Here is a 144179-nt window from a genome sequence, read left to right on the forward strand (position 1 = left end):
TTGATTGAGGTATTGCTTACTTGATTGTTGATCTGAAGTTGACCTTGGAGATCTATGCTGATCCAAGTGCTGATTACTGGTGGAAAGATGCTGGAATCTTTTTCTCTTTTGGGCTGGTTGATTCCCTCTTTTGCATGGTCTACATTATAGATCAGGGGTCTACAACCTTCAACACTCAAAGAGCCATTTGGATGCATTTCCCACAGAAAAAACACTGGGAGCCAATAATAACCGTTGTGACTGGGTGGGCATGGCCAACTCAATGTCACTCACTCCCACCCAGTCACATGACACCACCATCCGCAGCTACGCCTACCCAGCCAGTCATTAGGACAGAGAATCGGTTGTTAAATTATTTGCCCTGCCTGCCCTACCTCATCCTTCTCCTCCCAGCCACCTCTTGCCACACCCGGTTTTGAGTGTTTTGTTCACATCTCTCTCTCTCTGTCAATATTGCCCTCTGTCTCTGTCTCTGTCTCTCTCTCTTCTTTCTTTCTCTCTCTTTCTCTCTCTCTCTGTCTTTCTTTCTCTCTCCCCCCTCCCTACCTCTCCCCCACTCTCATCCCCACTTCCCAAACCACACACCCAGGGAACAACTGTAAGGAAATTTGGCAACCTTTTCTCTTTCTCTGGAAAGATACAAAAATAAAACTTGCAATGCAAAAGGGGTGACTGTCAGGCTGTTACATCACAGCACTATGAGATTGCCGCCTTAGATCACCACACACACTTCAGAGAAGCATCATCCCAAGCAGCAGCACAATCACACAGGCATGCATATGCATCCTGCAACTCAGTTCAAAGGAGCCAGAAAATATAGTCCCTGGATGCTCCCGAAAATGCTTGGCAGGCAACGTTTGAGACCACCCCACATCACAAAGGCAGCCTCCACTGAATCCTTGAAAAACTGGGGAAAGGCAGAGAGAGGGGAGCAGACGGAGCCGAATCAAGTCGAATCTCTCTCTCTCTCACTCTCTCTCTCTCACTCACTCACTCACTCACTCACTCACTGCCTGACACGGCAAGAAACGGCAGGAAGCTACTTCCGGCCTTTGTTGGTCCTTGACGTACAACCTGCTCTCTACCTTGAGACACTGGCCCACCTTGCACTGCAGCCAACATTGCTGCTGTTGCCAGGGGTGAATGGGGCAGGGTCACATTGTGGCTCTGCATCGTAATGGGCTCCAAGAGGAGGAGGGGGCACCATCTCCCCCATTGTGAAACATGCTAACTTTCACTGTGCTGCGCAAGGCACTGTGAGAGCAGCAGGTATGACATGGAGGCAGCAACAGCAGTAGCATCAGGAGTCGCAGCAGAGGACTGAAAGAGCCACCAGTGCTGCGGGTTGCTGACACCCAACATAGATGTTGTTAATGCCTATGAGTCTGTTGATGGCTGATTTGTCAGAGTATCAGGCTTCTAGAAATTCCCTGGCATTTTTGGATTTGGCCTGGTCTAGGATTGTCACATTTTCCTAATCAAAACTATGATTAAATCTGTCTATATGTTGGGAAATTAAAGATTTTTTTGTCATGCCTCTGACTGCCAGTTGGTGATCATGGATATGTTCTGCCAGTCTTCTTCCTATTTGTCCTACATGGTGGTTGTTTTTTGGTTTGCTTAGGATGTTTGGCTTGTGTATTAATCTGATTCCATGTGGTTGTAGTAGTCTATTTGTAGTTTCTGAGATATTCTTGATGTATGGCAGTGTAATTCTTTTTAGCATTTGTGTTGGTTGTGCTGTATTGGATTGAGTGGTCAAGGACTTTTTAATAAAGTTGAGTTGGTATCATTTTGTTGGAATGTGTTGTATAGATACTCCATTTCCTTTTTCTGCTGTTCTGGGTTGCTACAATGTGTTTGGGACAATTTAAATGAAGTCCTTATGCAGTTTCTCTTGTGGGAGTTTTGGTTGTTGCTTTAGTAGTTAAGCATCTGGTTAGTATGGGTGGTTTTTCTGTAGACTTGCATCTACAGAAATATGTTTTATTTAAATATAAACATTTATGTATTTATTCAGAGAGTTCCATTTAGTAAGTTTATTAAAACTTTCTACGTTAAAAGTGATGAAGATTAGTTGTAAGTCTGTACATATTCTTTTGATGTTCTTACATCTCATAATAAAACTATCAACCTGAAAAATATGTGGAGTGTTCCTGTTTAAAAATGTGGCCACCTTCTCTAGCACCTTCTTCCAAAAGTGAAAACTGGATAAAAATTGTCCAGAATGGTTTGGTTTATTTGGGGGAAGGCGGCGAAGCTAAAATAGATGTGGCTAATAGCTGCCAGAACCCTGACAACTTTATCAGGCCCAACAAAAACAAATTCCTTACAGAGGCTCAATCATCTTTACAGGATTTGCTTCAAAGCCAGAGTCTAATTTAGTGTGAATCTGATCAACTTCCTCCTTTAGATTTCTTGTATATTCGTTACAATGACCTTGTAGATCAGACATGTCAAACACAAGGTCCGCAGGCTCATGGGGCTTTCCCGGAGATGGTGAGGGACCAGCCCCTGCCGCTCCAACCACAGCCCACCCCAGCTGGATGCCCTCCCGGCATGTGCACAGGAGGCACTGAGTGTGTGGGGGCTGATGGTATCTGGCAGCAGCCCGTCCACCTACCCCCAATGGCCCTGGCAAATGGGAAGGGTGGGGAGCAGGCTTGCTGGGGGATGAGGTTGGACAGTGGGTGCTGAGGGTCCAGGGGCCTTGGTGTGGTGGTGACGGTGGCCAGTTGGGCTGCCTCGCTGCAACTCCATCATCTGTCTTTGTTTGCCCAGGCCGCAAATATTGAAGTCGGGTCTCTAATCAGTTTCAGAGTTTTGTTACTTAATGCATGTGCCAATTGTTGGATTTGGCTTTGTGGCAGCTTACTTTCTTCTCAGCTATTCATCAAGAAAGCTACTCCATGTTCACCACATGAGTCATACTACGAGTAAGATGCAAGGGGAATGTGGGCAATGCTAGGGTCCAATAGTGTGATTGGGGGATGACTGCAACCAGATCTTAAATATTTGAATGCTAGTACAGACTGTAACAGTCTCTTATTTGTACTATTGGATATAGTTGGTGCCTCCAGTTTGCTTATAACTTTCTGTGTTCACCATGAGCAGGACTTAAATCAATAGAATAGAAATATACTATTGTAAAAATTGAAAGTACAAATAATTAGTAAAATTATTTTTATATTTTCTGATAGATATGCATAATACATCAGAGGCATCTCGAGTATATCGTGTGACTATAGAAGCCAATACTATTATGGACTGTTCTCTGAATTTCACACCAAAAGAAGTATGTTTTAGTGAATATTAATCTATTTATATTGTTTTAGAATGTTATTTCCCATTTTCCCTGCCCAGGTCCTGTTGGGCTACTGCATTAAGGCAACATGTGCCTGTATGTACGAATGTGTGTGTATTCCTGGGAGGGGTGAGTAAAAAACATTGAGAGGATGTGCCAAGATTATATTTTCCTAGTAGAGTCACCCACCATATAAAGATCCCAACTCAGCTAAAATAAACAGGCATCTATATTGGCCAGCAGCAGCAATTCTCACTCATACTGTAATGAGAGTTGCAAATCAATTACTGCACGGGAGAAAGAAAAAGTAAACCATGCCTATATTTTTTATCAATAAAGCCACTTGGATAGAAAATATAAAATAATTGATGATACCACACAACATCTGTAAAGATATTGAAGATGGAATCAAACAAGGAAATAAAAGGAAAGCCTTTTCAAAGATTTCTAAGCTCAGGTTCCAATCTTGAATTGGACACGCTAAAAAAATCCAGTGGATAGATCATAATCAATTTAAAGGTTATTAAACAAAGATAGAAATTGTATATTGAAATGCTATATAGTAGAAATGTCTACATTCAAGATTCCCTAGAAGATACATATTTCTTATTTACAAGAAACTCTGGTACTAGATGGTGACTTTAGATCACCATCCTGATCATTACCCAACTCAAAAGGCTACAGGAATTGATGGAATTACCCATTGATATACAGCAAGCAACAGAAGGTTGGTCAATGCTTGGTCAAAGTTCAAACAAAGCTATGCCAGCAAATCTGGAGAATGACAATGGGCACAGATTGGAAGAGATGAGTCTACATTCCAATAACTAATAAGTGTGCAAACTATTGTACATATCCTTAATGCCATATGACAGTAAAATAATGGTTAGGATTATCCAATGCAGATTAGAACCCTATGTGGAAAAAGAGATGTCAGATGTTAAAACAAGTTTTAGAAAAGGCCATATATGAGACCTAATTGCTATATAATTGAGAAAGAGAAAAAATATAAAAAGTGACTATGTCTATCATTGATGATCAAAAAGTTTTTGACTGACAAATTACGGGATGTGCTCAAAAAAGAGGAATCTCAGAACATCTCATTGTACCCATGAGAAATTATATGCACATCAGAAAGCAAATTATGGACAGCCTGACTCCAGATTGGCAGACGAGTGAGACAAGGCTGTATATCTTCTCTTATATACTCAATTTATATGCTTATATATATTAAGGGAAGTTGGATTAGAAGAAGATAAATGTGGTTTTGAAATTGGAAGAAGTAATTTCCATTACTAATTTTGGAGATGTTTTCTTTAAATCACCCAGTACTAATTCACGGTGATTCCCAATTCTGTTTCCTGTTATCAACAAACTCTCTTCAAATATATTGTATCAGTTTCCTTATGGTTTGCACTGCCAATGGGAGATAATAGTTGATACTTCTGAAAACTATTGGACTGGGAAAAATTGATCTACATAACATTGGAAAAGGTTTACTGTTCTGCCCCCCTCGTCCTACACCAAAGCACGCCGAGACAAAGATACTGCATTTATTAACACACAGACAGGACCTTGGCAGCAAGCCAGCACAGACTAACCTTGGCAGCAATCCAGCCTGCCAAGCTAGCCACGAAAGTTCTCCAACTTTAGTGAATACGTTGACTCCTGCAAAGGGGCGTGTGCACAATCATTCCTTTTATAGTCTTGAGAGGAGCCTAATTACCACCAGCTGAGTGCAATTATCTCCTGTAACTGCATAACTGTTCCTTACGCCTATTAGCTCTTCGGTGCCGGGCATCCAGGAACAACTCCCTTGGCTCCTCCCCACTGCTCCAATTCATGACGTCCGGATCACACTCCCTTGTCTCCTCCCCACTGGTCCAAAGCTCAGGCGCCTCCTGGTGGCCAACCAACCTCTCTGCACCCTGCTCGGAGTCGGAACCCTGTCACATCCTCCAGAGCCGACTCATAGGGCCCCTCGCTGTCGGAGTCTGGTGGCAGCTCCAATGGCTCCTGCTGGGCCACAACAGTTTACATTCCAATTCCAAAGAAGGGCAATGCCAAAGAATGTTCATTGCACTCATTTCACATGCTAGTAAAGTTATGCTCAAAATCCTATAAGCTAGGCTCCAGCACAATGTGGATCAAGAACTACCAGAAGTACAGGCAGGATTTCAAAGAGGCAGAGGAACTAGAGATCAAATTGCCAACATGCGCTGGATCATGGAGAAAGCTAGGGAGTTCCAGAAAAAGATCTATTTCTGCTTCATTGACTATGCTAAAGCCTTTGATTGTGTGGATCACAACAAATTGTGGCAAGTTCTTAAAGAGATGGGAGTACCAGACCATCATATTTGTCTCTTGAGAAACCTATATGCAGGTGAAGAAGCAACAGTAAGAACTGGACACGGAACCACTGATTGGTTCAAAACTGGGAAAGGAGTCTGGGAAGGCTGTATACTGTCGCCCTGTCTATTTAATTTATATGCAGAGCACATCATGAGAAAGGTGGGATTAGATTAATCAAAAGTTGGAATTAAGATTGCTGGGAAAATATCAACAACCTCAGATATGCAGTTGATACCGCTAATGGCAGAAAGTGAAGACGAACTAAAGAGACTTTTTATGCGGGTGAAGGATGAGAGTGCAAAAGTTGGCTTGAAACTCAACATTAAGAAAACTAAGATCATGGCATCCGGCCCTCTCAATTCCTCGCAAATAGATGGGGAAGAAATGGAGGTAGTGACAGATTTTATTTTCTTGGACTCCAAGATCACCACAGATGGGGACTGCAGCCAAGAAATTAAAAGACGCTTGCTCCTGGGGAGGAATGCTATGGAAAATCTAGACAGCATACTAAAAAGCAGAGACATCATCCTGTCAACAAAAGTGTGTATAGACACCAAGTGAATTAGAGGAAGAGTGGGAAGTAGAGGAGAGAAGAAAGATAGGAAGAGAGGGATAGGAGAGAGGATATATATTATATATTATATATTATAATATATATATATATATATATATATATATATATATATATATATATATATATATATATATATATATATATATATATAATATGTATATATCATTATTCATATGATCTATATATAATAATAATAATAATAATAATAATAATAATGATATATAATATGTATATATCATTATTCATATGATCCCATGTTTTTTCCATAGGTGCAGGTTCCACTTTTTGTGTCAACAAGTGCCATTTTGTATAATCAAATGTACCATCTGTGTCCAACTGGGCATTTTTCATGTCCTCAATTATTGTATCTTGCTATCTTTGCTTTGGCCTTTCATGTGGTTGCTTGCCATCTATATTAAAGTGGAAGGCAATGCAGACAACAATATGGAGTGCATCTCGCAGAACATGGTCTTACCACTATTTTTAAAATGTATATATGTATAAGAACTTTTGAACACTTCAGTGAAGGGTAGTAAGTCTGACCAGTTGTCTTGCTGATAGTCTACATAACACCGGAGGTAGTGTTCCACCATCGCATTGGCCCTCTCTGCTGCACCATTTGTGCTGGGATGAAATGCGGAGCTGAGTCCCTGTGTGGACCCAATTGATCTGAGGAACTCTCTCTAGAACTTGGCGGTGAACTGAACTCCGCAATCTGAAATGACCCTTTTTGGCACCCCGTGCAGGCGATAAATGTGTTTCACAAACATTTTTGATAATTTCTTTGCGGATGGCAACCCTGAGCAAGCGATGAAATGTGCTTGCATGGAAAACAAATAAATAACTGTCCAGATTACTCTATTACCACCGCTGTCTGGAAGTTCGATGATGAAATCCATAGCGATCTCTTCCCACAGTCTGCTGGGGCTCGCCACTCCTTGTAGTAGTCCAGGGGGCTTTCCTGGCCAGGTTTTCATTATGGCACAAGTAGCACAGCTTTTGACATAATCTTCCACCTCCGATTTCATCTTTGGCCACCAAAATTGACGTCTGGTGAAGTGGAGTGTTTTTAGGAATCCGAAGTGGCCTCCTGGTTTTGCATCATGGTTCCGTTGTAGCACTTGCAGCCTCATCTCTGCAGGAATGTATAGCTTGGACCCTTTCCAGGCTAAGCCCTCGCTCACTGTTAGGATGTCCTTGTTGTTGTTGAACCACGGGTCTGTCTGGAGAGCTGCCTTCAGCTCGGTCGTCAACTTATCTTGGATCCGAGTGGTGACTAGAGCTGCTTTTTGGTGAGAGGGAGATATGATGGGATGGACGACTTCTTCCTTCTTACTGTCATATTGCGGTTTTCTCGACAGAGCATCTGCTAACAAGTTCTTTCCTGCTGGGATGTGTTTAATTTCGAATTTGAACCTTTGGAAGTATTGTGCCCAGCGAACTTGCTTAGGGGATAACCTCCGATGAGCTAAAAGTGCTTCGAGGTTTTTATGATCAGTCCAGACCTCGAATGGTATGTCCCTCCCTTCTAGGAGATGTCTCCAGGTGAGCATGGTCCACCTGATTGCGAATGCCTCTTTCTCCCAAATGGGCCACCTTCTTTCAGTAGGGTTGAGTTTCTTGGAGATATAAGCACAAGGCAAGAGGTGGCCTTCTTTGCTTTTTTGTAGTAGTACTGCGGCTATTGCTACATCACTGGCATCCGTCTGGATTATAAAAGGTCGTTCTGGGTCGGGATGTTGCAAGATGGGCTCTTGGGCAAAGAGCCGTTTTAATTTCTCAAAGGCTTTTTGACAGTCCATCATCCACCTTAGTGGTTGCTTAGCTTTTGGCTTTGTTGGGGAAGGACCCGTCTTTAGTAACTCAGTTAATGGTAGAGCAATTTCAGCGAAAGTTGGGATGAACTGCCTACAAAAATTCACAAATCCAAGAAAGCTTTGCAGTTGTTTGCGAGTACTGGGAGGTTTCAAATCCAACACCACTTTTACTTTTCCTGGATCCATTTCTACTCCTTCGTTGGAGATCCGATACCCCAGGTAAATCTAGCGAGGTCTTGTGGAATTCACACTTTGACAACTTGGCGTACAGTTTGGCATCTAGAAGTTTTTTTTCAGAACTTGACGCACAAGTTTTACATGTTCTTCTAAGGTCTCAGAGAAAATCAAGATGTCATCCAAATAAATGAGTACTCCGCGGTACAGGTGGTCGTGTAACACCTCATTTATGTACTGCATGAAGACTGCGGGTGCTCCTTGTAGTCCAAAAGGCATGACTTTGTACTGGAAGCTTCCCAGGGGAGTGTTAAGTGCAGTTTTCCACTCATCCCCTTTCTGGATTCGTATGCGGTAATATGCCTCTCTCAAGTCCAGCTTGCTGAAGATTTTGCCTTTAGCCAAGTGGTTCAACATATCTTTCATGAAGGGGAGGGGATAGGTGTTCTTTTCGCACACTGCATTCAAAGCTCGCAGAACTACACAGAGGCGAACTCCGCCATCTTTCTTTTCTCTGCAGAGCACTGGGGCCACTACCTTCAACTTGGCTGGTTCAATAAAGCGCCCTTTTAAATTGGTGTCGATCTACTTCCTCAATTCAGTCATCTCCTTGGGAGTCATAGAGTACATTTTTGGTTTTGGTAAGGTTACTCCTGGTTTGAAGTCTGCATAGTCTGTGGGGCGGTGAGGTGGAAGGTAGTTTCTGTCTTCCTCACTGAACACACCCGCCAAGTCCCAGTAGACCTTTGGCACTCGTTGTATCCCTGGAGGTTTGGTGTCTGCTGCGGGGGCTGCAGGTTCCGGATAGTTTGGGCTGTTGGTTCTAATTGTTCTTGGGTGGCCTTTAGGCTCCACGGACGGTAACGGCCCAAAGTCAATGATCAACTTTCTAACACCGTCCTCCCACTTGATAGTCGGTGCTCACTTGTCCAACCATGCAAGTCCCAAGATAATTGACTCCTGCATTTTTGGGGCTACAATGAATCTGATGAACTCATAGTGTTGGCCTATCTTCAACTTCACTAATTCAGTGATCTTTTGTGGCTGGTGCACCCCCAATTAGGGTTCTATCTACTTGCTCGAACCGAATAGGGTGGGTTAGGGGTCTTGTGCGTATACCTAGCTGCTCCACTATTGACATGCTGATTAAGCATCTGGTGCAGCCAGTGTCTATGATCGCCCCAACTTCCCCTTCTACCCCTGTTCTGGGCACTTGGAGTTGGGATTTTATGGTAAAGGAGGGAATAGGTGCACTCACCATTGGGTCGTCTTCGGCATTTGCATCCTCCTCCTCTGAGGCCACAGGGGTTTCTTCAATAGCAGGGTTCTCCGCCTCTATTGGCTGCTGTAGTAAGCTCCTCTTTTCGTGTGACTTTTTGGTTTTTTTCTTCATTGCGCTGGCAGGTGGTTGGCGCTGTTGTGGAACAGGAGCTGGAGCCAGGCATTCTGTTGCTCTGTGGCCCATCTGACCACATCTGTAGCACTTTATGTAGGCCCCACGGGGGGGTTGGTAGAGACCTCTCAGCTCGCTGCCTGTGCATACGTTGGCCCAAAGGCTTTTTGGCAGGGATTCCGGTACCAGGATTTCGATAGGTGTTAATCTCGTGGTCTAGTATGATTGCAGTGGTATACCAATCTTGGAAACGTTCCAGGATCCCCCTTACGGCACAAGCTTCTTTAAGTTTGAGATCTAAGGCTTTTTTGAATGTGTAGACCAAGAGTCTTTCTGGTCAATAGCGTAATCTCCCAGCTATTCTCCGGAACTCCCAAACTAATTCCTTCACGGGACAACCAGCCTGTCGCAATTCGTGGATCTGGTCTTCAGCATCCACATTTTGGGCCACATCGCTAAACCTGGTGTGCATCAGTTGGATGAACCCATTTAGCTCCGCTATCCACTGCGCAGCCTCCTTTTCATTCATCCCCTCTGCTATCTCTTGGATCAACTCTCGATCAGATGGGTATTGAGGCCTCACTTGATCAACGTACGCCCATACTCGATTTAGGAAATAAGCCAGCTTATCTGGGGACCCATCAAATGTTGCACGGAACCGTGGGGGTGTGGGAGGAGGGGCCGCTGGTGGTTGAACAGGGGCAGTTTGTTGGTTTGCTGCTGGGGGTGGTAAGCCCCTCCGTTGACCCACACCCATCGGTTGAGCAAAAGCCTGGGGAGGCATTGCTGGGGGGCTGGACCTGGTGGCGGTCCCATTCTCTGGATTTGCCCAGGAGCAGTTATCTCGGAAGGCACCATCTGCTGGAAGAGGATAGGTGTCCATTGACATTGAGCCCATCCATGACCCGGGATGAATGCTCACCCTTGGTTTGCTTGAATCATGGGTTCGGAGTCACCCCTTTGCCGTTGTGGGGAGGTGTATGTGTTCCAGGCCTCTTACTGCCGGCTGGATTGACCTCTCCTAATTGGAGGGGGGTCTGGTTGCACTCCAGTAGGAGGCAGGGATGCTGATGTGACTGCTCTAGGCATCAATCCAGCCGCAAAGGTGTGGGTTGATTCATTAGCTACTCTATGGAAGGAGCCCACGTCTCCGCTCCACTTGGCAGAGATTTCCCTACGGGGAAAGGAGAATGTGGGGGGTGCCAGGTTCCACTGAGGGGTCTCTTCAGAGGAGAGGGGTTTTATTTCACTCACGTCTAGCCGTAGGAAATGGTCTGGGAGGCCCATTAGAGAAGGACTGCGTGAGGGCGGCTGAGTTCTCCATTCACCAGTTCTTCTGGTAATCATCCAGTCGTCTGTTGAAGGTTCCCTGGCAACCCCTTCTTCTTCTGGCAGGCATTCCTTAGAAGCCATAAATCTTGATGTCTCCTCCTGGAATTCCTTTCGTCGGGCCCCCAACTCCCTAATCTCTGCAGCTTCTATCAATTCCTTAAGAGACACCTCTTGAGTCTCGGCCAAATTAATTGAGCCGTCATTATTAGCTTTCTCCATCTTCACTGAATTTTCGTACTGCCCAGGGTTGGGTCAGAACTGGGATTCAGTACCCCTGATAGCTTCCCAGCTTGGGATGCTGATAGTTTATCTTAGTGCAGAGTCGGAATGATGTAAGCTTTCCAAATACCATGTAAAATTAAATCAGAGTCGAAGCCAAAACTATGCTTAAAGTTCCAATTTAATAAAGGAGGCATGTTGCATAGAGCTATGCGATTCCGACTCTGGAAGTTACATCAGAATCCCACCCAGTTAAAAGTTCATGATCTTGCCCCCACACCCACAGTCCATCACATGGTCCAATCTTCTTCTTTCACGCTGGCGTCCATGCCTAACTGCTTCCGTCCAGGTGTTCAGGTTTGGAAGACAAAAGATGACCTTGAGCTTCTAGGAAAGAATTTCTTATTTTGAAAACAACACGTTCTACCCTTTGCTAAATCCCCCCCTTAATAAGAGTGTGGCAGGCCAAAGATTCTTAAAGGAACCGCTGCAGGCCTGACACTATGTTCACTCCAGGGATGGGTTTCAATTTTTTTTACTACCGGTTCTGTGGGTGTGGCTTATTTTGTGGGCATGGCTTAGTGGTCATGTGACTGGGTTGGAGTGGCTTGGCAGTCATGTGACTGGATGGGCATGGCCAACTCAATGTCACTCACATCGCCTGGCCCCTCCCCGCCCAGCCATTCCTTGTCACACCCAGCCTCAACATATCTATAGTTCTGTAAAAATGTTGTTCATCTTTTTTCAACTTTATTATCTACATACTGTAAGGTTTGAGAATACGATCCATAGAAGTTTGAGAATACATGAAAGTGACAATGAGCCAAAATGAGACTTTGATGGAAGCTTGAATAACAATCAGCATTTAAACTTTGATCAAAGTTAAAAGACATGATGGTCAGTTGTTCCAAACATACCTAAGTAGGAAAGAACTACACTTCAGAGGAGGTGTAACTCCTTTTTATAAAGTCAGAAATGCCATAAAATGGCTTCCTAATTAGATTTGTGTATTCTTGCAAAAAGGATAGAATACTCCTTATCAGCCTTATCTCTTTCTTTTGTTCTCACGATTGGCCATTTGGCCCCCTGTTGTGAAGGGAACAGATCAAAGGTGAGAAACATTCTTAGGCAGAAGGGGGGGGGGAGGCTCTGATCAAAGATGAGACATATGTTTTGACAAATGCTCACATCTTCACCTGAAGGCATCGCTGGCAGCCACTTCCTGCTGAAGTCTGTGCTCTTCCCACTGCTGCTTGGCCTCCTCGATGTACGGAGGCAGGAGCTGGCAGTTTCGTCCATTGCCTGCAAGCTCCGGGGGGTGAGCAGCCGAGCGAGCAAGTCATGATCTGCCAGCTGGCTCTAATCTGTAGCTTATTCGTGAACACATTTACTCATGAGCATGGTGCTCACAAGTAAACTGCAGATTATAGGCAGCTGGTGCAGGCACTACACCTGAAGGGCAGGAAGCCTTTGGCAAAGGTGGTGCCAACTCTGCTCTGCAGTGCTGGGGACCCTGCTGGCTTTTGGGGCTGCTGCTCGCCATATCCTGGCCAAAGCCATGTGGGAAAACCCGGGAATTCTGAGACGCCTCACCACTGCTGCCACCACCTTGGCTGGAATGGGGCACTGCCCACCGCTGCTGCTGCTGCCACCACTGCCCTCTCCTGCCACTGCCACTGCCCTCTCCTGCCACCATCCTTTTCCTCTACCATCGTCCTCTCTAGCATGCAAAGCTTGCAAGGCTGCCCCCATCCCCGCCACAGTGCTAACTTGTGTGTAGACAGGAGTAGGCAGAAGGAGGCAGTAGTTGCATGTGGCAAAGGCAAGGCAGTGCAAGCGTCAGAGCGGGCATACCACTTGGGGGCATGGCCAACCAGCGGTCACTACCAGTTCTGCAACCCAGGCTGCCATACCACTACCGGTTCCACGAACCAGTCCAAATCAGTAGGAACCCACCTCTGGTTCACTCCTGAATTACAGAAGTTTAACAATTTTACTTTAAGGAAGGGTTTACAACTGAAGTATAATATCCAACTTTAACTAGACATGCAATTATAATTATTATATATTTTATGTAAACTGCCTGCTGAAGACAGATGTAAGACAGATTAAAGGAAAAAAGGGTTTCATGCAGCTCTTATTTTCTTAATAATTGATATTTATTTCTTCACAGTTAGCAAAAGCACATTTAATTTTCTCACTGACTAAAAATGAAAGAGAGAGAGAGAGAGAGAGAGAGAGAGGGAGAGAGAGCTTTTTTTTTTTAAAAAAAGATACTACATTTCTTTTACCAGTGAGTGAAGTTATAGGGCACTGTTTAGGTTTTTTCTGTTTTTTGCTGATAAAATATTTTTATGTGTGACACATCTATTTCTTCTTTTTAATTTAATTATATATGTCAATTAAGTTTGTTTTAATTTTATGGCAAATTATCACTGAGGATAAATAGAATGTTTTTCCCATATAGTAGCTTTTGACATTTTGCTAAGCCAGATTTCCTTTTTCATTATATCAGTTCTACAATTGCTCTGAATTGGTTTTACTCCATTTTGTTTTTTGGAGGAAACAGTTCTATGAAAATTGACATTGGAACTGCTTGTTCAACCTCTAGTAAGAAAACGTTATATCTACTATATTAGGATATATATCCATGTATATAAAGATAAATTGTCTGAAGCTATAGGTTTCATATCATCAGTGCACAAATAAATACAATACAGAACAAATAATTAGTACAACATAACACCACAATACCACTGATATTAAGCTGCACTTAATTGTCTTCTTTCCTCTACTGAGATTCAACATTGAACTGTTATATCAGATTCAAAAGAATAAAACTTTATAAAATCAAGTTCTTAAAAAGAATAAAGCCCAAACTTCTAGAAATGCAACATTGGTAAAGTTCAACATACTGTACTTTCTGAGGACTGTCCTCAAATATTGTTTAAAAGCTAACACTTTGGGCAGAACATAGCAGTTCCAGTGGATCTAGTTTGGTTGCAGTATCTGCTGATAAACTTCCAAGTCCTATTTAAAGTGCTATTAATTTTAACTTCCTTTATTGCGTGGAATGACAATTCATGGTGTCCATAATCTTTTATACTATTCACTTGCTTTTGAGATAATTTTCATAATACTTCCTCTTAAAATCTTCTATACAAGTCAGGTGGCAAGAGGTTCTTTGAATATTTGGAAGAATAAAGGTCACACATTTAGTTTTCCCAAAGCAATAGGTTTTTTTCCCCTAATTTTTAGAACTATATTTACATTTTCAGTCTTTTTAATCGTTAATTTCATTTCTTTATGGAGATACTTTTATTTCTTAGTATTTTGGGAATATGAATTGACTACTGCCAGAATACAAGGTGCACTGGTTTCTGGTATTCAAACATTTATATTGCTAGCATTGAGAAAATTATAAATTTATATTCATCCCTTAGGTGTGTGAGATATTAAAACCCAATTTTTATGCTCACAATTCAAAAGACAAGTCTGGTTCACAATTCAAAAGTTTTTATTGCAAAGAAATTGAAGAAGTGGTTGCAAGCACGGCCTCCCAGAATTCTTCCCAATAGCTTGAATACTAGGAGCACAAAGACAGATTTCAAGTAATACAATTTATACGTTTCTACTCATCATACATGACGCTTAAGCCCTCCCCATTTTCTTTGAAGTTATTTCACATTTCAGCATGACTTTTCCTGCAGACCCCTTTTGCTTCTTTTGTTGTTTAGGCTGCGGATGTTTACCATCTCACCATTTGGTGTGCTTGTCTGTATTTCAAAGTCAAAGGAATTTTACAGCGCCAAGAGTCTCACACCTTTGTGTTACATTTTACACTTTATATGAAAGAGTAACTTGTTATTTATTTCCTTCAGGTGGCAGCCTATGACTTTACTCTTCCAATAAAAATTAATGCTGATGAAGCTTGGTGTTCCACAAATGCTTCAAAAAAGTTAAATCCTGCTAGTTCAACAAAGCATATGGTTGTTCCTCGACCTCAGTCATTGACTATACCTACTCAAGAATGCAAAGTTCAAGCAACTGGTATGTAAGCCTCAGAGGTAAATATAGATGTGCGTATATAGAACATCCTTTAATAATTTTTCAGTGTAATAAAATGGACAAATCAGGTGACAAGAACAGTTGTCTAATAAGGAATTTATTTATTCACATCCTTCAGAAAGGGGCTGTGGGTGGTGTACAATAAAATATAAAAATAGTATATAAGGATTTTAAAAGATTTAAATGAAAAATAGAATTTAAAAGAAGGTAAGGATGATTGAACCCTGTTAAAAATTAGTTAAAAAGGTGAAGAGAGGGCTGTCAGGGCACCATCCATCTCCATAGCTGTGTATTCCTTTTGGTTTCCCACATGAGGCCATAGAGCCTTGTTTTAACTCCTTTTCAGAAGGCCAGGAGAGTCGGGTGTACCTTACCTCCAGGGGAAGAATATTCTACAGGATAGGGGGCGATGGCAGAGAAGGCTCTTTTCCTAGACCTCACCAGTCAAAATTCTTTAATTGATGGGATCTGCAACATATTTCCCCTGCCGGAGTGGGTGGATGGGCAAATGTAATGGGACGAAGATGGTTCCATAGGTAGTCTGAGCCCATACCATATAGGGCTTTATAGATCACAACCAATACCTTAAATTGGACCAGGAATCAGTGTAGTTCTCAGAACAAATGTGTCATATGTACCCTTTTGGGGGCATCTAGAATTGCTCCCGTGGCTGCATTCTCCCACACCCCACCCTGCCCCACCTGCCACCCCTAAGTTGCATCCATAAAGGGGGCGAGGGGCAGGAAGCCCTGCCATGCCTGGCAAGGGGGAGAAGAGACGGCAAGAATCGCGGCTGCTTTTGCAGCCGATTGAGGCTGCAAAAGCAGGAGGCCCCATGCGCCTCGTGCCCCCTTCAAGAACAGTCTTATCTCAATCAGTTGCCAAGAGCTTGGCCCCAATTGAGGATCCCTGGGGTGGAGCCTGCAGCCTGGCACTTGAGAGGATCTTGCGGGGGTGGGGGAGCGCCTTTATGCAACCCACCTCTCTTTCAAGTGGACAGGAAGCTCCCTCCTACCATTCAGCCGACTGGTTGAGAATCAGACAGTCATGGGAATTGCCTGTAATTCTTGTTAGTGTAAGGCTGCATGTTGCAAAGAACAGAGGAAGGCGGTGGGGGTGGAGGACGAAGCAAGGCAGGGGCTGCAGAGCTGCCCCAAGGCCCCACACTGGCTTACCTGAAGGCCGTTCAGCTAGGCCACCCATGCCAAGCCTTCCCCCCTCCCCAGGGGAGCCACATCCTTCCACTAACCTGTTTTCCAGCTCTGTTCTCGCTGTGCATTCAGGACAAGAAAATTAGTCTGTGCGACCATGGTAAAAAAAATACCAGAAATTCACACCTTCCAACTTCTCACAAAAAAAAGTCTCACAAAGTTGGAAGTAGTCCCACAGACTATTTTTTCTTGCCCTGCACATGTCAGTTGAGAGTGGATCAGGTAAGCAGGTTAGTGAAGGGATGTGGCTGCCTTGGGAGGGAGGGTGAGGGACCTGTGTGTATTTGTGTGTGTGAGAGAGAGGGGGGGGAGATGGAGAGAACGTTGCTGCCCGCCATGGATAACTCTTCTCTCCCTCCCTCCCTCTCCCTCCCTCTCTTCTACACACACACCATTCTTTCTTTGGGATCCCAGCACAGATGCCCCTCCCAGGATTGCAAGGCTGAAGGCTTTGGATTGAGCCTTTTGGTGGGGTGGGGGGTGTCTGTGTTCCAATCCCAATAAAGAACGATTGGCAGGAGAGGGGGTGGATTTTCCTTCAGCTGTCCTTTCTCCCTTCTCTTTGACAGCCACCTGGTTTCCAATGGGGTGGAAACCTTCCAACCAAGGTCCTTCGCTTCCCCATGGAAAATGCTCTGAAGCGAGTGGGGAGGCAAAGAGCCAGTCGATACCATGGAGGGAGTTCTCTATCTGGTCCCCTGTTGTAGCCTTTTAGCTACTACTGTCCCACCTTGCTTCCCTCTCCCCTTAAAACGAGACTAGGGAAGAAAGCTGGGAGGGAGGAATCTAAGAGGGAGGGAAGAAGAGACCCAGGCAGATCCCTCTCTGAATATCCTCCCACCCAGATTTCAACTGATTTCCTCTCTGATCCTCCAACGAACAGACCACACCTCTCTTTTTGGACTATGGGACATTTATTGGGAGGAAATTGGATTTTTATTGGGTCTTCTCCCTGCCCTACTCCAAAAGGAAAGCCAGATGGGATTCTCCTTCTAGAATTCCCCTACCATTCCCCCTGCTCCCTGTTCCTTTCCCTCTACCCCCTACTCAATTCCACTTTGGGACAGAGGAGCGCACCCTGGAAACACACGTTGGGGCGCTTGGCCTGCAACCCTCTGCACTCCTCTTGTGCTGGGTTGCTGAGGAGGGGGGAGCAATCCTGATGCCTCTACTTCCCCCTCCCCCATGGCCCCAGCCATTGCTGTCCGGTTTCCTCAAAGGCGCAGTATGTTTCAAAGGCAGAAGCTCACATCTGGAGGTGATTAACAGTGTCCCACTGCGAGAGCTGGGCCAGGTCTCTCCACCTTCTGACTCGCCAATGTGGGTGCTTCTGTTGGGCCAGCCACCGCAGCCCTCCCACTGGGCTTTTGTGCTCAGTGCTTGGCTGGGAGAGGGGAGCACTTCTCCATGCTGCCTCCTGCTTTCTCTTGGCCCCACCAATGAGGGAGGAAGAAGATCTGTGCTTCAAGGATCACCCTGCAAGATCTGCCCCTGCCATTTTCTCCCAGCCCTCTTTGCTGGTGGCAACAGCAAATGTACCGTGATGAAGGCGGAATGCTGTTGCCCTGCAAAGACAAGTGCAGGGGCGCTTTGCTCCTGCACTAAGACTCGGTCCATTGCCACTGCCAACAGGGCAACAACTCTTTCATTCCCCTGCCATGACAGGGCCACAGGGAGCTACAGCAGAGGGATGAAACCGTCGTATGGCTTCAGGAGGAATATGGGATCCCACCTCCCCCATTGTGAAGAGTGTGAGTGAAAAAATTAATCAATTCCAACTTTGTGAGTTTCTTTTGTGAGAAGTTGGAATTAATTGGGTGAAATGCAGTGGAGAAATGCAATTGGAGCTGGGCTAGGGAGACATCATGCATGCCCACAAAGAAGGCTCTACATGCTACATCTGGAACGCACGTCATAAGTTCGCCATCATGGGTCTAGAGGATGGGCATTGTTATCCAAAAGCAGTCATTCCTTTCCGTCTCCTGAATTTATGATGGGGGAGGAACTATCAGTATGTTTATTCAGGATGAATGCATTATATAGATAAGACCCCTTTGAAATCAACTGGTCTGAAGCTATTGGAGTACCAAATTTTGTTGAGCTATGTAAGTCAGAATAAGCATTCATTTTTTAATGTATTTATTTATTTTGCATACTTCTAGGCTGTTTCAGTCATGAGACTCTATGCAACTTACTGCAAAGAATACAATATATAGATAAAACATTAGCAAAATGATCAAATGATCAAATAATAAATACAATTAACATAAATTCAACATAATGCTATCATTGTTCTAAAAGCAAACAACTTTTAATTCCAAAGCAGAAAGTTTTATCCCAATGCACATATAACTTCCATTCTCACCTCAGTCCCCAAAGATGCACTTAAAACCATCCTGAATATTAGAAGAAAAAGGAATACTTAGGAAGGAGCAGAATCAGTGGTGGTATTGTTGCATAACAAAACAGCAGGAATGCAGTCAGCACAGAAACAATAGAAATTTACAGATCATACAGATTAACAGAGTTGGAAGGGACCTTGTAGGTCATCTAGTCCAACCCACCCACCCAACCAAGCAGGAGACCCTACACCATTTCTGATAAATGGCAGTCCAATCTCTTAGTGAAAGCCTCACACAATTTCCAAAGGCAAACTGTTCTGTTGGTTGATCGTTCTCTGTCAGAAAATTTCTCCTTATTTCCAGGTTGAATCTCTCCTTGTTCTTGACAGGATTAGGCCAGGGAAGGAATTTTAAAAATGTTAATACAGAGCAGGAGTTTCTTGTCAGAGTTCTTAATGTCTTTTTAAATATGTGTTCTAATTAGCAGAATTGATTTTATTAATTTGAAATTAGGTTGCAATGCTGTTTCTATGTTTATGTATTTTGATCCTGCATTTTCAGCATTTAAGAGTTAACTTACAGTATTAGACTGTAAAAATTTCAAATTATCTTGTAACTGTGTTGCTTGTGAGTGATGGAGCACTCACACCTTCTGAAGCCAAATATTCCATTGGTTGATTGGTCTAACCCTTAGGAAATTTCTTCTTAGTCCTAGGTTGCTTCTCTCTTTGGTTAGGTTCCACCCATTGTTTCTTGTTGTGCCTTTTGGTGCTTTGGAAAATAGATTGACCCCCCTCATTTTTGTAGGAGTCCCTCAAATTTTCTGACAGAACAATTAATCATGGGAACACCTTGTCTCCAGAAATTGTAAATGCTCCAACACTGGAGGTTTTAAAGAAGAGATTGGATAAACATTTGTCTGAAGTGGTGTAGGATTTCCAGCTGTGGGAAGGAATGAACCCCCCCCTCATTTCCCCAAATAAAATAGTAGTCACAAGGAAAGGCTCCCAGAAAAGCAAGAAAAATCAAGCTGCTAATAAAGAAACCTGTCTGAGGCTCATTCCGGCCAGCTGCCTAAGGAACTTTATAACAAGAAAACAGCTACTAGTGTTTAGAGATAATGAGCCTATTGAAAGTGGAAGCCAGACTTTCTGCTCTATTCACAAGCAGGCAAACAGATTGGTAGAAAACCCATTCAAGACATGATATTTTGAAATCTCCCTGTGGCAAGATTTGTCAGCTAACAAAATAGAGTAATAGAATCAGAATAAGTGGCCCCCACACTCAAGACCTGACACAGGAGGAAAGTCATTTAGCCACAATAGGAATTGCCCAAACCCTTTTAGAAACACAAAGCTAATATTACACAAACCCCAAAATTTCAAAAACATAGAACCGTATAAGAATCCTTCCTCTTATCCAGTTCGTTGTTCAGCTGACCCAGAACCGAACTGCTGAATGTCACTTCACTTCTGCAATTAAAAGCTGCCTTCCGAGCAGCTGCTTCTTGGCTTTTCAATTTAAAGAGACAGCATCTCATCTCCCCCCCTTCTTTGCCAAGCGATCTCCCTTTTGGAAAGCAAGCCCCAATTTTTTCCTTCTAATACTGCTTAAGCAGGGGATTGGATTAGAATACCTCCAAGGTCCCTTCCAACTCTGTTATTCTACTAAATATTGGAAAAGTACTATTTTATTGTGAGTTGGACTAAGGAGAAATTTCCTAAGGGTAACACCAATCAAGTTGGCCATGCCCATCCAGTTATATGCCCATCCAGCTTGTCATTAGGGCAGAGAATCAGTTGTTAAATTATTTGAATCCCACCACTGAGCAGAATCACTCTCAAACTCTGTAGTGCCCTATAGAGATATGATGAAATCAAGCATTGCTGAGAGACCTAAAAAGATAAAGAGATACACATCCATATTGTTATCCAGGATCTCACCCAACGCTATAACCAGTATGGTTTCTGTTTCATGCCCAGGTCTAAATTCTGGATGAAAAGAATCCAGATAAACTGCATTCTATAGGGTGGTTTGTAAGTGATTGGACAGAAGATGATAATTGTCTAGCATGCCTGAATCCAGAGAGTGTCTTCTTCATGATGTATACTGTAGGAAGTTATCACCCAGCCCTCTCTCAGAAAAATGAAATATCCTAGGAAATATTGAAAAAGAAGAATATTTCTCAGGATGTGAAAAGGAAGAAACATGTTTTATAAAGAGAGAATAGCTCCCTGTAGCTTCTTGCCCATCCCCACTTTGTCAATGGGTCATTAAGAAGGCCAAGCCAGTCCCTTTACATAATAAAGAGTTCTCCCCTTCAGCTCCAGGGGGATGGGATTAAGGCATGATAATATTGGCCCTTTACCCAACTCCCCACATGGCATCTGAGAACTCAACCAAACCTGGATTCAAAATGCAGCCTAGAAAGTTGCCCCTGCATGGCCCCATGGGAGTCTGACAACCAATTAGATACAAATTTAAGATCAAAGGCCAGAGAGGGCATAAAACCAGGGACTCAGCTTCTCTTCCTTCCTTCTCTTTTCTCCACCAACATTGAAGCATGTGATCACTTTTTCTGTTCAGGACTCAAGCCATGTGGTCCTGGCCGCCAATAAACCATCTTTCCAAGCAGCCTCCATGTCTCCAGTGTCTTTTTCCCCTCTTGGAGCCGAACCAGAAGGACATTTATTTCAACAATACCATTGCCTGTTTCAGGTTCGAGAGCACCATCCTTTCCCACAATGAGGCATTGGCCATTTTCCTGATCCAGCCATTGCCACCCCTACCTGCTCCCAAGATACATAGGATTTTATAGCTTCATTTTTAAAGCATATCAATGTACTACATATAATGAAATAGACAAACATCGTAGCCTGTACCAAAAATATTTTGACCTCAAAGGCGGAATGAACACAGTAACATTATAAGGAGTATGAATTACAAATTTAACAGCCTTCTTTTTGGAGAATTTGTAAGGTGTTTTTTTTACAACAAAAATAAACATGGATGCTTTCAATTGTGGTTTATTTAATCTTTTTATGGTTTTGAGAATGTAAGAAGCTTCTTAGAAATATGTATTTAAATGCATAAAATAAAATGCACAAGTATAGATTGTATTACAAAGGAAACCAACTTGTGCTCAAACACAGTTTTATTAAAAATACATAATGGTAGAATATATGTATATATATTGTTCTGTCCTCACTACACATTAGTCTGTGTGCCGCTCGACATGCAGCTAAATTCACCTGTCCTTCAATAAATCAGACCATGTACATACATCTTGATGCTTTATTGAAAAGAACAGGATATGGTGAAACTGGGGGATATAAGAATATATATTATAAGAACAAAATACAAGATTGGCAGTATTGAGTTACTGCTCAACATAACAATTAATAAATACAAGTAATCTAAATCTCACCAGTGATGCTCTGTGAGTGGGATGTGGGTTTGTCTTTGGTTGAATATGTGCCACAGATCAAGATGGATGATTCTTTGTGCTTCTGCTTCCTCCAAATGCTAAAGGAAATTAAGTCTGGCTTCCCAGCATGCACTTGTTTTAAGAGTGCTGGCTGATGGGTAAAAGGGTTGAGTCAGCTTCAAAACAATATAATTGGTATTTGTTCCTCTAGACACTAGATGGGGCGAGAGCAACAACAATATAAGGATTGTATATTGGGGCATGACAAATATATATGCTTATTAATCCATAAATCAATAACGAGAATACCCTTTGCTGGGACATAATAATTTTAGATATTGAGATTTAAAATAATTTTGGAGTCTAGATGTCATAAATTATTTTTTTGCCTACATACATTATTGAATGAAAAACTAAATTTTAGTTATAAATTGATGAAAATAAAGTTTTTATTTTTTCCATCCATCCACCTAAAATCTCATCATCGACCTCACATAAGAACACCCATTTTAAAGTATTGCATAAGTAGTTTTCATGTTAATTTTGCTGTGCTCAGCTTCAGCTCCAGGCGCAAAATCATGGAGACAACTTAATCTTATGAGATTTTTCTATTTTACATCCTAACTTACATACTTTTTGGAGTGTAAGATGCACTCCCACCCCCACCCCCCAATAGTTGGTGGAAATGTCTGTGCGTCTTATACAGTGAATGTTTACAAAGCCCCACCCACCTGCTGGGCCCCACCCTTCAGCCTCTGCCTCCCAGCAATTTTCTTCCTTGCAGCAAACAGCAAACAGCCTGGTCAATTTCAGCATAACCTGATTTAGCATGAGCAGCTGATTTGCGATTGGATCGGCCTCCTGCAATACCACCTATCAGATGTTCCAGGCTGTGAGGATTGCCGCTGCCCATTGATGCCATCACTGCTGTTACCTATCACCTCATCTGAGTGCCCCATTTTTGGACTCCGCACATCCTGTTTTCAGCCTCCGTACCAGGGGTGAAATTCTGCAGGTTCTGGAGAACTGGTAGAGGAAATTTTGAGTAGTTCTGAGAATTGGAAAATACCACCTCTGGCTGGGCCCAGAGTGGGGAGGGAATAGGGATTTTGCAGTATCTTTTCCCTGCCACACCCACCAAGCCAGGCTCACAGAACTGGTAGTAAAAAAAATTGAATTTCACCACTGCTCTGCACACCTCATTTTTGGCCTCCGCATGCCCCATTTTTGATCCCACCGCCTGGAACAGGCCAAAAATGGGACGTGCGGAGGCCGAAAATAGGGCCCATGGAGGGTGAAATGGGATTCATGGAGGCTGAAAATGGGGCATGCAGAGGTGGCGATTGGTAGACAGCCTTGATGGCCAGCCAAGGGGCTGATGGATGGTGGTGATCCCTGCAGCCTGGAACAGCTGATGAGAGGTATTGCCGGAGGCAGATCCAGCCGCCAATCAGCTACTAAATCAGGCTATGCTGAAGCTGACCACGTTGTTTGCTGCAAGGAGGCAAACTGCTGGGAGGTAGAGGCAGATTTTTTGGGGGGTTTCCTCCCCAAAAGCTGGGTGTGTCTTATACTTTGGAGAGTCTTATGGTCTGAAAAATATGGTAATTGTGCGCATATTTATTTATTTAGTTTGCTAAGTAAATTATCTTGAGACCAGGTTTTGATAGATCTTTAATTTATCTCCCCATAATGCTACCCCAAAGTTTTTTCTATATAGTAAGCTGAGGATATATATATCCAGTTTTGTTCATACACTTGGGTGTATTTCTTACCATTTCAAATAAACCAAACCTTTGAAATCTGGATTCTTCATGTGAGTCTTGTTTGATTTGACAATTATCCAATTCTAGTCAAAATTACTGGTTTAATCCAGGTTTAATCCATCTGTAATTTAATAAGTCTGTCTCCTTGAAGCTAAAATAATTGTGTATGTTTCTTTCTTTCTACAGTGTTGCAACCACCACTGCATATTTATCCTTCAGAGCTCATCTTTCAACATAGTGTAAAATGTATCAACATGGGTGTTATAAGTGACAGCAGTAATATAAAGGTTGGTAAATATTATAGGGAAATGTGGCTGCTTCTAATTGTGCCACACTGTTGTTCTATAGTTCTGTTTATGTAGTGTTTTTCAAGCAAGAAATAGTAATTCTAATGCTGGTAATATATTTTTGCTCACATTATTTCTGCATACTTAAATTCTGTTTCTGCTTTGGTTTTCTGTATGAGGGCAGAGTAAAAACATACCACACATAAACATATACAGATGCATATATATCCTGAAAACTATAGTGCTTCTTTATACCTGCAATAAATCAAATATATGTTACAGACTATAGAATACAGGTGTCAGCGTTCCAAATATTATGCAGAATTAAATCAGAGTCAAAGGCAAAACTATCTTTAAAGTTCCAATTTAATAAGACAGGCATGTTTGGCATCCTGCTATGGAATCCCAATTCTGGAAGTTACATCAGAATCCCACCCAGTTAAAAGTTCATGATCTTGTCCCCACACCCACAGTCCATCACATGGTCCAATCTTCTTCTTCCACAACTGCTTCCGATCAGGTGCAAAGGTGTGAAGACAAAAGATGACCTTGAGCTTCTAGAAAGGAATTTTTTATTTTGAAAACAACACATTCTACCCCTTGCTATTTCCCCCCCCCCCCCCGCCTTAATGAGAGTGTGGCAGACCAAAGATTCTTAAAGGAACCACTGCAGGCCTGACAGGCAGCCTCTCTTCAAAAGAGAAAGAGTTTCTGGAAAAAAAAATTAAAGAAAGGTTATTATATATACCTAACCACCCCTCCCTCCCCCAAGGGGACTCTTTGGCTTATCAGGGAACTTCTCATGGAATTGTTACTAATTTATCTGCTTTTAAATCCCAACTTTTCACCCATGTAGCTTCAGACAAAGGGTACACCTTCCAATGCACCAAATATTGTAAGCGACCTCTATACATCCTGGAATCTAAGATTTTTTTCACTTATAATGTGTTTCCCCTTCTACCACTACAGGAGAAGGGGGAGCTTGGGCAGATGGCCTTATGCTAGACCCCATTACAGGTTTTAACAAGCTTTGTGGCCGGAGCGCCCCCAATTAAGGTTCCATTTACTTGCTCAAACCGAATAGGGTGGGTTAGGGGTCTTGTGCGTATACCTAGCTGCTCCACTATTGACATGCTGATTAAGCATCTGGTGCAGCCAGTGTCTATGACCGCCCCAACTTCCCCTTCTACCCCTGTTCTGGGTACTTGGAGTTGGGATTTTATGGTAAAGGAGGGAATAGGTGCACTCACCATTGGGTCGTCTTCGGCATTTTCAGCCTCCTCCTCCTCCTCCTCCTCGGCGGTGCCAGGGGCTAGTAGTAGGGCTCTCCGCCTCCATTGGCTGCTGTAGTAAACGGCTCTTTTTGGGTGACTTTTGGGGTTTTTTCTTCATTGCGCTGGCAGATGGTTGGCGCTGTTGTGGAACAGGAGCTGGAGCCAGGCATTCTGTTGCTCTGTGCCCCATCTGATCGCATCGGTAACACTTTATAAAGGCCCCACGAGGGGTTGGTGGAGGCTTTTCAGCTTGCTGCCTCTGCGTACGTTGGCCCAATGGTTTTTTGGCAGGGGTTCCAGTACCAGGCTTTTGATAAGTGTTAATCTCGGGGTCTAATATGATTGCAGTGGTGTACCAATCTTGGAGACGTTCTGGGATCCCCTTACGGCACAAGCTTCTTTCAGTTTGGAATCTAAGGCCTTTTTGAATGTGTAGACCAAGAGTCTTTCTGGCCAATAGCGTAGTCTTCCAGCTATTCTCCGGAACTCCCAAACTAATTCCTTCACGGGACGACCAGCCTGTCGCAATTCATGGATCTGGTCTTCAGCATCCACATTTTGGGCCACATCGCTAAACCTGGCGTGCATCAGTTGGATGAACCCATTTATATCATCTAGCTCAGGAGCCGCTTCCTCGTGGAGCTCTTCTATCCACTGCGCAGCCTCCTTTTCATTCATCCCCTCTGCTATTTCTTGGATCAACTCTCGATCACATGGGTATTGTGGCCCCACTTGATCAACGTACACCCATACTTGATTCAGGAAATAAGCCAGCTTATCTGGGGTCCCATTGAATGTTGCACGAAACCGTGGGGGTGTGGGAAGAGGGGGCGCTGGTGGTTGAACAGGGGCAGCTTGTTGGTCTGCTGCTGGGGGTGGTAAGCCCCTCTGCTGACCCACACCCATTGGTTGGGCAAAAGCCTGTGGAGGCATTGCTGGGGGGGCTGGACCCGGTGGCGGTCCCATTCCCTGGGTTTGTCCAGGAGCAGTTATATGGGAAGGCGCCATCTGCTGGAAGAGGGCAGGCGTCCATGGACATTGAGCCCATCCATGACCCGGGAAGAAAGCCCACCCTTGGTTTGTTTGATTCATGGGTTCGGAGTCACCCCTTTGCAGCTGTGGGGAGGTGCATGTGTTCCAGGCCCCTTTCTGCCGGCTGGATTGACCTCCCCTATTTGGAGGGGGGTCTGGTTGCACTCCAGTAGGAGGGAGGGTGTGCTGATGTGACTGCTCTTGGCATTACCCCAGCAGCAAGGGTGTGGGTTGACTCATTAGTTACTGTATGGAAGGAGCCAACATCTCCACTCCACTGTGTAGAAATTTCTCTGCTAGGAAAGGAGAATGTGGGCGGTGCCAGGTTCCACTGAGGGGTCCCTGAAGAGGGGAGGGTTTTTATTTCACTCACGTTTAGCCGTAGGAAATGGTCTGGAAGGCACATTAGAGAAGGATTGTGGTAGGGGGGGCTGAGTTCTCCATTCATCAGATCTTCTGGTCATCGACCAGTCATCTGTTGGAGTTTCCCTGGCAACCCCCTCTTTTCTAGCAGGCATTCCTTAGAAGTCATAAATCTTGAGGCATCATCGCGAAACTCCTTTCGCCGGGCTCCCAATTGGTATTCCCTTTCCTTAATCTCTGCAGCCTCAACTATTTCTTTAGAAGGAACATATTGAGTTTCGGCCAATATAAGTGATCCGTTATTTTTGGCTTTCTCAGCTGCATTTTTTTCTTCCTCCATCTTCACTGAATTTTCGTACTGCCCAGGGTTGGGTCAGAACTGGGATTCAGTACCCCCTAACAGCTTTCCAGCTTGGGATGCTGATAACTTATCTTAAGGGAGAATTGGGATAATGTCAGCATTCCAAATATCATGCAGAATTAAATCAGAGTCAAAGGCAAAACTATCCTTAAAGTTCCAATTTAATAAGACAAGCATGTTGGCATCATGCTATGGAATCCCAATTCTGGAAGTTACATCAGAATCCCATCCAGTTAAAAGTTCATGATCTTGTCCCCACATCCACAGTTCATCACATGGTCCAATCTTCTTCTTCCACACTAGCACCTACGCCCAACTGCTTCTGATCAGGTGCCAAGGTGCGGAGACAAAAGATGACCTTGAGCTTCTAGAAAGGAATTTTTTATTTTGAAAACAACACATTCTACACCTTGCTATTCCCCCCTTAATGAGAGTGTGGCAGGCCAAAGTTCCTTAAAGGAACCGCTGCAGACCTGACAACAGGATTAACAAAAAAAATCTACTTGCAGATTTAAAATTTAAATTGAAAGATCTCACTGAAACATAAAGCTAAGTTACTGATCAAATTTATAAGGCCCATGATGGCGAACTTATGGCACACGTGCCAGAAGTGATACACAGAGCCATCTCTCCAGGCACGCAAACCGTTGCCTGTTGCTCTTCTTGGTTCCGGCGTGCTGGCCAGCTGGTCTTCACATGGCACTGATGCACATCCAATGCACATCCGTGGTCCCGAGTGCCTGGCTGGTTCGGGCACGCAGGGCAGCGTTTACTGGCTGGGCAGCCAGCCACCCCAGCTGCTCCTGCCGCCACAAGCTACCCCAGGAGGGCCAGAGGAGAGTGCAGCATGGAGATGCCATCAAGTGGTAAGAGGCGTGGCAGGCCAGCCAGGAAGTTGAAAGCTGCTGCCAAGGAATAAGAGTGGAGGGGCTGCACTGACTCTCCCACCTGCTGGCCCCCCAAGCCGAGCCACAGGAATGCCGATGCCCCTTACCTCCAAGGCCTGGAAGGGGCTCCAGCTTTCCCCACCCACCTTTCTCTCTCTGTCCAGGGCTGCGGAACCGGGTCATCGGTGGGGATCTCCCACCATCCTGATGAGGACCAGGGGACAAAAGGACCCCCGAAAGGCAAGGTGGAGCTGGCACATGTGCACTGGACAGCTGGTCTTTGCACCACATATGTGCCAGAAACTAGAAAACCAGGTGGCCATCATGTATGCGAGTGCTGGAATGTGTACTTATTGCATTTGCATCTTGTTTTTTTCTTTGAATAAGTTTTTATTTTATTCAGAAAATTAAGGTAAAATACAAATTCAAGAGGGAGAGTGTCAGCCTCCGCGTTGCTACTGCTTCGGCTGCCATTGAAACGGGGAGGGGGGGCATGGTATTTGGGAGGGGACTCATTGTTGTCCCCATGGAGGTTGAGGACGAACAATCTATAAGGCGCTGGTGTCGACAGCGAATTGGAGAGACATTGCCCTCCAGAGCTGCCGGGCACGAAAGATGCCGACGCCGACACCGCTTGAAGATGCCGTGGCCCAGCTGGCCGGGAGACCTCTCCGGAGTTAGCATCTGACTGCTGCGATCACTGAGGCCGCCTGAGAACGCCTAGGCCGCTTGAGAACGCTTGAGAATGCCGAGGCTTGCGAATGCCCAGCTGTCCTGGAGGAGCCATTTGGTTGCCCCGACCACTGAGGCCGTGTGAGAACGCCGTGGCCGCTGAGAGCCCCATAGCCCAGCCGCTTGGGAACACCGAGGCCCCTTGAGAGCGCCGTGGCTCATGAATGCCGCGGCCCAGCTGTCCTGGAGGAGCCCCGACCTCACCGGAGCTACCATCGGACTGCTTCAATCACTGAGGCCGCTCGAGAACGCCGCGGCCTGAGAACGCCTCGGCCCAGCTGCTGGAGGATATTGTGGCCCAGCTGTCCTGGAGGAGCCCTGGCCTGGGGGAGCTCCGATCCTACTGTGACTGCCGCTAATCGCTACGGTCTCAGCTGTTGGAGGTCCGTCTTGGGGGGCCGTTGCCTGACTACTTAAACCGTTGCTGTGCTGTTGCGGGGTTAGGACTACGGCTAGGGTTAGGGCTATCTTAGGGTTAGGTTAGGACTAGGGTTAGGATTTGGATTAGGGTTAGGGTCAGTACCAGGATCAGGGTTAGGGTCAGGGTCAGGGTTAGGGTAGGTTAGGGTTAGGGTTGGGGTTGGGGTTGCTAGACCGATGGTTCGCTGGCTCGCTGACACCGCCTGAGAACGCTGCGGCTCAGCTGTTGAGAGGGGTTTCCCCCCTCTCCTCCCCCCTCCCCCTTTGCATCGTGGATGCAGTCCTTTGGTTTTATTCTGACTGCCAGGGGGGATGTGCTCTGACCATTATAATCTCAGCCGTCTGACGACCATGACTGGCTCCTCGGCTTTCGTTGCTATAACTGTTGCCATCTACAGCTTTTTTGCCTCCTGGCCATCCCTGCCCTGCCTTCGTCCTCCGGACCACCATTGTGGAGTGAGCCGGGACTTTTGACTCTATTTCCAGCCTCCCTGAGATTCCAGCTTGTGCTCCTGCTTACTATTCTGTGTTTCTATCCTGGCAGAAAGAGAGGGCAGGGGATGAAGAGGACGTGGGCAGGGAGCTTGCTTTTTACCTCCCTCCAAGTGACATTAATCCTCCAACTGTTCCAGACTCTTGGACCTTGCTCTCCCTGTTGGAGAAAACTGGAACATTAGCCTCCTCTGCTACACTAGGATGATTTTGCACGAACTTAATTTTGCACTATTGCGCAACTTTTAAATGGTATGGGGAGTGCATGTGGTATGGGTGTGACTGAATGAATGAGCCCACTTTTATTAACCTATTATTGTTGTATTTTGTGTTTTTAACTGTTACGTGGGGATTGCTTGGGTGTATGGATGTGTATGTTTGAGAGGGCTGGGTCTACAACCTGGTGCCTCCTACACTGAGTGCTACTGCAGAAGTGTTAGGGGGCCCAGGCCCAATCCCAGCCTTAGAATGCTTGTGTTAAATGGCCTGCCGAAGAATGCAGCAGCTGGGGGGGAATGGGGACTACAGACATGGGAGTGGGCCGGAGCATTACGGTCATGACAGGGAGGGGCAGGTATGGCGGGAACTTCAGGGCTAGCCATTACCGGGGAAGGAGGATCCGCTACGTCACAGCGATCCCTCCTTCCGGCCCTATTAGTTCCACTCCAAGGCCAGATGGTGAGAGTTGTCAGGGCTCTGGTCTCAGGCTGCTGTTGCTAAATGCCAGGTCTGTGGTTCACAAGGCTCCCCTCATCCGGGACCTAATATTAGACGAGGGGGCAGACCTGGCATGTATTACTGAAACCTGGCTGGGCCCGGAGGGAGGAGTCCCCCTCACGGAAATGTGCCCAGAGGGTTTTCAGGTGCTTCATCAGCCGTGAACCCAGGAAAGGGGTGGGGGAGTGGCTATCATCATCCGAGGGTCTTTAGTTCCTCGTAGGATCCCTGCTCCGGAGCTTGTCGGGTGTGAGTCCTTGCTGGTGAAGTTGGACCTTGGGGGTCAAGTGGGCTTGTTGTTAACGTACCTTCCTCCCAACAGCGTTGCAACAGCCCTCCCCTCGCTCCTCGAGTCTGTAGCCGAGCTGGCAGTTGAGTTCCCCAGGCTTATGATACTGGGGGATTTCAACCTGCCTTCGCTCGGTGATCACTCTGATGGGGCACAGGAGTTCATGGCTTCCATGACAACCATGGACTTGACCCAAGTAATTTGGGGGCCGACTCACTCAGCGGGTCACACACTTGACCTCGTATTCCTCTCGGAGCAGTGGAGATGTGATCTAGATTTGAGGGGTATTGAGATCTTGCCCTTGTCATGGTCTGATCACTTCCTACTGAGGCTTGTCTTTCGGAAACCAATCCCCCACTGTAGGGAGGAGGAACCGATTAGGTGGTTCCACCCCAGGCGCCTGATGGACCCTATGGGATTTCAGACGGCGCTTGGTGTAATACCTGACGCTCTCGTCCACAGTCCGGTGGAGGCCTTGGTTGCTGCTTGGAATATAGCGGCGGCGGGGGCTCTAAACCGGATTGCGCCTTTACGGCCTCTCCGAGGTAGCGGATCCAGGAGGGCCCCTTGGTTTACTGAGGAACTCCGGGAGATGAAGTGCCAAAAGAGACGTCTAGAGCGCCACTGGAGGGCCAGTAACTCTGAGTCAGACCGAGCACTGATGAGAGGCTATGTCAGAGCCTATCTTGTGGCAATATGAGCAGTGAAATGTGCGCATTTTGCCTGTCTTATTGCGTCCGCTGAATCGGGCCCAGCCGCCTTGTTTAGAATAACCCGCTCCCTCTTGAAAGGGAGGGATGCGGATGACCCTTTACAAGGTAGAGCTGAGGAGTTCGTTCAGTTTCTAGTGGATAAAGTCGCTCGGATTCGGACAGACCTGGACTCCAATTGCACGGTACCAGCCGAGGTACCGGGGGAAGGTCTTGAGCGGAATTTATGGATTGAGTTTCAACTTGTCACGCCTGAGGAAGTGGACAAGGCCATGGGAGCAGTGAGTGCCTCCACTTCTGAATCCGTGCCCCTCCTGGCTGGTTGTGAACAGCAGGGAGGTGACACATGGCTGGATCCAGACGATTGTTAACACCTCTCTCCGGGAGGGATCCTTCCCACTCCTTCTAAAGGCTGCGGTGGTGAGACCCCTCCTGAAGAAGCCGTCCTTGAATCCAGCCATCTTGAGTAACTACCATCCAGTGTCCAACCTCCCCTTTGTAGGGAAGGTTGTTGAGAAAGTGGTGGCCTTTCAACTCCAGCGGTCCTTGGATGAAACCGATTATCTGGATTCCTTTCAGTCTGGATTCAGGCCTGGCTACAGCACAGAAACTGCTTTGGTCGTGCTGATCGATGATCTCTGGAGAGCTAGGGATAGGGGCCATGCCTCTATCCTAGTGCTCCTTGACCTTTCAGCGGCCTTTGATACCATCGACCATGGTATCCTTCTGCGGCGGTTGCGGGAGGTGGGAGTGGGAGGCACCGTTCTTCGGTGGTTCTCCTCCTACCTCTCGGACAGGTCGCAGTCGGTGTTGGTCGGAGGGCAGAGATCGACCCCTAGGCCCCTCAACTATGGGGTGCCACAGGGTTCGGTCCTGTCCCCACTCCTATTTAATATCTACATGAAGCCGCTGGGTGAGATCATACGTCGGCACTGGATAAAATACCACCAATATGTGGACGATACAAAGCTGTATCTGTCCACCCCGTGCCAACTCAGTGAAGTGGTTGAAGTGATGTGTCAGTGCCTGGAGGCTGTCAGGGTCTGGATGGGAATGAACAAGCAATCCCAACAAGACCGAGTGGCTATTGATGCTCCCTCCCAAAGATTGGCCATTTACACCATCTCTCAGCCTGGGGGGTGAAATTATACGCCCCTCAGAAAGGATTCGCAATTTGGGAGTCCTCCTGGACTCACAGCTGACTTTAGAACATCATCAGTCGGCTGTGACCAGTGGGGGCATTTGCCCAGGTTCGCCTGGTGCACCAATTGCGACCCTACTTGGACCGGGAGGCCCTTCGAATAGTCACTCACGCCCTTGTGACCTCAAGACTGGACTACTGTAACGCGCTCTACATGGGGCTGCCCTTGAAGAGTATCCGGAGACATCAGCTTGTCCAGAATGCAGCTGCGTGAGCGATTGTGGGTGCACCTCGGTACACCCACGTTACACCTGTCCTCCGCGAGCTGCACTGGCTGTCCATTGGGCTCTGGACACGCTTCAAGGTGCTAGTCGTTACTTTTAAAGCCCTTCATGGTATCGGACCTGGGTACTTGAGAAACCGCCTCCTGCCGATTACCTCCCTAAGACCTATCAGATCCCACAGATTAGGCCTCCTCCGAATTCCATCTGCCAGCCAGTGTCAACTGGCAACTCCCCGGGGGAGGGCCTTCTCTGTGGCTGCTCCGGCCCTCTGGAACGATCTCCCCGTTGAGATCCGGACCCTCACCTCACTTCCGGCTTTCCGCAAAGCCACGAAGACTTGGTTGTTCCAGCAGGCCTGGGGCTGATGAAAGCCTGGCCCCAGTGGAAGTTGTGACTGTTGTTATATTTTAATTTGTTTGTCTTTTTTTTTCTTATTTGTATCCCCTTCCCTCCTTGGTTGTTAGCCGCCCTGAGTCTCTCGGGAATAGGGCGGCATACAAATTGAATAAACTACAACTACTACAACTTGTGGTGGAGGAAGATTCTAGATTTTGAACTGTCCACCTTACTGCGCATGTGGAGGAGGAGTGTTTCCCGCCAAGGCCAATGGACCAGCATTCCATCCTGGTCATGCCTTTCGAAGTTATCTCACACCTGACATTTGGGAGAATTATGATTGGACTGTGCACAGGATGCCAAGGGGAGGGGAATGAATTATACAATATATTATTCGCTTTCGTGCCTAAATAACTAGACTTAGCTTAGCTTCGCTTCTATTCATTTATAATTAGTAAAAGTACACTTGATTTCTACCAATGGAGTCCTGTGGTTTTCTTTCCTGATTTTTGAATGAAGAAGGGCTGACAATTAAGCTAAGTCTCACCTCCACCCCACCCGCTACAACCTACCGCTACAACCTACCGAGGGGGGTGTCCTCACAAGAAGGAAAAGAATGTCTTTGCATGTGAATGATCAAGAGGAAGGGGCGGCGGCAGAACCATCTTTAACTGAAAGGCTGGCTGGTCTTAGGGTGGAAGAGCCTACTGTTCGTCCCTGATGGACTTTGGGTGTGGGACAAAAAGAGTTGGCGGAGTTGGATGCGGGAGTCATGAGAATGAGACCGGAAAAAAAATCAGCGGAATGGGGCGACGCTGGGGAAGAGGATTACAAATTGTCCCACGCCATGAGGCTCCTCGAGGAAGCTTGGTCCGAACGCAAAAGCCGTGGAAGAGCAGTGGAAAGGGAGCAAGCTGAAGAGTTTGAGCAAAGGTACTCCATGCACAGGTTAAGGGAGGGTGAAGAAGCCGAGGGCGGTTGGGAGCAAGGAAACCCAGAACCAGCCTCCCCCTCCAGCTAGGGCCGCTCAAAGAGTGGGGGTGGGGGCAGGCGACGCCAAATGGCAAAAGTCCCTCCCTTAACAGTTGTTTATCATACAGGTCTGGAACTATATGGAGATTTATGGTCCGGATTTGGAAACTGATGATATGAAAGTGAGGATGGTTTTACTGTCATTGGAGAAAAAAGCGGCTGAATGGATGGTGGGCCTACACCAATGCAATTCCCCTCTCCTGAGGAATTTTAATGACTTTATGGCTGCAATGAAGAGGAGGTTTGATGACCTGCTGATTGAGAAACGCGGGAGGGTGAAATTTATGGCCCTGAAGCAGGGAAATAGACCGGTGGCAGATTATATTCAGGAGTTTCAACAGTTGTCAGCCTATATGAGGGGATGGTCAGAAGACGCTTTGTTGGATCAGTTCGCTGGGGGATTGAATGAAAAAATTTACCAGCAGTGCGTTAACAGACACCTTCCCCACCGGGTGACTGCTTGGTATGAACACGCAGCAAATGTTGAGTTAGATTTGGCCAGACTTCAAGGCATGAAAGAGGGAGAAGTGGAGAAGTCGCCCCCCCCCCACCAGATCAAAAAGCCCCCCTCTGCACCAGAAGTGAAGGGGAAGAGAAAATTCCGAAAGAATATTGGGATCTGAGAGGAGTATTTAGTGAGAAATCATCTGATAAGCTTCCCCCCCACAGACCCACTGATTGCACCATTGATATTTTGCCTGGAGTGACACTTCCCAAGCCCCAGATATATTCTATGTCTCCAACGGAGATGGAGGAAATGAGAAGATTCATTGACAAGAACTTGGAAAGGGCTTTCATTGAACTAACTAGACCCAAGGTAGCAGATCCTGTGCTATTCAGAGAAAAGAAAGATGGCTCTCTCAGATTATGTCTTAATTTTAAAAATTTGAACGCTATCTCTGCCCAGAACTTGTACCCATTACCACTGATGAAGGACATGCTGGCCCAACTTGGCAAGGGCCGTATTTTTACTAAACTGGACTTGAGGGAGGCATACTAGAGAGTCCGTATTAAAGAGGGGGACGAGTGGAAAACAGCTTTCAACTGCCCCCTTGCCTGTTTCCAGTTCCGTGTGATGCCATTTGGCCTGCAAGGGGCGCCTGCGGTCTCCATGCAATTGATTAATGAGGTGTTACATGACCATCTTTACAAAGGAGTTATCGTATATTTAGACAATATCCTTATTTACACGCAAACACGTGAGGAACACGTAAAGCTGGTTTGTACTGTGCTGAAGAAGCTTCGAGCCGCGGAGCTTTACGCCAAGGTGTCCAAATGTGAATTCCATCAAGAGAAGGTTGACTACCTGGGCTATCGTATCTCCCACGCGGGTGTGGAGATGGACCCCGCTAAGGTCAAAGCAGTCACTGAGTGGGAGGCCCCTCGTACACGCAGGCAGTTGCAGAAATGTTTGGGATTTGCCAATTTCTATTGCCAGTTCATCCCTTCTTTTGCTAAGATAGCTCTTCCCATTACTAACCTGTTGAAGTCTAAAGGTGGGCCGAAACCCAGGCCCAGCAAGTCATTGGATTGGACCATGGAATGTCAAGCTGCCTTTGAGAAGTTAAAATGACTTTTTGCCGAGGAACCGGTCCTCAAGCACCTGGACATGGAAGCGCCATTTGTGGTTCAAGCTGATGCCAGCGACGTGGCGGTGGGGGCTGTGTTGCTTCAGGCCAATGATCAAGGTAACTTGCAACCCTGCGCATACACCTCTCGCAAACTAACTGACACAGAGAGACGTTGGGCTATCTGGGAGAAAGAGGCATTTGCTGTTCATTGGGCTTTGGTCACATGGCGCCATTTTCTGGAAGGCGCTAAGCACCCGTTCGAGGTGTGGACTGACCATAAGAATTTGGAAGCTTTGAGGACTCCCAGGAAACTTTCTCTTAAGCAGATGCACTGGGCTCAGCATTTCAATCGTTTTAATTTCACCCTGAAATACATTCCGGGTGGGAAGAACTTCATGGCTGATGCTTTATCCAGGCTTCCTCAGTACAACTGTTCTAAGCTCAGCGTGGCCCAGCAGGTCACTCCCACGTCAAGCCTCGCTGCTCCAGTGGTTACTAGACATCAGGCACATTCTAGGTTTAGGTTTTAGGTTTATTGGGATTTATATGCCGCCCTTTTCCCTGAGGGGACTCAGGGCGGCTTACAACCACAGGGGAGGGGGGTGCAAGGTCAAAAACAAAACAATATGTGCACAAAGAAAAAATAATAAAACACAACTTTCATTCAGCAATCAAACACTCGGGCGGGTAATTAGAAACCTATCCCCAGGCCTGCTGGGAGAGCCAGATCTTGAGGGCTGCGCGGAAGGTCTGGATAGTGGTGAGGGTACGGATCTCCATGGGGAGCTCGTTCCACAGGGTCGGGGCAGCAACAGAAAAGGCTCTCCTCCGTGTGGTCGCCAGTCGACATTGACTGGCAGATGGGATTCGGAGGAGGCCCAGTCTGTGCGATCTAATTGGTCGATTTAGGGAGGTAATCGGCAGAAGGCGGTCTCTCAAGTACCCAGATCCACTACCATGGAGTGCTTTAAAGATGGTCATCAGTATCCTGAAGCGCACCCGGAGACCAACAGGTAGCCAGTGCAGCTCGCGGAGGACAGGTGTAACGTGGGCGAACCGCGGTGCGCCCACTATCACTCGCGCGGCTGCATTTTGGACTAGCTGTAGTCGCCGGATGCACCTCAAGGGCAACCCCATGTAGAGCCCATTGCAGTATTCCAGTCTAGAGATCACAAGGGCTCGAGTGACTGTTGTGAGAGCCCCCCGGTCTAGGTAGGGCCGCAACTGGCGGACCAGGCGAACCTGGGCAAATGCCCCCCTGGTCACAGCCGACAGCTGGTGATCAAAAGTCAGCTGTGGATCCAGGAGGACTCCTAAGTTGCGGACCCTATCTGAGGGGTATAAAATTTGACCCCCCAGCCTAAGAGTTGGTGTATTAGCCAAATTATTTGGGGGGAAGCACAACAGCCACTCGGTCTTATCCGGGTTGAGTACCAGTTTGTTAGCACTCATCCAGTTCTTAACGGCCTCCAAACCCTGGTTCATCACGTCCACCGCTTCATTGAGTTGGCACGGGGCGGACAGATACAATTGCGTATCGTCCGCATATTGATGGTATTTTATCCCGTGCCTCCGAATGATCTCGCCCAGCGGTTTCATGTATATGTTAAATAGTAGGGGGGATAGGACCGAACCCTGAGGTACCCCACATGTTAGGGGCCTCAGGGACGATCTCTGCCCCCCGAACAACACCGACTGCGACCTGTCCGAGAGGTAGGAGGAGAACCACCGCAGAACAGTGCCTCCCACTCCCACCTCCCGCAGTCGTCGCAGAAGGATACCATGGTCGATGGTATCGAAAGCCGCTGAGAGGTCAAGGAGAACCAGGATGGACGCATAGCCTCCATCTCTGGCCCTCCAGAGATCATCGGTCAATGCGACCAAAGCGGTTTCTGTGCTGTAACCAGGTCTGAAGCCGGACTGGAAGGGGTCAAGATAGCTAGCTTCCTCCAAGGCCCGTTGAAGCTGAAAGGCCACCACCTTCTCGACAACCTTCCCGATAAAGGGAAGGTTGGAGACAGGACGAAAGTTGTTTAAGATGGCTGGATCTAACGATGGTTTCTTCAGGAGGGGTCTCACCACCGCCGTTTTAAGTACGGCGGGGAAGTGCCCCTCCCGAAGGGAGGCGGTGACAACCGCCTGGATCCAGCCATGTGTCACCTCCCTGCTGTTAGCCACCAGCCAGGAGGGACACGGGTCCAAAATACAAGTGGAGGCACTTACAGCTCGAATGGCCTTGTCCACATCCCCAGAGGCAACTTCCTGGAACTCAACCCAGAGCTGATGTGACAAATGATCCTCCTGTGACTCAGCTGGACCTACTGCGGTGGAGTCCAAGTCCGATCGAAACCGAGCTACTTTGTCCGCCAAGAATTGAGCATAATCCTCAGCCCTACCCTGCAAGGGGTCTCCCGCATCCCTCCTATTGAGGAGGGAGCGGGTTATCCTAAACAGGGCGGCTGGGCGCGACTCGGCGGACGCAACCAAGGCAGAAATATATGATCTTTTTGCGGTTCTTAATGCTCGGACATAGTCCTTGGTGCAGGTAGTCAAGAGTGCTCGGTTCGCCTCGGACCTATCGGACCTCCACTGGTGCTCTAGGCATCTCCTCCGGCGTTTCTTCTCCCGGAGTTCCTCGGTGAACCAGGGAGCTCTCCGGGATCCACTGACCCGGAGGGGCCGTAGTGGCGCAATCCGGTCGAGAGACTCCGACGCCGCCGAGTACCAGGCGGCAGCCAGAGTCTCCGCCGAACTGTGGGCGAGAGTATCAGGAATAACCCCAAGCTCCGTCTGGAACCTCAAAGGGTCCATAAGTCGCCTGGGGCGGAACCACCTGGTCGGTTCCTCCTCCCTACGGTGGGGGTTTGGCCTCCGGAAGTCAAGCCTCAGTAGGCAATGGTCTGACCACGACAGGGGTATGATCTCATTACCCTTCAGACCAAGATCACACATCCACTGCTCCGAGAGAAATACGAGGTCGAGCATGTGACCCGCTGCATGGGTTGGGCCCCGAATTACTTGGGTCAAGCCCATGGCTGTCATGGAAGCCATGAACTCCTGCGCCCCATCAGAGCGTTCACCGAGCGATGGCAAGTTGAAATCCCCCAGAACTATAAGCCTGGGGAACTCAACCGCCAGCTCGGCTACTGACTCGAGGAGCGAGGGGAGGGATGCTGCAACGCAGTTGGGAGGCAGGTACGTTAGCAGCAAACCCACTTGACCCTTGAGGTCCAACTTTATCAGCAGAGACTCACACCCGACAAGCTCCGGAGCAGGGACCCTACGAGGTAACAGAGACTCCCGGATTACAATAGCCACACCGCCACCCCTTCCCTGGGCTCTCGGCTGATGAAGCACCTGAAATCCCTCTGGGCACATCTCTACAAGGGGGACTCCTCCTTCTGTGCCCAGCCAGGTTTCAGTAATACATGCCAGGTCTGCCCTCTCGTCAACAATTAAGTCCCGGACGAGGGGAGCTTTGTGAACAACAGACCTGGCATTTAGCGACAACAGCCTGAGACCAGGGTCCTGACTACTCGCGCCATCTGGTCTTGGAGTGGGACTCCTAGGGCCGGAAGGAGGGATCTCTGTAATGTAGCGAACCCTCCTTCCCCGGTAATGGCCAGCCCTAAGGTCCCCGCCGTATCTGCCTCTCCCTGTCACGACCGCTATGCTCCGACCCACTCCCATGTCCATGGTCCCCCCAACCACCCCGGTACCCCCCGCCTTCCCCAGCAGGTCCTCCGAGTCAAACATTCTCATTTATCCACACTAACAATTCCCACGTAAAAATTTAAAACATATAAAATACAAGGGTAACAATTACTAAAAGTGGGCCATTCATTCAAGTCCAGCCAACTCCCATACACTCAACATACTATTTAAAATTGCGCAGCTATAATATATAATAATATGGAAACAGTGGAGGAAGCGATGGTCTGCTCCTCTCCCTTCTTATGTCCTGGGGAAATGTCCTTAGCCACCAAATCAAAAGTACGTAGTATATAAGGTGGCTGTATACGAATAAGATTGAATGTAAAGCTCCAAAGTTCGTAAACGGTAGCCATGTAGTCCTACCCCACTGGTGGAGGTTAGCGGGCTGTATGTTCAAAAGTCTCTTTCCCAAAGATGTATAAAGGCCCCAATGTAGGAGACCAGAGTTCGAGGCTGACTTGCACCGCTCTTGCAAATGGAAGGAAAAATGCTGATATTTTCGAGGCTCAGATCTTGTCCCTGCAGCCGCCATCCTCTATCGCTCCCTGCCAGTTGGCCACAGTCCTACTCCTCCTAATGGTTAAGTAAGCAGGGAGCAAGGTCCGGAGGGGGCTACAATGATGATAAATAGTAAGCAGCAGATGGTAAATAATAAAGTAGGTAACAGATAGTAAGTGAGCAGAGATAGGTCCGAGGGGGGGGGGGCATCTAGGACAGCAGCAAGCACAGCTATTCAATCTGTAAATTCAATGCAGCCTCCGACAGCCCCCTTCTTTAAAGTAAACTAAGTTAGAAAATTAGCCCCTCTCAGCTCACTGGTCACCAAGACTCACAGTCACAGTCACAATCACTCAGCTCCAGCGAAGTCCGGAAAGGAGGATGTAATAATGTAATGCTGTGAGTCAGCTGTTTGGCGCCGCCATTTCCTCCATGCTTTCCTCCACGCTTTCCTTCCAACTTCAGCAGCTGCTGTTCCGCTGCTCTGGGACGACTAATAGGACCAGGGGCCAGCAAATAATTGGCCAGGGGCTCACCAGCAGCACCAGGGGCTTCCAGAAAACCACAGATGGTAAAGTGGTAGGGGAGGCTCCGAACGCCCGCGCGCCGCTCTCACCGCCGCGCGCCGCCGTCGCCGCCGTCCTCGCACAGTTGGATAACCCGGGCTGCCGCTATAACGAAAGTGCGAGCCTCCGGATTTCAGCAGGTCCTATAGGTTCCGCAGCTCTTGGGCTCTCCCAGGAGCTGTTTCCAACAGTTTTTGCGGTCCGTTTGGAGGCTCCCCGGTGCTTTTTCGCCAGGTTAATGTGGAGCGAAAAAGCCCGGTCGCCATTCCAAACCCGCACATTCTAAAGTGGAGATGTCCCAGGATTTCCTTTCCAATCTCAAGAACGCCCTCGCTCATGATGAATGGTTCCAGCAGCATATAAGTGAATGTACCATGAGGGATGACTTGCCATGGATTGGAGCGAAACTTTACGTTCCTGCATCTCTTTGTCTACTAGTTCTTCAATGGGCTCATGATTCCCGGATGCCGGGGCATTTTGGTTTCGTGAAGACGCTGCATCTCGTGAAAAGGCAGTTTTGGTGGCCTTCTTTGAAAAAGGACATTGAACTTTATGTGGCCAGTTGTCCTGTTTGTGCTGCTGCTAAACGCCCGCAGGGGAAGCCGCAGTGTTTACTCCAGACTGTAGCTCGCCCTGTCGCCCCGTGGAAGGAGATCTCTATGGACTTCATTGTCGATCTCCCTGAGAGCCAGGGGCATACCGTTATCTGGGTGGTTACCAACTTGTTCTCCAAGCAAGTCTACTTCATCCCTTGTTCCAGGATTCCATCTGCTAAGACTGTCGCTAAGATGTTCATCTCCCACATTTACCGCTTACATGGGGTGCCTGACCGCATCATTTCGGATAGGGGTGTGCAATTCACCTCCGTGTTCTGGAGGGAGTTTCTTAAGCGGATTGGCTCCGCCCAGGGCTTAAGCTCCACCCACCACCGTCAGATTAATGGGGCTTGTGAGAGGACTAATTCTGTTCTGGAGCAGTATTTACGTTGTTTCATCAACTACCAGCAAGATGATTGGGTGGACTTGTTGCCACATGCGGAGGTGGCTTACAATAATTCTGTGCATAGCAGCACTGGTTTCACCCCTTTCCAGGTGGTGTCTGGCCAGGATTTTGTACCTATTTCTGAGGTTCCTCGTGAGCAGCCGCAAGTCTCGTCTCTCTCTGAGTGGAGTGATCGCCTTTGGCATGTTTCGCCTTTGGCACTCCAAACTTTGGACGCTGCACATCGCGCACATAAGAAACAGGCTGATAAGAAATGGACTAAGCCGTCTGATTACAAAGTGGGTGATCAGGTTTATCTGTCCACCAAGTTTTTTCAGACTCCCCAGAAGTCCAAGAAGTTGGGGCCTAAGTATGTTGGCCCATTTCCTATTGTCAAGGTCATCAATCCTGTTTCCATTCGGCTGCAACTGCCTAAACACCTCAACCGAGTCTATCCTGTTTTTCATGTTAACCTCATAAAATCTGTTCGCTTTTCGTCTTTACGTCCGCCTGTTCCTCCATCACCCGCCCCGCTGTTGATTGATGGTGAACAACATTTCGAGGTTTGCGAAATTTTGGACTCCCATAGACAGCGGAATCGTATTCAGTACCTGGTGGCTTGGAAGCATTTCCCCCCTTCTCATACTGAATGGGTGGACAAGTCCCATGTCCGGGCCCCTAAATTTCTCCGCCAGTTCTATTCTGCTTATCCTGACAAGCCCTAGTTTGGCCAATTTCCTGACATTTTCACTCTCCCTCCCCTTTTTTTCCTTTTACGTTTCTTGTTGTTCATCTGTTTGTTTGTGCTTTGTCGTTTTCCAGGTCTAACTGCCTTTTTCTGGAGGAGGGCCGGATGTCAGCCTCCGCTTTGCTACTGCTTCGGCTGCCATTTAAATGGGGAGGGGGAGCATGGTATTTGGGAGGGGACTCATTGTTGTGTTGGAGGAAGATTCTAGATTTTGAACTGTCCACCTTACTGCACATGTGGAGGAGGAGTGTTTCCCACCAAGGCCAATGGACCAGCATTCCATCCTGGTGATGCCTTTCGAAGTTATCTCACACCTGACATTTGGGAGAATTATGATTGGACTATGCACGGGATGCCAAGGGGAGGGGAATGAATTATACAATATATTATTCGCTTTCGCGCCTAAATAACTAGACTTAGCTTCGCTTCGCTTCTATTCATTTATAATTAGTAAAAGTACACTTGATTTCTACCAATGGAGTCCTGTGGTTTTCTTTCCTGATTTTTGAATGAAGAAGGGCTGACAGAGAGAGAGAAGGGGAGAGGGGGAAAGAAATATTATAAAAACAAACAAGGATAGATAAAATATTAGATAAGAAAGAAAAATGTGCACTAAAAAGGTAAAAGGAAAATTAGTTAACAGCAAAATTAAAACTTCAGTCATCTGTTAACGGCCTATTATTATATTTAACGTAGAAATTCTACAGCTTATCTACCATAAATCACTGCAGTCATATCTCTGATCCATTTGAGATAAAATATCTTTGTTTGATTCTTAATAATAAAACTTTTCCTTAAGATTTTGGTTGAGAACTTTCCCAACAATTGTGTCTTTCCCCCCTAAATCACAAACCTCTGTTGTCAATCCATTTTCTCTAAAAAGTCCAGTTGAAATTGTTTTCCAGTTAGATATAGTAAGTCCATTCCCCAATCACTATCAATCTTCTTAAGAAAATTCAGTTCATCATTCATCGATTTTCTTAACTCCAAATCTGTAGAAGCAAATATCTCCTTCAGCCTTCTGCCACAAACCTGCAAGTTTCTTTTCCTTCCTATCTATCAAGTTGAGAGCTTGACTTTGCTGCAGTTGCTTGTGTCTAGATATCCTCTTTAGGTAGATTTAAAACTATTGTTATTTTATTAAAGTTTTTATCAAAGTTTTCAATTTGAATTTATAGGTTAAAGAACAAATTTTCCCCAGAGGGTTTTATCTTTAAGTTGTACATTGTTTGCATTTTTACTACAGTTCTGTAAAGAATTCACAACTAGACATAAACAGTTCCTTTCAAAGACAGAGGAGTTAGATATACTATAACGAAGTAATCACAGAGAACTTGGTATAATATTGCTCACAATAAAGAAGGATGGAAAAAAAGAGATTTTTTTCTTTCTTTCATACGTATATATGAACCGCAGTAGTGCAGTGGTTAAAAGTGCAGTAGTGCAGGCTACGTCTGCTGCCTGCCAGCTGCCTGCAATTTGGCAGTTCAAATCTCACCAGGCTCAAGGTTGACTCAGTCTTCCATCATTCTGAGGTGGGTAAAATGAGGACCCAAATTGTTGGGGGCAATATGCTGACTCTGTAAACCACTTAGGGCTGTAAAGCACTGTAAAGTGGTATATAAGTCTAAATGCTATTGTTGCTACGTTTGATCAATAGGAATAAAATACAAAACAGAAAAACAAAACAAAAAACATGCATCCAACAGTCACAACAATAGCAAAAGAAAAAAAATGTGTACATAAAAAAAATGACCCAAACATCAAACATACCAAAAAAAAAAAAAAAAAAATCCACCCTGGCTTGATGCTGAAAAGAAAAATTAAAAAAAACCTGATAAATTCTCCTCCCCTTATATAATGGGTCTGTAAATAGTTATACATTTTCTCATCCTTATTTAACAAGAAAAATATATAAACAAATATTTTAGATGATAAGGTTATTATGTGTGTGTGTGTGTGTGTGTGTGTGTATGTATGTATGTATGTATGTGTATGTATGTATGTATGTATGTGTATATATATATATAAAAAAAACATGTTGGGTCGATTAAAAAAAGAAAATTTTCAAAGCATTAAAAAATTAAGACCAGAGCTTAAGTTAAGAATATACAAAATCTGTATAGTGAAAATCTGATGTAAATGAAAATCTAAACAGGTCACTTTCACTATCCACAAAATCTTCATCAACTTCCATACAGAGAAGCCAAAAGTAATTCAGAACAGCAGAGTGAAACAATGAAAAAACATTAAAGAATTCATGTTAAAATCCAACAAGGGATTAGAATAAATCGGCCTTCAACCAGTCAGTTAACTCATAAAAAAAATCAGGATAAAAAATAAATAAATTCAAACCATACAGTTAAAACTCACGTGTGCTAAAAAATCAAACAGCTGGGAGGAATAATGGAGACCTGATTTCCAGCGGTTCTACTGGGAATTGCAATCCTCAAGATTCCTCTTCTCAGGAAGATTCACAGTCATTCGAGGATCCTCTTGGGGCGTTCTTAGCTGCCCATTTAGATCTAGGAGCCAGTTGTCAAAGAACCCATTGTGGTGGCAAAATCAGCTGTTCATCAGCAGGAGAAACAGATTGCCCCTCTGCTCAACATGCCATCTTAAGAGAAATCCAACAGTGGTCATTTTTAATAGAATTGAAACCATTCAATTCTTACAGCTGCCATAGAGATAGGGAAGGCCTTCTCTTTGGGAATTACTGATTCAAAAGTGATCTAATCGGTCCTCTTTCAGTAAAGTTGAAGTATCTTTTGCATCTGAAATATGAAATGTCTTTTGTTTGGATTTCTAAAACCTTGATTCTGAGCATAATTTTTTCTATTTATTACATGCACATCAAATAACTAATTGTTTGCACAGCTGGATTGATTGATCCAGTACATTTAATTAGGTTTCATTCAAAATTCATGCAGAAAAGATATTTTGCATTTGTCACTTTTATGTCACTCATTTTAATTAGCAATCTGAACACCCAACTACAATTTTGTACAATATTATAACTGGTATTTTTCAATAACACACATAAAATTTGGAAAAAAATATGCCTGAAATTTGGAGGATGCACTCAAATCTTTTAATGATAGGCCTTTGTGATGTCATCAATTATTCATAAACTAGCACATCTTACATCATGTGGCTTACCTCATTTCTTCCTGCAGAAACTGTATTTGAAAAACATCTCCACGAAACAGCTTACTTGGCGATTTGATCTTGATGCTGCAGGCAAAGCCGTAGATGATGGTATCTTCAAATTTAGTTTACATACTGGAATTCTCTATCCGGGGCAAAATACAGCTGTTACCATATGCTTCTGCCCATGTAAGAATTTGTTTTCGTGTCAACTCTGTATATGTTTAAATCAATTTTGTATATTGAAGATTCTACATTTGAAATGCTTTATAGATATTTTCTTGCTTATTTTTATACATTTAACAAATTCATTATTTCATTTAAAATAAACACGCACATATACGTATGTACATACATACATACATACCACATACATACGGGCACACAATAATATACTATATAGAAACACATAAAGTATATACAGTATTCCTTGTACATTTACTTCATTCACTAGGCTTGAATAAGCAATAGAATATTTTCTTCTTAAAGATATATTTCCCATAAGTTCTATTGTTAATTTAATGGTTTGAAAGAAGAGATGTTTTTGTTTGAAAAGTTTCAAAGAAAGTAATCAGTTTTCCTCCTCTTCATTTAGTTGGAATGTGACTGAAAATTACCATTGCAGGGATGATATGCCTTGTCTCAAATCATCTCAAGCAACATGGAAAGCTCAATTACATAATATACATTATAGCTTAGCCTTTTAACTTTTCAATTAGTAAATGATTAAAGTTCTTTCTAAAGATGAAGACTGTCAGAGTGACAGTGCAGTACCCTTTGTACCTTAGTTGTCTGTTGTTGTTTTTAATGAAAATCTTTACACCATTCAAAAATATCATTATTGGTCTAATCATTTTAGCACTAGAAATGTATAATGTATTTTATTTTCTCTGAAGATGCGTTATGAATCATCAGCCACTAAGTTTAATATAATGACCTATTACGATACATATTGTAATACAGATACTTACAAAAGTCTATTCTTTAGAACTGACACTTTATCTGCAAAATAAGTAATGAAACTTAACTATAGTCAATATACATAGAGATGCTACAGCTGCAAACTGTTTTCTAATTAGTAATGGAACTTTTTATAGATTTCAGATGGGAATGAAGATTTTAATGCATATTTGTATAATGATTCCTGGAAGTATCACATATTAACTACTATGTATTCATATAGTAATTAGTATAATTAAGCAATGAAATTTTACAGAACTTATATTAAGATATCGAAATATTCCATTTTTTGTCAAATATTTATTTTATTTCTTAAAAAAAAAACCACACAAATATTTCATCATTTGTCAATCATTAAGACATTGAAGTACAATTTTTTTTGTGTGCCCCTCCCTCCCTCCACCCCCCAACCCCCCTCCTCCTTCCCCCCCCCGACTTCCCAGAACCCGTACACGGTATGGATTTTTAACTAACACAATCTAAAATCTATTGAGAAAAAAGAAATAAAGAAATTAATGACATTCTACATTGACCTTAGCTTCTTCTTACTGAACTAACTTTTAACAGTTTAAATCATTTCTGATCTTAAGCATAGGCTAACTGGAATTTCTTGGTCCCGTATTTATTTTGTATATAGTCAATCCATTTTTTCCAGTCTCGTTTATATCTCTCATTTGAATGATCTTTAAGATATGCCGATATTTTAGCCATCTCGGCTAAGTTTGTCACTTTCAATGTCCATTCTTGGATTGTAGGCAAGTCTTCCTTCTTCCAATATTGCGCCACCAACAGTCTTGCTGCAGTTATCAGGTGCAGAATCAAATTAGTCTCTACCACTGTAAAGTCAGTACATATACCTAGTAAAAATAACTGAGGAATAAACTTTATCCTTCTTTTAAAAATATTTTGCATGACCCACCATATTTTTATCCAGAATGCCTTAACCTTTTGGCAGGTCCACCATATATGATAATATGTAGCATCGAGAGAACCACACCTCCAACATTTAGGCTGTACATTCGGATACATAGAAGCCAACTTTTTAGGATCTAAATGCCATCTATAGAACATCTTGTAAAAATTTTCTCTCAGATTTTGAGCTTGTGTAAATTTCACATTTCTTACCCAGATTCTTTCCCATGTATCCAACATTATTGGTTCCTCAATATTTTGAGCCCATTTTATCATACAATCTTTAACTAATTCTGTTTCCGAATCAATCTGTATTAATACATTATATATCCTCTTTATATGCATTAAGCTTTGATCTCTTATTTGTTTAAACAGATTATCCTCAACTTGGATAAAACCAATTTTTTGATCTATTTTCCACCTAGCCTGTAATTGCCCATACTGGAACCATGTTTGAACTACCTTCTCCTCTTTTAATACCTCTAAAGATTTTAATTGTAATACCCCCCTTTCCAAGGTAAGAAGCTGTCTGTAAGTAATTCTGTCCTGTTTTTGTGCTGTATTCATATTTTCAATTGCGTGTCTAGGAATTGCCCACATGGGTATCTTGTCATTTAATTTATATTGGTATTTCTTCCAAACCCGCAATAAAGCATTTCTTAAAATATGACTTTTAAAATTCTTATCCAATTTTTTGTTGAATAACAGGTAAGCATGCCAGCCAAATACCAGATCGTGTCCCTCAATATTCAATATTCTATCATTGGTTAAATGAGTCCAATCACTAATTACAGATAATGCCACTGCATCATAATATAGTTTTAAATTAGGTGGTTTCAATCCTCCTCTCTCACGTACATCTTGCATTATTTTCATCTTTACCCTCGGCTTCTTTCCTGCCCACACAAATTTGTTGATACCCTTCTGCCATTCTAAAAGGTTCGCATCTTTTTTAAGTATAGGTAACATTTGGAAAAGAAATAAAAATTTTGGTAAAATGTTCATTTTCACTGCCGCTATCCTACCCAGCAAAGATAAGTGCAATTTCTCCCATTTTTTCATCTCTCTCTGTATGCTATGCCAAAGTGGTTCATAATTATGCTTATATAATTTCCCATTTGAAGTTAAAATGTTAACTCCAAGATATTTGACTTTTTAAACTACCTCACATCCTAGCATCACTCCTAATTCTTCCTTTTGTTTAATATTTATATTTATAGCTAATATTTTGGTTTTTCCTAAATTTATTTTAAAGCCAGACACTTGACCATATTGATTAATTGTATTCATTAAACCCATACTGGATTCCTGCGGTTGTTCCAATATTATGACCAAATCATCCGCAAAAGCGCGGACTCTATATTCTTGCTGCCTAATCTTGATCCCTTTTAAACCATCCAAGCCCCGTATTTTATTCAACAATACTTCCAAAGTTATAATAAACAATAATGGAGACAAAGGACAGCCCTGTCTTGTACCTTTTCCAATTTAAAAAGAGTCTGTTAAAACTTCCATTGACTATGATTTGTGCTGTTTGCTGTTGGTATATTGCTTTAATTGACTGTAAAAAATTATCTCCTATCTGTATTTTTTGCAATATCTTCAGCAGAAATTGCCAGTTAACTCGATCAAAGGCCTTCTCAGCATCCAAAAATATAAACGCAGCAGGGATCTGGTTGTTCTTTCCCAAATATTCTAATGCATTAATAATTAATCTAACATTACTTTTCATCTGTCTCCCTTGTATAAAACCTGTTTGGTCCGTATGTATCAATTGTTAAATAACCAACATTAACCTATTTGCTAATATTTTAGTAAAAATTTTATAATCTACATTCAGTAATGAAATAGGTCTATAATTTTTGGGTTGAGTAGTATCTTGATGTTCTTTGGGTATCAAAGATATAAACGCTGTCTTCCAAGATGGAGGCACTTTACCTTCCATTTGAATCATATTAAATAATTCTCTAAGAGGTTCTACCATTTCTAACTGTAAGTTTTTATAGTAAACCGCTGTCAAGCCATCTGTACCTGGTGCTTTCCCTGACTTTAATTGCTTAATTACCTGCAGGATTTCCCCCGAGGTTATTGGTTGATTCAATTTTTGCCTGTGCTCTTCTCTAACTGAAGGTATTTTCTCTTTGTCTAAATATTTGTCTATGTCTAAACCATTAATTTTATCCCCCTTATACAGTTCTGTAAAAAATTCCCAGAAAGCCTTTTGAATCTCTTCCTGTTGAAACACCTCCTTCCCTCTGTAAATCAGTTTAGATATATTTCGAGTTTTCCTTTTTTTCCTAATCTGATAAGCTAACCATCTGCCAGGTTTGTTTGCATTACAAAAAGTATTGTGTTTTGCATATAATAAATTAGTAGCTACCTGGTCAGAGATCAACATGTCAAATTGAGATTTTAATATGTTAATAGCTTCCTTAACCTTTGTATCGTCTGGGTTCATTGTTAACTCCAGCTCTTTTCTCTTAATTTCCTCTTCCAGTTCTGTTCGTTTTAACCCTTGCTTATTTCTATGTGTTTTATTTATATTCATCAAAACTCCTCTCATATACGCTTTGCTTGCATCCCATACAAATTCCATAGATGTACCCTTATTCATATTCAAAACAAAATATTCAGATAGTAATTTTTTACAATCATTAATATACTTTTCATATCTAAATAAGTTTTCATTCAATCTCCAAGACCTTCTTGCCTGCACTACCCTTCCCAACTCCATCCAAACTGGGTTATGGTCCGAAAGGACCCTAGCCGCAATCTTTGTTTTCTTGACCCTAGAAAGCAAATCATTAGTGGTTAGAATAAAATCAATCCTTGAAAGGGATTGATGCCTGTCCGAGAAGAAAGTGAAGTCATATTCCTCTGCATTTCTTTCTCGCCAAATATCTCTCAATTCAAAATCATCCATAATGTCAAAGAAAGGTTTGGGTAACTTTGCTCGCATCTTGGTATTTAGGCGGGAAATCTTCTTATCTCTCTTAGTGTCTATCACTCCATTCCAGTCACCCAATAGTATACAGGAACTATAGTCCCACTGTACTAATTTAGCATGAAGATTTCTATAGAATCTATCTTGCTGTTGATTGGGAGCATAAATTCCCAAAAGTAATGTCTTTTTCCCTTCTAAGATTAAGTCTAAAGCAATATATCTTCCGAAGGGAACTGCTTCTATTAATTCAGCTTTCATATCTTTTCTTAAGTATACAACTATACCATTCTTCTTTTCCATAGCAGAAGCTGCAAAATGTTGACCAAGTTTTGAGTTGATCAAATATTTTTGATCAGTTGACTTGATATGAGTTTCTTGCAAACAAATTACATCGTTCTTAAACTGTTTGAGATAATGAAATATTTTCTTCCTCTTCTGTGGAGAATTCAGTCCGTTGACATTCCATGTTAAAATCTTAGTTGTCATCTTTGGTTGGTTGAAGCATTTTTAGAGCTTCCTGCATGGCCTGTTTAACCTTAGGTCTAGCTCCTCCCACTGCTTCCAGATTTGTTATTGTAGTTCCTTGATCGATGGCCGATGATTGTTGATGCTGTTGCTTTTTAGCTTGTTTCTCCATACGTCTAGTAGTCATGCGGCTAGGTCTTGGTTCCATAGCACCTTGCACTTCTAGAGAAGAGAGATGCTCCATCTTGTCTGGTGGTTGTGTAGTTTGCTGTCTATCCTGTCCTTCTTGTGGTCTTTCTCCAGGTCCAGATGGTGCAGGGTATCCGGCCTTCAATATATTATAATAAAAATCTCGGGCTTTCCATACAGAGTTGAGGCGGTACCTTTGCTTATCAAATGTAAATATGATGCCAAATGGTGCATCCCATCTATACTGTATCTGACGATTTCTGAGTTCTTCGACCAAAAAAGCGTAGTCTCTCCTGGCTCTTAACATTTGAGGTGGTATCTCTTTCAAAACAGCCAGGTCTTGACCGCCAATTTGAAGCTTAGTGTTATAAGACGCTTGCAGTACCATATTTCTAAGCTCTCTTGTAGTAAAATATATAACGATGTCTCGAGGAAGCTGCTTCTGCTTTGCCAGCCAGGAGTTAACGCGGTAAGCTTTGTCAATTTGCCAGTCTAGGTTGGTCCCTGGTCTTCCCATCAGGCGGTCAAAAGCTTCCGATAGGATCTGTTTCAGGTTCTCCTGTTTCTCCTCACGCAGCCCCCTTACTCTTAATGCGAACTCCATTTGTCGGTACTGTATCATAATAATTTCTTTTTCAGCATTTTCCACTTTTTGTTCCACCACCTCTGTTTTCAATGTCAAGTTAGCATTGGCATCATTAAGAACCTCTAGAGTATCTTCCATTCCAGAAATATGTTCTGTTAATACAGTTACAAGTCTCAGCATTTCGTCTCTAATTTTACCAACCTTAGCGTCAAATTTCTCATACAGCTCCTGTTTAAGTCCTTTTATTTCACTTTTAATTTCTTCTTTCATTTCTTTTATTTTCTCTTTTCTCTCCTGCTTTACCACCTCTCTATTATCTCTAAACTTATCTTCCATTTTAATTGTCTGTGCATTAAGAGCCTCGCTTAGATTACTCAGGAAAAATTCTTTCGTTAACACATCCCCAGCAGGGGGCGTAGGAAGCGGAGGCTGCAGCTTTGTGCCAGGCACTGAGGATGTGCCCCTGGAAGTAGAGGGTGACGACTTCAAGTTAATATTTGGTTTTGAAGCCATTTCAAAATTTATCTGCCTGCAGTTAATAAAACTCTATTGCCTGAATATGCAGCTTTAAGTAAAGAGGCTGAGTTCCCCTTTTATTTTGAAGTTTAAGGCTTGGCTAAACTTTCAGTGAGTAAACATTGTAACCGTTCAGCAGATTCATCACCATTTAACTTCCAGATAAGCAAGATTAATGAAGGGGTAAAATTCTTGTAGAAATGAAACTAATTAAAGAGCTTCTGCTGGCCTATTGTGAAACCAAAACAAATGATAAGCAATCTCTTTTGTTTTGAATTCTTGTGAGAATTAACAAAAAGTGTTCGTTATTACCGGAGAAACCAGCCTGCTCGGCGCCATTTTAAAACCTCTAAGTAAATAGTTTTTCGGAGGAGAAAAAGAAAAGAAGCTAAAATGTTGATAAACAATTATTGTCCACGCAAACGGATTCAGCTCGTGATAAGATTAAATCAAACAAAACTTTGAACTGAGTGGGGGAGACCTACTTTGTCCCACACAAGGCAGTTTGAAGTTCCCAGCACGGACATCCGTTCTGCCTTGGGCTAGCCCCCCTTTCCCTGCAAGCACAAAAGCTGCAAAAATCGAAGAGCATTTGCCAGCAAAACAATTTCTTCTTTCCTTCTTGCCTGAAGGATAAGAAAACCTGATAAGACGTCAGATGGAAGATCCTCTAAACAGGTACGTAGCCAGGAATTCGGAGGCAGCTGATTTTTTGCTGCCACCACCAGCAGGCTCCTCCCAGGAAGTCCGAAATATTCCATTTTTAACTGCTTCAGCCCTAAATTAACATATTTACTTTTCCATCTTTTCCTTGAATATTTTTGTTTCATAAGTCGAGATTACTTTCTTAATCTGGGATATTGTTTTTCTTCAAGAATAAAAGGCATTCACACATCTGAGTTCCTAGGTTTGCTACTAGAGTGATTACTCTTTTTGTGAATTGTTAAAGTTATACTAAATCGCTTGCCCTTACACACCACAGAGAGATTTCATTTTGATAACTTTATTAGGAAAATTGTGGGCTTGTTAGTATATTTTTCTTTTTTATGATTTAGCAATTTGATAATTTAATAACAAGATATTAACACTTTCTATAAAAACATATAATCCATTCAAAAAACTTCACTTTAAATGATAGATTTCATGTGATGAGATTTATTTTCAGAAAAAAATTATTCCACACTAGGTTACTTAAATTTGGCAATGGAGATCATCAAAACACAAGGTAAAGAGCGTGATTCGTAAAACTATTTGTTTTCAGACACTATGTGTATGTCCTAACTTATGTCCTAAGAATTGTTTATTATCCAATGTGATTGATTGAATTATTATTTCAAAGTAAGAGGCAAAGGCTTGTTCTGTGGAATGAGTTTACTAAACAAATGAACAAGGACAGCTAACAAGAATTTGGTGATTCTGGTTTGCCGACGGAGCAGAACAGCTGTGGCTAGCAGGGCTCCATGAAGCCTAGCTGATTTCTGCCTGCTTGGAGGCTCTTCGGAGCCAAACATCACCTTGTAGGGGTGGACAAGAAAGGAAGGGCTCTCATAGATCGCAAGTGGATAGGAATCCACTTTGCTGGAGCCGGGAAAATCTTTTTTACAGGGGGAGAAGAAGACAGCCAATAATGGCTGAACCAGAGCTATTGACAGCCAGAACAAGCAAGTTGTCAGCCTATATCTTGCTTGCTATTGGCTGCCATAGTAATGGGGGAAGTGGGCTATTCGGGAAAGGAAACATGCTGGTGGAGATGTCTTGGAATAAAAAGGGAGGATTGCTCTCATCATCTACTGCGCAGCTGAATGGACTTTTTTATGCCCAGTCAAAATCAACCATCTCTGCATACCAGATGGATGAAGCCACCTGAAGATGGACCATGGAGTGCCAGGCTGCATTTGAGGAACTGAAACGATTGTTTGCAGTTGAACCCGTCCTAAAACATCCCAACATGGATGCCCCTTTCGTGGTCCAAGCTGATGCCAGTGATGTGGCTGTGGGGGCGGTACTACTTCATACTAATGCTGCTGGAATCTTACAACCTTGTGCCTACCCCTCGTTGAAATTGACTGAAACCGAAAGGAGGTGGACAATTTGGGAGAAGGAAGCATTTGCATCTGGTGGGCCCTGCTAACCTGGAGGCATTTCCTTGAAGTAGCAAAGAATCCTTTTGAGGTGTGGAGGGATCATAAGAATCGTGAGGCCTTGAAAACACCTCGGAAGCTGTCACCTAAGCAAGTTCGCTGGGCCAACATTTTATTAGGTTCAATTTCTCTCTGTGGTGCTTTCCTGGCGGAGAAAACTTTATGGCAGACTGCCCAATATAATAGCACCCAGCCAGAGGTGATCCACCCAGTCCTCCCCTCTAAGCAATTGGCTGTTCCCATGCTCAGAGAAAGGTTGACTTGGATGTGTCCACCAAGCTAACCGGCAGCTAAAGAAAGTGCTGGCAACTGATGACTGGTTCAAATCCCACTTAAACAAATGTACAATTCGTGATGGCCTCGCATGGGGGGGGGGGGGGCTAAGTTGTATGTCCCCGCGAAGCTTAGGGGAGTTGGGTTATAACAGGCCCATGATTCAAAAGCTGTGGGACACTTTGGGTTCATGAAAACGTTACATTTAATTAAACGGCATTTTTGATGGCCTTCCTTGAAAAAGGACATTGAATCTTACATTACTAGTTATAGGTGATTTGAAAAGAAACAGTGTATCGATTGGGTTAAGGATTGCCTAATTTCTATCAAACTTAAACTAAATTCACCAAAATATTTTTGTGAAGAAGGGAGACTCCAGAGAGAAAGAGGGAGGGAATTGTTACTCTTTCCCCCCTCCAGAAGCGGAAAGTGAAAGTTTTGAGCAGATTACACACCCACTGGAAATGAAAGTGAAGCAAGGAAATAACTATTTTTAATTGGAAGAGAAAGACTGGACTGAGCACCTTTGTAAGACATTTTTAAAGATATAGATATGATGTATTTATTTTGAGTTATTTTTCTAAACCTCTTTTGGGCTATATTTAGCTAAAGTTCTTTTTCTCTTTTTCTTTTTCTGAACTCCTAACTTAAGAGTGGAAAGGAAAAAGAAAGTAAGGCTGCCATCTGCTGGATTAAGTTGGTATATACAAGAAGAAATGATGAACTGGTTAGACTCAATAAAGGACTGATAATACTTTGTTTTGAGAACTGCTACATCTGGGGCTAGGGAATAGATTAAAGACTAAGCCTTGTTTTGGAAACTACTGTGGGAAAAGCAAGACTGGTACAGCTATAGAGAAGAATTCTTTCTGGATCTTTGTGGATTATAAATAATTTTGGTTGATGGACGGAAAAGTGAAAAGACAAATACTTATTTTGCAGATGTGAGAAGAAAACTTTGGGTTTAACTCAACACACACACACACACACACTCATAACATGTTGTTGTTGTTGTTGTTGTTATACAATTGTATCACAGCGGCCAGTTGTTTCGCCGGATTTGGCATTGGTTACTAGTCGGGCCCCACCCAGGGGCCTAGGACGTCGTAACGTATTTTCGTAATATGCGTGCAGATCCAAGCAGTGCGGCTTTTTGCATTTGACTGATGGTGATTTTGTCAATTTTTAACTGTTTTAAATGTAATTCCAGTGCTTTCGGTATAGCACCCAGTGTGCCAATTACCACTGGAATTATCACTGCTGGTTTGTGCCATAGTCGTTGAATTTTGATTTTTAAGTCCTGGTATCTTGCGATTTTTTTCATGTTCCTTCTCGGCGACCCTGCTATCACCTGGTATTGCGATGTCTATGATTGTGACCTTATTTTTCTCAACCAGTGTGATGTCTGGTGTATTATGCGCCAGTATTTTGTCGGTTTGTATACGGAAATCCCACAAGATCTTGACCATCTGATTTTCGGTGACTTTTTCAGGCTGATGTTCCCACCAGTTTGTTGCTGTTTTAATATTATAATTTTTGCACAAATTCCAATGGATCATTTGTGCTACTGAATTGTGCCGCAATTTATAATCAGTCTGCGTGATTTTTTTACAGCAGCTGAGTATGTGATCAACAGTTTCATCAGCTTCTTTGCAAAGTCTGGATTTGGCATCATCAGAGGATTTTTCGATTTTGGCCTTAATGGCATTTGTGCGGATAGCTTGTTCTTGCGCAGCCAGGATTAGTGACTCTGTTTCTTTCTTTAATGTACCTGTTGTTAACCATAACCAAGTTTGTTCACTGTCCACTTTATCTTTTATTTTTTCCAGAAATTGGCCATGCAGTGCTTTGTTCTGCCAACTCTCCATTCTTGATTTTATCACATCTTTTCTGTATTCTTGTTTCGTCTGTTGGGCCTTCAGTAGATTTTTGTTCTTTACTTCAATTAATAGATGTTCTTGACTTTCTTTTAAATAATCAGCCAGTGCATGTTTTTCTTCTTCAACTGTTTGCTTCACTTGTAATAATCCTCTGCCACCTGATTTTCGGGGCAGATATAGTCTATCAGTATCACCACGTGAATGTAAACTGTAGTGCATTGTCATTAGTTTCCTGGTTTTTCGGTCCAAAAGGTCCAAATCAGCTTGTGTCCAGTTAACTATACCAGCTGTGTATCTTATAACTGGTATTGCCCAGGTATTTATGGCCTTGATTGTATTTCCACCATTCAATTTAGATTTCAAAATTTTCCTAACTCTGTTGGCGTACTCTCGCCTGACAATAGTTTTTACTTCTCCATGCTTGATGTTATCCAACTGCAGAATGCCTAAATATTTGTAGGCTTCATTTTCTTTGCATTTAATTAATTGGCCATTGGGCATTTCAATTCCCTCACATGCAGTGATTTTGCCCCTTTTTATGGATACAGTGGCGCATTTTTCCATGCCAAACTGCATTGAAATATCGGTGCTGAATACTCGGACTGTGTTTGTCAATGATTGGATTTCTATTTCTGACTTTCCATAGAGTTTCAAATCATCCATATATAGTAAATGCGAATTTTTTTCAGCTTCTTTGGCTGTTTGGTAGCCTAATTTCATTTTTTTAAAGATTACTGATAGTGGGATCATTGCGATGATGAAGAGAAGAGGTGAAAGTGAATCACCCTGGAAAATTCCTCGCTTGATATTAACCATTCCGTAGATCTCATTCCCTACTGCCAACTCAGTTCTCCATTGTTTCATCGCCTTTTCAGTAAAGGATGTAATATTTTTGCTAATGCCAGTTGTTTCTAAGCATTTTATGATCCAACTATGTGGCAGTGAGTCAAATGCCTTTTTGTAATCAATCCAGACCATATTCAAGTTCCTTTTTCTGTTCTTACAATTTTCTAATAACATTTTATCAATTAGAAGCTGATCTTTTGTGCCCCTGCTCCTTCTTTTGTTGCCTTTTTGCTCTACTGGCAAGATGTTGTTTGTTTCCAAATAATCCATCATGTTATCTGCAATAATGCCTGTGAGCAATTTGAAGGTTGTTGGCAAGCATGTTATTGGTCTGTAGTTTTCAGGTGCTGTTCCTTTAGTTGCATCTTTCTGAATCAAGTATGTTTTTCCAGTTGTCAACCATTCATCAATTTGGCCCTTTTGTAAAATTTCATTCAGTTGCCTGGCCAATATTGCATGTAAACTGGTCAGATATTTGAACCAGAAACCATGTAATTGGTCCTTTCCAGGTGATGTCCAATTCTTTACCTTTTTAACTCGATTTTTGACCATCTCAGTTGTTATTTCTAATACTTGCATTTGTTTGTTGCCAATGCTTTTTTCAAAGTCATGTATCCACTTTGCTTCCTTGTTGTAGTGTTGCAGCAGATTGTGGTTAGTAATCTACTTACGAAAGAGCAGGACTTGAGACCACGAAAGTGAGAGAAACAGGTTTATTGGATGCATCGAGTTCAGCATGTTCACACACCAAAATCTGAACTGAACTGAGCTCTGCCCAGGATCCTACTTTTATGCCGTGTTCCACATGGTACATTCTCAAGGCGTTTCCATACACGAGACAAGCATGACATTTCAAAAGGGGAAGTTCACTTGGACTGTTACAGCAAAGTACATAGGAGAAATATAAAAAAGAGAAGTTCCTATTTCATCTTAAGCTGTCAGCAGCTTTTACCTCTGTTCTATCTCTCACTTCCTGTGCCCCCACTTTACAGGGTCTTGCCACACTGTTCAGCCCTATTTGTAATACTTATGAGGAAGTTGGGGAGAAGGTTCACTCCAGCTAAAAGTCAACTTTGGGACTCCAGGGCACTAGAATAAAAGCCAAACTAAAATGAATTTATAAGGTCCATTCTATTAAGACCACCTAACCTGGCCAGCCACTGGTGGGTTTACCTGTGCAACCCATGCTGCATCATTCCCCCCTATTGAAACTTCACCCAATCCTAAGATTACTGTGTAGTTTCATAAATGGCAGGTTCCTCTCCATTAAGCATGAGCCCAACATATTTGCTCAAGCGTCCTTCATAACATTAATTCCCAAAGACTACACTAAAAAACAAAAGATCCAAAATTATAGGCCGATCTCGCTGCTAAATGCCAAATATGAAATATTTATGACAATAATAACAGAAAGAATTAAAAATATACTAAACAAAATATACCCACACCAAAACGTTCTGTTTCTACCCAACAGACGCATAAAAAAACAATACGATAATGGGCATATTAGAATACTACATTTAGGAAAACAAGCAATATTTATATTTATTGATGCACAAAAAGCAAAATTGATACTAGAAGCGTTCTTATTATGAATATTAGACCCAAAAATGGACAAACATAATACTACACATACTCACTGCAGTTAGGATGCTTTCGCACATAACTGGAAACAATTCAATACACCCGCAGATGAAATAATAATTAGAAAAGTACTTGAAAATGACCATGGAACTAAAAGAAAGAGAACAATAGGATTTCTTTAAAATATGGAATAGAATTTATAAGTGGCTAGAAAACAAGCCACAACAGGAAATAAAAGTCTTTGTTGTTTTTTTCTAAACCAGTATTGCATTAAAATTACCATATTTTTCGGATTATAAGATGTGCTGGAGTACAAGGCGCACCAAGGTTTTGAAGAGGCAAATTTTTAAAAAAGTAAGTAGGTAAGTAGAGGGATAGAGAGGGAGAAAAAGAGAGAGAAATACAGTAGATAGGTAGGGAGAGAGAGAGAGAGAGAGAGTAGTTAGGTAGGTAGATAAAGGGATAGATAGATAGATAGATAGATAGATAGATAGATAGATAGATAGATAGATAGATAGATATACAGTAGGTAGGTAGGAAGAGTGTGAGTGTAGAGGTAGGTAGAGGGATAGGGAGAGAGAAATAGAAAGAGCTAGAGAAATACAGTAGATCAGGAGAGAGAGTAGGTAGGTTGGTAGAGGGATAGAGAGAGAGAAACAGAAATACAGTAGATAGGGAGAGAGAGAGTAGGTAGGTAGGTAGGTAGGTAGATAAAGGGATAGAAGAGAGAGAAATAGAGAGAAATACAGTAGGTAGGTAGGGAGACAGAGTGTAGGTGGGTAGGTAGGTAGAGGGATAGAGGGATAGAGAGAGAAATGCAGTAGTTAAGGAGGGAGAGAGTAGGTAGATAGGTAGATAAAGGGATATATATAGAGAGTGAAATAGATAGAGAAATGCAGTAGGTAGGTAGGGAGAGAGAGTATGTAGGTAGGTAAGTAGGTAGAGGGATAGAGAGAGAGAAATAGACATAGAGAGAAATACAGTAGATAGGTAGGTGTTTCTGCTGGCACAGCACTCGATCAATGTAATCCTCATCAATCAGTTAAAGAGCTTTCCAAAAGGGAAAAAAAGGATTTTGCACTCTGCAAACCTCTCAAAAACGGCCCATTTTTCACGAAAATGGGCCCATTCCCACCCCCAAAAACGGCATGAATAGCCTTGGGGGGACTTCCAGAGTGCTGCTGGGGGCTTGGAGGGGGACAGAAAATGGCCCATTTTTTGCTCATTTCTGCTCTCCCCAGCCCCCAGCAGCTCTCTAGAAACCTCCATAAAGGTATGCACAGCCATTTTGGTGAAGGGGGCAGGGCTTCGGGAGGCAAAAATTGCTGTATTCGGTCTATAAGATGCACCCAGATTTTTAGCCTCTTTTTTGAGGAAAAAAAGGTGTGCCTTTTACTCCAAAACTACGGTAACCAAAGTTTCTAATCACTATCAAACTTAAAGTATTAATTTAATCTTAAACAATATTATTACAAGTGTTAGTATTACTGTTATTATATTATTAGAGAAGGTAAAATCAATAGGAAGGCAATGGAGAATTATAAAGGCTAAACATGAATGCTGATACAGAAGGCTATATAATTACTTTATATTGTTATTATGTTTGTTTTTTGTTTTATTGTGTTTTTCTTTCTGTTTTTAAAGGTAAAAATGTTTAATAAAAACTATTTTAAAAAGAACAAAATAAAACTAGACAACAATTTCAAAACCAAGGGGTAGATTTAGCTTGGTGGCCATATCTGCAAATACAATCAAGATACGGGAAAGATGTAAAAACATGTTTTTTTTCTAATAAAGAATCAACAACACTTGATAAGATATTATTAGGGATAGATGAAAAACACACAGACACACACATAGACAAATAAATAAATAAATAAACAAATAAATAAATAAATAAATAAATAAATAAATAAATAAATAAATAAATAAATAAATAAAATGGAAGAGGAACAAGCCAAAGAACAATGATTGTATGGGCAAATTTTTTTGGTTACTGATAGAATTAGATAAATGGCAAAAACGTTTGGATATGAACTATAAGCTAACAATGATTACTGCATATAAGGAAAATCTGTATAAAATGTTTTATAGGTAGCATTTACCACTGGCAAGATTGGCAAAAATGTTTAGTAATATGTCTACCAAATGTTGGAAAAGTAATCAGACGCTAGGTAGTTATTATCATTTGTGGTGGACTTGTATGAAAGCAGGAAAATATTGGAAAATACATACTTGGTTGGAAAAGATGATTAAGCAACATATAGATCTGAAACCAGAAATATTTTTGTTGGATATAATGCTGGAGGATTATGAAAAAGGGACTATATATTTAGTTTTGTATTTGTACAATATTGGAAAACTGAGAACACTTCTTCAGATGAGGATGTAATTCAAAAAATATTAGACTGTGCAGAGATGGATAGATTGGCTTTAAAAATAAAAGACAAAGAAGACACAGAATATTACTTGACATGGAATAGATTTTATGCGTGGTTAGAGATAAGAGGTAGAAATTAGATTAAGAAAGATTATTGCTATGTATGAATTAAATATAAATATGGTTTATAATTATAAATATGCCAGTATAATTAACAGAATTATGAATATACTAATGTAAAGAGAAATTGAGCTAAACTATTCTGTTATATTATTACTATTGTTACCAGTATATCTGTTAATATTTCATTTTGTTCTCTCTTTGTTTTTCTTTTGCAAATGATATACCCTGACAATACCCTGTATTCAAATGTTTATGAAGGGGAAAAAAAGAAAAAAGTGGAGATTCTCAACATTTTTTCTTTAAGTCAATAATGTACTTGGTTAATATGAATACTTGGGATGGGAACAAGAAATAAAAAACATTTCTGTTTGTGGTGCCTTGAGAAGCTGAGGTGAATATTAAACGGACATGACAAAACAATAATGACTTGCAGTACTTATGGCATGTTTTTGTTTTTGTTTGAAAACAATTTGGCATATACTGTATTTGTAGCAAACAAGTTTATAATGGTACTTGAAGAAAAAAATAGACTTGCAGCAGTGAGAGGCCATATTTCAGCTTTTCAAAAAGATTTATTACACAAAACAACAAAAAGTAATTACCAAAGGAATTGACAGAATACATTTCTACAAGGAGAAGAAAACAGGAAAGAAAGAAAGCCCAGTGAATAAGAATGTCGACAAGAAAGAAGAAACATGAAAGATAGGACTGTTCAAGCGTTCAAAAGAGTTGCTTTATAAACCATTTAAAACTCAACATGGGGAGGCTCACTAACTTTTCCTCCCTGAAGCATTAAAGCAGCTGCATGCTTTTGGAAAGTTTATGTGTCTGCATTGAAATTCTAACACTCAGAAGTCCAAATATTTTGAGTACATGGAGGCTGATAAATTAGCTTTCCTGAATAGAAATAGCATAACAGTTATTCAGAGTTTATTAATTGTTTTGTTATTAGATCCAGGTTGTTTATGGCAATAATCAGCAATACAATGTGAAACAGTATTTGGTAACTACCATGCATTTTGTTCAGTGATATAAAATAATATTATCAAAATTTAAGAATAGCAACTTAGAAAATATCTTGACAAAATTTTAAAGTAGTGTTTTGATTGCTCTTTTGTTTTAATCAACTGAAGTTCCTTGTATTGACCTTTAATTATTCTAGTCTGTTCAAATTGAATCTCAAATCATTAAAAGTGTCTTCATATCTAAAATCATCTACTGATGCTCTTCAGATCATGTACAATTGGAACATATTATGATTGAGTGTGGTTGTAAATGCCCACCTCATCCCTTTTGGAACTGCTGCTGGAGATGACCATCTGCCATAATATATTGTTCTTTAGGAAGCATAAACTTCCTTAATCTCTCAGGCTTTGTATTATTCTAATATTTAATCTATCTATTTCTCTTCCTCCTTCTGATTAAACTTGAAAAATAAATGTTCTGTGGAATCTTTTATGAGTTGGAATGAATACTTTCCCCTAAGAAACCACAGTTGGTCAGCTAGTACCCCTGGTACTTACAAAGGCTTCCACACATCATCACATTCTCAATTACACAGTTCTGAATGATGTGAATTAAAAATTCTGGAGAATACTTAACTGGAATATCAGTTGTCTTCTGTCACAGCCACCTGGCTGCATTTAATCATAGACTGAAAGTCTTTATGAGATTAATTTTGTGTCATCAATAAAGTTAAATTCAAGATCTTAGAGGTATCATCTTATTTTCCTGCTGAATTTCATCAAAGCCAGCAATCTCAACTTTGGTTGCTATGTAACAATAACCTGCTAGATAGAAGAAGCTTTATAAAGTGATATTTAGTGTGAACATTTTCCCTGCTTACTCTTAAGATTTTCTATTACTTTCTGCTGGAAAGGTCAGAATGAAAGGGCTAGGGATAAAAAGGAAGATGACATCAAAAGTATAAATGGGTCAGATTTGCAGAGGTACTTGTCCCAGGATCAGAATTATATGTGTCAAGATGAATGCAAATGATTAAATGAAGCATTCAAAGAAAACTACACTATTTTTCTTCTTTTTAAATACCCTGCCAGATAACACATATTAATATTAGTAACTTGTAACTTATAGATGAACAAAACATGAACAACTGTTACACTTTTCTGTTAAACATGGAGGGATTTTTAGATTTATCGTAACTATGAGCAATTATGTTCAAACTGTCAGTTATAAGTGATTCTAAATAATATTCATTGTACAGTAATATATGTATAAGAAATGTATAAACATGCACAATATTGGTGACAATATAATATCTTCGTATACTATTATACTATCATCAATATCTTATGAGAAAATAAGGTATATGCTCACATATATCACATTTTAAATTCGCCAAATTTCAACTGGCTACAATAAAATAAATATGTAAATTATAAAATCAATTTAATAATAACACTTTGGTATCTTCATAAAAATGAGTGATAATGTAATTTTTGAAAATGTATAAACATTGATCTGGGAATGGAGTTTCAATTCTGTTTTTTATGTACAGTTAATCTGTTTAGGATAATAGGTTCAGTGGTGGTATTCAAATTTTTTTACTACAGGTTCTGTGGGCAGGGCTTATTTGGTGGATGTGATTTGATAGTCATATGATGGCAGGCGTGGGTTGATGGTCATGTGGTGGCAGGCGTGGGTTGATGGTCATGTGACCAGGTGGGGGTAGCTTAGTGCTCATGTGATTGTGTGGGCATGGCTGGTTGGTCATGTGACTGGGTGAGCGTAGCTGATTGGTCATTTGACTGGGTGGGTGTGGCTGATTAGTCATGTGATTGGGTGGGAATGGCCAACTTGAAATCACTCACGTCAAGGGGCGCCTTGCCTGGCCTCTCCTCACTCAAAGGCCTTAACGAGATAAAAATTCCCTGTCTATTTATTTACTACTACTGAACATCCAAAATATACTATTTAATCCTATGTATAAATGCCATATGTGTACATACATATTACATAGTATAGAGTGTTATAGGCAGGGAAAAGATACATTATCTACTATATATACTGTATGTGTATGTACACACAAACACATACCTCTTCTAAAACTACACATTCAACTTCACTTACTGCATTTGGAAAAACACACCAGAGTCCACTTTCTGACACACATTTAACTATAACTTCTGTACATTAGAACATTACACACGCCTTCAGATGTTCTTCCCTAGCTTGCACATGACTATTAGAGCCAGGAGATGTCATGGATTGAGTAAAATGCGAAACTCACTTAACAACGTTCTTGCTTAGTAACCAAAATTTTGGGCTCAATTGTGGTCATAAGTCAAGGACTATCTCTGCCTTTCTCTCTTTCTCTCCCTCTTTCTTTTTTCTTGTCTCTCTTCTCAATCTCTTTCTCTCACACACATTTTAGGAATCACATCTAAAGGACCTCTAGAAGTCTTGTTCCAAACTGATTGTACTCTGGGATAAAAGCTTTAGCTCAGATTCGTTAACTTTACTTGATCCCATTTAGAGAATTTAGGTTTTCTTTTAAAGAACGTGGAAATGAGCAAAACAATATAGGAGAGAGGGAGGGAGGGAGAGGGGGAGAGAAGAGGGAGAGAGAGAGAGAGAGAAAGAAGAAAAAAAAAGTTCAGTTCTTAATCAAATGTATCTTCTTAATATAGTAGTAATAATGTATTAGAATATTTCCTTTCTCCCTCCCTCCCTTCCTAAAAAAAATATTTGAGGCCACATTAAATCCTCCCTTCCTCCCTCCCTCTCCCCTCCCCTCTCTTTCCTATCTCCTTCCTTCCATCCCTCCTTCCATCTCATTCCCAGCTCCTTCCTTCCCTCCCCTCTCATTCCCATCTCTTCCTCCCTCCCCTCATTCCCATTTCATTCATTCCTTCCTCCCCTCTCATTCCTATCTCATTCCCAGGCCCCTCCCTCCCTCCCAAATTGTTGGGGTCACATGTAATCCTGAGGGCCAACATACAGAACTCTGCAAACTTCACCACCAAATTATAATTTTAAAATTAATGCTGATCACAAGGAGGCAATGATAAAATTCTTGCCATCACCTGGGTGGGGGGAACTGACCGGCACTGACATTAAGCCGCCAGGACAGTTGACGCTCACACAGGCCTGCATGTGCCTCCACAGCTGATTGCCGCTGATAGAAGGCCACTCGAACAGCAGACATTTACAGGGCTGATCCCTGGTGCGGGGGAAGACACTGTGAACCAGGAATGGGTCTGGCAGAAGAAGCTGAAGCTGCCAGATGCTGGCTACGGGGATTGGGCTGGGATTTGGGTGTGGCTGGGAGGTGACAGCTGCCAGTGCTGACTTTATACCTATTAGGACTCATTCATGTCGGTTCTCAGCCATTAAACGTATTGAAGCTTGTTTGTGTGAGTGGTTTGCCAGCTGAATTCTGTGTTTCCTTGGCTGGGCTACGGATGGGTGAGACCATCCAAGGCAGCTCTTTGGCCAATCGCAGTGGGTCATCACCCACTGGCTGGCCTGACCCAGAAGCATCACAGATGTGATGCGTGACCTGACCTCGGAAGACAAGGCATGGGGGACTGCTGGAAAGGCCGCATGGAAAGCAAGCATGGCAGGGCCACGGAGAAGGGAGCAGGCTTCTAGCTCCCTTCCCTGCATCCGGGAGGCCCTGACATGCTTACCTGCCTTCCATGTGGCCTTACCCGCTTGCCTGCCTTCACAAGCTGGCCATGGGGATGCCAGGAAGGCCACGTGGAAGGCAGACAAGCATGTCAGGGCTTCCCGGCCTCGGGAAGGGAGTAGGGGAGGCCTTTGCAAGTGGGCCTGGCCATGGAGATCACCGGGAAGGCCTCAAGGAAGGGAGTGACTGGGTGGGGCAAGCCGAGCAGGAAGCAGGGCAAGCGTTGGGCGGGCAGGGTGAGCAAGCGGCAACTGGGCAGGGAAAGTGAATGGTGACTGGGTCACTGGTTCAGGGTTGTGTCCAGCCAGAGGTTGCTACAGGTTCAGTAACCCAGCACAAATTGCCACTATTGGTTTGTGCGAACCAGTGCAAACTGGATGAATAACACCTCTGAATGGGTTCTATACTATTAGTGTCCTTTCTAGTTAAAATACTACTAATTTTCATTCTGTTAGAGACACTCTATTGAAAAACATCTTGAATATATTAAGGGAACATTACTGACAAAATGTTATTACATTATCAGATAGGTAGGTTCAGCAACATTAGATGAGTTTGCATTCTAAAATTAACTGTATAGATGTTTCATAACTGTATTAATAGTCTGATTTAGTGAAGAAGAAAGGCAAAGAAATTTTAAGTAAAAATACTATTTATGTGCTACTGACCAAATAAGATATAGTTGCTTCTAATTTAGGCTTTTCTTGTGGAAATCATTGCATTTCAATCAATTCCATAATTAGAGGAACTGTTCTGCATGACTTACAAAGGTGCCATTGCTATAGCAAAAGCTGTGTTTGTTGTGAAATATAGGCGGTAACTTGGAAGACCAAAATTCAGCTTGGGTATTGGATTTAATATATACATAGTAATTCATATATAACCTTTAAAAATACTTTTTGTAGAAATAAGTTAAAACTGATCAGAAATCCCTGTCCTATATTATGTTCTCATGCTTTCATTTGGTAATAGTGTTTTATAACATCAATTTGGGCCTATTCCATAAAGACATGTACACATTTTTTTTTTAGATTGGCCTGGAATATATATTGCTCAGCTGCCTGTATTTTTGAATGAGGAGCTACTTGTTTACAGAACAATCAATTTATCTGGAATTGTGAAATCAAATAAAATTAATTTTGAACCTCAGCTTTTGATATTGACTCCTGTTCCTCTCAATGTTAAAACAGGAGCAGATGTCTGTATAATTCCCCAGGATTATTTAAGGTAATTTACAATTCAAATTTTGGCTTCATTAGGTGTGATTGTTTATTGTGTTTATATAATTTCAAATTGAGAGTCTAATTGATAACAAAAACAATAATTGTAGCAAGTAATGAATTTCAACTAATTTAAACCTTTTCTCATTAACGTACAAAAATATTATATGTGGATATTTGAAATTATGCCAATTAGTTGACATTTGAAATTATTTCATAAATATTCAAACATATGGGGTGCCATATATTGTCATTTTTTAAACTATTGGTTGGGTCAGGTATTCATTGTTACTTTTAGCACGAATCATTATTAGATTATTTTCATTAGTCACCAAGCAAATTAAACAAATTTGATTTTTTTAAAAATGCAGGGAGCCATGATATAGAAGAAAAAACATAAACTTTATATTGCTTGTGCATGTTATTTCTGTTTTCAGTAAAATTCATAATCTTGTTCTTTTCTTTTTTAATTTGTTATCTGCAGTATCTTACATTTTTTAGTTTGTGAGCTGCTTGAAGTCGTTATGGAATTAAGTGGCACCAAGTCTAATAAATAAATGGGAAAAACATTAAAATGCCTTAAATCTAAAACATGTTTAAGAGATTAATAGGAGTACTTATGACCTTAGTATAATACAGTAGAAAATCAGTTTGGTATTTTAGTTAGGGCTAGTTAGGCTAGAAACCAGGAGACTGTGATGTTTTAGTCCTACCTTAATCTGTAGAGATTCTCAGTCAACCAGGTCATGGTTGTCTCAAAGGTGGTTTTTCAGGAGGCAACTGGACTTTGTTTTTTCTTTTGAAGATGTTTAGCGTCTCATCTAAGAAGCTTCTTCAGCTGAAGACACAGATAAACCACCAACTACTTCAATGACCCACTAAAAGAATACAGATTACCAACTGTCTGCAAGGAATATAAATCCTTCCATTTCTCACCATCCAATCAGAGCTGAAAAAGTTTCTTGGATGAGAAGCGAAACGTCTTCAAAGAAAAACAAAGAAGTCCAGTTGCTTCCTGAAAAACCACCTTTGGGACAGTCCTACCTTAGGCACAAAGCCAGGTAGGTGACTTTGAGCCTGTCACTCTCTTAGAAGAAAGAAATAGCAAACCAGTTCTGAAAAACCTTGCTAGAAATTGTCCAAGGAATTGCCAGGAGTCAACATTGACTCAAAAGTCACCAAAAAGCAACAACAGCATAGTAAGTAGAGGTAACGGGATATTAAAAGTAATAAAACAAAATTACTATATAATAGCTTACGAATGAATAGTGAAATTATTGTGAATTGAATGATTATATAGACACATAAATTTGTGTATATGTAAAAGTGTAAAAGTAAAATCATATATTGATCAATGATATTTGTGGCAGGCGAAAATTTAGACACAATGTAAGTAACTTGAACAAAATAAAGTTGTACATGACTGATGAGAGAAATTTTACAAATCTAGTGGTTTTAGTGTTATAGTGTGACAGCAAGGAACAAATGACATTGTTCTTAAGGCAAAAAGAACTTTGTTTGCAAGTGGCAATGTAAAGATGGGGCCTAAGTTACTGTAAAATGTGGGCTGAGGTCACAGGGAAGAAACACAAAGTAAATGGGAAATGTTGATCTGCAAAAGGCATATTAAAGTTTCCAATAATGCAAAAGGCAACACATTAGAATACAAAGAAAGAATATATAAAAAGTTCTGCAAAGTGATGGGCAGGTGATGTTCATTACATAGTTAAGATCTTCTGCTTGTATACTGCTGGTTATAGTGGCTACTAACCCTTGGTATAACCAAAACTGCAGATCGATATTGACATGCACAATCCTTTTTTTTTATTATAAAGAATTAAGTGTAGGCAGAATGGACACTTGATGTGTTAAAACTCCTTTTGTAAAATCAATAGGTCTGTTATTGTCTTATATAAGTTTCATAAGCTGCATTCTGAGGCAACATTTCAACCCTGAGGTACAAATATTCTCCTTTATTGATAGTGGATTCTCCGCTGCTATAAATTGCCCTCCCATTCTACCATCAGTGCATATGGTAGCCTATGTAAGATATAAAGAATGTAATTATGTAGGCATCTTAAAAACACTGCCATTATCAAAAGTTGTAGTAATTGTTTAGGCTTTGGTGAATGGTAATGTCCTTTGGTGAATGGTAAAGTCCTCAGTAATTACCATCTTGGATCAATCAAGCAAAGAAACATCTGCTAGGCAATTCTAGGCTGTCCAATATAACATTTTTTGTTACTCCCTTTCTGCCTCCTTTAGAAAAAATATTATTAATGAGACAAAACAAATGGTTGAGGTTTGTGTTAATTCTTTTAATCTTCATTTATTTCTTATTTTACTTTGCCACATTGTTAATTATTTCCTAGTAAGCATCATCAGTTGACTTAAATTAACATTTTATAATGAGGCATCTTAAATGTTAGCAGTACATATATTATTAGTGTCCTAATATTTTCCTTAAGATCAAATAACAATTATTTTAAAATCTAGGACAGACTATTGGTGCCATCTTTTACTTCAATTACAGTACTGAATCTAAATTTGTTTAGTGGAGACTCAAGGAAAATTATCTAGGTAGCTTTTATTCTCTAAATTACACTGATTTATTTACCAAATTTAGATGCCATCCAATTTGAGAACATCTCTGATTGGCTTACCCTAAGAAATAGAAAACCATAAAAAGAAAATAATGTATGCATAGACAAATGTACTCCCTATAAGATAAAACACAACCATCAGGAGAACACCCAAGTTCTTAAAGACTTTCAGAATATCATCATGGTGGAAACCAACTGCATCTCTAGAGATGGTTGGGATATTCCACAGGGCAGGAACCACAACAATGGAAGCATACTGAGTCCTGATGTATGACTTTGTTTGAAGGGCCAAAAGTGATTCAATTCAGCCTGGTTTTTCTTGGAGGGGTAAATGCCACGGGAGAGACTTGATCCTTCCAATAATCTGACCCTATATTTTTCCCTGTTCTTACATATTTGGGTCAGTTACATTATTTCTTAGATATTGGCAATAGAAGGAATTCAAAGAATGATTCAACATTGCATTGCTGAATCATTTTGCATTGTTTTTGATACTTTGAACCTAAGTTTCTTAAATCATGTGGAATTGCACCATTCAAAAAGGAGGAAAATAAATCCACTGAATTGACCTTGACTACACCAGAAGTTGTTCTTTGGGCCAAACGCTGAATACAATTCCAAGCTCTAATTCAAGATAAGTTGGAACTCAACAAAGGAAAATTAACACATTATTATATTATACCATGTAGGCTACTTCACTTTATATTTTATTGTTTAGGAATCTAGAAATGTAAAAGTATAATTAAAAATACATAAAGTTAAATATAACTTTTAGTAACTTTCCTTTAGATCTAGCTATTTTAACAGAGATCTTTATTGATAACTTACATTTCACTGTGTGTTTTTCCTTTTAAAATTACTGTTTTAGACTAATGATGAGATAGGTGTCAAATTTAATAAATTATTAATTTAAGTCCTGTTATTTTGAAATTTCATGTCTTACTCTCTCGGATTTTTAACAGGCCATCCGTTTTACAAGTTGAAATTCCAGAATTTGATTTTGAAGATTATGATGGTGGTGGTGATACTAGTGTTCAACAGAGACATCCCTTAACAGTGCACTTTCCAGAAGGCAATAGAATTGAAATAACACCAGAAGGAAACTGCATTGGATTCAGCTGCCACATCAATTTCATTTCTTCAAAGCCACTGTCTTTTTTGAAGAATTTATTCTTTGTCGATGAAGAAAGAAATAGGTAGCTGCAATATGACTTTTTAGATAATTAAGTAACTTAACACATTTCAGGGCTCAACATTACTTACTTATATGAAATTATATGCATAATTTGAAATGTTTTATGTACCCATATTTTAATGTTAAAATACTAACAATTTTGACTAGTATAAAATAAATAATTTAATACTACTTTAGAAGAGTGTCAGCATATACCATCTGCTATAGGTTTTTGTTCAAAAGTTAGTATATAGAAAGAATTACATGAGGGGAATTATTCATTCTCTCTGTGATATAACAAGCTTGAGTTAGAAGTGAGTTAGAAGTGAAACAGTAGTAGTGATGTATATAGAAACTCCATTTGAGCTTTAAATTGAATGATTAGAGCAATAAAACTTTATCATTACAGTTATCCAAGATCAAAAAGTATATATAAGGTGGTCAAAATCCATCACTAATTACTGATCATGAATTGAACTAGGAAAAAAATATTAATAAATTCACTGTAAGTGTAGTTGTTATTACAAGGAAATCAGTATCATGGGGGAGATAAGTACATTTGAAAGATCAAAATAGGAAGTGTCACATAATATTTCAGTTTTTTAAAAAAAATACATTAGCAATAGCAATAGCAGTTAGGCTTATATACCGCTTCATAGGGCTTTCAGCCCTCTCTAAGTGGTTTACAGAGTCAGCATATTGCCCCCAACAATCCGGGTCCTCATTTTACCCACCTCGGAAGGATGGAAGGCTGAGTCAACCCTGAGCCGGTGAGATTTGAACCGCCGAACTGCAGCTAACAATCAGCTGAAGTGGCTGCAGTACTGCACTCTAACCACTGCGCCACCTTGGCACATTTAACTTAAAATGCAGTGAAAAGCAGTTTTGGTTTCCCAGCTTCCAGCTAGTCAATTTATTTACAATGATTTTACATTCCACAGTGAACAGTTCTTCTCCCTCCTAGAATGACATATATTATAAAAGTAATGGTGACAAAAATGTTTTATTTTCTTTCAAGCATTTTTCATATATAATGCAGTGTATGCAGTTCTGCATGGAGGCCAGGACAGTGAGGAAACAGAATTTAATTATACAATTCTGCTAAAGACTAGGAAATACTCCACTAAATTTTTAATGAAAGCTGTTCTATTTTTAGATTCTCACTTCAAGTGTCTGCAACCGCAGAGAATTGCCTTCTTACAGTGTATCCCTACTTGGCTTGTCATCTTACAAACCAACAAATTGTCTTGGAAAGTGGTGAGCAGTTTCTGATTTGTTTTTATAGTATTCTGATTAGTATTGCTTCAAATATTTGACAAATTTAATGTAGTATATCGACTCTGTTTCTTTTATTGTTTTTGATCACCAAAAATCCTTAGATTCTACACAAAGTACATCCTGATGCTTGGATGAGTGAGACAGGACTGAAAGTTATAAAAGTAGATTTGAAGCGTAATAAATGACTGAGAATGCTAAATTAAGGCTGGTAGAAATGAAAGTGGGACGGAATAAGAAATAAATAAGCTTGCTATACACAAAGTTTAGAATGGATGTTAAAATTACGTTTTCTAGTTCCAAAACAATGATTAATCTACTTTTTCTACAATGCTAAAATGTAATGCAGAAATATAAAATAAGGATCAGTTTGTTTAAATGAAATGAATTTGATGTATCTTAATAATTTTAAGTATTTCACAGCTAATTTTAGTCTAATACTTTAGCATTAGTGTTAAAAGAATTTTCACTAATTGAAATAGTTCTTTTTTCTTCTTAATTGCTAAGAAAATTTATATTCTTACTTTCAAAAATTCCAAATTATTTTCTTAGAAGTTTAGTTCCCTAACATACTTAGATTTTAAGAATTTGTCATGAATGTGATGGTTTAGTATTAGCTTAGGCTACTTTGAATTCATATTTGTGTATAATATACCGTTAAATATTTTAGAATGTACTTTTAGAATGAACTGAATCTTTTATGATGATTTTTGTGTGTGTTTTCATCATACAGATTCTAGTAAGATAATTTACAGCACTGGGGATACTTTACAACATCCATGCTATATTCCTGGAACATGTATACAGTCTTCTTCCAGTATTTTTGATCCAGTTACCAACTCTGATTATGAAAATTCTGTTTCAGGTATAATTTACAAATGAGCTCTAAAATGAAGGAATGATTGAGAGATATGGTTGAGCTTCTCAAAAGTTATTTGAAGATAGTAAATTATGTGCTTTTCTCTTAAGACTTGCAGCTGGATATAAATGGCATAATTGTTGAACAAATGAGATATTTATTTGGCAGGCCTGATTTATATAGCAAACAAACGTTCATTCATCAGATTTTAATTTGCTCATTTTCAAATAATTCCATCTTTGGAACTAAAGATGCTAAATAACTTTTCAATAAGTAGTTTTGATTGTGATATACCAAAATAGTATAATATAATTCTTCACAATGGATGTTAAAAATTATATTGAAAGTACCAGTTGTATTTTTATGTCATATTAATATTAATATCTGGAAGAACAATGAAAAATGGTTTCTTTGGAAGATTTCTGCCAAAGAAAATTATATAAAAGAAAGTACTGTTCAGGTACCATCTGGTATTTAATTCAAAACCAGTTCTTTGAATCTTGCTTGGGAATTATTAATGAGCCAGTGGAACTGATACGAAAAAAAAATGAAGCTTATTTGTTTTTTTAATAGTTTCAAAGGGAGACCAATATAGAATGATTTATAAAGACAATTAATAATAATAAGTAATAAGTAATAAAGACAATTAAGACATGGCTCATCATAGCTAAATCAGAACATTTCATAAAATATTAATATTGGAACACCAAATCTTATTTTGTGCAAAAGACCTTCTGGCAAGAAACAAATTGCTAGGCCCTTCACTAGATCTAAGAATATTTCATAGTGAAGGATCAGAGTGAATATAAACACTTCTAATACCAGCTGAAGATTCAAACTGAGATCAAGACTGGAAGCGCCGCAATGAGACAGACTGGAAATAGCGGGCTCCATGGAGTTCCGTGAAATCCAGGGCTGACAAACCGTTGCAGGGAATTAAATTTAAGGGATGCATGGAGCCAGATAAATTTTTTAAAAAGACAGTACACTTTCTTTTCCCATCCACACAATTTGTGATCCTGAATCGATATGGCATGGATGAACCCAGAATTGATCAATAACATAGAAGATATTTCGCCAAATACATGGGCAGACCACAATCCACTAATGGTAAAATGGAAATGTCAGAGGAAAAAATTCAGATGGATGCTAAATCAGAGAATTGTAAAAAAAAAAAAGTCATATATACAAATGATGGAGAAGGAATTAGATATTTTCTTTAAGGAAAACAAGAAAGATCAAACAACACTACAAAACCTATGTGATACCACAAAAGCCTATGTGCGGTGTATAACAATAGCATATACGGCAAGGAGAAATAAGGAAAAAAGGAAACAGCAAACACTATTACAGGAGAAGCTTAAAGAGTTGAGAACCATGTTGCAGAAAGAACTACAAAATATTAAAATCAAAGAGAGAAATTTGGTGAAACACAAAATCAATCTAACACTTCAAGAAGAAATGATACGCAATATAAAAATGGTGAAACAAAACTATTTTGAAACAGCAAATAAACTAGGTAGATGGCTGGCCCACAAATTGAAGAAAGAAAAAAACCAAAAACTAACACAGCAATTACAGGACAAACATGGGAATTTTTCCATAAGACAGAAGAAAAAAAATGTATAATCCAAAAAATTTTTAAAACTCTATACAGTCAGGAAAATATTTCAGAAAAAGAAATCCAAAATTATTTACAAGAGAGAAACCTACGAAGTATTTCAGAGGAAGCAAGAGAAATGCTAAAGGAAAAAATAACTCTACAGAGATGAAGGAGGCAATAAAGAGACAAAAAAAATCAACAATAAATCACCAGGACCAATGGGATCCCCGCAGAGATATATAAAAAATTTCAAGAAACTTTTGAGGAAATCATGTTAGAATTGTATAATGAAGTACTGGAACAAGCAAAATTGCCAAGTTCATGGACAGAGGCATTTATAACATTAATTTCAAAAGAAGAAACAGATAATCAATTGATCCAAAACTATAGGCCAATCTCGCTGCTAAATGCTGACTATAAAATATTTATGACGATCATCGCGGAAAGACTTTAAAAAATATTAAATAAAATTATTCATTCGGATCAAAACAGATTCCTACCCAAGAGACAATTAAGAAATAATACAAGAATTATAATGAATGTATTAGAATATTATCAAGCTCATCCAGAAAAACAGTTAGCATTAGTATTGGTAGATGTGCAAAATGCTTTTGATAATTTAAATTGGCAGTTTCTTATTACACAATTAGCTATTATGAAATTTGGAAAAAAATTATTAGAATGATTAAGGCAATATATTCAAACCAGACAGCTAAAATAATGGTAAATGGTGATCTAACAGACAAAGTCAATATAAATAAAGGGGTCAGGCAAGGATGCCCACTATTCCCTCTTCTATTTATCCTCTCATTGGAGGTTTTATTAACAAAGATTAGGGAAAAGAGAAATAAAAGGGTTAAAAATTAAAAAAAAGAATACAAAACTTAGGCATTTGCAGACGATATAGTTTTTATAATAGAAGACCCCCTTGAATTAATATTGAATATTGAAAATATTAATTCAAGAAGTAGAGGAATTTGGTAAAGTTGCAGGCTTAAAAATAAATAAAAATAAAACAATTACTAAAAATCTTACCCAAAGGCAAAATGTGGAATTAGAGAGAGTTTTGGAAATATAAATAGTTAAAAAGGTAAAATATCATGGAATCTGGCTAACGGCTAAATGTTCTACCATAAAAGAAGATAATTATTCAAAATTATTACAACAAATACAAAAGGACTTGGAAAATTGGGCTAAATTACAATTATCGCTGATTGGAAGAATTGCGACCATAAAATGAATATCCTACCAAAATTTTTATTTCTATTCCAAACTGTACCAGTAAAATTAGGGATTTTTTTTTTAGTGGAACTAAATAAAATAATTTTAAAATTTATTTGGCTGGGGAAGAAAGCTAGGATAAAATTAAAATTACGACAGGACTCTAGAATTAAAGGTAGATTTAGCCTCCCAGATTGGGAGCTTTACTATCAGGCAGCAGTGGTAACATGGCTCAAAGAATGGCTAGTACTTCAAAATAAAAGAATATTGACGATAGAGTGTCATGGTTTACAGCTGGGCTGGCATGCTTTTATTTGGGAGGGAAAGAGTAAAGCCCATAAATATTTCCAGTGGCATCAGATAAGAGGGCCCTTACTAGAAATATGGATGAAAATCAAAAGAAACTTCTACACAAAAATTCCCATATGGAAGCAATTATCTACCCCAATCTAATAGATTTGAATAGGATATTAACATATAAAGAGTTATTGTATGGGCAAGGAAAACTTAAAACAAATCAGGAATTAAAATTACAGGGAATTTAATTAGGCTGGTGGCCGTATCTACAAATTCAAACAAGATACAAAAAGGATTTAGAACAGTACAGATTTCAAAATGAACAACAAGAACTGAACAAAATAGTAACAGGAACAGAAGAAAAAAATATTACAAAAACATACAATTGTCTCTTAAAATTCAAAATGGAGAAGGAAACCGTGAAGGAAACAATGATAATTTTGGCTAAAAACGTCTGGTATAATATTGAATTGGAGCACTGGGAAAAAGTATGGAGAAAAAATTATAAATTGACAATGTAGGCATCCTATAAAGAAACATTTATAAAATGTTTTATAGGTGCCATTTACCCCTGGTGAGATTGGCCAAAATGTTCCCAAATAAATCTCCAAACTGTTAGAAATGTAACCACCAACAGGGAAGCTTCTATCATATGTGGTGGACGTGTCCGAAAGGCAAAGAATTTTGGACCAACATTCAGAAATGGTTAGAAGAAAGAATAGATCAAAAAATTGACATGAACCCTGAGCTGTTTCTTCTAGGAATAATAAAAACAATATTAGTAAGGATATCCAATATTTAATGCTTCATATAATCACTGCTGCCAGAATTTTATATGCCCAAAGTTGGAAACTAAAAACCATTCCATCAAATGCATAAAAAAGATATTAAAATGCTCAGAAATTGACAAACTAACGATGGAACTAAGAGTTGGAGAGGAAACAGACTAATACAAAATATGGAACAGGTGGTATAACTGGCTTGAAAAGAGATGTAAAATCAATGCATAAGGAACACACAGCAAACACAATGAAAAGAGATGGAATATATTTAGAAAGCAATAGAGATGGAAATATTGTATAGAGATGTATATATTGCAAAAATGAGAAAGTAACAAAGAAGAATATGTATAAAATAATAGAATGGAAAATGGAAAACCTGAAATAATAAAAAAGAAATACCGATAACAGAAAGCTGTAAAAGTGTAATTGCGATTTTAACGTTTGGAAAATGTCAAATAAATCTTTTTTAAAAAAATTGGGAACTTCGTGGAAAGGGAGGAGAGGAAAAAAAATATGGCAGTTTAAATTATTAAAGCCCAAAGAGATCTGTTTCTTTTAAGTATTATGGAGGCGGAAATGAGAAATGGATTGGATAACTACAAACTTTGACACTGAAAAGATTTGGTTTTTTAAAGAGACTAATTTGGCAATTAGAAACCACAGAAAGAGAGGTAGGGGGAAGAAAAGAATGGCGACTAAAACCCCAAGATTAAGGGGACTTGGCTTGTTTCAATGTATTAGTTTCAATTAAATTTGGAGGTGGATAATTAAGAAAAAGAAAATTGAAAAAGAAGAAGTCCTTGTCTCTCTTTGGAAATATACTGGAGTGAAATATCGAGGAGTGGAACCAGCTATTGGAAAGAAGAAAGTGTTACTTTGTAGCAACAGAGAAACAGTGAAAGCAAAATTTAAACACCCATTTTTGAGGTGACGTGGCACGGTGAGAACTACTAGGGAGGGGTTGTTTGCACAAGCTGTTTGGTTTTGTCCCTCTGTAACTGAAAGAAATGGGGAATTTTCTTCTTTGATGGAGTGGAAATGGAACATCTAAATTGGACTAGAACTGATATATAAGAAGAAATTGTGGACTTTAAAATTGTAACGAACTGAGATATGAATTGAAAGGGGGAAAGTTGCAAATAGAACATTGGGAATTTGAAGGAATATGTGAGATTATGAGAAATATGCGGGAACCATTAAAGCTGAAAAGAGATGATAAGATAGAAAAAGTATTACAAGGGAAGGCAAACAAAAAACAGATACGGGGCTTGGTAGAGAAACAGGAAAAATGGAAATGGAGGAGCATATCCCAACAAAGAAAGGAAAGAGGAGAAAAAGAAAGAAAGAAAGAAAGAAAGAGAAAGAAAGAAAAAGAAAGAGAGAAAGAAGAAAGGAAGCACACCACAGGGAAAAAGCATAATAATAAAAGAAAAAGGGGAAATAGGGTAAAGAAACAAAAGAAAACATTGATGAGGGCACACCGAATGGGAGAGCAAAAAGGGATAAAAAAGATTTGGAAGGGTGGATCTAGAAAGGATAAGAAGAAACATAGAGACTGGGATAAAGAAGTGGAAAGGATAAGGAAAGAAAGTTGATAGAAGAGAGGAAGAAAGGGAATTATATATATAGATAATATTAGTAGTGGTTAATTGAACAGGTAGTTTCTTTTTCGCCTCTGAAGTGGAGAAGATATCTGAGATGTGTGGATCGTTACTTTAAATAACAGTTAAAATTAGCAAATCAGGTTATAATAAATAAAGATGCCTAAATACAAAGTAACATATTTGAGATGGTTGGTATTTATGTGTAGAATTTATCAAAATATAAGGGAGGTGCAAATCACCTGTTACATTTTATGTAGTGACTGAATTGAATTGTAATAGGTATGATACAGTAAATATTTCAACCAAAAGAAAATTAAATGCAATCTGATACATTTTCTATAATACATGTTATGCAGTAACAGAGGAATAAGAAATGACTATAGATAAATAATTATGTAATATTCACAGGAACAAGTGTGGTTAATTAAACAGGTAGACCTTTTTTTCTCTTTTCCTCCCTTTTTAAGTGGAGAAGATATTTGAGAGGTGGGGAGTGTTATTTTAAACAACAGTTAAACATCAACAAATTGGGTTGGAATAATAAATATTATAACTGAATGATAATCAAATATAAATTAATAGATCTGGGATGGTTGGTAGAACTTATTAAAATACAAGGGAGATGTATATTGTTTCAATCAAAAAGAAATTAAAGGTAGTCTGATACATTTGCTATACTACATGATATGCAGTAATAGAGGAATAAGAAATGATTATTTGGTTATAAATAAATAATAAGTATATAATTAAATACAATGTTATCATATGAAGATGCTTATAGGAAGATTTTTTTTCTTTTTTTATGAAGTATAAATATTAAATAAGAAACCACATTGGAAAAATGGATGTCAATTCCTAAAGTTGTCATTCTGAAGACAGCATTGCACACCTACTTTCGGCTCTAGTCGGATTTCAGATTACTGCAGCAGGCTTGGGAAGGGTGCACCTCATTGGGGAATGTGATTTATCACACAGACTGAGGGGAGGGAAGGAACAGGGGTAAAGTTCAGCTATAATTTAAAAAAGCTAAGATCTGACTGCGAAAAGATCTTGCCAAAAATAAATGCTCCTAATAAATGACTAATTTGCTTTTGAAATTTGGTCCGAGGCTCATGAATCAATTAGGGCATTTTTTTTAAAACCTGACAGACAGTCAGATCTTTAAAATCTATCAAGATTACAGTCTCCTGAATTCTGGACTCTCTAAGCACTCCCCCGATATCGGGGGTGCCTGGAGGGAAACTCAGGCAACCATGGCAGAGGGCCAGCTATCCAAAGAGAGCCTGATTGCAGCCGGAATGCAGCCTCACCTCAGACATCAAAGGCTCAGCCTGCTCCAGTGGCTGAGGGAAGAGGAGATGAGTATTCAACCCCTAAAACAGGTATAAAGTTGAGCTCCCCCACCCCAATGCCCAGAAAAAGGGAAGTGCCCTGAGCAAGCTGGGGAGAGTGGAGTGGATGCTGGACTGCAAACAAGCCAGGTTCCCAAAGCCCCTGATGGAGCCCCTGGAGAGTTCCATAGAGCAACGGAGGGAGAAATTTGACTGTGCCATCCTCTGTGAAGACAGGCCATTATGCAGGCCAAAAGAGAGGGGAGGAGCAGTGGATCCTCTTGAGGTGACGAGCAGCAGACGGGAACGGAGCCCACCTTCTCCACCCATCAGAAGGAGGCTGAAACCAGTTCCTCTCCCACATAGCAGGCAGGGTGCCCAGGGCAGACAATCTCCTCCCTCCCTCCGAATTAGAGCTGGGCAATATTGCCAGACATATCAAGCACAAGCATACCCAGGCCAGTAAGAGGAGGGAAGAGCAGTGCTGATCAAACTGCTCCGGTTCAGGGGAAAGTTTGATGGGGACTCAGGCCAGTTAACCTTATTCCTTGACTCAGCTGAGATCCACCTAGAATGCTACGGACACCTCCACTCATCCCCCAGAGCCATAGTGAATAATATCACAGAGGGACTAGAGGGAGAAGCAAGGGAATGGCTAGCAGCCCTCCACAAGAGGAGAGCCCCCAACTGCAAGGCGTAGATGACTTCCTATGACTGCTAGTCGCCAGATTTGCGGATGTGGAAGATGACCTGTATGCAGAAGATGAGCTCAGCAACCTAAAGTAGAGGGGTCGCCCCATCAAAGAGCACATCCACGAATCTAGGAGAATCATTGGAAGGCTACCCCCTTTACTAGAGCATCTGTTAGTGCATTTTTTCAGAACAAGCCTGGAGAAGCAGATTGCCCAGGTAACAGCTTACCGTGACATACCAAACCGACTCTCTAAGTGGTTCCGAGTAGCAATAAAAGTCAATAGCAGATTGCATGCTAGTGACATGAGAAAGTCACCGGACACGACCTGAAACCAGCCGATGGGGACCCACAGCAACACAGTGGGCCCCGAAACCAGCCCCCTTCGAACTCCATTGAAATGCTACAAATGGGGGGGGGGCACATGGCATCTGCATGCATCACCCCAACCCCAATATCAAGGCCAGAGCACCACCCAGGGCACGACTGGAACGGGGCCCTAAACAGACCACCAATGCATTCCAGAAGGCCCTCCAGGGGTCCCTCCCCACCCAGATGAAGGGCGGGGACCCCAGGCAACAATGACCAATAGCCAGAATCCTATGACAGCGATGACCAGGGTGAAAACTACCCAATGATGAGAGGATCAGTTCATCCTTTCCTTTTTCTAATTGAATTGAATTGATTTTATTTGTAGGCCGCCCTTTTCCCTGAGGGGACTCAGGGCGGCTCACAGAAAACCAGGAAGGGGGGAATACAGCACTAAGACGACAACACATAATAAAATAATAAGCAACATGCATACAACATTCGGGCGGGGTAATGGTCCTTATCCCCAGGCCTGCCGGGTGAGCCAGTTCTTCAAGGCCGTGCGGAAGGCCTGGACGGTGGAGAGGGTACGAATCTCTACGGGGAGCTCGTTCCAAAGGGTCGGGGCCGCTGCTGAGAAGGCCCTCCTCCTTGTGGTTGCCAGCCGACATTGGCTGGCCGATGGAATGCGGAGGAGGCCTAACCTATGAGATCTTATAGGTCGCAGGGAGGTAATTGGCAGAAGGCGGTCTCTCAAGTATCCAGATCCACTGCCATGTAGGGCTTTATGGGTGATCAATAGCACCTTGAAGCGCATCCGGAGATCGACAGGTAGCCAGCGCAGCTCGCGGAGGATAGGTGTAATGCGGGTGAATCGGGGTGCACCCGCGATCACTCGCGCGGCTGCGTTCTGCACTAGCTGAAGTCGCCGGATGCTCCTCAAGGGCAGCCCCATGTAGAGCACGTTGCAGTATTCCAGCCTAGAAATCACGAGGGCCCGAGTGACTGTTGTGAGAGCCTCCCGGTTCAGGTAGGGTCGCAACTGGCGCACCAGGCGTACCTGGGCGAATGCCCCCCTGGTCACAGCCGCTATATGATGGTCGAATGACAGCTGTGAGTCCAGGAGGACTCCCAAGTTGCGAACCCTCTCTGAGGGGTGTAAAATTTGACCCCCCAGCCTGAGTGTTGGATTAATGGCCAAATTTTTGGGAGGAAAACACAACAGCCACTCGGTCTTTTCTGGGTTGAGCACAAGCTTGTTAATCCTCATCCAGTCCATGACGGCTTCAAGCCCCCGGTCCATTACGTCAACCGCTTCATTGATTTGGCACGGGGCGGACAGATACAATTGAGTATCGTCCGCGTATTGATGGTATCTAATCCCGTGCCTACGGATGATCTCTCCCAGCGGTTTCATGTAAATGTTAAATAGTAGGGGGGATAAGACCGAACCCTGCGGCACCCCATATTTCAGGGGCCTTGGGGACGATCTCTGCCCTCCCACTAACACCGACTGCGACCTGTCCGAGAGGTAGGAGGAGAACCACCGTAACACGGTGCCTCCCACTCCCACCTCCCGCAGTCTTCGCAGAAGGATACCATGGTCGATGGTATCGAAAGCCGCTGAAAGGTCAAGGAGGACCAGGATGGAGGGGTGCCCTTCATCTCTGGCTCTCCAAAGATCATCCATCAATGCGACCAAGGCGGTTTCAGTGCTGTAACCGGGTCTGAAGCCTGACTGGAAGGGGTCTAGGTAGTCTCACAGCCCCAAAAACAGGAAACCAGGGGGATTTTCCAGCCCTAATAGACTCAGGCTGCACTAGATCCTTGATCAACCAGACCACAATCCTGAAACTGGGGATCAGAGCAAAAAGACTGGCCCACCCAACCTGGTTCGAACAGGTTGACAGATCCCTAATGAGGGGAGCCTATGCCCACCCACTTGACTGAACCAGTGAGACTAGAGCTAGTGGATCACTGGGAAGTAATTCGATTCATAATAGCCCCCAAAATCACAGATGCAGTCATACTCTCCTGGCTAGATAAGTGAGGACCGACCATCTGGTGGCAAGGGGGTACCCACAGACTTAGGATATAAAAGGCCCCCAACCCCTTCCACGCCAGCAAGCAGAAACACCACCCAAGCAGGGAACCCCCAAAAGAGCCCACCAGAACAACTGGCAGCCACATCCAATGAAATCCCAGAGACCGAACAGATCCCAGGGGAATATCAGGACCTCAAAGAAGTATTCAGCGAGACCGAGTGCAACATTCTGCCCCTCACTGTGAGGCAGATTGCACCATCGAAATCATCCCTGGGGCAAAGCTACCCAAACCCAAACTGTACGGCATGACGCTCCAGGAAATGCAAGAAATGTGCAAATACATAGACAAAAACATAGCACGGGGGTTCATTGAGCCAGCCAAGCCACAAGTCACAGCGCCAGTCCTCTTCAAGGAAAAAAAAAGATGTTACTATGAGACTGTATGTGGACTTTAGTTAGAGGAATTAAGGTTGCATGTGATTATACAACCTATACCCCCTCCACCTCATGAAGGGGGATGAAATTCTACATCTCGGAATACCTATGCACCCTAATTCTCCAGAGGAGCCAAGACGCCAAACCGGGTCACTTTGGGTTCCTACAGACTTTACACTAAGCCTGGAGGCAGTTCTAGTGGCCCAGCATAAAGAAAGACATGGACAGTTACGTGAAAAGTTGCATCATCTGCACCACAATGAAGAGACAACCAGGAAACCCTTCCCGGACTGCTGCAACCAGTAGCAGAGCCAATGAGGCTGTGGGAGGAGCTCGCAATGGACTTTATAGTAGTATAGTATAGTAGTTGCCAAAAAGTGGGGGAAACACGGTAATTTGGACTGTACTAGACCTGTTCTCCAAACAGGCAAACTTCATACCCTGCAGCGGACTACCCTCAGCTCACCAACTGGCCAAACTGTTCCTGAAGCACATCTACTGCCTGCATGGAGTATCTCGAAGAATTATCTCAGACAGAGGGGTCCAGTTCAATGCTAAATTCTGGGGGGAGTTCCTGCAGTCCACCCAAGTACCAATGGGGGCGGGCAGAGAGACTGAACTCCATGGTAGAGCATTACCTGAGGTGCTATGTGAATTATCAGCAGTCCAATTGGGCAGACCTTCTGTCTTTTGCTGAGGTCACGTACAATAATGCTGTTCATAGTAACATGGGACTAGCACCATTCAAAGTAGTGAGCGGCATGGACTTTTCCCAATGCCTGAGTATCCAAGGGATCCCATTCTCAGTCAGCTTGACTGATTGGATGTCAATGCTAAAAGCAACCTGAGAGAATGTCAAAAAAAGCACTGGCTAAAGCGGCACGAAATTATAAGAAACAGTCAGATAAACACCAAGCTCAGCAATGGCCATTCTGGGTGGGATAGATGGTTTACTTTTCCACAAAATATTTGAGGTTAAAACTCCTTAGTAAAAAACCGGGGCCATAGTTTATGGGACCATTCCCCATAGTAAAGATCATCAACCCAATCACAGTGCAATTGAAACTGCCCTGACTACTAGGGAAGATACACACAGTATTCCATAATAGCTTCTTAAAACCCATGGCTGGATCCACACTGAGACCATTACCTCGGGGGTTCCTGGGCCCTGTGGTCATAGGGGGCCAAACCCATTGTGAGGTGCAATGAACCCTTGATTTTAGGTGGCACAGGAGACAACTCCAATACTTAATCAAGTGGAAGGGCTGCCCCTTGTCAGAGGCATCTTGGGTAAAGAATAGAAATATCCAGGCTGATCAACTTATAGAAAAATTCCATTCAGAAAATCCAAACAAGTCTGGGGGGAGGACGTAGCCTTAAATCCTATACCTGTACTCAAATTGTTTTTGCTTCGCACAGGTTGCTTTTGGAAAGTGAGGGGAGCTTAATTTCAACTCCTAAAGTTGTCATTCTGAGGAAAGGGACAGAGCATATTCCACACATACTTTCAGCTATAGTTGGATCTCAGATTACTGCAGCAGGCTTGGGAGAGGTTCACCTCATTGGGGAACACAGACTGAGGGGAAAAAGGAACAGGGGTAAAGTTCAGCTATAATTAAAATAGGCTAAGATCTGACTGCGAAAAGATCTTGCCAAAAATAAATGCTCCTAATAAATGACTAATTTGCTTTTGAAGTTTGGCTCATGAATCAATTAAGGCATTTTATTTTTGGAAACATGACAATGGAGAGGGAATTGGAAAATACGCCCAATGATAATTAACTGAAGCGCTAATGAGAGAGTTAGAAATTTGGGGTGCTTAACGTTATATAACTATCTAAAATTAGTATGAGCTTAGCAGGAAATTTGAATCCGGCTTACACTTTGTCCAGAAAATAGGCTTTTTTTTGAGGGGGGTGGGGAGACCAAGTAATGGAATTTTGAAATATGTATACCACTAAAAAGAGGATGTACCATATTTTTTGGAGTATAAGATGCACCTTTCCCCACCAAAGAGAGGGTGAAATTCTGGATGCGTCTTATACTCTGAATGTAGCTGCCTGGGTCGTCTAAAGAAGGGGGAGGTGAAGCTGGTAATGCACAGGTGGCGAGGCATAAGACAAGATGGTTTACTGCTCAGACTCCCACTTCTCCATCCAACCCAGTCGTCCGCTTCTGCTCTTGGCCCAGTAGATGGATCTGGCCAGGAGGAATACAAGCCCCAATTTTGCAGTCAGGGAGGAAAAAGAGCATTTCAGGTGCCAGGCGATCCCTTCAGCCTGGAACCACCCGCCTGTATTCCTCCTGGCCAGATCCATCTCCGGGGCCAGGAGGAGAAGCTGACCGCCCTCTGACTGGATTGACTGGAGAATGGGAAGGCCAAGCAGCGAGCCACCTTGCCTTACACCTCTCACACAGTGCCCACTTCACCTGTCCCTTCTCAGACGGTTCCAGGCAGCCGAGATCACCACACTACCACCTAAAAATGCTGTTATTGCACTCTCTGCCGCTGGTGAAGTGGGTGCTGCAATCCCCCCAATCCCCTGGATTTGTCATGCAGTGCTTATTGTTACTGCTGCTATTGTGCCCAGCTACCGTATCTCTTTGCTGCATGACAGATCTGGACAGATTTGGGGGGAGGGATGGATAGAACAGGGCCAATCTCCTGTGCATGAAGGCTTTTCTCAGGGCCTTAGATCTCCACTTTGTCTCCAGAAAAAACTATTGGAATCGTTGGAATTTTGGCTAATGGAAGAAGTGCGGGATGGAAAGGAAACTTTGGAATGCGGCAGGTGCCAGGGAGACTCCTGACCCAGTGTTCCTTCATTCCAAAGTTTCCTTTCCATCCCACGCTTTTTCCATTATCCAAAATCCCGACGATGGCAATAGCTTTTTCTGGAGACAAAGCAGAGATCTGCGGTTCTGAGAAAAGTCTTCATGCACAGGAGATTGGTTCTCTTCCCTTGCTCCCCCCCAATCCCTCTGGATCTGCCATGCAGTACTTATTGCTTCTGCTGCTATTGAGCACAGCTACCATATCTCTTTGCTGCATGATAGATCTGGGCAGATTTGGGTATGTGTGTGATAAGGCAGTCTCATTTCCTGCACGCTTCCCTTTTGCTGCTCAGGCACCACCGCGAGGAACCATTAATCCAAATGGAAGCGATCCCTACCCCTCCTCATCCAATGGGCCATTCCCAGTCAAGCACAGCAGCAGTCATTCAGCAGCCCCCTCATGGCATCCCCTCCTCGCTGAAGAGAAGAAGTGCGTCGACTGCCGCTTCTTGGACCAAGCGGCTCACCATCGCTGCCAGTCTGAGGAAAGGGGAAAAAATAAAGCACAGAAAATGTTAAGTCTTGCCCTGCCATTGGAGGGTTAGAGAAAAGTGGATTTGAGATCAATAAAAGCCTTACTCTTTAGGAAGATCAAGCCTTCACACATTGCATTTTTGCCCTCCCTGGCCCCCAGAAACACTTTGCACCCTCCCAAACTCTCTGCAGAGTGCTCCTGGGAGCCGCGGAGGACAAAAATTACCTCTTCAAAATCTTGGTGCATCTTATACTCCAGTGCGTCTTATACTCTGAAAAATACGGGTATGTAAAATTATAAATATGAAAGATGTTTATTGGAATTGACAGCCTCTACTTTGCTTGTTTGCTATTGGCTGCCATAGAAACGGGGAGGGTAGGGGCTTGTGGTATTTGGGGGGGGGAATTGTTGGTACTGGAGAAGTTATCATGAAGGGAGTTTTGTTCTCACCATCTTTTGCATGTGCTGATGGCTCATGTTTGGCTTGGTCAAGGTCAACCGTCTCTGCATACCAACTGAATGAGGCCTTTTGAAGATGCATCACACATGACACCTCTGGGAGTTGCAGATTGGACATTGGGTTGGGGTAATTGGGGGAAGGCTGCTGGGTAAATGTTTGGTATGTAGACGTTCGCACCTTTTTGTCTCAGAACTTGCTTTTCTTTCGCTGCTTTCATTTCATATCCAGTAAAAGTACCTTTATCTCTACTCAAATGGAGTTGGGGGTTTTCTTTCTTGATTATCGAAGGAGGCATGCCTGACAGGAATGTAATTATCAATACTAGCAAATATTAAATTAAGTGTACTCAGATGCTGAAATACACCATGTAAATTAATTGGAGAGAGTGGAAAGGAAAGATAGAAGCAAGGAGGACGAGAGGAGACAGGAGAGAGGGAAATAGAAGGGAGAGGAGAAGTAGAAAAGAAAGAAGGAGTGGAAAGAGGAGACAGGAGAAGGATAGAGGAAGAGGAAGTAGAGAAGAGAGGGAAGGTAGAGGGAAGAAAGGAGATAGGGAGGAGGAGAGAGGGCGAGGAGATAGGACGGTGGTGAAATAGGGTATAATATAGTGTATTGAAAGCAGAAGATCAAATGATAGCTGTTCTGGGCCGAGGGAATGATATAATAATGGACAATACAAAATAATTTCTGTTCAGATGTAATGGTATACTTGTGGTTATATGTATCAAATTAAAATAAAATAAAAAACTCTTTCAAAAAAAGATTCAAACTGAGATAATTGCTAATCGAAATGAACAAAATGGTTGCCCGAACCCAGATTATTAGAAGCCAGCATGGGCTTTTTAAAGACAGGTCATGCCAAACAAACTGTTGCCTTCTTTGATAACATGACTAAATTAATGAGTGAAGGAAATTCTGTGAATATGGTATACTTAGGCTTTAGTAAGGCATTTGATAAAATAAGTCACAGCCTTATTGGAAAGAGAACAATGTGAAACAGACTGTACCATCAGCAGATGGATTTGCAATTGATATTTAACATGTAGTCTTCAACGGAACTACATCTACTTGGAGAGAAGTAAGCAATGGGTACTTCTTTGTTGGGCTTCAGTTCTCTTCAACATCTTCATAAATGACTTAGATCAGGGGATTTAAGGGATGCTCATCAAATTTGCAGAAGACACCAAGTTGGGGAGAATTTCTAACACTTTCAATGATAGACTCAAGATTCAGAAGGACCTTGACAAACTTGAGCATTGGGCAACCCAACAAGATGCAATTGTTGGGACTGACTTCTGGTTTGGCATCGCTGATGGATAGTCGTAGGGAATGGGGGTCTGTGAACCTAGACTGAACCTAGACTGAACTTAAAGGATTAAAGTCATCCTGAAAGGTTGACGAAGAAAGGAGGGGTGTCTTGCAAGTCATGGAGAGTGGTAAGTCTCCTGCTTGATCTGAGGCTTACCTTCCCATCCTACAATGCAGAGGAGAGGCTGCCATTATGGCCACCATGAAGCTGGGACAACCAAAGAAAGAAATGTGCTAGAGCGGTGTGTGAACATGGGACTGGAACTGGGTGAGGTTATTTTCAACTTCTATACTAATGATTAAACCCCAAAGGGGAAAAAACTCTGAACAGATAGACTTTCTAAAGTGGTAAAAAAGTGGCAAACAAATATTTAGAGAAAGATTATAGACCAGACAGAAAGTCAACCTAAGTGAAAATATTTTTTTTTTAAATACAGAAAGACTGGACTTGAATATTTTATTGGCAATATTTTGAAAAGGCATTTTAAAATGCTAGAAACATTTGGTTGATTATTGGAAAAAACTACTTGAAGAAAATCAGAAATAGGTTTTCAGTTTTTAAATTGGATATAATATTAAAAGCATAGGTGACAGTGCCATCCTCTGGTGAAAGAAATATACTATATTTTTACAAAGCTGGGAATGTCCTTGAAACAACACCTGGGAGACTGTTTTGTTTTGTCTTTGCATAATGTCTGATATCTATTTGCTTCACGACTAAGGAGGAAGGTTTTTTTTTAGACTTTTGAAGATTGCTAAGTAAAGTGGCTTACAAATATCTGGAATTATCATTGAAGCTAAAGAGTTGATTACATGGCTTATGAAGATATGGGGAAACCTGTTGGATCATCTAGGACTATAAATGTTGTCTGATAACTGCATAAAGAAGCAAAAGAAGGAAAATTAAAGGAAAAAAAACTTATTGGAAACTTGGAAGGAGTAAACTGACTGGTGGAAGATTACAAAAAACTAAATACTGTGAATCCTGAGGAATGATTTTGGGACTGAGAGAATTTTAATATTGGCTTCTTTGTGTGCAGACAATTGAGAGTTTGGGACTTTGGTAGATTATTGAGTAACCTTGTAACTTATTAAAATAAGACAAATGCTTCAACAGAGAAAAATAAGTATATTTTAAAAAGAAATATTGTTGATGTTTCAAAGTATTCATTAAACCATAACAAGGAACCACAGGGAGATAAAGGATTTGATACATGATATAGTTGTGAGACCAGGAAATGCAATGAAAAATGAACAGGTAACTGAAAATAGAGGAGAAAATAGAAAAAACAGAAGAAAGGATAGAGCTGATAAAACAACAAATGAAGTAAAAAGACAAAGAGAAGGAAGAGATAATCAAAATGGATGAAATAGACCAGGCAGATTACATATCAAGAAATCAAAAAATAGAATTGGATAAACAGAAAGACATTCCTGAAGTGAGGGTAGAGACACTGTGAAGGTTTGGCAGTGAAAGGTAGAGGTAGAGAAACAGGAAACATTTAGATTAAAAATGAACGATACATAGAGATACAAAATACCAAGGGCAGAATATGGAAAGCAGGCCAAAAAATCAACAAGAATTGAAATACAAAAATGAGCAAGAGATGATGGATAGAAATGGAATACCTATTAATATAAGATTTGTGCTAGTAAGATTTAGAATAGAGGTGACTTCCGGGGCAGGGGTTGCCGCTGTCGGCAGCTTAACGAAGCTGCCCTCAGAGTTCTGGTTCGTATATCTATTTAAGATCTTAGATATCTCTTTTTTCAGGCAAGAAAAAAGTAGGGAGGGACCCAGCTAGTTAGAATCCTCTTTGTAGTTCGCAGCTCTTTTTTTTTTTGGCTGCGAACGAAAGAGAAGGATCAACGAAAGCTGAGTCACTTACTCCGGCCAGATCTTCTCAGCTGTTTTTTTTCAGCTCAAGGCGAGTTACCCCCCCCCTCAGGAGAAGCCTTTGTAATTAACTCATTTAAGATCAATCCGAGCAGCGACCATACCCGTGAACCCTTTTTTCTCTCTATTTAAAATACCAGCTTCAATTTTATAAAAGACTCCTTTGTTTAATTTTTTTTTAAAAAAATGGCAATTTTATAGCTTCCGCATTTGCTATAACGATATATCTTCAACTTCCTGGCACAGAATTAAGGAAATAACTTTTTACAAACCAATTAGCCCCGTTCCCTCGAAGATTTCTTTTTATCAATTGCCAAAAGTTTACTGAAACTACCTTATCTTAAATCAACGTGAGCAGAGACTCTGTTTGCTTTCTTTTTATAATGGCACCGAAATCGAAGCAGCCCAGACGTTCTCTTACATCTCAGGCATTTGTTACAAAGCCGCAGCTCTTGCCTTCCACGCCCCCTACTGGAGATTTGTTAACGAAAGAATTTCTTTTTGAGACTCTCAAAGAATTTAGAGAGGAGATGAAGCAACTTGTTACAGATTTATGTGACAAGCTTGATACTAAGATTGCTCAAACAAGGGAGGATATGACAAGAGTCATAACTGTATTGACAGACTATGTTGCTGGAATGGAAGATAAGCTGGAGCTCCTGGAGGAAGCCAACTCCAACCTGACATCTAAAATTGAAGTGCTACAACAGGAAGTTGAAAACGCAGAAAAACAACTCGTTATGACAAATTATAAAAAGATGGAGCTTGCTTTAAGAGTTAGGGGATTACGTGAAAATGAACAGGAGAACTTGAAACAGATTTTTTCAGAGGCTTTCAGTCGTTTGGTGGGAAGTCCGGGACTCAACTTTGATTGGCAGATCCAAAAAATTTATCGCCAGAATTCGTGGGCGGCAAAACAGAGACAGCTTCCGAGAGACATAATTATATATTTCGCTACAAGAGAATCCAGAAATGCGATACTACAAGAGTTTTATAATACCAGGCTGCGAATTGATGGACAGGACTTGATTGTTTTCAAAGAAATACCATCCCAAATGTTAAGAGCTAGGAGAGACTATGCTTTTCTAACTAAAGAACTCAGAAACCGTCAAATACAGTATAGATGGGATGTGCCATTTGGTATTATAGTTACATTCGATGACCAAAAATATCGTCTTAACTCTGTTTGGGAAGCCCGAGATTTTTATTATGAGATCCTAAAGGTGGGACACCTTGAATCACCTGGACTTGGAGAAAGACAAAGAGAAGGGGAAGAGAAACAACAAAATACACAATTACAAGACAGGAAGTATCGCTTTCCCCTTCCGGAAAAGCAGAAGACCAAAGAACAAGGATCTAGCCGTGCTCCCAGACGAATCGAAAATAAAGTGGATCGTAGCAACATCTATGAACATCAGCCATTGATTAAGGAGATATTCATGAAACCTTTATAAACATCTTGCTATATTAAATAGCCTTAAAATGATATAACTTCTTTGCAAGGAAATTATATTAAATTAACTGATTTAAAATATTGGCTTAATTCTCAACTTGAACAATACTCTGTGACTTTTGTTTTGCATAAAATGGTATAGTTGTATACAGATGAAGAGACATTAATGCTGAAAGAACTGATGCTGGTCTCCTTGGAAAATATATTGTATGGGAATTAAAAAAAGACTTGATGGATAATTCTGAACTTTTATATAAATTACTAATGAATTATTTTCCAGGGTGAGGAGGGTGGAGAGCTTGGTGTTTCTGGATCGTGGTTCAGGTTGGAGGGAGTTAGGTGTGGTGTAGACGGGAGGGTAGTGGAGGTTGAATTAGAGCTTATTTTGAGATAGAAAGTAAATTGATTTTTTGTATAAACTGTTATTTGATTATAATGCCTGGAAGGATACACCCAGGGAGTCTGTAGGAAGGCGGAGCATATATGAGAGGAGTATGGATGAAAATAAAATATATGTATGTGTATGTATATGTGTGTGTGTATACATATATATGTGTATATGTATGTATATGGACACGGATAGAGGCAGGACGAGAAGAGTTGGAAAAGGAAACCGAGAGAAGAATTTGAGATGTGTTTATAAAAGGGACAAATTAAAGGTTTGGAATCAGACAGATATTTAGATAAAGAAATAAGGCCCCTAGCTAGCGAAGAATTCTATCTGGTTAACTTATTTGCTTTCAATACAGTTTGAAATCCTGCAAGCAATTAATTAACTGAGATTAGGAATGATGTACATTGTTCAAGTCTTAATAATGATGGGAAGCTGAGCTCAATGTAAAGAGTTTATTGATTTTTCCTTTTTTCTTTTTTTTTAATTATTATTTCCTTCTTTTTTCCTTTTTTTTATCTTTTAACTTTCAATGTACTTGGTTTTAATATACTCTAGACTGTGTTTGATAAAAAGCTAAGCCGGGTATGGGATCTGGGAAGTCTGAAGGGGGGTAGGGAGGGGGGATCATAGGGGGGAGGGGGGAGGGGGGGAGGAGGGAGGGGGGAAACATAGTTTCAATTTTCAAAACAACAAGAATGCACTTGTATACTGTTGCTCCTTTTCTTTCTTTTATTTTCTTTTTTTTTCTTTCAATTTTAGTATAAAATACAAATCGAATATACTAATGAATAGCAGAAATACACCGAAGCGAGGAGTAGAGGGAAAGAAGAGGGAGGAGTAGAGATGGAGTGAGAGGGGAATGGAAGGAGGGTGAGATGGAGGGAGGGGGAGAAAGGAACGTTAGAGGGGGAGGGGAAGTAGAGGAGGGGAATGCTGAAGGGGAGAAACGAAAGTTGGAGGGGGAGAAAGAAAGGGTGTATGGAGGGTTGAAGTGTTATGTTGGTTTTGTATTTTGGAATATAAGAAGAGTTGTGTTTATTGTTTCTTTAATCGCACAGTATATAAGTGATTGTATAAATTGAAAATGAAAATGAAATAAAACATATATTGAGAAGATTTAGAATAGAGGTAGAAATTAGAAAGGGAAAATACTGCTGCGTATATTCTTATATAATATTTTAAAATCAGTATGTAGATGAATAGATCAGAAGTTGAAAGATGATTATTGTCAGCCTCTGCTTCGCTGCTGCTTTTCGACTGCCATTGAAACGGGGAGGGGCGGCATGGTATTTGGGAGGGGAATCATTATGTACTGGAGGATTGTTATTAGGAGCTGTCCTGACCATCTATCTGTGCATGTGGAAGAAGGGAGTTCCCCGCCAAGGCCAACTGTCCAGCATTCCAGCCTGATGATGCTTTTTGAAGACAATTCCCACCTGATGGTTGGGTGAATTATTATTGGACTATGAAATGGGATGCCAAGGGGAGGGGATTGAATTATACATGATATCTATTGCTTTTGCGCCTTTTTACTCAGACTCAGCTTTGCTTTGCTACTCATCGTTTGTAATTAGTAAAAGTACACTTAATTCTAAAGCATGGAGTTGAGTGGTTTCTTTCTTGATTATTAAACAAAGGAGCACCTAACAATAAGCTGAGTCTCACCTCGCACCCAACCCGGAGTGAACACCTTCCGAGGGGGGTGCCCTCAAAGAAGAAAAAATGTCTTTACATGGCAGTGACTAGGAGGAAGATTTGGGAGCAATGGCAGCTCCATCATTAACGGAAATGCTGGCCGAACTGAAAGTGGAGGAACCTAGTGTTCGACCAAGGTGGACTTGGGGAGTGGGACAGAAAGAGGAACCTGATGAACCACTAACTGGAGTCACGAGGAGGAGGCCCAGGAAACCAGCTGCTGACTGGCGTGGATCAAAGGAGGAAGACTACAAGATGTCCCAAGCCATGAAACTCCTCGAAGGGGCATGGAAAGAGGACCGGCGGAGGAACTAGAGAGAAGGTACCCATTGCATAGATTAAGGGAGACTGGGGGGGGGGGGTGAAGGGGAATGTGCACAACAAGACCCAGCACCGACCTCTCCCCCTGACGCTAGAGACATTCCGAGAGCGGGGGGGAGGGGGGGCAGGCGATGTCGGATGGCTAAGGTCCCACCCTTAAACATAAAATATGATGGAGAACCCAGTGGATTGGGGTTGTTTATAATTCAGGTTTGGAATTATATGCAAATATATGGACCTGACCTGGATTCTGATGAAGCTAAAGTAAGAATAGTGTTAATGGCTCTAGAGAAGAAAGCAGCTGAATGGATGGTCGGATTACATAATAGTGACTCCCCTCTCCTGAGGAATTTTGATGGTTTTATGGCAGCCATGAGAAGATGCTTTGATGACCCTCTCACCGAGCACCGGGCTAGAATTAAATTTATGACCCTCAGACAGGGGAAAAAGACTGTGCCTGAATATGTATAGGAATTCCAAGAATTGTCAGCTTATATGAGAGGATGGTCTGAAGAGGCCTTATTAGATCGTTTCGCGGATGGCTTGAACAAAGACGTTTACCAGCAATGTGTAAACAGGAGACTCCCCCGCCGCTTAGAACCTTGGTACGAGGCTGCTGCAGATGTTGAAGTTGATTTGGCTAGACTCCGTTACAAGGAAGAGGGAGAAGCTGAGGATTCACCCCCCCCCCCAAATCTCCCCTCCCAGAGGTGCAAAAAGGGGGAAGGGGAGGATTCACAGGCAAGCCCAAGCCTTCCGTCTGCTTCCGCTGTGGGAAGGAGGGGCACTGTGCTGTGAATTGCTGAGTCAAGATGACCCACACCACTCCGCCCTCTCCGCCGGGAGAAAAAGCCTGAGAAGGGGGGAGGAGATTTCTCGATGCTTCGAGCCAGAGGAAGGAGGGAGCAGAAGCCCCAGTTCGTCTGATGACAGTGACTATGAGGACGCAGACCGCTGGGTAAGTTCCGGGAGGGAAGAATTTTATGGCTGATGCTTTGTCCAGGCTCCCGTAGTACAACAGTTCAAAGCTCAGTGTTGACCAACCTGTCATTCCCACAAGGAGTCTGGCTGCTCCTGTTGTCACCAGGAGTCAGACATCCTCTAAGAAAGAGGTCACACAAGACTTTATCTCTGAACTAAAGGGACCCTTACAAAAGATGAATGGTTCCAGCAACATATGAATGAATGCACCATGAAAGATGGATTGGCTTGGATTGGTGCAAAATTATACGTCCCTACATCCATTAGAACCACCGTCCTCCAATGGGCTCATGACTCTCGCATGGCCGGGTTTATCCTGTTTTTCATGTTAATCTCCTGAAACCAGAACATACTTCTCCGTTGAGGACTCCACTTCCGCATCCGGCCGCCCCACTTTTGATAGAGGGGGAGCAGCATTTTGAAGTCCGGGAAATTTTGGACTCTCGTAAACGAAGGAACCGTATTCAGTATCTTTTAGCTTGGAAGCATTTTCCCCCATCACACACTGCATGGGTTGACAAGTCCCATGTTCGAGCTCCTCGTCTGCTCCGCAAGTTCTACTCTACTTACCCTGACAAACCCTGATTTCTATGTGGATTGCTAATTTTCCCCTTCCCCTTTCTCCCTTCTATGTCATGTTGTTCGTTTGTTTGTCTGTGTTCTTTCATTTCTGCAGGTGTGACTGTCCTTTTCTGAGGGAGAGCCAGATGTCAGCCTCTGCTTTGCTGCTGCTTTTCGGCTGCCATTGAAACGGGGAGGGGGGCATGGTATTTGGGAGGGAAATCATTATGTACTTGAGGATTGTTATTAGGAGCTATCCTGACTATCTATCTGTGCATGTGGAAGAAGGGAGTTTCTCGCCAAGGCTAACTGTTGAGCATTCCAGCTTGATGATGCTTTTTGAAGACATCTCCCACCTTACAGTTGGGTGAATTATTATTGGACTATGAAATGGGATGCCAAGGGGAGGTGATTGAATTATACATGATATCTATTGCTTTCGCACCTTTTTACTCAGACTCAGCTTTGCTTTGCTACTCATCGTTTGTAATTAGTAAAAGTACACTTAATTCTAAAGCATGGAGTTGAGTGGTTCCTTTCTTGATTATTAAACGAAGGAGCACCTGACAATTATATTATGTACACTTAAATAATGTTATTATAGTTATTAGTAATGCATATTAAAATGCTGAATAATTACATGATGAAGGATTATATACATGGTGGAGCAAATACTACAATGTTAACAATTTTAATCATAATATTTATAATGTTGCTATATATGAGAGGAGTATGACTAATGTAATTTATACAAAATTCCAAGGAAGGAGTATGGAAAACATTCCAAAAATCAACAAGAATTGAAATATTAAAACGGGCAAGAAATGATGGATAGAAATAGAATACCTACTAATATAAGATTTGTGTTATTCAGAATAAAGGTAGAAATTAGAAAGGGGGAAAATATTATTATGCATATTTCTATATAATATTCTAAAATCAATATGTAGAGGAAAGGAAGAAGTTGAAAGATGAGTGTATTATACACACTGTATTTTTCATAGTATAAGACCCACTTTTTCCCCTCAAAAAAGAGGCTGAAAATCTGGGTGCATCTTATACACTGAATACAGCATTTCTTTGCCTCCTGAAACCCTGCCCCTTCACCAAAATGGCCATGCATAGCTTGTAGGAGTTTTTCAGAGAGCTCCTGGGGGCTGGGGAGGGCAGAAATGAGCAAAAAATGGACAATTTTTTGCTCAATTTTACCTCCCCCCCCCCGCAGCCCCCAGGAGCACTCTATAAGCTTCCTAATGTCCTTGTTTTGGGGGGGGAAACAGCCCTGTTTTCATTAAAAATGGACTGTTTTTTGCTCATTTCCTCCCACCCTACAAGCCTCCTAAGGGCTACTCATATCCTTTTTTAAAAAGGGGGGGGGGCATTTTCATGAAAAATGGGCCTTTTAGGGAGGTTTGTAGAGTGCAAAAAAATTTTTTTTTACAATTTGCCTCTTCAAAACCTTGGTGTCTTTTATACTCCGGTGCGTCTTATACTCCGAAAAATACGGTAATATTATTATAATGATGTGCGTATGATTAATGTAACTAGATTACTAAAATTGTCAATATTATTACTATTGTTTGTTATCAAAACTAATGATACCCAGATGCCACACAGTTCATGTATTCAATACTTACATATATTTGAAAATAAAAAAAATACCAAGAAAAGGATGCAGTTGTTGGATGGTGTGAAGAAAAGTAAGAACCTACCTTTAGGAAGCAAAAACCAGATGTCCAGGTACAGGATAGGCAGTAACTGGTTCAACAGTAATACCTGTGACAGGTAAATGTCCTGGTAGACCACCACTTAAGTATGAGCTACTAGTGTGCTGCGGATGCCAAACAATTGATTGATTGATTGATTGTTTGATTGATTGATTAGGTATATAATCAATTTTATCACTCAAATAATGACATATTCATAATCAGTCTAACCTATCCAATAAGAAGCTATGAATTTTATTTTATTGGATAACTACTTATATTTCTAAAGTAAGAAATAGATACTTTACTGATTATTGGAGCATAATTACATATATTTGGACATATCTGAAATATTTGATCTTGTTTTCAACAAGAACTGAATGTTAAATAACTAAATAATATGTAATGGTGTGCTAGAAAGTGGTACAATGATAACTAAATTATTGTATTTTTATGCAGAACTGGAAAAGATCCTTGAAAATGAAAACATAAAGAAGCAGGAGGCTATCATCCAAAATAAATGGGTTAGGAGGAATACATCTGATGAATTAGTTTTTCCCGTAGAAGACACAGCAAAATATACTTTCTTCCAGAAAATTGTAATGGCAGCTCAGAACTGGTTTACTCTTTTTGGTTGGTCTAAAGGACCAAATCCAATTTCAATTCCATATTCTCTAAGACGGTAAGAGCAGATTGTTATCACAAACAACTTTTTTTAATGAATGCTTTATTAAACTTAGGAAATATTTTAGTATGAGTTGGAGAAAAGAGCGGCAATTTATATTTATAGTTGTAAACTAGACAATTCTTAACTTATTAGGTCATTGTTTCACTGGTATTTCCTTACCAGATTTCTCAGGGTTTTCAACAATAGTGAAGCATCTAATGCATTGCCTTCAGTAGAATCGTTCTTAAAAATTCAGGAAGATGTTCAAAGATCTATCTATCTTGAAAACAGTCCATGTTGAACTGTATAGCAGTCAAACATCAGGAACTGATCATGGAAATGTTTTACTCCATTTGTATTATGTCATAAAACTGTATAAAATTTGCCAAATTTTGATTCCATGGGAGTCATGGATTTTGGATTGTGAATGCGTTCTCTAAGTTATCCCATTAGGGATAACACATGGTGACACATGGCTGGATCCAGGCGGTCGTGACCGCCTCCCTTCGGGAGGGGCACTTCCCCGCCGTACTCAAAACGTCGGTGGTGAGACCCCTCCTGAAGAAACCATCCTTGGATCCAGCCATTTTAAACAACTTTCGTCCTGTCTCCAACCTCCCCTTTATTGGGAAGGTTGTGGAGAAGGTGGTGGCCTTCCAGCTTCAACGGGCCTTGGAGGAAGCTAGTTATCTTGACCCCTTCCAGTCCGGCTTCAGACCTGGTTACAGCACAGAAACCGCTTTGGTCGCATTGACCGATGATCTCTGGAGGGCCAGAGATGGAGGCCATGCGTCCATCCTGGTTCTCCTTGACCTCTCAGCGGCTTTCGATACCATCGACCATGGTATCCTTCTGCGACGACTGCGGGAGGTGGGAGTGGGAGGCACTGTTTTGCAGTGGTTCTCTTCCTACCTCTCAGACAGGTCGCAGTCGGTGTTGGTCGGGGGGCAGAGATCGTCCCTGAGGCCCCTAACATGTGGGGTGCCGCAGGGTTCGGTCTTATCCCCCCTACTATTTAACATATACATGAAACCGCTGGGCGAGATCATTCGGAGGCACGGGATAAAATACCACCAATATGAGGACGATACGCAACTGTATCTGTCCGCCCCGTGCCAACTCAATGAAGCGGTGGACGTGATGAGCCAGGGTCTTGAGGCCGTTAAGAACTGGATAAGCGCTAACAAACTGGTACTCAACCCGGACAAGACCGAGTAGCTGTTGTGTTTCCCTCCCAACAATTTGGCTAATGTTCCAACACTTAGGCTGGGGGGTCAAATTTTATACCCCTCAGATAGGGTCCGCAACTTAGGAGTCCTCCTGGATCCACAGCTGACTTTTGACCACCAGTTGTCAGCTGTGACCAGGGGGGCATTTGCCCAGGTTCGCCTGGTCCGCCAGTTGCGGCCCTACCTAAACCGGGAGGCTCTCGCAACAGTCACTCGAGCCCTTGTGATCTCTAGGCTGGAATACTGCAATGGGCTCTACATGGGGTTGCCCTTGAAGTGCATCCGGCGACTGCAGTTAGTCCAGAATGCAGCCGCGCGAGTGATAGTGGGCGCACCGCGGTTCGCCCACGTTACACCCATCCTCCGCGAGCTGCACTGGCTACCTGTCGGTCTCCGGGTACGCTTCAGGGTACTGATGACCACCTTTAAAGCACTCCATGGTAGTGGATCTGGGTACTTGAGAGACCGCCTTCTGCCGATTACCTCCCTTCGACCGATTAGACCGCACAGACTGGGCCTCCTCCGAATCCCATCCGCCAGTCAATGTCGACTGGCGACTACACGGAGGAGAGCCTTTTCTGTTGCAGCTCCGACCCTGTGGAACGATCTCCCCGTCGAGATCCGTACCCTCACCACCATCCAGACCTTCCGCGCAGCCCTCAAGACCTGGCTCTCCCAACAGGCCTGGGGATAGGTTCCCAATTTACCCGCCCGAGTGTTGACTGTTGAATGAAAGTTGTGTTTTATTATTTTTCTTTTGTTCACATTTTGTTTTGTCTTTTGATACTGCACCCCCTTCCCTGTGATTGTAAGCCGCCCTGAGTCCCCTCAGGGAAAAGGGCGGCCTATAAATCTTAATAAAATGCTAAAAAAAATATGCTGAAATGCCATTTGAGGTACATTGGTTCAAAAACTGTTGTCCTATGATATACCCCGATGTACCTGGATTTCACCCAGATTTCACCCAAGCAAAGAATAGGGGTGGGCCCACTGCCATCCCACTCTAGCAGAAGTAGCCATATGAAACCGTATCACAACCTGAACCCTTGTGAGAAAGCCGCTGCTGTCGCTGGCGCACTGCCCATCTGCCCCCTGGTGCCCAAAGAATACAGGGACCTGGCCAACACATTTAGCGAGCAAGACTGCAACACCCTTCCCCCTCACCAACCCACTGACTGTGATAGAGTTCGTGCCAGGAGCTACACTCCCTAAGCCCAAGATGTATTCTATGACCCCCAGGGAGATGGATGATCTAAGGCATTACTTTGACTTGGCAAGGGGTTTCATCCAACCAACTAAGTCCTGGGTCACAGCTCCAGTGCTATTGAAAGAAAAGAATGGGTCAATAAGGTTTTGCATGGACTTCCATGGAATCAACGCTATTTGCATGGAAAACACCCTCTGCCATAAATGAAGAATTTGCTAGTCCACTTAGCAAAGGGGAATGTGTTCACCAAGCTAGATCTGCAGGAAGCATACTACAGAGTCCACATTAAAGGAGACAAGTGGAAAACAGTCTTCAATTGCCCACTAGGTAGCTTCCAGTTCAAAGTGATGCCTTTTGGATTACAAGGAGCTGCTGCAGTTTTCATGCAGCTAATCAAGGTGCATGAGCACCTTTACAATGGAGTTCTACAATGGAGATGACATTCTCATCTTCAGTAAAACCCTAGAGGACCACATCAAGGATAGCATCAAGTCCTAAAGAAACTCCTTGCAGCCAAACTCTATACGAAGCTGTCAAAAGATCCACCCGACGACCTGGACTACCTTGGCTACTGAGTGTCAAGCGAAGGGATTGAGAAGGACCCAGGAAAAGTAAAAGCAGTCCTAGACTGGTAGTCCCCATGCACCCACAAGCAACTTCAGAGTTTCCTCGAGTTTGCCAACTTCTATAGACAATTCATCCCTGCCTTCACTGTAGTAGCACTCCCCCGCATGGGACTGTTGAAAAGGAGAGCACCCAAAGGCAAGCCAACCACTGGCCTGGTCCCTAGAGTGTCAGCAGGCCTTTGAGACCTTAAAAAAACTATCCACAGAGGAACCTGTCCTCAAGCACCCTTACCCAGAGAAACTGTTCATGGTCCAGGTGGATGCCAGCGATGTAACCATAGCAGCAGTTCTGCTACAAGCAAACCCAGGGCCAGCTACAACCTTGTGCCTACACCTCCAAAAAACTTAGCAACACCAAGAGACATTGGGCAGTCTGGGAGAAGGAATCTTAGGCAATCCGCTGGTCTCCTCACCTGGGGACACTTTTTAGAGGGGAGTAAAGTGCCCTTTGAAGTCTGGATTGATCACAAAAATCTAGAGGCACTGAAAACACCCTGAAAACTCCCCCAAGCAAGTCAGGTGGGCACAATACTTTAAGCGGTTTGACTTTGAATTGAAATACATCCCAGGAGAAAAGAACCTGCTGGCTGATGCCTTGTCCAGAAAGGCACAATTCAACAGCCACTGAGAGGAGATTATCCATGCTATCATTCCCACCTGCCAGCCGGTGGTCCAAGTCACCACCCAGGGTGAAGCCCAATGACAGCCACCCATCGGAGGTCAATCAATCAATTTATCAATTGATAAAATTGATAAATTGATTGAATTGATTGATCGGAAGTGACCAGATGACCTCAGCACTAAAGACAGCCCTCTCTGCAGACTCTTGCTTCAACGGCAACAAAGACGCCTTGACCCTCAAGAATAAACTGGAATGGAAAGAGGCCAAACTGTATTATCCCTGCCACCCTGAGATTCCAGGTCCTGCAGCCAGCCATGAAACTAAATTGGCTGGACACTTTGATTATCTCAAGACTCTGCACCAGCCAGATGACAGTTCTGGAGGCCAAAAATGAAAAAAGACGTGGAGGACTATGTAAAAAGCTATGCTACCTGTGCGGCCATGAAGAAGAGGCCAGGGAAGCCCCCTGAGCTCCTTCAGCAAGTAGCTGAGCCAAGTCCTCCCTGGGAGGAAATTGCCATGAATTTTATAGCTGAGCTCCTGGAGAGAGGAGGTAACATGATCATTTGGACTGTAAATGACTTATTCTCAACACAAGCCCCCTTCACTGCCTACACAGGTGTGCTCTCCACCAAAAACTGGGACAGGATGTTCATAAAACAAACATATAGATTGCATGGGGTCCCCCACCAAATTATCTCTGACAGGGGAGTCCAATTTACTGAGAAGCTCTGGAGGGAGTTCCTGAGGGCCATAGGATCCGCCAGCTCGGCTTTCCTTTTGAGCACAAATGGGGCAAAGGAACGAGCAAACACCATGATGGAACAATACGTGAGATGCTATGTGGACTACCAGCAGCCCAACTGGACAGATCTGCTGCCTTTCGTGGAAGTAGCCTACAGCAATGCCATGCATAATAGTACTGGTCTGACCCCATTTCAGATTACCAGTGGCATGGAATTTGTCCTTATGCCAGAACTGCCCATGGAGCCACCATCATCTATGTTTCTGAACGATTGGATGGATTCCTTGAAGAGGGGGTGGGAAAATAACAAACGAGCCCTGGTGAAGGCACTGAGGATGTATAAAAAGCAAGCTGACAAGCTCTGGTCCCCCCAACCGAGGGGTGAAATGTGAATTGAGTAGGGGGAACGATGGCATCTACTATGTGCTCCCATTCGCATTTTTACTTTGGGCATGCGGGAGAGGGTGTCAGCTAGAAAGTTCCTCCCCCCTGGAATGTGCTTTAGCACGAAGTCGAACTGGTTGAAGTATTGAGCCCAGCGGACTTGTTTGGGCGATAGCTTGTGTGGGGTCCTAAGGGTCTCCAGATTTTTATGGTCAGTCCAGATTTTGAACTCTTCCAGCAAGTGGTGCCAGGTTAGCATTGCCCATGTCACCACAAAGCCTCTTTTTCCCATGTGGCCCATGGTCTTGCTGTGTCTGTGAGCTTGCAGTAGGTGTAGGTGCAGGGCTGTAGGTTTCCTTGGCTATTTCTTTGGAGTAGCACTGCTCCCAGAGCCACATCACTGGTATCTGCTTGGATAATGAAGGATTTTCATGGTCAGGATGCTTTAGTACTGGTTCCTTTGCAAATACTTCTTTTAGTGTCTCAAATGCCTTTTGGCAGTTTAGGTCCCACTGTAGAGTTTGTCCCAGGTGGGGGGCTTTGCCTCTGTGTTCTCTGTCTTTAAGAGGTCCGTCATGGATTTGGCGATCTTTGTGAAGGAGGGGATGAACTTTCTGTAGAGGTTTGCGAATCCTAGGAAGCTTTGTAGCTGTCTGCAAGTGTGTGGGGGTTGCCAGCCTAGGGCAGCTTGTACTGTGCTCTCCTATTTGCATTTTTTGCATTATTTTCAATAAAAATTGCCAATTCACTCGATCAAAGGCTTTCTCTGCATCTAGAAATATAAGCGCAGCAGGGATTAGGTTATTCTTTCCCAAATATTCCAGTATATTAACAATTTGTCTTACATTACTTCTCATTTATTTCCCTTGTATAAAACCTGTTTGATCATTATGAATCAACTGCTGAATAACCAACATTAATCTATTCGCTAGTATTTTAGTAAAAATTTTATAATCTATGTTAAGTAATGAAATAGGTCTGTAATTTTTTGGTTGACTAAGATCTTGATCCTCTTTTGGTATCAGGGATATGAAGGCTGTCTTCCAAGATGGGGGTACCTTCCCTTCCATTTGGATCTTATTAAATAGTTAGTTCCTTAAGAGGTTCTACCATTTCTAATTGTAAATTTTTGTAATAAGCCGATGTCAGCCCATCTGTACCCAGTGCTTTCCCTACCTTTAGCTATTTAATTACCTGGAGAATTTTCCCCGAAGTTATTGGTTGATTCAATCTCTCCCTCTGCTCGTCTTTAACTATGGGTATTTTTTCTTTATCCAGGTATCTATCTATTTCTAAACCTTGTATTTTGTCATTCATGTACAATCCTGTGAAGAATTCACAAAAGACCTTTTGGATCTCATCGTGTTGATACACTTCTTTCCCTTTATAATGTAATTTCGATATATTACGAGATTTCTGTTTCTTCCTAATCAGATATGCTAACCATCTACCAGATTTATTTGCATTACAAAAAGTGTTATGTTTTGCGTATAGCAAGTTAGTAGCCACCTGGTCTGACATCAGCATATTAAATTGCTCTCTTAATAAAATCATTGCTTCTTTAATCTTCTTATCTCCTGGGTTTAGTATTAACTGTTGTTCTCTCTTCTTGATTTCTTCTTCTAGTTCAATTCTTTTTCCCCCCCTGTTTACGTCTATGTAACCTATTTAAATTTATTAGAACTCCTCGCATATACGCTTTACTTGCGTCCCAACCATTTCCATAGATGCACCCTTGTTAATATTAAAAACAAAATATTCTCTTAGCAATTTTTTACATTCATTAATATTTTTCTCATATCTAAATAAGTTTTCATTCAATCTCCAAGTTCTTCTTGCTTGCGTCCCATGTTCCAGTTCCATCCAAACCGGATTATGATCTGATAAAGCTCTGGAACATATCTTCATCTTCTTTACCCTAGAAAGCAAATCATTGGTTGTTAGTATGAAATCAATCCTAGAAAAAGATTGATGTCTATCGGAGAAAAATGTAAAGTCATCTTCTTCTGCATTCCTTTCTTGCCAGATGTCTCTCAGTTCAAAATCATCCATCATATTGAAAAAGGACTTGGGTAGTTTCGCTCGCGTTTGGATATTTTGCCGGAGACCCCTCTTGTCTTTCTTGGTATCCATAACACCGTTCCAGTCACCCAGTAATATGCAAGATCTATAGTCCCAATGTACTAACTTATTATGGAGCATTTTATAAAATTTATCTTGCTGTTGATTGGGAGCATATATTCCCAATAAGAGTATCTTTTTCCCTTCTAATACCAGTTCTATTGCAATATATCTTCCTTGAGAATCTGCTTCAATTAATTCGGCTTTCATGTCCTTTCTTAAGTAAATAACTATACCATTTTTCTTCTCAGGAGCAGAAGCTACAAAGTGTTGTCCAAGTCTTGTATTAATCAAGTATTTCTGGTCAGTTGATCTAATATGAGTCTCTTGCAGGCAAATTATGTTATTCTTAAATTGTTTCAGATAATGATTTATTTTCTTTCTTTTCTGTGGGGAGTTTAAGCCACTAATGTTCCAGGTTAAGAACTTAGTTGTCATCTTTAGCTCCCTGAAGCTTTTTAAGAGCCATCTGGAAATCCTGTAGTTTGATTTTCGGCCTGGCTCCACCCACTGCTTCTGAACTAAAACCTGCGACTTCTTGGATGGTAGCATGTGTTTGTTGTGAAGCTTGTTACTTTTTTAGCTCTTGTTCCATTCTCCTGGTAATCACGCGGGTTGGTCTTTGCTCCTTCGCTCCTTGATTTTTTAAAGCCTCGGCTAAGGCCATGCTCAGTTCTTTTTGCAGTATTTCTCAGGTCAAAGGCTCCCCTGCAGGGGTAGGAAGGGATTGGGGGGGGGGGAGTAGTGACTGTAATTTAGTCCCAGGAGCAGGTGAATTACCAGCACTTTTAGACACATGGGGGGGGAGGTTTTGCTGTTTAGAAGCCATTCCAGATTTAATCTTCTCCACCCAATTACTAAATCCAGGCAAGCCGCTTGTCCAGTAATTACTATTTAGTTTGGTAATAAATCACTACTGATTTAATGATCTTTAAATGTCCTGAGCTCCATAGAAATCTATGTCGTCAGAGCCTGACCCCTCCTACAAAGCTGTTCGGTGCCATTTTCTGTGTATTTCTAGCAAGTAAATTGTCAGAAAGAATTCTTTAAAAAATGGAGTTAAAGACTTGTACATACAATTAGAAGTTCACCAGTATCAGTTCTGCCCATTTTGAGATCAGTAATAAATCAGTCCTTGAGCTGAGGGTGGACGTGTGCCTTTGTTCTGCAAAAAAAGCAAAAGATGTCCTTGATGCAGAGAATCCACTATGTTACCGGGCGGCTCTCTCTTCCCACCCCAGATTTATGTTCTGGGGGGTTAAATGGAGCACTGCCCAAACATAGCTTGCTCGCCTCCTCCTCCTTTGCCTGGAGAAGAGATAATCAAACTCAAACAGTTGATGGATACTGTTTAGACAGCTTAACGCAGCCAAGGATCCGGAGCTGTTAAAAACAACAGTTTCCCATCCCGGAAGCCCCTGTTCAGTAAATTCTTAATGTGATGGATGGGCTCGATGAAGTGATACCAGTTTCCCAATGTCTGGTTTTAAGTCACTTAGCAGGAGTCTTAAATCACCATGTTCAGTACTCTGGAATCGATTTCTTTGCTTGGAGAGAAGTTGGATGACCACACTGAAGCCATGTTCCACCAAATATGATGTTGGAAATGCAACAAGGAGCTTCTTAATCACGTCCATAGTGCAGGATAGTGATCAGAAATTTATTTCTGTAACCAAAACTCTTGGTACGATTTCTTAAACTTTGGCTTCAGCTCAATGTCATTTTACAGCTCTGTGAGTTGTTCCTCCACTACCCCATCTTTCTTGGTATCTGAAAATGGATTTATCACCCAATCTGGAATTTCCATCAAAAAAAGATCCTGATATCATTCAGACATCTAAGTCTTAGAATGTCAGAGAAACAACTTTAGCTGGATAGTCACATTCCTGCAATAACATCATTGTAATTTTCTGTTTCATTAATTTCCACAATATCAACACCAGCTTTGCTACTAACCCCTTCCAAACCATCTGCATAGTCTTTAGGATTTGGTGGTCTAAATATCAAAAACGGTTGACTCACATCACACATCTAAGCAAAACTGAAGTACAATCTATTTTTCCTTTTTTAAAAAAAAAAAATCTCAATTTTAAGATTTGTATTACTGTTTTCATATACTCCCCATCCAGAAATGACAAGAAACTCTGGTGTCATTTTTTTAAGCAATCATGGACAGATAATTGCTCATACTTGCCTTAATATTATTGGGCAATTTTCTTATTGGCTATGCTAACCAAGAGGTGCTCTGGTCATTGTTAACCCTGCTGCAAATTTTATTTGTGCACATATCCACACATACAAAGGCATACAATATAATCTTATCTCCTTCAGATTACCAATTATTTTGCACGATACAGACATTCTGCCTTTAAATGCTTACGTGGTTTCAATGGCTAAACTTCTGCTCACCGAACCAACTATTCAAAACCAGTAATTCCGCAAGGAGAGAGGATGGGAATGGGGATATTTCAAAAACTAAACACATATCCTAAAAGAAAATCCACCTGCAACCAGCATTGAGTGGAGCTTTTATAAGCTTTAGAATAAATGAGCTGGAAGGGACCTTGGAGATCTTCTGGTCCAGCCCTCTGCTCAAGCAGGAGAACCTATACCAGAGGTTTTCAAACTTGGCAACTTTAAGACTTGTGGACTTCAACTCCCAGAATTCTCCAGATAGCTATGGACTTCAACTCCCAGCTATGCTGGCTGGAGAATTGTGGGAGTTGAAGTCCACAAGTCTTAAAGTTGCCAAGTTTGGGGACTCCTGACCTATATTATAGTAGTATATACATATAGTAAACTGTTCTGTCCCCCCTTCACAGCTCTTAACAAATGGCAAGACAAATAAACTTAAAAGGAACTTTCTTTATCAGTTCTCAGTTCAAACTGGCTTCGAGCCCAAAAATAACATAAATACAGTCTCTAACCAGATAACAGAATACAAAACAACTCTTACAAGCAATGCACTTCTCCAAGTGTAGCCTTGAATCAGGGTTACAAGAAACACAAAACACTTATCCAAGTTTATCTTCCATAAATCACGATTGATGATCAAGCAATGTTGTACCAAACAAGGAACGCATGAAGGAACGTTGACTCCTGCGACTAGGGCATGGCAGCATCCGTCCTTTTATCACCAAACCTGCCTCTAACAAGCCCCAGCTGCATAATGAATCTTGTATCCCGAAAAGACTCACAGAAGAACTCTGCTGAGTCACAACAGTAAACTATACCTGTATCAAAGAAAGCTCCTGTGAGTTTAACAACACCCGTATTTCCAAGGCTAGAAACGGAATATTGCAATGCGAGCTTCCTCCTGCTGGTAATCCAAACCCCTCTAACCAAAATCCATGCCACCAAAAGAGCGCAACCGCACTTCCGCTCATCACCCCCTCCCCCCAGTTACTGTTACCCAGCCGCATCTCCATGCAAAGGAAGAGGATGGCATGAAATATGTGACCATTTTTTAAACCAGTGGCAAAGAGTTCTCTTGCAAGCTCAACTAGAATTCGATTGGTAGGGTTTCCCCCCCCTAACAACATCGTGCATGATCTCCCCACCCACCGACCATTAAAAAAAAACCTTTTCACAAGCCAAGCCAGTCAGTTAAGACGCCGGTGGTGTTGGAGGGTGGGCGATTGAAGCGGCGCGCACCCCTCTCCTGGGAGGAAGGGGGTGATTGGAGGGGAGGGTGGTGACGTTGCTCAAAGGGAAACACGCAGCTATTTCCAGGTTTGTTTGAGTAATTTCGTCCTTCTGCCCATGCTGATGGGCTTTAAACAGTCCATCTTCTGCTTGGCAAGTTTCTCCTTTCCATCTGAGAATTAGCTAAGGGGAAGCTACCAACCTAGGGGTAATGCCCTCTGTAGCCAACACAAAACACAATCTTTTTTTCCTTGCCCTCTTAGTGCCCCCCCGCTGCCTCTCCTGCTGCCCCCTTGCCTCTTAGTGCCCCCCTGCCGCCCCCTTGCCTCTTAGCATCCCCCTAAGTCATCCCACCACCACCCCGGGGGTGGTACCGCCCACTTTGGGAACCACTGCTCTAGCCCTTCGGCGATGGTATTTACCATGGCTCTGGTGGGAGGGTAGAGGTGTCCATAGCATTCTAGGTGGATCTTAGCAAAGTCAAGGAATAGAGCTAGCTGGTCTGAGTCCCCATCAAATTTTCATCTGAAGCAGGGCAGTACATTCTTCATTGCTCTTCCCTCCTCCTGTTGGCCTCTGTAAGCCCTTGCTTTGTGTGGCTGACCATCTTCCTTGGAACTAGTTTGGAGAGAGGGAGGAGATTGCCTGTCCTGGGTAGGCTGCCTGCTGTGTGGGAGTGGGACTGGCTGCTGTTTCGAGCTCCTGCTCCTTCTAATGGGTGGAGAAGGGGGTGCTGCACTCCATTCTGTGTCTCCTTACTTCAAAAGGATCAGATGTCCCTCCCCTCTCTTTTGGGTGGCATGATGGTGGCCATTACAGCAAGATGGTGGCCATCACGAATGGTGGCCCAGTCAAACTCCTTCAGTTTCTCTATTGAACTTTTCAGGTCTTCCATCAGGTTCTTTGGGAGCCTGACTTGTTCCTAGTCCCACATCCAATCCACCTCGCCAGCTCGTTCAGTGGCCTTCCCCCTTTCTGGGCATTGGGGTGGGGGAACTCAACCTCAGCTGCTTTAGGGGTTAACCTCCACCAATACTCATACCTTTTTGCTTTGGCAGCTGGAGCAGGTATCTTAGCTTTGATGTCTGGAGAGGGCTCCAGTTGCAACCCATCATGCATTCTTCGGATAGCCCACCCTCTACCATGGTTGCCTGAATTTCTCTCCAACCGTCCCAGATATAGGGGAGCGATTGCAGTGCCCGGGTTCAGAAAGCCTGGTAATGTTGATTGATTTTAAAAGGAGAGTTGACCTGCTTTCAAGGTTCCAACAGATGCCCTAATTAATTCAGGAGTCTTGAGCCAAGTTGCAAAAGAAAACCAGTTATTTATTAGGAGCATCATGGTGGCATCTACTCGAGTCAGATCAACTCTACCGCACGTAGTTTATGGTTCAACTTTGACCCTGTTTCCCCTCTCCTCTCAGTCTGTGTCATAAATCACATTCTTCAATGAGGAACTCCTATGGGCTGTCGAACACCACGTCTCACAAGCCAGCGTTGGCAATCTGAGATCCAACCCTGGCAGAAGTTATGCGTAGAATATGCTCCCCCCTCTCTGTCCATGGCAAATTGAGAGCAGACTAAAAATGCTTTTGTGAGTTGACAGCCACCTGGGTGAAAAGTTGGGATGTGAAAGCTGAAAGATTAGTCAAGCAGTTTCACGACAAGTATTCTGGGAAGCCCAAAGAGCTGACACGGGAAGGTCGGGGAGATTGAAGCAGGGTTAGTTTCATTCTCTATGTGTTTTTCCTCCCTTTTGCAGGACATCCTTTTTGTTTGAGAAGGGGCAGCCTGTTAACCCTGGAATCATCTTGGAACGTCTTCAGGGTTGCAACAGCAAGGCTGAAAAGAGCTGTGGGAAAGGGAGGAGAGATAGCAGGGGAAATATGTAGCCAAAATAACATTCTTTCTTCTGGGAGCCAAAGACATTCTCACCAGCACCTGGCACAGAATAGATGGGTCTAGAACTGTGACCTGACTGGGGCATGTGATGGTTGTGTGTAGTGAGGGGACTTTTGGATTTTGATTTGGGTGGGGAAAACCTGTGGAGCTTTAGAATTGGGTTTTCACCAGCTGTGCCAATATGACGTGCCTAATAAATTTATACTTTGAGGAAAACTTGGGTCTTGGAGTTTTGATTTCATCTGGGCTGTTACTTGGAACTCTGACAATTATTAGTTACTTGCCAAAGGAGTCTGTATTACCAAACAGCATGTTAACAATTACATACAGTATATATATTTGAAATCTTACATGTGAATTCTCCATAGTAAAAAATAAAACTGAAAAAGTATGCGTTCATCAATAGTGTATTGATTTTTTTAGCCTTTCTATCATTGTTTTCATAACAGTTTCCATATAGTAGAATATAGTTGATGTGCACCAGGTTCCTTCACATAAAATATGTCCTGTATTAGGACTCCAGAAGGGTGCCTTCTCTATAGCAGTACCCACCCTGTGGAATGATGTTCTCCCTGAAATCTGCACATCTTCCCATTGTTGTTTAGATTGCCTTCTTCCTTGAAGACCTGAGTCTTTGCCCAGACCCTTGGTGGTGGTGGGTGAAGCCACCTTGCTTCCTTCTTTTTGGGCTTGTTGATCCTATCTTTTATTTTTTATTTATTTCTACATCAGTTGTTCTTGTTTAGTTATTATGCTATCTAGACCTGTTGATAATCAGACAGCATATCAAATAATAAATACAGCTAGTCCTTGACTTACAACAGTTTATTTAGTTACTATACGAAGTTACAATGGCACTGAAATAAGTGAAAACCATTTTTCATACTTATGACTGTTGCAGCATCCCCATGGTCACATGATCAAAATTCAAATACTTAGTAAATGACCATACCTAGGAAGGTTGTAGTGTCCTGGGGTCATGTGATTGCTTTTTTGAGACCTTCTGACAAACAAAGTCAATAGGGAAGCCAGATTCACTTAACAACTGTGTGACTAACTTAACAACTGCAGTGATTCACTTAACAACTGTGGAAAGAAAGGTAAAAATATAGCAATAGCAATAGGATTTAGATTTATATACCATTTCACAGTGCTTTACAACCCCCTCTAAGTGGTTTTACAGAGTTAGCATATTGCCCCCAACAACCTGGGTCCTCTTTTTACTGACCTGGGAAGGATGGAAGGCTGAGTCAATCTTGAGCCAGGTGAGATTTCCCAAACTGCTGGCAGCCAGTGATCAGCAGAAGTAGCCTTCAGTACTGCACTCTAATCACTGCGACAGCACGGTTCGTGGGGCAAAATTCACTTAATTAATGTTTCACAGCAACATAAACGTTGGGCTCAATTTTGTTCATTAGTCAAGGACTACATGTACCACAAAATAACAAAATAATTCAGTAGGAGATTCTTTAATTTACCTTACTTTTAATAATAAAACAGATTTCTTTCTATCCTCTGTCTAGTGATATTTGTAAAATTCAAATGACTTCATCAGAAGAAAAACTTAAGCTAAATCTTGGTAAGGATACCAAGACAATTTATGATATGTTGATTCATTTAAGTGGACAATTATTGCCTGGAATTAGTTCAAGTCAAGTTTTGCCTTTTGATCCCATCCAACGAGTGGTGCAGCTTCACTGGCAACATTCTACAATGATCACTTTTCTCAAGTATGTGCTTTGAAAATACTAGTATGATTTGCACATAGTTTCAAAGGTTTTCCAGATGTGTACATATTAACTGAAGTACTAATATTATGCTAGAATATTCTGAAAGAAAATGATACTAATTATTATTTTGACTGCCCTCAAAAACCACAATAAAAAACATACATACATACATACATACATACATACATACATACATACATACATATATTCGATACACATTCCATAAATAAACAAGGTAAGAGCAAAAATATAAAATCAATATTAATTAAAAAATATTAACTTATTTCACAGGCAAATAGTTTTGATTATTTAATTTGTAAAATTAATAAAGCATGTGAAAGTACATATATTAACCCTCATTCCTTCCTTCCATCAAATGCAGTAAATAAGATGGTGATAAAGGGAAAAGGGACAGAACTGGGAAGAGATAAGAAAGGGAGTTACAATTTGGGATGGAAAAGAAGAAAAGAAAATAGCTGTTTACAAAAAGCTCAACAAGCATTCATGCTGCATTTTGCAATCATAAACCTATGTATACTTAACCTGTAGAAAATTCTATTGAATTCGATGGTTTTTATTCCCAAGTATTCTTAGGATTCCTATTCTTTGGTTGTAAAATCCTGCAATAGTCTACTCCTCTATTCAGAGGGACAATTGTTCTTGTGAGAAAAAGTAATCTGTTAAAAATCTCTTTTAGAGGATATAAGATTTCATATTTATGGCTATGATAAAATCTCTTGAAGTTAGTCATTCTTTTCCAATATTTTGCATTGTTTCTATTTTTTTTCTTTGCTTTGATGTTGACTTTAGAAGTCAAGGAGCATCTCTTTCCCACATTATGCCTCAGTTTCTTCTTGACTTTGAAGATTATGTGATATGGTCCCATTTACAGCTTATGCTGAAGGTAATTTACCTAGCTAAACTTTGTATTTTTAATGTTAATATATTGTAATAATTAAAAACATATCTCTGGTTGTATGAATAGTAGTATAATATGTAAATCTACAACTTTTTATTTTGTTGTGAGTTATGTACAAGCTATAGCCAGCTTGTAGTGCTTCAATAAAACTTACATCAAGAAAGAAATGTACAAATTTGTAAAGGATGTTTGCTGGAAATGTAACATGCTTTTCCCCTCTCTTTCCTGCATGTCAATCTAAGCTCATTGAAGTGTATTTATTTGAAAGTAGATCAAGTTACCAAATAAATATTGGTATGACTGTTATACCATTTTTATAAACTTATGTAGAATTTTGGACACAACATTTTGTTCATCCACAGGTTTATTACTACTACTATGGTAATTTATTACACCTCAATGCCACCCAAATATGAAGACCATCTTAATAATAATTTTATTTCAGATAACAGATAATATTAGTTCATTGTGGTAGATGATGAAAAAAACCAAAATGTAAATCAGAATTATTTTATCTTTATGTAAAGATTCAAAAATCTGATGAAGATGAGAGTTATATTTATGTTTTGGATGACTCTACCTTTGAGGCTGTGAGTAAGCGAGCCTGGACAGATGTCCTAATTCAAATATACAAGGTGAGATGAATAAGTCTTTATTCACACAAACCTGATTGACATAATGTAAAACTATTGCTTGTTTTAGCAGTAATTATGACAGTGCAAAATAAAGTGTAATCCTTTTATTTATATATGTATTTGGGTCTATGAATTAGTGACTAAAATTAAGTTCAAATTATATATATATATATATATATATATATATATATATATATATATATATATATATATATATATATATATATAAAAATAAAACTTAATTTTAGTATATATATATATATATATATATATATATATATATATATATATATATATATATATATATATATAAAAACTTAATTTTAGTATATATATATATATATATATATGTATGTATGTATGTATGTATGTATGTATGTATGTATATATATATATATATATATGAAAATTGATTGGACAACTTAAAAGCAAATTGGTTCTTAAAGAAAAATAAGATTCCTGCTGAAGAATGTAGACTGAATCTGGACACTTAAAATCTTCAGTGAAGTCTCTGTAAGATTGAAAAAGACACCCTGTTTGATTTTTTAAAAAAGTATCACAAGAGGTTCTATATAAGAACATTATTCAGATGAGTACAAGCACTCTTCAGCACCCAGGACACCAGACTACCTATACAAGATCCAACAGAATGGATACCCATGCTACTTTATCAAAAAGTGTCTGACCATTCAGTCTAGTACAACACAACAAGCAAAAGCTATGGAAAGGTTAACACTGCCATGTTTTTTTTAAAAAAATCTCAGAAACAACTGACAAACTATTGCAACTGCACTCATCAATGTGACACACAAATCAACAAAGCTCTCAAAAATATTTTAACATAGGTTATCCAAAAGACCCAGTAGCTGAATAAGAAAAAAAACAGGAGTTATTTACAACATACATGTAAGGACTGTAACAGCTACTTTATAGGACAGACAGGCAGAAGAATGAATGCCAACTAGTAGTCAGAAGACATGATGAAAATTCCTTAATCTCACAACACATGGACAGATCAACCATAAACCATGGGAAACTGGGAAACTAAACATCCTAGACTAGGTTAAATCCAGAGATGCTAGTGAATTTCTGGAAATTTGGAATAAAGCATCAATAGATACATAAATTACATTTACACACCATTCAAAAGAGACAATAAAAAGAAGGAAGCAAAAAGACCAGCCAACACTCATGTGAACTTCGATGAACAATAGACAATCAATTAACAATTAAGTAAAAAAGAATACTGCACAACAGTGGAAAAAACAAAGATATGAAAATGAATAAATATTAGAATGTTCAGGAATGAATAAATTGACAATTGAAATCAAGAAGGCTTCGAATACTTTTCCACGTGGGATTTGTTTTATCAATTGCTAACTAACAGAAACAGCAATTAGAAATCTAAAAGTATGAAAGAAAACACCAATTATGTAAGGAAAGGTCACTAAAATGTATAAGGAAATATTATTAGTACTTGATCATTATTAATGTGTAGATAACTGCGGGACACACACACACACACACAAACTATGACAGTGCTAAGAAAACACAGAAGCCAGGAAGCTCACAGCAACCACCTCACAATTACCTAAACAACCAGGTATCACACAGAAACACACAAAATCTGGTAAGCTGCCTTACACCAACCTGGCCTGCCCATAGAAAAGCAGCCACCTTGAGACACATAAACCATGCACCAACATGTACACTTAAAAGCAACATATTGCATCACAAATAAAACATTTGCAAAAAGGAATAACATTTCTTGTAATAAACATTCTATAAACAATAAATAAATAAAAATTCCCTAAAAATAATTAAAAACCACCAAGCTCAGGGAACACCAAGGACCCTGCTGTCGTCTCCCTCCCCCCCACACTCCTCTTCCTCCTCTCAATATATCCCACTCTTTCTAGCACTGATGAGGATGATAATACCTGGTTTGGGTAATGAAACATCTGCAAGAAAACAAGCAAGCTCAGAGAGCACCAAGGACCACACATCGCCCCCCCCTCCTCCCTGTATACCCCATTTTTTCTAGCACTGATGATGACACCTGGTTGGGTAATGAGATGCCTGCAAGAAAACCACCATGTTCAGAGAACACCAAAGGACCCCACAGTCCTCTCCCTCCTTATCTTTTTCCTTTTTGCCCTTCTACTTCTTCTCCTCCTTCCTCCCCAACTCCATTCCCTTCTAACACTGATGATGTTAGCTAGTTTGGTAATGAAATGTCTGTAAGAAAACCACCAAGCTCAGAAAGCAGCAAGGATCCCACTATCCCCCACCTCCTCTTTCTTCCTCTCTTTCTCCTTTTTGTCCTTCTATCTTTCCCCTCCTTCCCCCCCCCCACCCCACTCCCTTCTAGCAGTGATGATGTTATCTAGTTTGGTAATGAAATGTCTGTAAGAAAACCACCAAGCTCAGAGAGCACCCAGGACCCCTCATTACAACCTGGAGCTATCAAGAGTCTCTTCTGTTGGAGAGCCTTGATGCAAGGGAAAATTGAAAATTTTAATTTTAATTCAGTTTTAGCATTTTAATCATCTTTGCCTCTTTCAAATTTTATATGCTTTTTTTTAGGTTTTAATGTTTTATTTGTACACTGCCCGGAGTCCCTTTGTGAGGGAAATGGTTGGTTTCAAAATTTGATCAAATAAATAAATCAAAGCAGGGGCTGAGAGAAAATATGGAAGTGTGGTGCTGTCCCTAAGAGACAAACATAAAAAGACAATCCCTGCAGTGTTTCATCCTCATGGATTTTTAGCCTTCATTTAATTGTTAATTTTAATGCTTCTCTATTAGCTTTTATGGCATTGTAAGCTGTCCCAAATCAGTTAAGCTAGTGAGATGGGAGGTATATAAATTTAATAAATAGACAAACTCAGTTATGGACATGCAGAACAAATTGGAAGTCTCTAAATGATGGATTACAATTGGTGATTCTCACACAAGTCTTTCCTCTTTACCCTTTCAAGAGTATTTTTTTTTAAACTTTGGTGGGGATGTTGTCTTTGCATATAATCTAGCTTTTACTTTACTTACAAGTACATATAGGTTCCTTCTGATAAAGATCCTTTTAACATTCTGAATTTGCAAAAGATTCCGATCTCTTGCAGGAGCACGAGTCACGCAAGAGCTAAACAATCTTAGCATTAGTCCTGGTTTTCATGTGTCCCATTAAACCACAATAGGGTTGATTGGATTCTGGTTTAGTAATATAAACCCCAATTTGGGGTACCTGAAACACGATTTGCAATCTGTGGATTGACCCCAGGATCCCAAGTCCTGTAGCCCCCAAAGTTTCTTTTTTAATTATTTACCTATTTGAATTTGTTAGCCTGCCAACTCCAATGGACTTTCCTGTCCAGTATCCCTCCCCCGCCTCACTCCTTTCGCCCACTGCATGTACACTACAGGCCCCGATCAAGGCAAGGAGCGAACCGGTGAACCCATCCAGATATAGAATGTGGGAACGCGATGGAGCCTTAAGGGGAAACTCCCCGTTTTGCAAAAACCCCGTTCCATGACATTTTCTGCCAAACTCTGTAAGGAAAATCCTCCCAAGCCGCTCACCCCTCCGTGTTAGCCCCATGGAAACCAGTCAACTTTGCAGCCTCGAAAAGAGAAGGGGGGGCAGATTTATCGTGAAAAAGGAGCCTAGTGAAAGCCCAACGGGCAGGAAACAGTGTAAGCACTGCAGCCAAACTGACCTGGAACAAGGAGCGATGGCTTCCTCTGCCCGCTTCTTCGAGTGGCAGGCCTCGGCTGCGGTTAAGAATCTTTAAACACGGATCTTTCCTCGCCACTTTATGAGGTTGGCCCCGGACTTGCTTTCTGAGCATGGGGCAACGGGTGGTAGTTTGTGCGGCCAGCACAAAATACCGTCCGTCCCCGTGCTCAGAAAAGGAAGCCCAGGTAAGTCCTTTGCTAGCAAACAGCTTCTAGGATGCCTGCCACTACCAAAGGACCTTCCCGGAATTGCTTTTCTGAGCACTGGGAGACAGACGGTAGTTTGTGCAGTGTTGCCGGCGCCTAGGAGGTCCCATGAGACCGGACGTGCTGCGTATGCTTCCGCCCCCACGCCCGTGCTTTCTGGCAGCCAAGCATCTTAGGCAAGTCCAGGGACCTTGCAAAGGCCTTGCGAGGTCCCTGAACTTGTCAAAGACGCCAGCTGCGCCGCATAAGCTCCCACCGCCGCCCCTGCGCCCATGCTTTCTGGCACCCCTGCGGCCCTGCACTATAAGCGAGCCCAGGATCCTTGCAAGGCCACAAAAGGTCACTGCATTCGCTTATAGTTCAGGGCTGTGGCAGGCCGCTCCAGATGGCCTGCTGCTGCCTCCCCGGCCCCGCGCTTAGTTGCAGCTTACTTAGCTCCTCGGAGTCGGCAGGCAGCAATGGAGAGCCCAGCAGGAAAAGAGGTAGATAGGGTTCCTAGAGGTGGGTGGGGTGATTGGTGAGCCAGCCAATCAGTGAGCGGTGGGTGGGGCTAGGATAGTGCGGATGGGCAGGGGGAACGAATAATGGTGCGGCTTCCGGACGGGCAGGGATGAGCGAGCGAGCGACAGGGCCAGGGCAGGCGTTCCGGAACTTACTTACTTTCGGGTCCACCAGTGGAACCTCTTCTAACTGATTCGGTAGATTTGACGAACCGGTTCTACTGAACCGGTGCAATCCGGTAGGAACCCATCACTGGAAGGATTCCAGAAGGAGCTTGGAGAGATACCTGACTCCCCTGCCCACAACCCGACAGAGGCCTTAGTTGAAGCCTAGAATGTTGCAGCGGCTGAGGCACCTGCGGCCTCTCTGCGGCAGTGGATCCAGGAAGGCACCTTGGTTCACCGAGAAACTCCGGGAGATGAAGCGCCAAAAGAAACGCCTAGAGCGACACTGGAGGGCTAGTAACTCCGAATCTGACCGAACACTGTTAAGAGCCTTTATTAGGACTTATTTAGTGGCGATACGGGTGGCAAAATGCACGTATTTTTCCGCTCTTATTGCATCCGCGGAATCCCGCCCAGCCGCCCTGATTAGGGTGACCCGCTCCCTCCTAAAAGGTGAGGAAGTGGGGGAACCCTTACAGGGAAGAGCTGAGGAGTTTGTTCAGTTTCTGTCAGATAAAATCACTCAGATTCGGGCGGACCTGGACTCTACTTGGGCAGCACCAGCTGAGATGCTGAGGGAGGGTCTTAGTCAGATTTGCTGGGATGAGTTCGAGTTTGTCACCCCGGAGGAAGTGGACAAGGCCATGGGAGCGATGAAATCCTCCACCTGTTTATTGGACCCGTGCCCCTCCTGGCTGGTTTCGACCAACAAGGAGGTAACACGAGGCTGGCTCCAGAGGATTACGAACGCTTCTTTACAGGAGGGGTTTTCCCGCAGCCACTTAAGGAAGCGGTGGTAAGACCCCTCCTTAAGAAGCCTTCTCTGGACCCAGCTATTCTTAAGAACTATTGTCCTGTCTCCAACCTTCCTTTTTTGGGAAATGTTGTTGAGAAGGTGGTGGCGCTTCAACTCTGACGGACCTTAAATGAAGCAGATTATCTAGACTTCTTTCAGTCTGGCTTCAGGCCTGGATACAGCACAGAAACCACTTTGGTCGCACTGACCGATGATCTCTGGCGGGCCAGGGATAGAGGACATTCCTCTATCCTGGTGCTTCTTGACCTCTCAGCGGCTTTCGATACCATCGACCATGGTATCCTTCTGCGACGGTTAGAGGAGGTGGGGGTGGGAGGCACCGTTCTACGATGGTTCTCCTCTTACCTCTCTGACAGGTCGCAGTCGGTGTTGGTCGGGCGACAGAGGTCAACCCCGAGGCCCCTTAAATGTGGGGTGCCGCAGGGCTCAGTCTTGTCCCCCCTTCTATTTAATATCTACATGAAGCCGCTGGGTGAGATCATTCGACAGCACGGGGTGAAGTATCATCAGTATGCTGATGATACACAATTATATCTCTCTGCCCCGTGCCAGCTCAGTGTAGCGGCGGACATGATGTGCCGGTGCCTGGAGGCTGTTAGGATCTGGATGGGGGTAAACAAACTCGTGCTCAATCCCGACAAGACTGAGTGGCTATGGATGTTCCCCCTGAAGGACAGCGCATATAGTCATCCTTGATCCTGGGGAGCGAAAACTTACACCCCTCAGAGAGGGCACGCAATTTGGGGGTCCTCCTGGATTCACAGCTGACACTGGAACATCATCTGTCGGCTGTGACCAGGGGAGCCTTTGCCCAGGTTCGCCTGGTGCACCAATTGCGGCCCTACTTGGATCGGGAGGCACTCCAAACTGTCACTCATGCCCTAGTCACCTCAAGGCTGGATTACTGCAACGCGTTCTACATGGGGCTACCCTTGAAAAGTGTTCGGAGACTGCAACTAGTCCAGAATGCAGCTGCGCAAGCGATATGGGGTGTACCTAGGTTACACCTATCCTCCGCGAGCTGCACTGGCTACCCATTGGTCTCCGGACGCAATTCAAGGTGTTGGTTATTACCTTTAAAGCCCGACATGGCTTAGGACCAGCATACCTGCAAGACCGCCTACTGCCACACTCCTCCCAGTGGCCGGTGAGATCGCACAGGGTTGGCCTCCTTCAGATGCCATTAGCCAGACAATGTCGGCTGGCGGCTCTCCGGAGGAGAGTCTTCTCTGTGGCTGCCCCAACCCTTTGGAACAAACTACCCCCTGAAATCCGGACTTCACCCACTCTCATGGCCTTCAGAAAAGCTGTCAAGACCTGGCTCATTGTTGAGGTCCAGCCCTGATTGAAATGAATGTATTTGTGTCATTTTAACTTGTCTTATTTTATTTTTACTTTCTTTTATTTTCTTTCTCTTCCCTTCTGTAAGCCGCCCGGAGTCCTTCGGGATTGGGCAGCCTATAAATAAAATCAAACTTACAAACTTACAAACCACTGGTCTAGGTTTTGTAGTTGGTAATTTGTACCATTTTTATATTTATAAAATATAAAAATGAAATCTAAAAAGTACTGTGAGTTTGGGAGCTAAACAAGAAATAATAATTGAATACTCTTCTTCAAGATGACTGGAATACTAGTGGTTATTTAGATTGCCACAGCTCAGATTTGGTAGCCCCTAATCTTAAATCCAATACTGAAAGATTAAAAGGTAATGATAAAGATTTGGTTTGCTATAACTGGGTTGATGGGGGGGAGAAGAATGGAATTTACTGTAAACAATGCAGGGTCCATCCTATTATAGTACTACCATGCAACCATGAAATCATTTTTGGTTTAGGATAAGAATGGAAAAATTATACCTTCAATAGATATAGTTTGTAGATTGTATTGTATCACTATTGTAGCAAAGAATCAATTTTCTCTTTCAAAAACATGAGCTTTCATTTACCTGAGTTTGTTTTTAACACTGATAGGAACCCATAAGTCTATGTGTGGCATTCAGCGAAGGTAAATATGAAATGTAAAACATTCTTATAGTAGCATTACTAGTTAGAAAATTCAATTGCTGCATAAGTAGAAATATTAAAATATTAAAGTTCATTTAGTAGGATTTTACATAATGTACAACTAATTATTGGTAAAAAGCAATATAGCTTGTTGTTTCAGATTCTGATTCTCCAGCGAATCTCTGTTCTTGAGGACACTGGCCACACCAATGCAGAAGATGCAGAACACCTTCCAAAAATAAGCACCAATCTTTTGTCAAGTAATATATATTCTTCATCTGAAATAATTCTTCTTATTTGGATGAACAGACATTTTGAGAAGACACGAAAAATTGTGTGGAAAAACTGCAAGAAAGGTGGGGAAAATCACTGAATGTGTTAACTATATAGACTTTTTTTCCTGCGGTACAAGAAAGGAGATCATCTCACATTATTGCTATAATTTCCTATTGCAGTTTTATAATTTTACAGTTGGTATACATTAGTATAATTTTCTCAAATATACTGCATTAAAAAGTTCAGAAATACCATTTCTTCTTTGAACAAAATTTCCATTGAAACACTTTTTTTTTACAGTTGTCCCTTGACCCTCCCTTGTTTTAATAACTTCCATTCATTGTTAGACTGTTGTTGGGAGGTGTAGGAAGAAAAGACTACATTTTATCATTCTTTTTGTCAGATAGGCTCCAAGGTGCAACTAGTAGAACGCTTGTCCATAGTATCTGAAACAAAGAAAAAAGTCCGCCATTTTCAAGGTGATTCTTAATTCCTACACTAGCTATATACTTCTGGCTGTATACTGCTGGGGCAGCACACTCCCCAGTCTGGAATTATAAATTCCACTATCAACTAACTTTTAACTACAGGCAAATAAAGGCATGGCATAAAACAATGCAAACTTGATTATCTAATTAACTAAGATAAGCAGAGCCATAACACCAAACATACAAACTTAACTAACTAATTAACTGAGTTACACAAAGGCATAGCATCAAACAATGTAAACAGTGAGGTAAACACAAAGCATGCAAAGCTTGAGGTTCAATTTTCTAGTTTGGTCTTCCTTAGCAGCAGGTCGGTGATTGGTCTGGTGTAGAGCTTCTTGGTGAAAGTCTGCTGGTCACAACATGACTCCAGCAGGTTTGTGACTTGAACTTCCACCTGGCGAACTAGTCCATCATCACTGGGTAGGACATGGTGCACAAGTCCCATAGGCTATGAGTTCCAGTGGACACAAATCCTTTAGGCCACAAGTTCCAATACATGTCCCTGCTGGTGGTAGCCAGTCACCTGTCTTCTGGGTCAGCAAGGTGGCTGGGATGAGGATAGTTGGGTTTTCAGGATCTGAAGAAACTGGGCTCAAAGGTCAAGCGTTGATGATAGCTGCCACCTCTGTCATGAGGGTGGTGAGGATGATCATTGCTAAGCCCAACACGAGAGGTCTCGGTCTGGAGAAGTGTTTGAAGTGAGCATTCTTGGGAATGGTTGAGGGGTAATTGTGGTGCTAGTTTAACCTTTCCCCGTGATGAAACTGATGTGAATGTCATTCTCCCCGCTGTTGCCTTCACTGCAGCAACAGGCGAGATGGGAACGTACGTTCGCTGCAAAGGAACATTTTGGAGATAACTCAAGGAGGCACGCCACATCTCCCATTCTTGCTTCTGTTGATTGTACTATTTGACACTGGACCACATGAAACATAGGTAGTTTTGATGGTCTTCTCTGACAAGGAATGAGTAGAACATCTGCTGGATGTTGGCCATGATGGCTATGGCTTTCTTTCTGAAGCGAATGAGCCTGCTGAGCAGATTGTTGGTGAGGTCAGGTCCTGTGAGAAGGACCTTATTCAGAGAGAGGCCTCTGAATTGCATGCTGGCATCGAAGGCTACTCGAATCTGGCCTGGCTTTTGTGGGTGATACATTCCAAAGGATGGCAGGTACCAGCATTCCTCACTGTTTCTCAGAGGTGGAGCAAGTTTTGCATGTCTGTTCTGGACCATCTTGTCCATGAACTCCACTAAATGAGCTTTCACTGCATGCTACTTTTTCATGAGTCATCTCAGACTGAAGAGGTGAGAGAGAGCATGCTCATGGTTGTTTGGAAGCCGTTGCCTTGGTATGCGAAAGGGTTGTGAAGAAACTCAATTCTTGGTAGCATCCTGTTGAAATCCCTTGTTCATGAGTCTCAGAAATTCTTTGTCCTCTATCAACAAGGCCAAATCATTGTCTTCTTTGCTGGTCTGGAACACTGTTGCTCCAAAAACTGGTTTAATTGAGGAAGTCGTGAAGTGTTCTTGGCAAGGTTTCAAATGGAATGTTCTTCCATTAAAGAGAGTGGAAGTTGCAAAGACATTCGCCCGGGTTGGGACCTGCAGCCGATCAACACAAGCCATCCCAAAGATGCCCCTTCCAAGTTCCGTCTTGAGGGTAATAGCAATAGCAATAGCAGTAGACTTATATACTGCTTCATAGGCCTTTCAGGCCTCTCTAAGCGGTTTACAGAGAGTCAGCATATTGCCCCCAACAATCTGGGTCCTCATTTTACCCACCTCGGAAGGATGGAAGGCTGAGTCAACCCTGAGCCGGTGAGATTTGAACCGCTGAACTGCTGATCTAGCAGTAGCCTGCAGTGCTGCATTTTAACCACTGCGCCACCTTGGGGAGCCTCTTGGGCCTTTGACCACTTCTTGGGGGAGGGGGTGTGAAAGCATTGGAGGTGCCTGCTCCCGGCAAGAGCAGGATTTCGGCTTTGAGATCCAGAGCAGGAAAGTGATTGGCCATGTGCTTCAGGTGAGGTGTGGTGCTTGCTAAGTCTGGTGTTGCAATCTGACTGCAATAATCTGGTGGATCATCCCATTCTAGTAATGGCGACATTGGGAACTGTCCACTCCCATCCAACAATTCTATGCAGAGTCCATCAACTTTCCTCCCTGCCGTGCGCTGGGGCCCAGTGCGTGTTGATATCATTATATTCTTCACTTTGGATGTCAATGAGACCGACGAGTGCAGAATTGGCTGATGTGCAATAGCTTTGCACATCTACTATCTCATGTATCTTCCTGGCTTCTTCTGGGCATCTGTTGGGGTAGGCTTTCGTTAAGCAGATTGGTTGGTATAAGTGTGGGGATGGTGAGTCACCACATACTGATGTGCAATTGACACTTGCAGCCACTTCTGGGTGCGCTTTGGTACTACGCTGAGGCACTTTGGCTGGATGAGGGTTAGGAGTTGTCCGTTGTGGTGACTCAGAGTCTGCAAACTCTGTTCTGTGGGCCATACGCCCATGCTCGAATTGCTTTGAGATTCTCCTCCTTGTTCCTGTTGTGGTGGGCTTGGATCATCCATGTAGGCTTTAACATGCTTGTGCGGGTTATCTTTTTCCAGCTTCCTAGGACTGAAGTTGAGGGAGATGTAATTAGCCTTCATCTGTAGAGCTTTGGCCCATATCATTTTTTCTTTCGCTTCCTGCTTCCGCTGAAAATATTACAGTTGAGCCTGAGATTTGGCATTACGTAGGTTTGCAGCTGCTTCCTCTTCCCGAACTTTGGCTTCTGCGGCTGCCCTCTCTGGCTCAGCTTTGGCATTATGTAGGTTCACAGCTGTTTCCTCTTTCTGAACTTTGGCTTCCGTGGCTGCCCTCTTTGCCTGAGCTTTGGCATTATGTAGATTCACAGTTGCTTCCTCTTCCCGAGCTTTGGCTTCGCGTAGAACTTTCTCTGCTTCCACGGTTGCCATCTTTTCCTTCAGCAGCTGCCCTTCCCTTGCTGCCTTTAGATCTGCCTGGGCTATCTCAGCTTCCATTTGTGCTTCTGCAGCTCTAGATGCCCATGACATCTGGCTGTAACAGGAAGATTGCTGTGAGATGCTGGTGCCCACTCGAGATCGGGTTGGTTTTGGGCGGACTTGTCAGCCACTAGGGTGCATTGCAAAACGTTGTAGATCCAAGTGCAGTTCACTTGTCAGCCACTAGGGTGCATTGGAAGACTATGTAGATGTAGGTGCAGTCCTCTTGTCGGCCACTAGGATGCGTTGCAAAACTTTGTAGATGCAGGCTCAGACTGCTTGTTGGCCACTAGGGTGCGTTGCATGCGTTAGCTTGAAATACTGGACTGCAATTTGTAGGGGAGCCACCAGAGGGTGCTATTTGTGACTAATGTTTAGAGTGATTGGTAATGGAGTTTTCCTTGCTGAGGTTTGTAAAGCTAACTCTCCATTTTTGAATTCCTAAGGGTCTTTATCCAGACTTGGAACGCATCTTGGACCTTGCTAGCTTGGTACCTCCTAAAGGGGTTGTGCCTTTTCCCAATAATTCATAATCAATAGTAAAAAACCAGCAAGATCATAACTTGCTGGCCTTTCAGCTGGACTGCATCTGTCTTGTGACCATTTGACTGCCAGATGGCTTTGCACACACAAAGTAAGCTGATGCTGGGATGGTTGGGGCCTCTTTATTGTCCCTCGTTGCCAGGACAAATTATCAATAAAGTTCAAAGAACTTGGAAGGTCAGATCTGGGCTAGCTGACCTCTTACCTATTCAAATTCTGTTTACATGGAGACCTTTCCATGAGGCTTTTACAACACTTAAGGAGTAAGGCTTGGAATTTGCTCTGATTTACTGAAACAGGTTTCTCTTTCTTTGTTAGGCTGCTTAAGCCAAATGTGTTTGGCCTTAACAACAGCAGATTGGACTGGATAGGTTGGGGGTGCTGCTTTATCATGTGATTCCTGGGTCCCCTCCCCTGGTGTTAAATTAGATGGAAACAAAGTTGATCTTGCTTTCAAACAGGGAGAGAGAGGAAACATGTTTTTTAACTCTGCAGGATCTGCTTTTTCAGTATATCAGAGGAGAAACAAGAGTCTAGTCCCGGGATGGTGAACCTTTGGCACGCGTGCTACAAGTGGCACATGGAGCCATTTGTCAGAGCATGCAAGGCATTGCCCTGTCAGCTGGCTAATGTGAATACTCGCGCTGCCCAGCTGACTTCAGCCTTCTTTTGAGGCAATTTTTCGCCCTCCCCAGGCTCCAGAGGCTTTATAGGATCCTGGGGAGGGTGAAAATAGCCCCCACCCGCTCCTCCAGAGGATCTCTGGAGGCTTCAGGAGCTTCCCTGAAGTTTGAGAACAGACTTCCAGTTTGCTCGTAGGGCTGGTTTTAGCCCTCTGGAGCCTTCAAGGGCCTTCTTGGAGGGCAAAAAACAACCCTAAGAGCAAACTGCTAGTCTCCGGTTTGTCTGTAGGGCCGTTTTTTGCCCTCCAGAGCCTTCAGGGAAGCGTCCTGAAGGTCCTTGAGGGCTCTGGAGGACTAAAAACGGCCCTTCGGACAAACCGGAAGTGACTTCTGGTTTGCTCGTAGGGTCATTTTTTGCCCTCCAGAGCCTTCAGGGAAGTCTCTGGAAGGCCTCTGAAGGCTCCAGAGGACTAAAACCGGCCCTACAAGCAAACCAGAAGTCCGTTCCTGAACCTGGTTTGCCTGTAGGGCCATTTGTTTGCTCTCCAGAGGCTTCAGAGAAGCTCTTAAAGCCTCCGGAGGCTGTCCTATAAAGCCTCTGGAGCCTGGGGAGGGCAAAAAAAGCATGCACGCTGGGGTCATGCATTGCATTATGGGTGTGATATGCCTGCGCCCCCCCCCTGCGCCCCGACACATTTGCCACGCGAGCCAAAAAAGGTTTGCCATCACTGGTCTAGCCTGTAAGCATTCTTTCACAAACAAAAACAGGCTTTTCAGAACAGATTGAGCCAGCTACGTTGTAGAGGCTGCTTTTCTCAAGAAACTCCTGGCCCCCTTCTAGCACATTTTCTTAATCACAACAAAGTCTTTCATCTCAGGAGAGTTCATCAGCTTTTCTCACTGACAAGGATGTTTCTCTTTGCTCCAAGAGGGGAAGGGGGAAATCCTTGCAGCTGTTCTCAGTTAAAATGCAAACAGAGTCTGGGATTCAACATCCTTTTTACTCAAGGGGAGCAAAAACATCAGCATCTTTTTAGTGTTCTGCCTTGAGTGTTGTAGGCTTGCTGGGGCATGCAGTTAACTCCACGCTTATGAATTTCATTCAGATCAAGTTTATTATCAGGCATTCTTAATAGTAAAACTTACAGTTCAGTGTTAAGATACTTCTGACTTTCCATAATCTGTCCCATCACATAGTATAAAAAGATAATTATTTCACTCCCATGCTGAGTGGAGATACAAACACTACTATTCCGGTTCACAAAGGCATTTAAACTGACCGGCTATAAACTTTGTGCACAGGCAGAATACCTCAGTGGCAAATCAGAAAGACATATGTGATCACAGGTCATGGAACTACATTTCCCATAAAGCAATCTCTGCCTACATTTCCCGTGAAGTAGTTTCTTAAAGGACACAGTTCTTAATTCCTATACTAGCTATATACTGCTGGCTTTACACTGCTTGGGCAGCACACCCAGAGACCAGGCCCAACACACATAATGCCCAAACACCCCCCCCACCCATTAAAAAATTCCCTGCCCCTAAACCACCCAAACATCCACCCAACAGACCAAGTAATGCTCTCCAATAGGCCACTGATGGTGGCCCTTTAGTTCATTGTTAAGTGCAATTATAGCTCTGGGATAAAAACTATTCAGAAGATGTGTGGTCCTAGTTTTAATTGTTCTGTATCTTCTGCCAGAAGGCAACAGTCTAAAAAGATTGTAAGCAAGATGGGAAGAGTCTCTGAGAACGTTATGCAACTTCCTCAAACAGCGAGATGCGAAGATGTCATCCAGGCCTGATAGCTGGAGCCCGGTGATATTCTGGGCAGTTTTAATGATTCTCTGTAGAGCTTTTTTGTCCGCTGCAGAGTTGCTCCCATACCATGCAAGAATGCCGTATGTCAGGACACACTCAATAGTGCTGCGATAGTAGGATAGAAGTAGATGATGCTGAGATAGATTTAGCATTCTCAGGAAATACAGCATCTTCTGTGCCTTCTTCACAAGCATGTTAGCATGGTCCATGAGAGGTCCTCCGAGATATAAATGCCCATAAATTTAAAACTACCAACCCTCTCCACCTCCTCGCCATTTATGTACAATAGTAAATGTACATCTCTCTTCCTCCTGAAGTCAATTATAAGTTCTTTAGTTTTTGTGTTAAGTGTAAGATTATTTTCTTTACACAACAATGTCAGCCCTTGTACTTCCTTCCTATAAGCAGACTCATTGTTCTTATTAATGAGCCCCACCACTCTTGTGTCATCTGCAAATCGAATAATTGTGTTGGCGTTATACAACGGGGTACATTCATGTGTGTACAAAGAATAAAGGAAGAATAAAGAAAGTAGTTTATTACACCACTGAAAATATGGTAACCATAAAGATAAAACAATTTTTTTTGTATTCATTGCAGATACAATGCAGAATTTCAATTTGGAGCATTAATATTTAAAATAACATGCGAAATATTCTTTTATTTGAATTATTTGAAATATATTTTTGTTTACTTAAAGGAGATCTATTAAATGGTTCATGATACAAACATATAGTGTACATATACATATGGCATGACTATATGTATACCTTGAAAAACATTTTGAAAGAAATCCTCTGGACTTGCACAAACATGAATTCAAGACTCATAAAAGCACATGCAATTTTTAAAAGGTAATTCTGCATGGTAGATATTAATCAGTCCAGAAATACTATAAATACATTTTTTGTAAAAGAATAATAACAGAAGCAATTGTAACAAATTACAAAACAGATTGTTGTTGATCCTACACATTAACTTTATGATTGACTATTTTAAATAGGATTAAATTGTTTTTAATAGCCATGCCATTTTGTATTTGTAGCAGCGATGTGCGGTGAGGTTTATGGCTGGTGAGGCACTGACACAGTGGTGGGTTTCAAATTTTTTTAGGCTTGTGGACTTCAACTCCCAGAATTCCACAGCCAGGCATGCTCAGTTCCGATTTAAAGCGACAGCATTTGTTTTTCTCCTTTGCGAAAGAAGTTTCCTTCTTTCATTTTCTTTTTCTTCACCCTTCCCCTCCTCCCTCCCTCCCTCCAGCCCTCTCAAACACACACACACACACACACACACACACACACGTTGGATTGGACTATCTCTCCTACCCCCTTCCCTCTCTCACTCACTCTCTTTCAAACAAACACATACACACACACACACACACACACACACACACAAGTTGGATTGGATATCTTTTTCAATGACTTGAAAGCAGCTCCTCTGCCATTCCCCCCCCCCCACATTCCCCTGCTGCATTCCCCAAATACCTCCACCATTGCAAACGCAGCCTGTTGTCTGAGTGGGAAATGGCTGGAATGCGATAAAGCCCAATCACTCACCACCTGCTGGCAGGCTAGGAAGGAGAGGCAGAGAAGCCAGAGGGAAGTCTATCTGAGCCTTCCAAAAGAAAGAGGTTGGGGGAAAGTGTGTTTGCTACAGCATGGCTCTTTGCCTGGCTTCCTGCGTCCTCCTGTGGTCTCCTCATTGTTCGCTTGTGCTCTCCCTCCTCAAGTGTAGTTTGATTGCAGGCGGAGCCATGTTGCCTTTTCTTTTTTTTTACTGAAAATTTTTAATAAATTTTACAAATATTTCCCCTTCCCCTTTGAATTACCCTTTCCTCTCTTAATACGTTCAAAGGCTTTAACTGTGGTACACCTCTTTCTATGTTAAGAAGCTCTTTATATGTAATTGCATCCTGTTTTTGTTCTATATTTATATTCTCTATTGCGTGTCTAGGTGCTACCCACATAGGTATTTTGCCATTTAATTTATATTGTTATTTTTTTCCAGACGCACAATAGAGCATTCCTTAATATGTGGCTTTTAAATATCCTGTTCACCTTCTTATCATACACTAAATAAGCATGCCAACCATATACCAAATCATATCCCTCAATATTCAATATTCTATCCTCTGTTAAATGAATCCAACCACTAATTGTTGATAAAATTACTGCTTCATAGTATAATTTTAAGTTGGGCATTTTCAGACCTCCTCTTTCGTGTATATCTTGCATTATTTTAAGTTTTATTCTCGGTCTCTTCCCTGCCCATACAAAGTTATTAATATTTTTCTGCCATTCTTCCAAATTTGCATCTTTTTTGAGTATTGGTATCATTTGAAAAAGAAATAAAAACTTAGGCAAAACGTTCATTTTTACTACTGCTATCCTTCCCAGCAAAGACAATTGTAATTTTTTTCCATTTATTCATCTCTATCTGTATTTTGTGCCATAATGGTTCATAATTATACTTATATAGTTTCCCATTTGAAGTTGTGATATAAACTCCTAAATATTTAACCTTTTTTACTATCTCACATCTTGTTACTCTTTCTAGTTCTTCTTTTTGATTTATAGTCATATTTTTAACTATCATCTTTGTTTTCCCTAGATTTATTTTAAACCCAGATACTTGACCATATTGATTGATTATATTCATTAAACCTATAGCTGATTTCCTCGGTTGGGTTAAAGTTACAACCAAGTCATCTGCAAATTTTCGTACTTTGTATTCATAATGTCTAATCTTAATTCCCCGTACATCGTCTGAGTCATGTATTCTGTTCAGCAATAATTCCAAAGTTAAGATAAACAATAATGGAGGCAGGGGACACCCCTGTCTTGTTCCTTTTTCGATTTTAAAAGATTCTGTTAGACTACCATTAACTATGATTTGTGCTGTTTGTTTCTGATATATTGCTTTAATAGATTGTATAAAATACTCTCCAAATTGCATCTTTTGTATTATTTTCATTAGAAATTGCCAATTCACTCGATCAAAAGCTTTCTCCGCATCCAAGAATATAAGCACTGCAGGGACTTGGTTATTCTTCCCCAAATACTCCAGTATATTAACAATTTGTCTTATATTACTTTTCATTTGTCTCCCATGTATAAAACCAGATTGATCATTGTGAATCATTTGTTGCATAACTGACATTAACCTATTTGCTAGTATTTTTGCAAAGATTTTATAATCTGTATTAAGTAGTGATATAGGCCTATAGTTTTGTGGCTGACTATGGTCTTGATCCTCTTTCGGAATCAAGCTGTTCTCCAAGATGGTGGTACCCTTCCTCCCAATTGTATTTTACTAAATAGTTCCCTAAGAGATTCTACCTTTTTTGGTTATAAATTTTTATAGTAGGCCGCTGTCAATCCATCTGTACCAGGAGCCTTACCAACTTTTAACTGCTTGATTACCAGAAGAATTTCCTCCGTGGTTATTGGTTGATTCAAGCTTTCCCTTGGGGATTGTCTGATAGTATGGCTGTGTATGTTTGAGAAGGTTGGGACCACAGCCGGGTACCTCCTGCACTGAGTGCTGTGCAGAAGTGTCAGGGGGGCCTGGGCCTAATCCCATCCTTAGGATGTCTGATTTGAAGGGCCTGCCGGGGAATGCGGTGGCCATGGGGGAGGGTGGAGGGACCTTAGACACGGGAGTGGGCCGGAACATTACGATCATAACAGGGAGGGGCAGATATGGCGGGGACTTTAGGACTAGCCATTACCTGGGAAGGAGGGTTCGTTACGTCACAGAGATCCCTCCTTCCGGCCCTATTAGTTCCACTCCAAGGCAAGATGGCGTGAGTAGTCAGGGCCCTGGTCTCAGGCTGTTATCGCTAAATGCCAGGTCTGTGGTTCACAAGGCTCCCCTTGTCCGGGACCTAATTTTAGACAAGAGGGCAGACCTGGCATGTATTACTGAAACCTGGCTGGGCCTGGAGGGAGGAGTCCCCCTCACTGAGATGTGCCCAGAGGGTTTTCAGGTGCTTCATCAGCCGCGACCCCAGAGAAGGGGTGGGGGGAGTGGCCATTGTTATCCGAGGGTCTCTAGTTCCTCGTAGGATCCCTGCTCTGGAGCTTGTTGGGTGTGAGTCCTTACTGGTGAAGTTGGACCTTGAGGGTCAAGTGGGCTTGTTGTTAACGTACCTGCCTCCCAACAGCGTTGTAACAGCTCTCCTCTCGCTCCTCGAGTCAGTAGCTCCTCGAGTCACTAGCTGAGCTGGCAGTTTGTATTTGTATTTATTGCACATTTATAGGCCGCCCTTTTCCCTGAGGGGACTCAGGGCGGCTTACAATAAAAGGGGAAAGGGAGTGTAGGACAAATACAAAAAGAGATGTGAACAAAAGTAAATTAAACAGTAAAACACAACATTCACTCGACATTCGGGAGGGGCGAAAGTAAACTTATCCCCAGGCCTGACGGGCTAGCCAGATCTTGAGGGCTGTGCGGAAGGCCTGGACGGTGGTGAGGGTACGAATCTCCACGGGGAGATTGTTCCATAGCGTCGGAGCCGCAACAGAGAAGGCTCTCCTCCGAGTAGTCGCCAGTCAGCACTGACTGGCGGATGGAATACGGAGGAGGCCAACTCTATGCGATCTGATGGGACGCAGGGAGGTAATTGGCAGAAGGCGGTCTCTCAGATAGCCAGATCCACTACCATGGAGCGCTTTATAGGTGGTGAGTAGGACCTTGAAGTGCACCCGGAGATCGACAGGTAGCCAGTGCAGCTCACGGAGGATCGGTGTTATGTGGGCGAACCGTGGTGCGCCCACGATCACTCGCGCGGCCGCATTCTGGACTAGCTGAAGTCTCCGGGTGCTCTTCAAGGGCAGCCCCATGTAGAGCACATTGCAGTATTCCAGCCTGGAGATCACAAGGGCTCGAGTCACTGTTGTGAGGGCCTCCCGATTCAGGTAGGGCCGCAACTGGCGCACCAGGCGAACCTGGGCAAATGCCCCCCTGGTCACAGCTGACAGGTGATGGTCAAAAGTCAGCTGTGGATCCAGGAGGACTCCCAAGTTGCGGGCCCTTTCTGAGGGGTGTAGATTTTGTCCCCCCAGCCTGAGTGATGGTACGTTGGTCAAATTTTTGGGAGGAAAACACAACAGCCACTCGGTCTTGTCTGGGTTGAGTATCAGCTTGTTTGCTCTCATCCAGTCTTTAACGGCCTCAAGGCCCCAGTTCATCACGTCCACCGCTTCATTGAGTTGGCACGGGGCGGACAGATACAACTGTGTATCGTCCGCATATTGGTGGTATTTTATCCCGTGCCTCCGAATGATCTCGCCCAGCGGTTTCATGTATATGTTAAATAGTAGGGGGGATAGGACCGACCCCTGCGGCACCCCATAAGTTAGGGGCCTCAGGGACGATCTCTGCCCCCCCACCAACACCGACTGCGACCTGTCCGAGAGATAGGAGGAGAACCACTGCAAAACAGTGCCGCCCACCCCTATCTCCCGCAGTCGTCGCAGAAGGATACCATGGTCGATGGTATCGAAAGCCGCTGAGAGGTCAAGGAGAACTAGGATGGAAGCATGGCCTCCATCCCTAGCTCTCCAGAGATCATCGGTCAATGCAACCAAAGCGGTTTCTGTGCTGTAACCGGGCCTGAAGCCAGACTGGAAGGGGTCAAGATAGTTAGCTTCCTCCAAGGTACGCTGAAGCTGGAGAGCCACCACCTTCTCAACAACCTTCCCCACAAAGGGGAGGTTGGAGACTGGACGGTAGTTATTAAGGACAGCTGGATCCAAGGACGGTTTCTTCAGGAGGGGTCTCACCACCGCTGTCTTAAGCGCGGTGGGGAAGTACCCCTCCTGAAGAGAGGCGGTAACAACCGCCTGGATCCAGCCTCGTGTCACCTCACTGCTGCTGGCAACCAGCCAGGAGGGACACGGGTCCAGTATACAGGTGGAGGCACTCACAGCTCGCATAGCCTTGTCCACATCCCCAGAGGCAACTTCCTGAAACTCAACCCAGAGATGGTTTGCCAAGTCTTCCCCTTGTGTCCCGGCTGGGTCTACTGGAGTGGAGTCCAGGTCCGCTCGAAACCGGGCAACTTTGTCCGCCAAGAACTGGACATACTCCTCAGCCTTACCCTGTAAGGGGTCCCCTGTCTCCCTCCTATTTAGGAGGGAGCGGGTTATCCTAAACAGGGCGGCTGGGCGGGACTCGGCGGACGCTACCAAGGAGGCAATATATGTTCTTTTTGCTGTTCTTAGAGTCCGAATATACTCCTTGATGCATGCTGTTAAAAGTGCCCGCTTCGACTCGGACCTATCGGACCTCCACGAGTGCTCTAGGCGTCTCCTCCGGCGCTTTATCTCCCGGAGCTCCTCAGTGAACCAAGGAGGCCTCCGGGGGCCGCTGACCCGGAGGGGCCGTAGTGGCGCAATCCGGTCTAGAGACCCCGAAGCTGCCGAGTGCCAGGCAGCGACGAGGGTCTCCACCGAACTGTGGGCGAGGGTATCAGGAATAACCCCAAGCTCCGTCTGGAACCTAACAGGATCCATAAGTCGCTTGGGGCGGAACCAGCTGGTCGGTTCCTCCTCCCTACGGTGGGGGTTTGGCCTCCGGAAGTCTAGCCTCAGTAGGTAGTGGTCTGACCACGACAGGGGTATGATCTCATTACCCCTCAGACCAAGATTGTAACTCCACTGCTCCGAGAGGAATACGAGGTCAAGTGTGTGACCCGCTGAGTGAATTGGGCCTCGAATTACCTGAGTCAAGCCCATGGCTGTCATGGAAGCCATGAACTCCTGTGCTCCATCAGAGTGTTCACCAAGCGAAGGCAAGTTGAAGTCCCCCAGAACCATAAGTCTAGGGAACTCAACTGCTAGCTCGGCTACTGACTCGAGGAGCGAGGGGAGGGCTGCTGCAACGCAGTTGGGAGGCAGGTACGTAAGCAGCAGACCCACTTGACCCTTGAGGTCCAGCTTCACCAGCAGGGACTCACACCCGACAAGCTCCGGAGCAGGGATCCTACGAGGTACTAAAGACTCCCGGACTACGATAGCCACACCGCCACCCCTTCCCTGGGCTCTCGGCTGATGCAGCACCTGAAATCCGGCTGGGCACATCTCAACGAGGGGGACTCCTCCCTCCGTGCCCAGCCATGTTTCAGTAATACATGCCAGGTCTGCGCCCTCATCAGTTATCAAGTCCCGGATGAGGGGGGCCTTATGAACAACAGACCTGGCATTTAGCGACAGCAGCCTGAGACCAGGGTCCTGATTACTCGCGCTATCTGACCTTGGAGTGGGACTCCTAGGGCCGGAAGGAGGGATCTCCAACTCCCGGAACTCGCAATTTTAACAGAACTGCTGCGCATTTTATAATTCTTTCTTTTTCTTTTCTCTTTTCTTTAAAAAACCCCTCTCTTTTTTCCCCTTCTCCTCTTCCTTCTTTCTAGCTCTAAATTTTAATTTTAAATAGGTATGTTGAGTATATGGGATTGTATGTGAGTGTGTGAGTGACCCACTTTTATTGCTATTATTGTTGTATTTTTGTATTTTAATCATTATGTGGGGATTGGTTGTGTGAGTGCTTGAGTATGCTTGGTTCGGAGGACCTGCCGGGGAATGCAGGGGTCACCGGGGTGGTTGGGGGGACCACGGCCACGGGAGTGGGTCGGAGCATTGCGGTCGTAACAGGGAGGGGCAGATATGGCGGGGACTTTAGGGCTGGCCATTACCGGGGAAGGAGGGCTCACTACATCACAGAGATCCCTCCTTCCGGCCCTATGAGTCCCACTCCGAGGCCAGATGGCGCGAGTAATCAGGACCCTGGTCTCAGGCTGTTGTCGCTAAATGCCAGGTCTGTTGTTCACAAGGCTCCCCTCGTCCGGGACTTAATTTTAGACGAGAGGGCAGATCTGGCATGTATTACTGAAACGTGGCTGGGCACGGAGGGAGGAGTCCCCCTCGTAGAGATGTGCCCAGACGGATTTCAGGTGCTTCATCAGCCGAGAGCCCAGGGAAGGGGTGGCGGTGTGGCCATTGTTATCCGGGAGTCTTTAGCACCTCATAGGATCCCTGCTCCGGAGCTTGTCGGGTGTGAGTCCCTGCTGGTGAAGTTGGACCTCAAGGGTCAAGTGGGTCTGCTGCTAACGTACCTGCCTCCCAACAGCGTTGCAGCAGCCCTCCCCTCGCTCCTCGAGTCAGTAGCCGAGCTAGCAATTGAGTTCCCCAGGTTTATGGTCCTGGGGGACTTCAACTTGCCTTCGCTCGGTGAACACTCTGATGGAGCGCAGGAGTTCATGGCTTCCATGACAGCCATGGGCTTGACCCAGGTAATTCGGGGCCCAACCCATTCAGCGGGTCACATGCTCGACCTCGTATTCCTCTCGGAGCAGTGGACTTGTGATCTTGGTCTGAGGGGTAATGAGATCATACCCCTGTTGTGGTCAGACCACTGCCTACTGAGGCTTGACTTCCGGAGGCCAAACCCCCACTGTAGGGAGGAGGAACCGACCAGCTGGTTCCGCCCCAGGCGACTTATGGACCCTTTGAGGTTCCAGATGGAGCTTGGGGTTATTCCTGATACTCTCGCCCACAGTTCGGCAGAGACTCTGGTCGCTGCCTGGCACTCGGCAGCATCGGAGTCTCTTGACCGGATTGCGCCACTACGGCCCCTCCGGGTCAGCGGATCCCGGAGGCCTCCTTGGTTCACCGAGGAGCTCCGGGAGAAGAAGCGCCGGAGGAGATGCCTAGAGCACCTGTGGAGGTCTGATAAGTCCGAATCGAACCGAGCGCTTTTAACAACTAGCACCAAGGATTATATCAGGGCATTAAGGACAACCAAAAGAACGTATATAGCCACCTTGGTTGCGTCCGCCGAGTCCCGCCCAGCCGCCCTATTTAGGATAACCCATTCCCTCCTAAATAGGAGGGATAAGGGGGACCCCCTACAGGGCAAGGCTGAGGACTACGTCCAGTTCTTGGCGGACAAAGTTGCCCGGTTTCGATCGGACTTGGACTCCACTTTTGCAGATCCAGCCGGGGCACAAGAGGATAACTTGGCAAACCATCTCTTGGTTGAGTTTCAGGAAGTTGCCCCTGGGGATGTGGACAAGGCCATACGAGCTGTGAGTGCCTCCACCTGTGTACTGGACCCGTGTCCCTCCTGGCTGCTTGCCAACAGCAGTGAGGTGACACGAGGCTGGATCCAGGCGGTTGTTACCGCCTCCCTTCGAGAGGGGCACTTCCCCGCCGCACTTAAAACGGCGGTGGTGAGACCCCTCCTGAAAAAACCATCCTTGGATCCAGCCGATTTGAACAACTATTGTCCAGTCTCCAACCTCCCCTTTATTGGGAAGGTTGTTGAGAAGGTGGTGGCCTTCCAGCTCCAACGGTCCTTGGAGGAAGCTAGCTACCTTGACCCCTTCCAGTCCGGCTTCAGACCTGGTTACAGCACAGAAACCGCTTTGGTCGCATTGACCGATGATCTCTGGAGAGCCAGGGATGGAGGCCATGCGTCCATCCTGGTTCTCCTTGACCTCTCGGCGGCTTTCGATACCATCGACCATAGTATCCTTCTGCGACGACTGCGGGAGGCACTGTTCTACAGTGGTTCTCCTCCTACCTCTCGGACAGGTCGCAGTCGGTGTTGGTTGGGGGGCAGAGATCGTCCCCTAGGCCCCTAACATATGGGGTGCCTCAGGGTTCGGTCTTATCACCCCTACTATTTAACATCTACATGAAACCGCTGGGAGAGATCATTCGGAGGCACGGGATAAAATACCATCAATACACGGACGATACTCAGTTGTATCTGTCCGCCCCGTGCCAACTCAATGAAGCGGTGGACGTGATGAACCGGGGTCTTGAGGCCGTTAAGAACTGGATGAGGGCTAACAAACTGGTACTCAACCCGGACAGGACTGAGTGGCTGTTGTGTTTCCCTCCCAATAATTTGGCCAGTGTTCCATCGCTCAGGCTGTGGGGCCAAATTTTACACCCCTCAGATAGGGTTCGCAACTTGGGAGTCCTCCTGGATCCACAGCTGACTTTTGACCATCACCTGTCAGCTGTGACCAGGGGGGCATTTGCCCAGGTTCGCCTGGTGCGCCAGTTGCGACCCTACCTGAACCGGGAGGCTCTCACAACAGTCACTCGAGCCCTTGTGACCTCTAGGCTGGAATACTGCAATGTGCTCTACATGGGGCTGCCCTTGAAGAGCATCCGGCGACTGCAGCTAGTCCAGAACGCGGCCGCGCGAGTGATTGTGGGCGCACCGTGGTTCGCCCACATAACACCCATCCTCCGCGAGCTGCGCTGGCTACCTGTTGATCTCCGGGTGCGCTTCAAGGTGCTACTTACCATCCATAAAGCCCTCCATGGTAGTGGATCTGAGTACTTGAGGGACCGCCTTCTGCCAATTACCTCCCTTCGACCTATTAGATCGCACAGATTAGGCCTCCTCCGAGTTCCATCCGCCAGTCAGTGCCGACTGGCGACTACGCGGAGGAGGGCCTTCTCTGTAGCAGCTCCGACCCTTTGGAACGATCTCCCCGTGGAGATTCGTACCCTCACCACCGTCCAGACCTTCCGCACAGCCCTTAAGATCTGGCTATCCCGTCAGGCCTGGGGATAAGGATTACGCCGCCCCACCCGAATGTTGAATGACTGTTGTGTTTTATTGTTATTATTTTGTTTATTCACGTATTGTGTTATATTGTCTTGCACTCCCCTTCCCATGAATTGTAAGCCGCCCTGAGTCCCCTCAGGGAAAAGGGCGGCCTATAAATAATAAACAATTCAATTCAATTCAATTATGGTGCTGGGGGATTTCAATTTGCCTTCGCTCGGCGAGCACTCTGACGGAGCGCAGAAGTTCATGGCTTCCATAACAGCCATGGGCTTGACCCAAGTAATTCGGGGCCCGACTCACTCAGTGGGTCATACGCTCGACCTCGTATTCCTCTCGGAGCAGTGGAGTTGTGATCTTGGTTTGAGGGGTAGTGAGATCTTGCCCCTGTCATGGTCGGACCACTTCATACTGAGGCTTGACTTTCGGTGGCCAATCCCCCACTGCAGGGAGGAGGAACCGATTAGGTGGTTCCACCCCAGGCGCCTTATGGACCCTCAGGGCTTTCAGACGGCGCTTGGCTTTGTACCTGATACTCTCATCCACAGTCCGGTGGAGACCTTGGTTGCTGCTTGGAACTCAGCAGTGTCGGAGGCTCTTAACCGGATTGCGCCTTTACGGCCTATCCGAGGCAGTGGATCCAGGAGGGCTCCTTGGTTTACTGAGGATCTCCGGGAGATGAAGCACCAAAAGAGACACCTAGAGCACCGCTGGAGGTCCAGTAAATCCAAGTCAGACCGAGCACTGTTAAAAGCCTGCATCAGAGCGTACCTTCTGGCAATTCGGACTGCTAAAAACACTTACATTGCCACTCTGATTGCATCCGCTGAGTCGCGCCCAGCTGCCTTGTTCAGGATAACCTGCTCCCTCCTGAAACGGAGGGATACGGGCAACCCTTTACGAGGTAGAGCTGAGGAATATGTCCAATTTCTCGTGGATAAAGTTGCTCGGCTTCGGACAGACCTGGACTCCAATTGCGCAGAGCCAGCCGAGGTACCGGGGGAGGGTCTTGAGCGACATCTCTGGATTGATTTTCAACTTGTTACTCCTGAGGAAGTGGACAAGGCCATGGGAGCTGTGAGTGCCTCCACGTGTGCGCTGGACCCGTGCCCTTCCTGGCTGGTCGCAAACAGCAGGGAGGTGACACGGGGCTGGATCCAGGCGATAGTTACCGCCTCCCTTTGGGAGGGGTTCTTCCCCCCCCTTAAAGGCGGCATTGGTGAGACCCCTCCTGAAGAAGCCGTCTTTGGATCCAGCCATTTTAAATAACTATTGTCCAGTCTCCAACCTCCCCTTTGTCGGGAAGGTTGTTGAGAAAGTGGTGGCCTCCCAGCTCCGGCAGTCCTTGGATGAAACTGATTATCTAGACTCCTTTCAGTCTGGATTCAGGCCTGGCTACAGCACGGAAACTGCTTTGGTCACACTGACCGATGATCTCTGGAGAGCCAGGGATGGGGGTCATCCCTCCGTCCTAGTGCACCTTGACCTCTCAGCAGCCTTTGATACCATCGACCATGGTATCCTTCTGTGACGGTTGCAAGAAGTGGGGGTGGGAGGCACCGTTCTTCGGTGGTTCTCCTCCTACCTCTCGGACAGGTTGCAGTCGGTGTTGGTTGGAGGGCAGAGGTCGACCCCTAGGCCCCTTAAGTATGGGGTGCCGCAGGGTTCGGTCCTGTCCCCCCTCCATGTTTAACACCTACATGAAGACGCTGGGTGAGATCATTTGACGGCACGGGATAAAATATCACCAGTACGCGGACGATACACAGTTGTATCTGTCCGCCCCATGCCAACTCAGCGAAGCGGTTGACGTGATGTGTCAGTGCCTGGAGGCTGTTAGGGTCTGGATGGGGGTAAACAAGCTTGCACTCAATCCAGACAAGACCGAGTGGCTTGTGTTTTTCCCTCCCAATAATTGGCCATGTATTCCATCTCTCAGGCTGGGGGGTGAAATTATACGCCCCTCAGACAGGGTTCGCAATTTGGGAGTCCTCCTGGACCCACAGCTGACTTTAGAACATCATTTGTTGGCTGTGACCAGGGGGGCATTTGCCCAGGTTCGCCGGGTGTGCCAATTGCGTCCCTACCTGAACTGGGAGACTCTTGCAACAGTCACTCACGCCCTTGTGACCTCAAGACTGGACTACTGCAATGTGCTCTACATGGGGCAGCCCTTGAAGAGCATTCGGAGACTTCAGCTTGTCCAGAATGCAGCCGCACGAGCGATTGTGGGTGCACCTCAGTACACCCACGTTACACCTATCCTCCGCGAGCTGCACTGGCTGCCTATTGGTCTCCGGATACGCTTCAAGGTGCTAGTCGTCACTTATAAAGCCCTTCATGGTATTGGACCTGTGTACTCGAGAGACCGCCTGCTCCCAAAGACCTATTAGATCCCACAGACTAGGCCTCCTCCGAATTCCATCTGCCAGCCAATGCTGTTTGTCGACCACCCGGAGGAGGGCCTTCTCTGTGGCTGCTCCGGCCCTCTGAAACGACCTCCCCGTGGAGATCCGGACCCTCACCACCCTTCAGGCTTTCTGCAAAGCCCTTAAAGCCTGGCTGTTCCGACAGGCCTGGGGCTGATGAGTTCCCACCCCCTCTCGAATTTGTGTGGCTGTTGGTTGCTTTTAAATTGTTTTTGTATTTTGTTTGTTTGCCTTTTGTTTTTTTGTCTGTATTATCCCTTTCCCCTTTGGTTTGTTAGCCGCCCTGAGTCCCTTTGGGAATAGGGCGGCATACAAGTGCAATAAACCTTATAACCTTATAACCTTATAACCTTTGCTCATCTGTAACTATGGGAATGTTCTCCTTCTCCAAATATCTATCTATGCCTATACCTTGTATTTTATCACCAGCATACAATCTTGTATAAAATTCTAAAAAGGCCTTTTTAATCATATTCTGTTGATACACTTCTTTACCTTTGTACTGTATTTTCTCTATGGTACGAGACTTTTTTTTTCTTTAACAGATATGCTAACCATTTACCTGGTTTATTTGCATTGCAAAAAATATTGTGTTTATCATATAACAAGTTAGTTGCTGCCTGGTCTGACATCAACATGTTAAATTGCCCTCACAGTAAGGTAATTGCTTCTTTTGTCTTCTTATCATCTGGGTTAGATATTAGCATCTGCTCTTTCTTTTTTATCTCCTCTTCTAGTTCCCTCCATTTTCCCCCCTGTCTATGTCTGTGTAGGTTATTCAAATTTATTAGAACATCTCTCATATATGCTTTACTTCCACCCAAACCATTTCCATGGGTATTCCCTTATGCATGTTAAAAGCAAAATATTCTTTCAATAGTTTTTTACATTCAGTCAGATTTCCCTCAGATCTAAATAAATTTTCATTTAACCTCCAAGACCTCCTAGACCCCTCTCCATATTCCAGTTCCATCCACACCGGATTATGATCTGTTAGAGTTCTTGGGCATATCTTCGACTTCTTCACCCTGGAAAGAAAGTCATTCGTAATTAATATAAAGTCAATTCTAGAAAAAAACTGGTGCCTATTGGAAAAAAATGTAAAGTTTTTAGCATTCCGTTCACACCAAATATCTCTCAATTCCATATCATCCATCATGTCAAAAAAAGATTTAGGCAATCTTGCTCGTGTTTGAGTATTTTGCAAAAATCCCTTCTTGTCTTTCATAGTATCCAATACTCCATTCCAGTCACCCAATAATATACACAATCTATAGTCCCATTGTATTAATTTAGTGTGCAGCAACTTGTAAAATTTTTCTTGCTGTTGATTGGGAGCATATACTCCTGTTAAGAGTATTTTTTCCCCTTCTATTAATAATTCAATTGCAATATATCGTCCTTGAGGATCTGCTTCAATTAATTTGGCCTTTAAGTCTTTCCTTAAATATATAACTATGCCATTTTTCTTCTCTGGAGCTGATGCCACGAAGTGTATTCCCAGTCTTGCATTTATCAAATATTTCTGATCATTTGTTCTAATATGTGTTTCTTGCAAACAAATTACATCATTTTTAAATTGTTTCAAATAGTGAAATATTTTTCTCCTTTTTTGTGGTGAGTTTAAGCCGTTAACATTCCAGTATAAGAATTTAATTGTCATCTTTAGCCCCCTGAAGCTTTTTAAGTGCCGCCTGGAAATCCTGCTGGAATTTCTTATTCGGTCTGGCTCCCCCCAGGTTTATGGCTGGTGAGGCACTGACACAGTGGTGGGTTTCAAATTTTTTTAGACTTGTGGATTTCAACTCCCAGAATTCCCAGGCATGCTCAGTTCCGATTTAAAGCAACAGCATTTGTTTTTCTCCTTTGCAAAAGAAGTTTCCTTCTTTCTTTTTCTTCTCCCTACCTCTCTCTCAAACACACACACACACACAAGTTGGATTGGACTATCTCTCCTACCCTCTTCCCTTTCTCACTCACTCTCTCTCAAACAAACACACACACACACACACAAAATTTGGATTGGATATCTTTTCCAATGGCTTGAAAGCAGCTCCTCTGCCATCCCCCCCCCCCTCATTACCCTTCTGCCTTCCCCAAACACCTCCACCATTGCAAATGCAGCCTGCTGTCTGTGGAACATGCTGAATGGCCGGCCCAGAAGGCATGCCGGCACTTTAAAGTGCATGCTGGCTCGGCTGCCATTCAGCGAAACATGTTTCACTGAATGGCGGCCGAGCCGTCTGGCACTTTAAAGCCATGCTGGCTCGGCCGCCATTCAGCGAAACATGTCCTGGTTTGTGGCCGAGCGGCACCCTGGCACTTTAAAGTGCATGCCGCCCGGCCACAAACCAGGACATGTTTCACTCTATGGCGCACCGAGGTGGCATGGCTTTAAAAAAAATAAAAAAATAAAAAATAAAAAAATGAAAAATAAAAATAGATGTGCCAGCCCGCGGGCCAGCAGAGGGAGGTAAAAAAAACACACACACACATAACAAAAACAAATTACAATTACTTACATTGCAAATAAATTGAATTCCTCCCCCCTGCCCCCTCCCTCTGACCCACATACCTTCCAGCTGCGTCAAAAATGCAAGATTTGGTCTAGCCAGGGCCAGGCAGGTTAGGATAGTTGCTGCTAGAGTCACCACGTGGATGACTCTGCTAAAATGTTTTAAAATAGTCTCTAAACAAAGTGCCCTCTGCAGGAGGAGGCGGGAGAATCATGTGCCTCATTTGCATAAGGAATTTTCCGCTTTTTAACCCTTGGTTAACTCTTAAAAGGCAAAAAATTCCTTATGCAAAGGAGGCCCATGTTCTCTCGCCTCCTCCTACAGTTAGCACTAAGCAGACTCAGAGTCATTGTGACTTGGAGTCTGGGAGCAACTACCTTGGCCTTTTTAATTATTTTAAAAATTGTTTCCTTTTCCTCAGGAGACTGGTGAGGCCCTGCCTCCCCTGCCTCCGG

The 144179-nt window shown here is 42.8% G+C and overlaps 1 protein-coding gene across 1 annotated transcript; it reads left to right on the forward strand.

Annotated features, from left to right (window-relative positions):
• The first annotated feature begins 3202 nt into the window (after positions 1-3202).
• Positions 3203-70888, forward strand: LOC116510737 (cilia- and flagella-associated protein 47-like). The gene is made up of 5 exons (XM_032220388.1): positions 3203-3295; positions 15047-15215; positions 24166-24266; positions 45591-45750; positions 70797-70888. The coding sequence occupies exons 1-5, from the start codon at positions 3203-3205 to the stop codon at positions 70886-70888; spliced, it is 615 nt and encodes a 204-aa protein (XP_032076279.1).
• The last annotated feature ends 73291 nt before the right edge of the window (positions 70889-144179 follow it).

Source organism: Thamnophis elegans, chromosome 6, assembly GCF_009769535.1.
Source record: "Thamnophis elegans isolate rThaEle1 chromosome 6, rThaEle1.pri, whole genome shotgun sequence".
NCBI classification, from domain to species: domain Eukaryota; kingdom Metazoa; phylum Chordata; class Lepidosauria; order Squamata; family Colubridae; genus Thamnophis; species Thamnophis elegans.

Excerpts from the sequence above, each read along its gene's own strand:
- LOC116510737 (XM_032220388.1), top strand. The coding sequence starts at position 3,203 with ATGCATAATACATCAGAGGCATCTCGAGTATATCGTGTGACTATAGAA. Across the intron at positions 15,216-24,165 it reads ATGCAAAGTTCAAGCAACTG|TGTTGCAACCACCACTGCAT; the intron begins GTATGTAAGCCT and ends TTCTTTCTACAG. Across the intron at positions 45,751-70,796 it reads TACCATATGCTTCTGCCCAT|GCCATCCGTTTTACAAGTTG; the intron begins GTAAGAATTTGT and ends GATTTTTAACAG.